Below are 144,179 nucleotides of genomic sequence, written 5' to 3'. Positions count from 1 at the left end.
CACTTATGGGCTATACAGACACGCTGTTCATCAAGTAATACGGAATATCAAGTCACTGTTTCTTTACCTGTTTCGAAGTGATTGCTGCAGACGCGGGAGCTCGATGTCGGTTCCCACGGCGATCCGTCGGCGTTGACGCGATGTATTGCTTGCACCCATTTCTTTTGTCTCGTTGCCTGAAGCGTCGCGGCAGGAAATCTAAGAAATCGCACATTTGGACGCTTTCCGCTGGCATTACTGCAGCCTACGGCAGCACATCGCTGTGGCATCGCAAAAAAAAAAAAATATATGATCCCGCCTGCTAAGGAGGAGCGCGGCCAACACGGAGAGCCCGTACGTACGTTCTTTGGCGGATGTCACCAAAAATGTTTTGGGCGCTCGCCGCTAGTGTCGCTGTCAGAGTGCTTCCGCTGCGCATGCGCACAAGGCACCCATAAAAAAGGCCCATTCTGATGTTTTTTTTTTTTTTTTTTGTGAAGACATCCTGATTGCCGAATCGGCTCATTTAGAAGTGGAATATTGACTTTCTTGAACACATCAGCTTTGCCTTTTCTCTACACGTTGGTCGCTTCCTGGTCTGTTTATTTAGCTTTTACTTTTTCAGACGAGCCTGTTTTTGGAGCACGTACACAGTTTCATGAAAAATAAAACGGTTACTTTAATTTGGCTTTGGTCCAAAGAAAGTTTCTGGCACAAAATACGGCTTCGCGCGCACTCCTTCGATGCGGTGCGAGCAAAGCCGGCGTTTCGAAAGATTCTATGGCTATTAGATTGCTTTTCGCATTTCGTGCGTGGGCAGAGCGGTCCTTTGGCAACGTGATCAAGGGGCTTTTGTTATCAATGTGGTGTAGGCCTTGAGAGGCGGATAATAAGTGTGACGTAGTAATGAGAGGAAGCAATAGCTGCAAAGCCGTGAAGCTTGCTGTTGGTGCTCCATCCGTACCATTATCAAGTTGATGCGCTGTATCTTCCGGTTCGCGACAGGCAATACAGTTGCTTTCAATCAGATTATTTGAGGGCGCTGCTTTATGATGTGTATCGGAGCACACTTACGTCTAATTTTTCGTACTTCATGAGGTTTTCGTGCCAGTCGGAAAAAATTGTACGCAGTTAGTTCGTCGCTGAAAGCACCGCAGTTAGATGTCATTTTGGGGTGCCTACAAATGCCTTACGGACACTTTGAAAATTAGGAAAGTGCTTCTCGAGTTAGATAATTAATTGCAATTGCCGAATTAAATCTGAGTAACTAAAGAATTACTGGCGGCTACTCCACTTTAATGGAAACAATATGTACTAGGTTTCTTCGAGTAATGCAAGTGCTTTTTTAAGTCTTGGAGCATGAGAGTTGAGCAGCACTGTATAATTCACTCAGTAACCGAAATGAATCAACAGCAGAATCATCAGAATCTAATCGTCGAATCATCGTAACCAGAATCAACAGCAGTCATGCGCAGCAGCACTTATACTAGGACTCAGAGAAAAAATAGAGAGACAGAGAAGCTGAAATTTCGCCGGAAAGGTGAAACAGGATTAGTGATAGCCAAGTATGCGACAATTACACGAAGGCGACATTGCGCCACCGAGAGGACTCAGGCTGTGTAATTGAACTGTCTATGATGTCTTGTATATAGTCATATAACGCCGTCAATTCAGCGCTCCATTCTTCGAGGTCACACGAAATTTCTACAAGTGCAATATATATATATATATATATATATATATATATATATATATATAGGATTCGGAATGGTGGTCCCGCCCCAGCGCCCCCGCCTCCCGGAAATATGAAAACCGTCCGACTATGAGTAAGAAAATAATTAGATAATTTCATCAGTCAAAGACGCATCTTATCGCTCACAAACGTAATGTCCGCGTCATCGAGTAATTTAGTGAAAGATTTAGAATTGTGGTATAAGCCATAGGTGATTTTCAAAATTTTGGTGCAGCAAAAAGAAAAAGAATATATTTTGGAGATGATTCCCTTTTGTGTGTGCGCACTGAATTAAGATTCGAAACGAATCAACCTTAACTTAAGGAAAGCAAGTCTATGCGATACGAATTGGATTAACAGTCGCAGAGCGATTCGTCAGAAGTGCAAGCTTTTTTGTTTCAGCAATGAAGACATCGTTTCTAACGTTTTGACGGTTTTCCTAATGTATAATTTATAGTATTTAAAAAAGAAGTCGCAGTTTCGCCCGAAACATGAAGCATCGATTGCGATAGCAAATTAGTTATAAATTTTAGCTTTACGAAGTAAGGATTGTAGTTTGATTGGCCGTATAAACTTGGAAACATCCCCTTGCTAACTTAAATTAACAAGCATGGTATCTGCTCGCAGAAGCAAACATGAACACACACGATGAGCGCGGACACTCGCTGTCAAAACGCTGGTGTGAGGAAGTGCGGCAGCAGCAGCGAGTGATATGACCTTCGGGCGACCAACCAGTTGCACGCGAGCGGCGAGAACGCAGCGCGCGACACAGCTGTGAGCCGTCTGCAGATCCCCTTCCAAGATGCGGCGCGGCGACCGCGCGCGGCCATGCAAGATGCGCGCTTGTTGGCGAAGTCGACGCCTCCCCCGACGCCCCTGCCTCCCGCGCTGCCTCCCCGCTTACCTCCATATATGGCGCGCGAAAGGGCGCGTTCATGAGTTCCACTTGCGCACGGTGGCGAAATGCGCAGTTGCTGCCGGAGCGCAACGCACTGTCAGCAACTGAGCAACTAGAGACTCGGAGGCTATTTTGTGAACACACACTAAAGCGATGTCGTGTTGACAAGTACCTACTGAAATATATTTGTACAAAGTTCAGCAAGAAGCTTTATTTTGCTTTCTACAACGGTATCTGAAGAGTGATGCTGTTTCCAGAAAGTATAACGGCATATGTACTTAATAGAACACGCCGAATTCCCCACTCTTTTATTCAGAAAAGCTCCCACAGTATATGAAGATTGTCGTCCTCGACGTACCCTTCACATTCAAGGTCATTTAGGCTAAATAAACCGTATGCGCTATAAACGCTTTCGTTGCTTGAATCTTCGGGTCTTCGAAAGAACTCAAGTTCACTGGCATTATGCCACACCATCTGGCACTGTTTGCTTTGGGATGGATGTGTGACGGTCATCCTAATGCTGCTACTGAAAGGCCACTGAAGAAATTCGTCGATCACACCCTTGTGCAGCTGAATACTAGCGTGCAGTGACACATCATCTCCATCTTTTGTAAAGCGCACTCCTGGTGATAAGTGATAGCCTGAGATGTAGATTTTTTCACTGAAGTAAATATGAAACCCTTCTAAATGGGCACTGTCTTTCATTGCTTTGAATCCCTTAGCAAGAAACGCATACCGCTTAATGCTGATTGTGGTAAAGGCCAGTTCTTTTTCTTTATTCATTTCCATCGGCCCTACTTTCTCAGTAACTGCAGATTGGGAAGCACGGTGATTCAATGTACTACTTCCGTTTGACTGTTGTAGCAGTATTTCTTTGACGTTGTTTATGCAATGTGAAATTTCATTTAGGCGGTCATTCTGGGCAATATCACTAATAATATGGTCTAGCTTGTCTTTTATTTCGACCACTCGCTTGTCTAAGCTTGCATTCAGAACCGTGAAGACTGATTTTTCGTCACTGCCGGACTTTTCTAGAGCCTCGGAAGCCAGACACACCGCATAGTCTCGACATTTGCTTTGTAAATGCACTGACACATTACTACGGAGCACTAGCTTTGAACATTTAGGGCACGGCATAACGTGGTAGTCACAGTCATTGCAGAAATGCTTATTCAGCTCAGACGCAGCGAAAACCATGTCGCAGCCATGTTCCTCATTCCAGCATTTCACCTGAAATAGAAAAAAAAAGTTTTTGAGCAATTTGCCATCTTCATAGTACCTTCCATATTAGCATCTGCTATGTTATTTGTTGCCTTGGACCTTCGAATACTTCTAGGCTCGGCTAAGGTGACAACGTCATGAGATGTCAAGATATGTCTCATCGTACTGTTGCTGCGAAGGGAAGCGAACGAATTGTTCCGTGAAGTAATGCTGCACGCCCGTGTGACAGCAAAGCATCACTTTTCGAAACAATTCGTTCGCTTCCCTTCACAGCAGTTATGGTGAATGTCTCTTCAAATATTCACCATAATGCAAACAGAAACGGTTAGCAACAAAGGAAAGCAACCGGCAGCCAACTCCATTCGAACGCGAGATTACGCGAGGCATTGCGGCTTTGCTAGAAGGATTCTCCTAAATCGTTAATTTTCTAGAGCGATACGGTGGCAGAAGTTGTACCCTGTGTGCAAGCCGATGGCATGTGCATCGGGAATGAGAGCGGTTGTCGCAGGTGAAATGCCTTGATATGTTGAGGTAACTTCATCTGCTGCGTTTAAGTGGGATACTTTTACGTTCTGAAAACAGTTTTTCTCCCAGTAGGGTTGCGCTGTCCTCAGGCGTCTGAGCCACATAACGATGAGGAGCCCCTCGGTGCGTTTACTTACGCGTGCCTCGAATTCCGCTAGGGCCAGAAGCTGTTTGAGGCTACGTATTTTCGCGGCAAACATTCCTGTAGAGCGATGGCGAGATTACGAAGCTTCCAGGGTACACAGAATAAGTTTATTTCTGAGAATCATGCGCAAATAAGGCGACTGATACAGGGAGACACAGAGACATACTTACCACAGAACAAGTGCTCACTGCCAACTGAAGTTTTATTTGAAGAACGACAGCCTTTTTATATATACATCCCATAATAGGCATGCGAATACAGACATCAACATGACACAATGAGTGTACATCGTGTAAAAAGGTTATTTCTTTTTTTGAAAACGTCAGAGAAGGCACGATTACACCGCTATGTCCAAGCATTTTAATACAAATGCCTGTATCATTTATCTCTACTTCTTACTTTTTCCTTTTCCAAGAGACTTCGTCATCTAAATCACAGGCGCGCATATTGACTTATTCCAATGGTCCGCTAAATGCCTTCCATGCCTATTCTTCACCTTACTGCCGTACTGACGCGCTGGATCATTAAATCACTGTCCGGTTTGTACTATATATACTTCACCACACCTTGGGAAGACAATGGGAAGGCTGGAGATGGAAATCCAAGACGATTACCAAAACGAGAACAAGGTAAAAGAGGAAGCCAACGTATCGGCAAGTGGACTCATCTTTTCCAAGGCAGCTTAGTGGTATTAGCTTAGCGGTATTTGGCAAGCCACGTTGCGCTTGCCGTCCGTAAACCTAGTTTTACGAGTAGTGGTGGACTGAGGCCTGCTATGCTCTCATTCGAGGACACTCAGTACATCGCTTGCAAGGGGCACTGAAAAGTAAGTTCACACTAATGTCGGTTGGATGCTTTCTTGAAGTTGTGCGATAACATATGCACATAGGGCAGCACGTGCACTGGTCTCCTGTGTTTTTTCGTTGCCTGATGGTTTGAAACTGCCCTGTTTCTTACTTTACAAGTTGGTCTCAGATATTCAAGTGATAAGACAACTGGGAAAACCCGGTTTCTCTAATCGTGCTGCCAGATTTGAAAACGTTTGCTGCATCTCGTGTTCGCAAGGGTCCTTCAGTGCTGGCTCAATACAAGTCGCCTCTATAACCCCCTTAATCAATTTAGAATGTGCGCTCTGAAAAAAAAAAAAAAAAAAAAAAAAAAAAACAGATGACGATAGGCTATCGACGCGGACAAGCGCAAACTTTCGATTGGCTTTTATATCGGTCATAAGGGTAAGCATAAGTAGTTTACAACACATGCGCAAAGAAACAACGAAGAAATTATGGGTTCACATGGTTTCAACGGGTTTAATTTTTCAAATTTAGGGTAAATTATGTGGTTATCCCTGCCACAACCGCGATCCGATCTTAAGGCATGACGTCGTAGGGGCCTCCAGAAATTTTGACCACCTGGGCTTTTTAACGGGCACCTAAATCTGAATACACGGGTGTTATCGCATTTCGCCCCGATGGAAATGCGGCCGCCGTGGCCGTGATTCGATTCCGCGACCTCGTGCTTAGCAGCCCAACACCATAGCCACTAAGCTACCACAGCGGGTATATTTGCTTGTTGATTCATTGCGTATGCATGGTAAACTCGGTATACTTACGCCTCAGATTGAAATAAAATTTACTTTATAGTCTGCACTCTTCCGTGACAACATCCTGTCGCCGTTGTCTTTCCTTGGCACAGCGTCTTTTCTTAGATATTATGAACGAACTTGCTAAAGAAGTTTTATTGACGCATGATCTGATTGTGAGCCACGCTCTAGTGCGTGGATGTGGATTGATTTCCGATACCGGGACTTCTTTAACGTGCACCCAATTCGCGGTAGACGAGCTAGTCTGCAGTTCGCCCAAATCGAACGCGGCCGTCGCTGCTGCCCTTTGACCCCACGACCTCGTGTTTAGCAGCGCCATGCCAAAGCCACTGAGAAACCACGACGGGCGATCCCTGGAGGTGCGGCTGCCGGCGACGCGAGAGCGTAGCCATTGTGACGGCGCCTCCGCCGCTGATTGGCTTCGTCGCTGTGTGGCTACTGCAAGCCAGAAAAATGGGTCCGGCACCCAAGCTGGGTCTACCACGGACAATTCCTCGCTCGCGAGTCAGGTCCACCACCGGCCCGCACACATAGTGCGGTGAGTTGCCATGCCGCTAATGGACACGCGCGGTAAAAACATGCCTGCTCAGAATGCAACTTGTAGACCCACATGCATGTAATAGCTGACTGCGTAATCACATCATCTGTTCACGATGAACTACAGATGGGAGCCTAAGTCTGCACGGCACTTATTTGGAAAGCATTGCGAGTCGAGCGCAGAGCGAGATGGGCCTGCCGCCACGTGCTTGAATTGCAGAATACTACTCGTATACGGTAAGTGATAGAATATGAGTAAATATAGCTGGTAAATTTAGTGTTTCAGTTGGTCTTTTCATGATAAAGGAATGCAAGCTAGCATGCGACGCTGCGAGAAACCAGTTGCAGAATAAAGGTCGGAGAACGAGACAGACGAGAAAAGAACACAAGAAAAACGCATCATGCCTGCGGTAAAGTACACGAAGAAAACGCAAATACACCACCCTGTAACTCATTAACGAATGCGAGTAAGCACACCCGCATAGAAGGATAATTTATAAATGAATAGCGTTGCTCTATACTCGCTGCTTTTAAGGTTAACATTTCTCATTATGCAAATTCTGAAGTAGCTTTCAGTCAGTAGTAAGTGAAAATTAGATTTATGGCGAGTTCACGGTAACGTCCAATACGTACTCAATATAGCGTTGAGCTACTTTCTTTTAACTCCTATTTAATATTTGCATATTGCTTATTATCTAGGAACACTTTAACTGCAAATCACGCGTATTTCTAAAAGAAGCAGCTCCATTTTCCTTTATGAATCTATTCAAAGAACTTTGCGAAATTGACCTGCTAGCAACAACAGACGCATTCTTTCCTTTGCGTTCACTTACCTTCCGCCGGAGCAGGTTCTGCAAAGGAAATTCTCTCCAGTCAGCGTCGTCTTCGAGAAACTGGTCACCGTCGAGCGGACAGGCGTGTCCGTCGTCGAGTGCGCACTGCTCGTAGCAGCTTTTGCACAGCGCGTGTCGACAGGGCAGAAAAACGGTCACTCTGGGCAGCACACCACACGCGTTGCATATTCTGTGCGAAGGAATAAGGTCGACGAAGTGCAGCGGTCTCCAGTCCAGTCCCTCGGTAAAACCACACAGCGTGTGCCTCTTGCCTTGAGAAGCCATGGGGAACGGCGAGTACGTCAACTACGAAACACCGTGCCAGCAGTTCTGCGGAACCCATAGAGAAACGGAAACGTCGAACGCTGCCAGAGCTCTGTCGTCTCAGCCGTTGCCGAGGCTACTATCACTCTGATAAACGTACGCCCTTTTCCTGACTGTTAACGGCATCGCTCACAGGTCGGCATGGAGCGGTCTGAAAATTATCTAGTCGCCTTGCTCAGTGAATATTGTTACCGCCCATTTTATCACCTGTTTCGGATGGCTGACGTACAAAGGTCGCGATTGTTGAAACGAAACCCCGTGCAAAAACAATTCCCTGAGGCGTGAATAAGAAGCCTACGATGGAAGAGCGACTAACTGCAAAGCGCAGAACCCATTGACGAGAAGAAAAAAGATTCTAAAGACCGCCTGAATATTTTACAGGGAAGCTGTATATGGCTAAGATCTGGGCGGAACGCGTCGACGCGTAGATCAATATTTTATACATCGGCCAAAACCGAAGATAGTGCAATACCGAAACCGACGCGCAGCGGAGGAGCAGTTTGCCATTAAGGGGCCCGCATACGCAGCTTCGCCGAAAGCTTCTATGAAAACGGGGAATCGGCGATCGGTGAAGTTGAAACAAAATACAATATACTGATGGGCGACTTCAATGCCAGGGTAGGTAAGAAGAAGGCTGGAGACAAGTCGGGGGGGGGGGATATGGCATAGGTTCTAAGATTAGCAGAGAAGAGTTATAGTAGAGTTTGCAGAATGGAATAATTTGCGGACAATAAATAACTTCTTCCGCAAGCGGGATAACCGAAAGTGGAAGTGGAGGAGCCCGAATGGCGAGACTAGAAATGAAATAGACTTCATACTCTGCGCTAATCCTGGCATCATACAAGATGTGGACGTGCTCAGCAAGATGCGCTGCAGTGACCATAGGATGGTAAGAACTCGAATTAGCCTAGAGTTGAGGAGGGAACGGAAGAAACTGGTACATAAGAAGCCGATCAATGAGTTAGTCGTAAGAGGGAAACTAGAGGAATTCCGGATTAAGCTACAGAACAGGTATTCGGCTTTAAATCAGGAACAGGACCTTAGTGTTAAAGCAATGAACTACAATCTTATGGGCATCATTAAGGAGTGTGCAATAGAAGTCGTTGGTAACTCCGTTAGACAGGATACCAGTAAACTATCGCAGGAGACGAAAGATCTCATCAAGAAATGCCAATGTATGAAAGCCTCTGACCCTACAGCTAGAACAGAACTGGCAGAACTTTCTAAGTTCTGACATAGGGAACTATAATATGGATAGAATTGAACATGCTCTCAGGAACGGAGGAAGCCTAAAAGCAGTGAAGAAGAAACTAGGAATAGGCAAGAATCAGATGTATGCGTTAAGAGACAAAGCCGGCAATATCATTACTAATATGGATGAGATAGTTCAAGTGGCTGTGGAGTTCTATAGAGATTTATACAAGACCAGTAGCACCCATGACGATAATGTGAGATAGAATAGTCTAGCGGAATTTGAAATCCCACAAGTAACGCCGGTAGAAGTAAAGAAAGCCTTGGAAGCTATGCAAAGGGCGAAGGCAGCTGGTGAGGATCAAGTAACAGCAGATTTGTTGAAGCATGGTGGGCATATTGTTCTAGAAAGACTGGCCATCCTATATACACAATGCCTCATGACCTCGAGCGTACCGGAATCTTGGAAGAACGCTAACATAATCCTAATAAATGAGAAAGGGGACGCCAAAGACTTGAAAATTATAGACCGACCAGCTTACTGTCCATTCCCTACAAAGTATTTACTAAGGTAATGGCAAATAGAATCAGGAACAGCTTAGACTTCTGCCAAGCAAAGGACCAGGCAGGATTCCGTAAAGGCTACTCAACAATAGACCATATTCACACTATAAATCAGGTGATAGAAAAATCTACGGAATATAGCCAACTCTTACATATAGCTTTCATTGATTACGAAAACGCGTTTGATTCAGTCGAAACCTCAGCAGTTCATGGAGGCATTGCGGAATGAGGGCGTAGACAAGCCATATGTAAAAATACTGAAAGATATCTATAGCGGCTCCACAGCCACCGTAGTCCTCCACAAAGAAAGCAACAAAATCCCAATAAAGAAAGGCGTCAGGCAGGCAGATACGATCTCTCCAATGCTGTTCACAGCGTGTTTACAGGAGGTATTTACAGATCTGGAGTGGTAAGAATTGGGGTTAAAAGTTAATGGAGAATACCTTAGTAACTTGCGATTCGCTGATGATATTGCCTTGCTTAGTAACTCAGGAGACCAATTGCAATACATGCTGACTGACCTGGAGAGGCAAAGCAGAAGGGTGGGTCTAAACATTAATCTGCGCAAAACTAAAGTAATGTTTAACAGTCTCGGAAGAGAGCAGCAGTTTACGATGGGTAGCGAGGCACTGCAAGTGGTAAGGGAATACATCTACTTAGGGCAAGTAGTGACCACGGTTCCGGATCATGAGACTGAAATAATCAGAAGAATAAGTAAGGCCTGGGGTGCGTTTGGCAGGTACTCTCAGATCATGGACAGCAGGTTGCCACTATCCCTCAAGAGAAAAGTATATAACAGATGTGTCCTACCAGTACTCACGTATGGGGCAGAAACCTGGAGGCTTACGAAAAGGGTTCTGCTTAAATTGAGGACAACGCAACGAGCTGTGGAAAGATGAATGATGGGTGATGATGAAGGGATAAGAAAAGAGCAGATTGGGTGAGGGAACAAACGCGTGTGAATGACATCTTAGTTGAAATCAAGAAAAAGAAAAGGGCATATGGGCCGGACATGTAATGAGGAGGGAAGATAACCGATGGTCGTTAAGGGTTACGGACTTGATTCCAAGGGAAGGGAAGCGTAGCAGGGGGCGGCAGAAACTTAGGTGGGCGGAAGACATTAAGAAGTTTGCAGGGACAACACGGCCACAATTAGTACATGACCGGGGTAGTTGGAGAAGTATGGGAGAGGCCTTTACCCTGCAGTGGGCGTAACCAAGCTGATGATGATTATATATATATATATATATATATATATATATATATATATATATATATATATATATATTATAGGGTGTGTTCCATTCGCCTGTACCACTGTGAACCAGTTCACAACGGTTCACGAGAAGTTCAGAAACTGTGCAGCTCGATTCTGGAGGTGCAGGCCCAGCGAAACACACGGAACGAATGCAAACCTGCAGACGCGGTGTAGGCCCTATGCTATGTCTGACGCATGTGCTCGGAGTGCGTAAGTTTGAGAGGTCCTTAAATACAGGTATGATCGCTTTCTGGGGCGTAAATGCACACCACAGTTGTCTACACACATCAGACATGCGTAAGCAGGGTTTTAACGGTGCTAGCGCCCGTCTGCTGCGCCACTGCTTCGCACCTGTATGCCTGTTCAAATCGGCACCGACAGTGGAGCGGGTGCAGAAAAATCATGAACCAGCCCTGCACCTTTCCTCCACCTTTTGAAACGAACGTCGGGGTTCTGCGGGCGTCATTGCTGCGCCGCTGAAACGAAAGGCCGGAAAGAATGGCAGGGTGCCGCACCTTGCGAACTGGCTGAAGTGGTGCAGGCGAATCGAACGTACCAATTATGTGCGACGATGTTCTCGGGGCCACGCGACTACATTGCGAACAGTGAATCCATGCGGTGAGTGCGCGCGTATCTTGTTGTTTAGTTCTGCAGTTTTCTGCGCTTTCATTTGCATAGCTTTTCTACTCCGTACCGTGGTCTTTTCGTGCGTATCAATGGAGTGTCCTACTCGGAAGAGGAAATTGTACCTCCACGATGGCCAACCCTTTCACGTTGCCTCATCGACACGCCACTATAGGTTGCGTCACATGTCACAGCCGGTTGTGCCAGGGCATGCTTTGAAAATTGCCAAGCCTGATCTGTCGTGCTCGTTTGACGACTGTCGGCTACTCTCAGACGATGAAATCGGCGCCTCGTCAGCTGGCCGTCAGACTCACAATGCATGCCCAGCCTCAGACGAAGTCCACAAAAGTGTGCTATCCGACCCAGTACCGCCGATAAACGTTGCCCAAGCGCTCGCAACGGCTCTGCGCGAGTATGGCACGGGCACCCTTCCTGGATCGACAACAACAAAAGCTGCTGCAGTCATAATGATTCTAGATTTTGTTGTTGCCCATGGGCTGCCTTGGGACACCGTGGATGGGTAGTTGCGTCTCATCGAAGCATTGTTTCGATTTCTAATTGACATGCTGCCTCTAAGCATGTATCTACTCAAGAAATGGTGGAATCCAACGATGCACACGGCCGCGAATCGCCATTACTTTTGCAACATTTGCGGAAGTCAACTAGAGGAGCTAAGTTCAGAGATAATATGCTGTCTAGCACGCGGATCAGATATGAAATTCTCGCTATTGAATAACGCAGGTTGCTTTTTCAGCATCTTGAACATCAAGCGGCAAATTGCTCAGACGATTGCAAAGTTTAAGGACGTTCTGTTCGCCGAAATGGAAAAGAATAGAGCAAGGATTGCAATGCGAATCCGTGAGTTACATCACCAGTGGTGCCTTTTACAAAAGTCTTAGGCAGAGTGGCAACATATCCCACAAGGGCTTGACGCTCGCGTTCAACACTGACGGAAGCCCTGTTTATAAATCGTCGAAAGCGTCCCTGTGGCCCATCCAGTTCACTATAAATGAACTTCCGCCAGGTGTGCGCCGCCAAAGCCCTGTTCTGGCTGGGTTGTGGTTCGGCCACAAACATCCAGACATGATGTTGTTTATGAAAAAATTTGTCGAGGCATTGCAGGCTGTTGGAACTGTTGTGTAGCAGTATGGAACAGATACGGTTAGATCAAAAGTTCATTCCATCTGCTGTTCAGTTGATGCACCAGCCCGTGCAGCAGCGACAAAGCAGACACAGTTCAAGGGAAGGTTCGGCTGCTGCTGGTGTCTGACCTGTGCACAACACATTGAAGGTATGACGTTTTTCACCTTGCTCATCAATTAATAGCTCTCTCTGATTCAGGTGTGCCCGCTAGTTGAGTGACCATATGCCATTTTGTCATAAGGATGTGTTGGAAAATTTCTTGCCACGATAACTAGTCTTAGACTCCAACATTGCAGATCAAAGTTGTTTTCACGTTGGCTTCTATAATGTTTTACTTTGTGTGATGATACCTTCTAAGCGTACTTGCGACTTCCTTGTATTGGGTTCTCCTCTTAAACGAGTTGAGGGAATGCGTAAGTTCTGTCCATGTTTTACAGTGCGGTGCATGCTCTGCATTATGTTGTGTTTTACAGCATCCATAGAGCAGATGTGTGTAAGTTCTCTCTAGTAGCTGCTATGCAACTACTTTATAGTGGGGGGACGCAGTGCTGCATTGTAGATTTACACTGTGGGCAATAGCTTGCAACAGAAGGTAGCACAGTGCAGAGGCAGTAGCATTTAGTGTATTGATTAAACCGATCTATTGGGCTTACTTTATAGGTACTGATAGGCTAATTGGATACCCATGATTTTGGTGAAGCAGTGCACTTGGAAAAGAAAGACTGCTCCTGGAGACTTGGACATACATCAGTTTATGTGTATGTCTTCATAATTCATGTTTATGTGAACTTGTGTTTTTGCCAAGTGCGCTGATTCACCAAAGTAATGTAAAGTGGACTGTATATAGGTCACTGGCATGTTTGCACTCAGGCCTCTTTCTGGCGACTTAGAGCATGCTAAAATCTTTTTGTTCAGGCTGTTCTTGGTGCAGTGCAACATGATGAACAAGAAATCTATTGAAGGAAGGTGTGAGACGGGGCTAGTTGTTAATCCATGATGTGCCCGGCGCGACAGCATACAAAGGACGGAAAGACATGGAGACAAGTGCACGATGAACAAATTGGCTGGCACTTTTCTGCAAGCATTTTACATTGATGCAGATTCTTGCTAGAATAAAAAGAACATATGCTTCACATTTCTGTGCACATATTTGTTGAAAGTACTGAATTGCTCGCAGTTGACAACATAGCTTTCATGTCACTGCCTGTTACTGTTTAACTAGTGAAGTGCCTTGAGATGCATAAGGTGCCGCATTGCATTAATTTAAACGTCAGGCAACCTACTGCTTTGTACCCTACAAAGCACCAATATGTCACTGTGAGCACACTTGTAAAAAACACTTTATGGGATTTCCTATAAATGTTTGTATCTTTGGGCGCATGTAAAAAAATTTATGGGCCTTTCCTTCATTTTTTTGAGGTGTTATTATTAATAGACAGAATATAGTACAAGGCAATAATATACAAGAGGAGATCCCGAGCTCAAAGACTGTAATGGGACCTCCTGTACAGTGTATAAGTAAAAATTCAAATAACGGTTGTAAGAAATAGTGTAAAATATTCAAAAGATAACAAATTTAGTATTGTTTTAGGTTTGGCAGTACTAAACATATCAGCTGCAGACATGCTAGTAAAAAAGTATAATAATTATTATTACATTCGACTAACCACAGAACTATAACACCAGTATGAAAGTAAATGGATAATGAGACCTAACCAAATTAACTTTAATTTGTGTTGCGTAACCAAACGTACATTTGGAGGGGAAAAATACTTATCTAAGTGGTTGCAGATGACAAAATGTGGTCTTTTAGTTGTCGTTTAAATTGAAATGATTTACATGACTTGATAGTAGGAGATAGTAAACGGACGAAAAGTGGACACTGCTTACGATAATTTGTGCGAACCATGGGAAGAATAAAGTTATTGTTTAGTGCAAATCGCGTGGGATTAGTATTCATTAGACAAGACTGAGGCATCAGACTGTTGCGGTGAGCATTATCTAGTTGTCGATATAAAACGTACCAAAACTAATGTTAATAAGCTCGTCTACAGTAAGAATATTATAGTTATGTAATATGTATGTGGAATTGAAATGGTTAGGACTTAATGTAGTTATTCTAACAGCCTGGTTTTGTAGTACTTGTAATGATTTTAAGTGTGTACGGTACGTATTGCCCCAGCATGCAATGGAATATTTTATATGTGAAGTGATAAATGAGTGGTATAAAGAGAGTATTGTATCCTGGTTAAACACATACAGAGCTTTTAAAAGTGTCCTTATTCCATATGTTGCCCTCCGCCTAACGTTGGCTATGTGTTGATGATATTTAAGGATAGAATCAAGTTTTACACCGAAGTAGTTACAGGACGTACTACGCGGAATAAAATGGTTACCAAGGTAGAGCGAATGAATGAATGCGGATGAGCGTTGATGGGACGTGAATAAAACAAATTGAGTTTTAGACGAGTTTATATTGAGCTGGTTAATATTGCACCAATTTAACACGTTGTTTAAGACGGTATTAAGTTTAGAAACTAGGTTGCCTACACAAATGTCAGAGTTAGAGGTAGTTGTGTCGTCTGTATAAAGAATGCAGTTAGAAGAAAGCAGGCAATCAGGCAGGTCGTTAACATATATGAAAAACAAGAGTGGGCCAAGTATGGATCCCTGAGGTACACCCATGTTTGTTGTCATTAATTTAGAAAGAAGACCATTAATTCTAACTCTTTGTGTTCTATCTTTTAAGTAATTTTGTATCAAAGTTAATGCAGGGCCTGTTATTGTGATAGATTCAAGTTTAAAGGGTAAAATGTTGTGGTTAATTTTATCAAAGGCTTTAGTTAGTCTTATCGATTGCCATCTTTAATTGTTCAGTTAGAGCGATAACAGCAAGTTCGGTTGAATAGCCCTTGCGGAATCCGAGTTGAACTGGTGAAAGAATACTAAATTTTGACATGTAATTAGTTAGGCGCTTTTCTACCAGCCGTTCAATAACTTTGTTAAAGAAGGGTAGAATGCAAATGGGCCTATAATTAGCAATCAAGGCATGGTCACAATTTTTAAATACAGCAGTAATTCTACCTTGTTTTAGTTCTTGTGGGAAGCTTCCAGTCTTAAATAATAGGCTAATAATACTTGCGAGAGCATCTGAGATTAGGTGGGCAATTAGCTTGATGTGATTTGAATGCATATTATCAAGACTTGCGCTTGTTGTTTTTACATTTCTTACAGTGTTTTCTATTTCCTGTGGTGTGGTTGAAAAAAGAAAGAATGAGTGAGGTAGGGGTCGCAATAAATTGTTATATTGCGTTGGTGTATGCGAATCGCTGCTAAAGAAAAATTCTGCAAAAGCATCAGCGATGTCTTGTGAGGAGGTGTAAGCGCTGTCGTTATGAATTTCTTTGAAATTATCGCGATTGTTTCACCTATTTAAAAAATAATTTACTATCTTCTATTTCTTACTACTGTCTCTTCCGCATTGTAATAATTTTTTCTCCTAATAAAGTTTTTTAGATTTTTTTAGTTCGATAGCAAGAAAGTTGGAAAATTTTTTGTACCTCTTTGTCAAATTGCTGTTAAATGGCCGTAATTTTGTTTTCTTGGACAGATTGCCTTTTTTTCGCATCAAGGCTAGAAGCTTATCTGACAGGCAAGGATTATGTAAGGACGCAAACATCTTTTTGCATTTCACTTTGCGGGTGTGGCAGTCAAAATAAGATTTTAGTACCGATATAAAGAACGAGAAGGCCGTTTGTGGATCTTTCATGTCTGCTATAGAAGACCAATGAGCTTGGCTTAGTGAATAAGTGAAATCGTCTTTGTTAAGAGTCAGCTTTGTGTAAGTGGCTTTGACAGAGCCTTCATCATTCTGAAAGCGTAAAATATCGGGTAGTGATCAGTAAGATTTTGTAACAGGACGCATGCGTCTGGTGGAGACAGCAAATTGGAAAGCGCATGATCGATTTTTGTACCATCTGTATAGTTAGTGCACCGCGTAGGCACCTTTATTAAGCATTCGAAACCGAAGCAATTGAAACAATTTGAATAATGTAATATTGTAATAATAATTGCAGGTACTCCTCGTTACATCCAAACGGACTTTGTACTGAGAACAGAAGAAGGGGTCCTGAGAGACATGAAGCTTGCCCTTGAGCTGAATATACCAGTGAAGGGCATCAAGGGTTCATCGCCACTGATAAACCTCAAGTTGTTTTATCCAGTGTTGAGCCAGGCAGTTAACTGCATGCACTATGTGCGGCTTCGAGTGACAAGGCAGCTTACCGAGTTTGGGCTAGACAGTGCAAACTCCCAAGAGCCGTTCTACATCGGTATGTGCTTGTGGTCACTTGTTAAACTGGAGTAACTGAATTGTATATTTTGTTCAGAAAAGTCAATTTTGAATGGATATAACAATTTGCTCTTGCAGTGCATGTGACAAGATTATGCCTGATAACATTCATGATTTAGCTGGTACTGATGTTACATATATGCAGAATGTTTTTTACATATGTCACTCACTACATATCATGCGCACAAGTCAAAATAATTATGTAAAGTAATGCGCTTGCCATGTTCTAAATTGCAGGAAATAAAAGAAGCAGCAATTAACCACGCCTGTATACCGGGGAGTGCCGGGCATTGTCAAAAATATCCCACTAAAACTTGCAATTGGGTCAGTGTGGATACCTGCCTGGAAACAGAACTGAAAAGGAAATATTTCCAGACTACAGTAGGAATGTCTTTATGAAAAAAGTACACCTAACCGAAATTGGCAGATTTGGCCGAGCTGGGTTGAACAAGTCTATAAAACAGCTGATTGCTGAGTTATCGGCTAGTTATTACAAGTAAAAAGACACGATCCAAAATTTTTGTTATTGCTTTTTTAATTTCACGTGATATTCTGTGACAACTTGTATGTTCTAAGACCTATGGTGAGCATGTGGCTTAAAGAAACTTGAACACGTCATTACAGTATTACCAGTGTCTGCTTGTTCATCATCATTAACTTCTCCCTTTTTTGTGGATTAGCATAATGCTTGCATTCTTCCAGTTTTCTGGGACCTTTGCAGTCAATAGTTACCTCGTATAAAGAGCTGCCAGTTATCCAAGCATTGTTTCCTCCATCTATGATTAAATCGACTGTTATTACATCTTCTGCCGGGGTCTCTTCCTTGTTTCATATCTTTTAAGGCCCTTCTCACCTCATCGCGACTTATAGGAATTCCTGTATTCTGTTCTTTACGGTTTTGAATGGACTTCTCCCGAGTCCTCTGGGTACTGTACAAGTCAATATAGAACTCTTCCGCTGCCTTTACTATACCATCGAGATTGCTCATGGTATTACCCAACTAATCTTTTCGTGCCTACATTTTGGTTTGTCCTATGCCAAATTTCCTTCTCACTGATTTCAGGCCGTGTCCGTTTTTTACGGCTTCCTGTCTTCCTCACGTTACATTTACCAAATTTCACTTATTTTCGTCTTGTTGTTCAGTTTTTACAGTTCCGCGAATTCTATCCTATCTCTTGAGTTGGACACTTTCATGTTTTGTCGTCTCTTTATTAGGTCCTTTGTTATTTGGGAGAGCTTGCTTACTGGTTGCCTTGGTGCTTTGCCTGCCACTTCAATTGCGGTCTCTGATGGCAGCGTAGTTACTGTTTCACTCTTTACCTCTATGTCAGCATCTCTCGGTTCTAAGGCTGCATACTTGTTTTCAAGTACCAACCTGAATTTGTCTGCGTTTATCCTTACTGCCTCTAGGTTGACCTGTTTCTTCTTGACCAATTTTGCTCTTTCTCTCTTCAAACTGAGGTGAATCCTAGCCCTATCAAACCTATGGCCACTGCATTTCATTCTACCTATCACTTCTACATCCTGCACTATGCTGGGATCGGCAGAAAGTATGAAATATATTTCATTTCTTGTTTAACTGTTGGGCTTTTCCAGGTCTACTTTCTATTGCTACCCTTCTTGAAAAAGCTGTTCATTATTCGAAGCTTATTCCTTTCTGTGAATTCTACCAGCATCTCTCCTCTAGCGTTCCTAGAACCGACGCCATAGTTTCCAATTGCCTGTTCCCCAGCCTGCGTTTCCCCCATTTTTGCATTGAAGTCGTCCATTACTGCAGTATACCGAGTTTGCTACTTTTCTCATCGCTAATTCATCTTCATAAAACGGATCTACTTCATCATCATCGTGACTAGATGTTGGAGTATAGGCTTCTACTGCTACCCTCTCATTAATGCTGTAGAATTCATCAATGTTGCCCGCTATGTCCTTATGAATTAGGCATCCTACCCCGTATGCTTGTTATCTGGGAGACCTCTATAGCAGAGGACATGGCCGTTATTCAGCAATGTATAAGCGTCACCAGTTCTTCTAATCTCACTAAGGCCGATGATATCCCAAACAATGTCTGATAGTTCCTGAGAGAGTCCTGATAAGCTAGCCTCACTAGACAGAGTCCGGCTGTAAAAGGTTAACAGGCTCAGTTTCCATTGGCGGCCTGTCCAGACCCAGAGATTCTTAGCAGTCTCTGCTGCGTTGCAGGTCTGACCGCCGCCTTGGTCAGGTGCTCCGTAGCTGCTGGGCACTGAGGACCATGGGTTAATTGTAGGAATCATAAGGGAGGGGGTGGCCGAATACTGTACCAGGGAGGCCAATTCCTGTTCTTAGTATTCCATTCTTAGTTCTTAGTAAGCTTAGTATGCCTTCCTAATTTGGTTGTCCCTGGCCGAAGCCATTTTCACTCTGCTCAAGTGTGAAATTTCACCAACTGATCTTCAGTGTGCAGGTAAATTGTTTATTTGGATTTACAGTATCTTACCTCTACTTTTAAGAGTATATACACACTCAACCTGTTATTACCATTCACCTTCTGCCAGTGTGTCCTTGTCATGGTCGTTAGCTGGTTCTTCATCAAACCTGCAGCCCCCAGCGACAGCTATTAAGTGCACTTGTTCTAAACGTGTGTGCTAGAGTTAGTCCCGCTAAAAAAATACTGCATGGCCATTTGGTCACAAGTCCCACTCGCTCTCTGCATCTTTTGCCGGTGTCAGGCATCACTGCAAGGCTCTGGAGGTCATATAACCAATGTGCTTCTCTGTGCATTAAGAAAATTGATGATAGTATGCGTTTCATATCACAGCAGCCAACATTCGCTATAATGCACCAAGCACTAATAAACGTTGCTTTAGTAATGCCTACTGCTTGGATTGCTATAAATAATTGTGGCCTTAACAAAGCTACCATACTATGCGAAGTCTGTAGTTTTTTATGGGTTTATGTCCACATGCCCCCTCCCCCCCCCCCCCCCCCCCCCCCCAATGCGTGAAAACTAGGCTATTACTAAGACATGATTAACATCTAGTCTTGGTACTTGAGAAACTAGGCATATGATTACACTATTCCCAACCTTTGCAAGTATTGTAATCGGGAAGGCAAACATCCTCTGCATGGCATAGATGAAATTTGTGGTAGTATACTACGGCTTATTCTTGTGGAGGCGCTCCTTCAACTATAGCCAAGCTGGATAAACGTCGCCTGAGTATTTGCCCACCCCACTGCTTCACACGGCTGCCATGGTCCTCGGCAGACAGGTGCTTCTGGAAGGCGAGCGAGTGGAAGATCTGGCTGCTGTACTACTCTCTGCCAACAGTACTCGGAGTGCTGCTACCGCGGTTCTGGAGGCACATGGCAATGCTGGCAGAAGCCATTTTCACTCTGCTCAAGAGCGAAATTTCACCAACTGATCTTCAGTGTGAATGTAAATTGTTTATTTGCACTTACAGTATCTTGCTTCTATGTTTAGGAGTGTATAAACACACAGCCAGTTATAACCATTCGCCTGCTGCCAGTGTTCCCTTGTCATGGTCGTTAGCTGGTCCTTCATCAAACCTGCAGCCCCCAGCGACAGCTATTAAGGGCACTTGCTCTAAATGTGTGTGCAAGCGTTAGTCTCGCCAAAAAATATTGTATGGCCATTTGGCCACAAGTCTGCTTCAGACCATAGTTTACGGTGTCATTATTAGAAATGGGAAAACAAAAGTCGTAAGTTTCTAGAACATTGTTTAGGGTAAATTTATGATGTGAATGTGTTTATTATGTTAGTATACACATTACATACTTACTGTACACAAACTGAACAGCCGAAAAGCATGAATGTGCATGACTTTTGTTAGAGCAGAGGCGCAGAGACTACTCTGTTCCCTACAAAACCTTTTGCGGATCATCAAAGCATCACATATTACGTGCCTTAGCCAATCAGTTCTGTGGAAGCTCGCTAGGTGGTCATTTTCCATCTTGGCTTACCACAATACTTGCAGGCTGAAGTAATCAGCAAGCCCAAAGCGACACTGATTATGGCAAAGGCTTGGATTTGTCAATGAATTCGACCTTGTTCTGCAATATAGCCTTCTGATTCGCTCAGATAGTAGTGTGAAAGGCCCTAAAAGTGCCTGTCCCTGGATCGAGTCTTGTAAAACAAATGCATCCTCTAGTGCACAGCTTTTCTCCTGACACAATTTTTCTTTCATGACTTATACAGCACGCTACCACTGTGGCAGGTGAATGTTTTTTTCTGGTCGTCCATTCACTCTGCATATTCTCCTCGATTCCCCTGTACCAGCAGTGCACCCAGTTAAAAAGTGCTCCGCAGCCTCGTGTGCATGATTTTCTGGCAGCTATGACTTGTCTGGTATTTGGGGTGGCAGAGATGTGGGAGCACTGTGCACACACTCTAACTTCTATGGGAGGGTAAACAAGAGTCAGAAATGACTTATACCTGGTTCTGCACTACAATAGGTTGCATTTTATGTTCTCTGAACTGCGGTTGTTTTGTTCCATTGCTGCACTTCTGAAGCTGTGCAACACCAACTTTCCTAATTTTGTGCATTGCTGGTTTCTTCTGGTAGCCATAGCTTCTGAAATTTATGAAGCCTTCAATTAGACTGTCTGAGTCATTACAATTTCACTTTCATTGACAACCATGGCAAGATTGTTTTCTTTTCTGTGTTTTCCTTTTGCTGTGTATGCTAAAACAAAATGCGATGCAGGAAGATAAAACACTAATCTGTGCACCTTTCATAGGTATGCTTGAGTGTGGCGCGAAATACATTTCATGAAAAGGGACAGAGAAAGGGAGATAGTGGAACGCCAACATGGGCGGATGTTTTCTGAAGTTGAGTATTGGACTGCAGCTTTCATGTGACTATTGTAGATGCACCCGCCAACACCATAATAGATGCTCATGCTATGTTGGAGTGTATTTGTTCTGTGCCCCCCATTACATAAAGTTTTACTGTTGATACATGGGGATGCTCTAATTTAAACCTTGCTTGAGACACACGTCAAGCGGATGAAAGTATTGGAGATGTGGTAATTTACACGTGCATTGACAAGCTTACTCAAAGCTTTCTTTCAACAATACTATTGTATGAAACAATTATTTTTTCTAGGTCACCTGCTTGAATCATTTGTGTGCAGAGCTGCAAGGCTCTATGGTACGCGCTTCATGACTTTTAATGTCCGCCAGCTTCGCCATCTGACGCCAAGCGTGGAGCATCTGGGTCCCCTTTGGGCAAACTCAGCGTTTCCCTTCGAAACAGGGAACGTGAAGCTGAAAAAGATGGTAAAGGCAGCGAAAGGAGCTCCGACACAAATACTGGAGAGAGTCACTCTGGAAAGAGAGCTGGAGCTGGCCTTGCATTTGCTTTCTCTTCCGCACGATGTGGTGAGGCTTTGCGAAAGACTGCTAGGCAAAGTTCCTATTAAGAAAGCGACTCGAGTTGATAATATATGCTTATTTGGAGCACCGGTTACTGCTATGTAGTCCGAGCGGGAATTGCAATCTGTGCAAAATTTCTTCGACGCAAAATGTGCTGTAATTGAGGAGTATTAAAGAACGAGCTTTGAAGGCGCAATTATACGCAGCCAGCAATATAGAAAGGCAAAGAAAAGTGGCTGTTCTGGGGTTGCAAGCCGTGATGGCAAATTTGTTATGTTTTCCAATATATTGCATGTAATTGACGGCATTTCTGGCGTGTCTGGCTGGTCTTGGTTGGTTAATTTCATCTTTTTTTCTACATTCCATGGGTGTACCACTAAGTTGCCTGTCAATACGGTGATCTACTGTGGTAGCTGAGATGGTGACACGCATTTCTCACTGCTTTCCAGGTCCACTTGCATAAACAGTAGGATATTCTTGAGTTCGGTGTCTGACGAAGTTGCAGGTGAAAGTGACTCGCAGGCTTGTGCAGAAAAACTAATACGCAAGTGTACACTCAGAGTGTGATTTGTCTTCTCTTGTGTGAAGCTGATAACTTTGTCATAAGTAGAGCGTGCTGGACGATATCAATGAGCATAGCTGGATAAGTTAGAGTTGGTACACATAGAGTGCCAAGGCAGTGGATGTGTAGACGCGGCGTCATACAATCCTTGCAGACGTCTGTCATTGCATGACTTCACATTCTACCGATGTCAAAGTGCCGTCAGTGGTCCTGAATAATCTTTGCTCAATCTCCAAATCTTTGCTTCAACAGTGAGGTGGCATGCACATAGCATGATTCAAGTGCGTGCAAACAAGAGACTGCTGGTGCTACATCACCAGCCAGAAAACACTTTAGGTAGTCAAATTTGGTGGAACGTGTCAAATCAGTTGAGGTGAATAGTTTGGTCAAATTGTTCTCAGAAGCCTCTCCACTCATTGATGTCCCCTTGAATGTTGACATATGTAGAGGTAGTAATCGAGGTCCTACGAATGTGGCTGTTGTCTCGTTTCTAGGCAATATGATTGCCTTCTGCGCTTGAAGTTTGTGATTGTATGCTTTGTGCTCTTTTTATATAGGAGATTTGGCAATGAAGCTCGGCAAGCACGCTAGTTCCTTCATTGCTGTGTTCTGCTGTGGCTGTATATTGCTCTTTGACCTGTTTGGTCGGAGTAAATTCCTCAAACTCGGTCTTACTCTGCGAAAGCAGAGACGAGTTTGCATTGCTGAAAGCTTGGCAATGTCGATGTAAGGAGAATGAAGCTAGGATTGGGCTTCCAGAATTATCCTACTAGTCTGCGCTCGTAATGCAGATTACTTGCCCTTAAATCGATATATCTGGATAGTGTCGAAGCTAGCTGATGTCCTCGCACCTGTGCTGATCTTCACATCCATGATCATTTCATTCCTGATTTCCCTCAACGTGAAGCCAGAATAGAGTTGTAACCTCGCAGATATTGAAGAATTGACTGTGGCAGTCTATGCTTACCGTATTTACTCACATCTAAGCCACCCTTTATTGTAAAAAAAAGAAATAGTACTTACCGCAAATACAAGCCGAATTAAAAAAAGCTCTTTTTATTCACAGAAAAGCATGAATTTTATTATACAAGTGTGCATACCACAGGCACGTCGTAAGTTCACTTGTCATCCACGACATCGCTGTCCTCTCTTTTGCTCACTTCTTCCCAAAGGGCATCGTCCTCACTTCAGTCCAGCGCGTTTGAAGTGCGGCATTTTCGGAATGCTCTGATGGTCATTTCAGTTGGAATTTCATCCCATGCCACTGCAAACCAGGCCATCTATTCTGAAACGATCACTTCGGCGATACCATTGTCTTCGTGTGACGTAGTGCTCAAACAGTCAATCAGCTCATCCGATTTTTCTCAACCAGCCAATCAGCGTGCGATTGAGTTCAACCACTTATAACGATATCGGTTATTACAATGAAAGGTGCTACACTGTCGACTTTTGTATGTTTTCTATGGGGAAACAACCTGCTTAATATAATGGGCCCATGCCGCATTATCGGTTATAACGATGAATTCTGGCTGCTGGATGTCCGTGCTGAAAGGTAATGGAATGTGAAATCATCGAAAAGAAGAAGTGAAATGCTAGCCGCTGCATGCTTGCCCGCCACTGCAACTGCCGCCCCCCGCTTCTCTCCATGAGAGATTCACACCAGCCTCGCCTATCTCTCCCGTCGCCCTTCCACCCCTCCGAACAAGAATGGGCTGCGGCCATAGCTCAGTGCCTCGCCACTGGACCACGCCACGCAAATGGACCACGCCAACTGCACTGCCGGCGCTGCTCCCAGATTGCTCGCTGGGCAATCTCTATGGCTGGGTCCTCACTGTTGGTTCCTTATTTTATGGTCCTCATTCTGCGCAGTTTTGCTAATGGATTAAGTCACTCGTGCTTGTCTCTGTTCGTTGCATCGAAGCCATTCCTGGCCACGTTGTTTCTCAGCCTTGTATGAGTTGCCGCCGAAATGTAAGATGGCTGATCCGCCCGCTGATCATCAGCAATGCACTACGTTGCTGGTGAAAAGAAGGCACACCGCTATAGATTTGGAAACGAAGTGCTCCTAACTGATGAGGCGATCGTCACGAACGTCCATCGGATAGCGACAGTGACGGCCACGACAGCAGCGCTGACGCTGTAGGGTAGGCTGCTTCAAATCGTCTTCACCCAGTCCGTCATCGTGGCGCTGTTCATCGAACTTTTCTCGTGAACGTCCACAACAACATTCCTGGGGAACCTTTACTTGGCCAGTAGTGTGTTGTGTCCGTCCATCAGCAAAACAGCACAACATTGGTCTTTTTCGCTGCTTCCCATAACCTGCCGTCCTAAGCTTGGTCTCTTTCACCCTTTCGTTTACTGTGCATGCCATGGGCATGTCAAAGACCACCGGTGTCTGGTCAGTGTTTGCAATCTGCTCCAGTTGATAGCTGTTTTGCCGCCATTTTTTCATGACGTAGTGCTGAAATGCGATGAGCTTTTCCTCAGAATTCGCTGGCTAGTTTCTGGCACATTAAAGTCAGTCGTCTGAGGCTGAAACCGAAACATTTCATGAAAGGCGTTACCCAGCCTTTTCTGCGCTTGAAATTGGTTTGTGCGATACCCCTAGCATTGGTGACCTCCCTTGTCATTTCCTGCATAATGCCCGTCGTTGTTTCCGTTCCTGCTTCTCTCTGTTCCCTAATGAATTCGCCGTATCTTCTACCTCATGATGTTGACTCCTCTGTGGTCCGGTGAAGTCCATGCGAGCTGCGGTGCAGTTGGAAAGCTTGTTCCATTTCCGCCACCGTAGCACCTTCTTTTCGTCCATGCCGAACTCGTGCTGGGTTTGAAGGTTGGATGTTTTCTCCATGTGTAAAACGACCTTTTGCCATTAGCCTGCAGTGTAGTGGCACCGCTTGGTCAGTGCCACCGCAGTGGCTGGCACGAGGCTATGGCGCTACACTTGAAAAAAATTCAGACAACTGCTCTAAACGATCGATTTCAGAAAACAAAATGGCGCACGCGTATGTTGCTACAAGTCTGTGACTGTGAGGTGGCGATAGGAATGTGGCAGTGGCGGTTGCGGCCAAACCACCGACTCAAATCTAAACCGACCCCTTGCTTCCGTACTTGATTTTCTTTTTAGAAGTATCGACCAGTAATTACGGTATTACAAACACTGCACTCATGTTAGTACACTTGTTTTTCCTGTCCCATATTTGTAGCACAGTCTATGGGAAACCTGAACCAACTAGGCAATCTAAATATTTATCTTTTATGCTACCTGCACTTGTAGGCCTCAGTATCTGCACATGAGAATGTTGAATTTACATGTACGGTGAAACCTTGTTAAACCGATGTTGGCCAAAGCTTGGAAAAAGTACGTATTAAATGGTAGTACTGCTAAACTGCTAAACTTCGCGAAATGCGAAGGTTGTGGGTTCGGTTCCCACCTGCGGCAAGTTGTTTTTTCATCCACTTTAATTCTCATTAATCTGTCGTTTCTTTATTTCATTTATTAAGCACAAGTAATTTCCCCTATGTTGTCCTTGGTGTCAGTGTTTGTTGGCTTCTTATGATATAAACTGAAATAGTGTGAGATCGCCCACTTACCTGTCAAAAACGGACCACATAGAGAGTGAATTAAACGGCAAAAAACATGCAGTACCATCCATTTCGCGCGACAAAAGTTCGTTAGCTTCGTTTCATGCCGCGGCAGCCTATCAGCAATTACAGCGGCATCAGCTCCTTTAAGCTCGGCAAACACTCACATGAGGCTGACGTAATGCGCATCTCCTGGCACTGTCGGGCCTGAATCGCCCGTGCTGTCGTTTTTCTGTGTCGTCCTCATCACTGTCGTTAGGCGGCACTTCAGAAACGACAAACCTGAAAAAGTTTAACCTCGTAGCCAACATCTTTTTGCAGTCCCAGCAGCACTGCCGAGCATCTTCTCCTTCGCATTCCAAATGGCACATGCCTTATTGAACGGTAGATCCCTCTCGCGTGCCAGGGCCAACGTTGTGCTACGTTCGGTAGCACAAACTATTTCCAATTTTTTCTTTTATGCTGAGCACCTGGTTTTTGTTCAATCTATGGCATGATGCATTTCCTAGCTTGCACGACGCCACAACACTCTCTGGCTCGGCACCAAAATGATGTTGATGTTAGCGTGGCTTCGCCCTTCCAAGCGGCTTCTGCGTTCGTGCTTAGAGGCCGTTCTGATCTCTGAGGCTCATTCTGCTTGGCCGACCTACCGCCGTGATTGTGCTAGGAAAAGTACAAACACTATGTGTTAAACAATACAGACGCAACAAACTGGTATGGTTTATGCGAATACAAAACACATTATGTTGAATGGCCGCTGACTTGGGGACTTCACTTTAGTACGTTTAAAATGAAACTGCTGTTTAAGTGGGTACAGTTTAACCATGTTTTACTGTATTCTCATACAGTAAGTCAATACCACATAATGTTTGTAGTATCAATTAATTCATCAATAGTTAGCCTTTTCGTATCTTGTTTCGTAATTCACATGTGAAAACTTAGTGCTGTTTCTGACGATGAGCCGTCACACTTATAAGCCATTATATTTGGAGAAATACTTTAATGGCCTATAAATAAATCCTCTTGCCTGGAAGAGGTGCACCAGTATAGTTCTGTTGCATATGGAAATCTGAAATCACCGCTACTGCCTGCACTACAGTTTGAAGGAATTCAGACTATAAGGTACATGTTGTCCACTGATAAGCATGTAGTACTGTAAATTCTTAACACTGAGTTTATGTATGTAAGCTATGCATTAGGAGACATATAATGTGTTTTAGTTGAACTAGTGCAGGTGTGTTTTTGCTGTAGAATATGTCAGCCGGATCGGTAGTTAATTTTCTACACATTGGAACCCAGATCATGGCAGTAAATGACAATTTCTCAGGTATTACGACAATAACAAGATTGAGCATGCGCTGTTGAAGCAAAATTTAAGGGACCATGGGAATGGTTACCAAACTGCATGGCTGAGCTCTCCAGTGGTGGCGTACCTTTGTCTGAAACTTCTGTACTGTCCAAGTGCATCACTTGGACAGTACGTGCGCTCGTGTTTTGCATGCGTGCGCGCGTGCGCGGAATCAATCTATAAGCACACGCGAACGCATCCATTGTGTTCTTTGCATCGTTCCAGCAACAACAAACGAGCATAAATTCACCCGTACAAGTTTAACATTTCATGCAAGAATTGCAAAAGTATCATTGCCGCCAATGCTTGGGATTAAACTGCGCAGTAAAGCGAGTTCAGTTTCCCCTTGGTGGGTATCGACAAGACCTTTAGAAAGAACAATCGTGTGCTTTGTTCAAATTTGCTCAAAGCACGAGAGCGGATTCTGCAAGGCCTCTAATGAAACTGAACAAGAAGTCTCAGATCTGGCACGCCGTCGGTGTATATTTTAACACGAAACAGTAGAACTGCACTGATATTAGGGACGGTACGCTTAGGTATAGGATGCCAGAGCATGTTTGGTTTGGCTCCAAGCCGCCACAGCTACCACAGAGCTATATTTGGATTGACCCTTGGTAATGAATGCTGCAAGGCTTGTGAAATGAGAAATTTGTCAGTAAACGCGCTCAAAATCTTTTTTTTTTTTTTGCCAAGTATTGATGAAGCGATAGTTCTAAGCGTAATACGTGGCTTTCTAAATATTCGCTCAACAATTTCAGCATGCAGAAAGGAAGGTGTAGAAGGTGTTACTTTCTATGAAAATTACGAAAATGGTTACAGTCGTTAGCAGAGCACCCTCAGTGCCTCGTTTTAGTATGTCAGTGTTCCTACAGGGTGCTTTGTGCGAAACGTGCACGAGACACAATTGAAGGGTGTGACGCTACTACAAGATTTCAAGCACGCTAAAAGTCATACATGCCTATTTCCCAGCTGCTTGCGCTAAGTCATTCTTCGATCGCGTCAGATGGTCGCAAAAAGCAAATGAATGCCAACCTTCCACGTAATGTACGTGGCGTCATCGGTGGTGAAGTGGAAACACAGCATATATCTTCTATTGCCCTCCATGACTTCCGAGTTAATTTGCCACTGGCTTCATTTAAGTTGTTTCAGCTAAGTGTTGTTTTATAGATCAGCTGCCAATCCTCAACGAATCATAGTGCTTGAGTCAATCACAGTTCTCCAGGCACATCTTCATCATGTGTGGCATCGTGTTCGGTCGAATACTGCGCACAGTAAGCCTTGCGCTCTTTCATCCAGTATACTTTTGAATAACCATAGGCTGGTGCAGGCGCAGCAACCTGCCAACGATGAAAACACAAATTTTTGTGTAAGTGGCGCGCCCTGGACAAAAAGCTAAAAGAGTCAACTGCTTTGTCCATTTCTCCCATTCCTACTTTGTAAAGTACCTTGCTTCTAGAGGCGAGTAAGTTGTTGAACCCTGGTGCGGATTTAGAGATAAACTGAAGCGCTGAAGAGCGTGACCTCAGTTTGTGAAAGCAGTCAGGGGCGCTACTGCAATCACAAGGTGCCGTGTTACTGTTGGCTGTTTAACCGTCTGCATGTCGGGTGAAAGAATGTGCGATATTTAACACAATTAGCTTTCCAGAGACATATTCGGCCATCTTGCAGGAAATTTTATTAACACACCCTGCATTTTTACACGCCGAGTGAGAGTAGGGATTTAAGTTCTATGATGGAATCCACATCTAAGTGTATTGTGAAGTTAAATGTAAAGGCGAAATTGCCAGTTTTATCTGAACGAATAACTGATTAGTGAATGAATTTAAAAAAACAACAGAAACGCGCGCACGGCACACGATGCCACCGTCGACGTTAGAATCTGCCCGCTAGGGGAGAAATTGGCGCTGGAGTCGAAGGCGGGAACTTGAAAACTTGAATGTCTTGTCATTGCCTGCTTGCGCGTGTGTGCGTGCGTGCGTTCATGCACACTAGGTCGTGCACGCGCGCGCACTCACTTTCTCCTTTGCGCTATTGCAGCAAGAAGGAACTACATGCATGAGGAACTTTGATCTATATTACGCAAGATTTTCATGTGTTTTCGTCATCGTGTCATACAAAAGTAAATTTAACTTTCTTATGTAGCGTGTCGACAAGAGCGCTTAGCAACAGCACTCATGTGCTTTTCTCAAATGTCGGCGAAACACGGGAGCCGATTCTGCGAGGCGCTGGGGGAAAAATTATATATATATATCAGTGATAATACACCGCCGATGTATCGTTTGGCAGGATAAAGCCACTAATTTACTTATGTTAGACCAGGAACGATGACGTATAAGTGGACGGAGTGAGGTTGGTTTCACTGCAAGCCGTAATCGCTGCAGTGCGCTGTATACGAATTGAAGAAATGTTAATAAAGCATAGAAAAGCTTGGTAACGGATTGACGTGTTGGTAAAACGCTTTGAAAATATTCTGTTATAAGGATGGACAAATCGGTAATATGATCTTCCGCATAGTGTACACCTCTTTTAAAAAAGTCACTTCACAACCTCTTCCAACATGTGGAAGGAAAATGGAGGACACTCTACTGCCTTATAATTGAAATTCCTTTAACATGACGGTTATTCCTTCATTAAAACCGGCAATATCACCAATAATGCAGCCTTACAATATAATAATGAATGTCATCATACATATGAACTCCTTTCCTGCATGAAAAAGAACTTACAATATCGGACTATAACTGAAATGAAACAAATACATAGAATAAATTATTGAGTTTTACGTGCCAAAACAACGATATCATTGTTAGGCGCGCTGTAGCAGACTCCCGATTAATTTGGATCTCCAGGAGTTCTTTGATGGGCATCCAACGAACGGTGCGCATGCGTTTTTGTATTTCGCCCCCATTGAAAGGCGGCCACCACGACGGCATGCGATCCTGCGACCTGGGTCCCACCGTAGTCACTGTGCCACCATGGGGAACAAATTGAAATAATGGTATGTGTGGAGAACACATTGTCTTAAAAACCACGTAAAATCTTTCACCCAAGTGCAGCGGTTCTGCAACAACAAAAGCCAATTCTTCAATGTTACGGTGATTTCGCTAATGTATAAGTAACAAGTATTAATTCATGGCCGTAGTGAAGTAATATGGGAAATTTATTCATCTACACCGGACTTTCATTGACAGAAACATGGGCGTTTTGTGGTTACTTCTTGTAGACGTCGTGTTTTCAAGACGCACCCACTTGAAATGAATTCCCAGCATGACATCAGTTTCGTGTTATTTCCCAAAATTATGTGACTAAATACATGGGCGTTCAAGTTACCTTTCCTTTTTCATGCATTAAAAAGCTTATTGCTAAAACAATTAAGTGCAACAACGGTATATTTTTACGGCAAGTCGGATGGCGCACATGACCAAGCTGTTGATATTCTGAAAATTAATTAGGAGTAGATAGGCCTCACAATCTCACCGGCTACAATTCGTAAATAACAATAGGTGCCATAATTATTAGAAGAAGCTTATTAATCAATTTCTGAATAATTCAGCTTTTATCTCGGAATATTCCACCTTAATAAATAAAATTCAACAGAAAGATCCTATAAAATCCATAAAACCTAAAATTATTTACCCCACATAATAGCAAAGCCCCCAGATACATTTCAGTAGCATGCTTTATTTTTCTTTCCACAAAGGTACGCCGAAGAGCGACGTATATCCGAAAGAGTTTTAAAAGACTAAGTATTTTAATATATACGGAGAGCTCTCCTCAGTATTATTTGGGTATGTCTTTCGGAACCAGTTCCCAGACTATCTGAAGCTTGTCGTCCGTGACATATCCTTCGCGTTCAAGATCATCCAAGCGAAATGAACTACCTGGAAAGTACGAGCCTCTGCTACCTGATTCTTCGGGCCTCGCATTGCACAAAAGATTGTCTCCAGTTTCAACAAGAAACTGGCAGTGCTTGTCTCTTGATGGATGTTTGATGGTCAACTGAATTTTCTGATTGAAAGGCCACTGAAGGAATTCATCGAGCACTCCCTTGTGTAGCTGCAATCTAGCGTGCAGTAACACATGCTCTCCCTCTTTTCTTAGGTGGACTCCTGGGGACAAGTGATAGCCACAAATGTAAACCTTTTCATTCTGGTGTAGATGAGAGCCCTTTGAATACGCGCTGTCTTTCGTGGCTTTGAATTTGTTTACAGAAAACTTGTATCGCCTAACACTGATTGTATTTAGGGCCAGTTCTTGTTGTTTATTTATTGCACTAGACACGCTTCGCTCCACGCAATTTGTCGGATCAGCAATTCGAGCGGCACTTTCGGCCAAATTTCGACAGATTTCCCTGGTGGCAGCCTGCAACTCCTTTCCAAAGATCTCCTTTAGCGTATTCTCAACTTCACAAACTTTTTTGAGCATGTCGGTGTGAAAAATCGAACTTTGCCTTAATTGCACTACCAAATTGCTTGCTGTATTTTCTTTGAGCTGTTCGACAGTTCGCTTCGTGTCCTCCAAAGCTTCCTTCAGTGTTACATTTGAAAAGCTTATCGATCCTTGAAGCTCCTGCAGCATTTCTCTGTGACCAACCAAAGTTTCCTGGATTGCTCCAGAGCAGCAATGGGTAGATGCTGTTTGTGAAGCTACGTTCTCAAACGTTCTACTTCCATTTGCTATCTGTAGCAGTGTTTCTTTCATAGAGTTCATGCAATGTGAAATCTCACTTAGGCGGTCACTGTGGCCATTACTATCTGTAATAACTTGGTCTAGCCTGTTGTTCATTCCACCTACTCGTACGTCCATGCTTGCATTCAGAGCTGTCATCACTGATATGTTGTCACTGTCGGGCGTTTGTTGAGGTCTGGACGTTGCTGATACCACGTGGTCGCTGCATTTGCTCTGAAGATGCGCGCGCACATCTCTACGGAGCACGACGTTCGAACATCTAGGACACGAAGTAGAGTGGTGGTCACAGTCATTGCAAAAATGGTTGTTTTGCTCCGATGCAGCCAAAACCATGTCGCAGCCATGCTTTTCGTTCCAGCATTTTACCTGAAAATAAAAAACCATGACTTTTGAGCAAGCTGTCATATTGGACTAAAGTTCATAAATAGGGCCTTATGCATTATGTAATACATTACGTTATGCCTAAAAACATTGTCCAATATTTAAAATTTTTTATGTGCCAGAACCAAGATTTCATTATGAGGCACGCCGTATCGGGGGAGTCCGAAAAATGTTGGCCGCCTGGGGATCTTTAACGTGCCCACAATGCACGGTACACGGGCGTTTTTGCATTTCGCCCCATCAAAACGCGGCTGCCGCGGCCGGAATTCGACCCCGCGACCTCGTGCTTAGCCGCGCAATGCCATAGCCGCTAAGCCACCATGGCGGATGTCAATCAGCATTGCAAGATAATTGCTGTATGGCGAACTGAAAATAGTTTGAAGCCAAAAAAGATGTTAAAAAAGATGATTATGAGAATGTGGACGAAAATTCCAGAAGCGAGCGTGCACAGCCCGTTTGGTTTCTACTTGAAGTCTATAAAATAATTTTGTTCGTGTTAGCAGAATCATTCCGACTTCGAGGGCACATCTAAGCAATCATTAAAAAAAAAATATATTTGCGCTCACGCATTTAAGGTGACATGTGCTTTAAAATGATCATTCTGTCGAGTTGTTGCCTTGCCCTTTAACTCAGATCCACGTTTCTGTGACAGCTACTCGCGCCGGCCATGCTGGTTCAGTCACCGCGGCAATCTGCGTTTCAGAAATGATGAAGGGTTCAAATTTTGGCAGCAGCAGTGACATTCCAATGATGCAGGAATTCAAAAGAAAACGCGGGTGCACTTTATCTATAATTTAGATATTCCATGCACTCCAAATAATTCCGCAGTGTGCCGCCTTCCCCTCAACCCCCCCCCCCCCCCCCCAACCCAACCCAACACCGGGCAAACTTCTAGCCCGCTATGAATTACGGGGCCGCAAAAGTAAGTTAGGCACTGTGGTTCAACAAGTAACCTCGTTGAAGCTACCATTTTGACAAGCGGCTTTGTCTTCGTGGGCGAATCAACTGCTCTCCTTAATTTCATTTGTGTACGCGTTGCTCACTCTCACCCGTAATCAGTCAGGGATGAGGTGAGCACAGTAAAGTAAGGGAATTAAAATTATTGAAGATGGAACAAAAGGTAAACAGCGCGAGAAAAACACAAAAAAAAGTCAGTTTCGCCTGAACGAGAAGCATTGCAGTGATAGCAAGATTTAGCTTTGTGCTGTAGGAGTTGATATACAGAGGAAACAGGCAGCGCTACTGCTGTTCATCTTCGAGAAAAAAAAAAACCAGGGTGACAAAAATTTTGTGTCAGTACCCATCTCAGGATGAATGTTCAGGTAAATGCGATTACCATTCAAGAAATGTAGCGACACGCCAATAACATATTAAATCAGACAAAGAGAAGGTGTTAGGATCTTTGGGCGAGCAATCAATGTTCATTTGCGTCACTGTAAAATATGCAGTGCAGTGATTCAAAGAATTTCTAGAGGACGACTCATCGCTCTCTTTACGCACGGCTTTGGAAACACATTCCCATATGTCACATTTTACACTTATGCCTCCCGAACATTGTTTTAGCGCCGTATTTTATAGACAAATATTTGGCAGAGAATACGCGCTTTAGTTTCAGTGGTCTGTGCCGGCATTGCGCTGGAAGCATTGGAAACTTAAGTTTAGGCTCCATACAGAACGGCTCCAATTCATTCTCTGCGATTCACTGGCAAGACGTGGCTCCTTTCCTGGATCGCCCGAGTTCCGGTGTGCCCGGCATTCCTTTCACAATGGAAAGGGAAAACGATGAACATACTGCCTTCGTGACAGTATGTTTACCAAACGCACTCACAAGGGGACTTCAAACCAGTATAGGCAGGAGACAAAGCCACACCGTTAAATACTTCAGCTTAGACTCTGCGCACTCGCTTGGACACGAGTGCGTCGTGGCGGCTGCACCTGTGGCCCGTCCGTTATGCATTTCCTCTAATCCTGCACGGCGGAAGGAAGAGACGTCGAGAATATGGAAAGAATTATATAGCGACCGCTACCCTTTTCACCGAAACTGCAGGAATTCTACTTTTCTGTCGGCAGCAGAAAAATGGCCCCGGAAGGAAAAGGAAAAGAAATGGGTACACGAAGAGGAAGTGAAACACTAGAAACAATTTTTAGCAGCTACGGAGTAAAGATTGCCCACGTGCCGGCAAAGAAGCTAAAACAGTAGCTTGTGCGCGTGAAAGACCGCCTTGAGGGCTCAAGATGTCCATATGTTGTCTACAAAATTTTGTTTAAGAATAGCGATGCGTCATCCATTAATAGGTGTGGAAATCTTAAAATAAGGATGCAGCAGCATCAAAACGACACCAGCAAAAAAAAAAAAACGCCATCTCAAACTCCTTGGCCGAAAACTATCAGAAATCTAATCACAGGACTGAAATCTAATCACTCGGCCCGTATTATCGCTACGTCGAAGGGTCCTTCTTCCTGCTGCTTTTAGAATCTTTATTGATTCAAACAACTAACGATACGATTAACTAGACTCGAGGCAATTTCCCAGAGATGTACAATCGTATGCTGCGCCACCAATTTCATGCACAAAGGAACCCAGCGCCCCACTCTTCACTCTGAACAAAGGGCCCCTAGCGGCCCCCAAGCGTTAGAAAGTTTTCCTGTTGGTGTTCTTGTATTCAGACGAGTACCCTTTTTTTCATTCTTACAATGGTCTGCCCACGCCTGACGCGCTTTTGTCCAATATTGAAATATGGGCCTGATAGTAAAGTATCCGGCGGAATTTTCATGTTTCTAGACAACTTAGAGGCTTTGGAAGTATTTACTTATCTTTTGTACTAGCATACACACAGGAGGTTTGCGATCAGTTTCCCCGATTTCCTCGGCGAACCAAGCAAACGAGTTCGGTTATATTTAAAATTAAAAACATGTTATGGGTGATGTGTAAACTTCTATAGCTGATGATAGCAATAGCAATTCGGCTGTCTCGGTAAATAGCTCTAGCGCAGCCTGGACAACTGTATCGACGCTTTTAACGTGACGACGGGCGTTCACTATACCGCACTCCTTGCCAGCGGCCCTAAGCTACGATCAATCCGTGGCGTAGAGAGATGTGTTCGCCGCTGGTCAATTAAATAATAACAGGTAATAGTACAATTTAGTAACAAGGTTGGTCATTTGTCAGTCAATACATACTACCAAATGTCCGTTGCCACAAAAAATAAAAGCTCACGAAAAAAGCAAGGAAAAGAAATCTCATACCTGCTTGCAAATTACATCACGAAAACGAAATGAGAGCCCATAAATAGTTCGATACAGTGCAGCGTAATGAGGACAGATAGGAATGCGACAGAAGGAGCGCCGTGTAACAGCCGGAACTCAGTGATGGATGCGAGCAATGATATGGGAACAGGAAGTTGACAATGGATGAATTGTGCCAGATTTCGCATAACCTTCCGCCACGCATATACCGTAATGCAAAATTATGCTAAATTCTAGCGTACACCCGTGAGCAAAATTATACGGACCACGGGAGCGCGTGCCAAGCTGCATCGACGCGCCGTCTACCGACGCGGTGCCTGCTGTCGAGAGGGCCGCTAGAGCAGCGGTGCCCATGCGCGTCCCATCATATCTGCTGGCCTTACATGTAGCTTTGCCTGACGTGGTTATGGTGCTCGTATACTGAACGTCCACTGGGCGTCGTTTTCTCTGCTCCGTCGCTTGTGGACGATTGTTTTACGCAGCGGCTGCGGCTGGGATGGCACGCGCGTCCGCCACGCTTCGCTTTCATGCTTTCCCAGGGGGGGGGGGGGGGGGGGGGGGGTCGCACGCCGCACTGCGTTCTCTGACGCCTTTAGATGACTCGCGCAATATGGCTTTCTGCGGCGTTGTATTATCTCGATCAGTTCCAATGTTTGCTGCCGCAGGTAGAAGCAGGGCTTTGCAATCGTTGTCCGCCGTCGCATTAGGAATTGGAACTGAGTTGCAGTCGCCACTATGCTCCGCCAGCAGCAGGATGCTAAAAGGAGGAATTAGCGGCACCGCACTGCCTTCATTTCTTCAAACCCTTCAACAAGGCTCGAAGAAGAAATGCACTCGAGGGTGTCACTACACACAGCTGCGGCAACGCTAACACATGCGCGTGAATATAAAATCAGGTGCAGCTGTGCGGTGCACGCTGCCGTTAAATTCTAATTACGGTTGCCACCTTGCGAATCTGGTCGGGTTGACCTACCTGAAACACTGGTCGGGGTGACCACCGACAAACTCCAGTCTTGAGGGCACTTAGGACTAGCCAACGTGCTGCTGTGATTTTCAGAGGTTATAATTTTCCCAACTGTATGCATGATTTCACTACGCTGTCAATTTTTGATAGGCAGCGATGACGCCTCGGAGGTGTCGTGGTATCCACTCGTAACGCGATGCCATGAGGAGACCCCGACCAGTGATTCAAGTCGGTCATCCCGACCCGATTCGCAAGGGGGCAGCTGTAATTGGAACTTCATGGCAGCGTGCACCCTGAACCTGATTTTATATTCTCGCGCATGTGTCAGCGTTGGCGCAGCTGTCTGTAGTGACACGCTCGCGTGTATTTCTTGTGCAAGCCTTGTTGAAGCGTTTGAAGAAATGAAGGCAGTGCGGTGCCGCTAATTCCTCCTTTTAAGCATCCTGCTGCTGGCGGAGCATAGTAGCGCCTGCAACTCAGTTCTACTTCTTAACGCGACGGCGGACACCGATTGCAAAACCTTGCTTCTACCTGCGGCAGCACACATTGGAACAGTTCGAGATAATGCAACGCCGCAGAAAGTCATTTTGCGCGAGTCATCTAAAGGCATCAGAGAAGGCAGTGCGGCGCGCGATACCCCCCTCCCCCCTGAGAAAGAATGAAAGCGAAGCGCGGCGGACGCGCGTGCCATCTTAGCCGCAGCCGCTGCGTACAACAATGGCCCAGATGCGACGGAGCAGAGAAAACGACGCCCAGTGGACGATTAGTCTACGAGTACCATAACCACGTCAGGCAAATCCACATGTCAGGCCAGCAGATATGATGGGACGCGCATGCGCACCGCTGCTCTAGCGGCCCTCTCGACAGCAAGCACCGCGTCGGTAGACGGCGCGTCGATGCAGTTTGGCACGCGCTCCCGTGGTCCGTATACTTTTGCTCACGGGTGTACTACATCAGCCACATACAGAACGCAGCGCCAAACCATTTGCCTCTCTTGAAGCTTTCGCCCAAGAAATATCTGTCAAGTACCAGGAAATATACTATTTTGTGTTCAACCAAGCTCACACACGATTCCACGGTTCCACTCGGACATAATCGCTATTGCTCACAGCACACGCCCATGCCGCTTTATGCATCCCTAAATTTAATTAACTTCGTCGAAGTTTTTTGGGTAATATAAAGGTGGGAGTTCTTATCCTCGCATTTTCTTACCTTGCGCCTGAGTAGGTTTTCCAAAGGAAAGTGCATCCACTGAGCGTCTTCTTCATGAAACTGGTCACCGTCGAGTGGGCAGGTGTGTCCGTCATCGAGTAGGCACTGCTCGTAGCAGCTTTTGCAGAGCACGTGTCGACACGGCAGAAAGACGGTCACTCGAGGCAGCACACCGCACGCGTCGCATAGTTTGTTCGTCGCAATAGGCTCGACAAAGCACAGAGGTCTCCAGTCTAGTTCCTGGGTAAAACCACACAGCGTGTACCGCTGGCCTTCGGACGCCATGACGAACAGCGCATACGTTGGGTGCCAAACGTCGGGCCGACGGTTCTGCGCAAACTTCGAAACGCCGTCAGCGCTCCGCCCTCGCAGCTGTTACCAAAGCCACTATCACTCCGATAATTCTGCGCCGATTTCCTTATAGTTGAAGGCGCCGCCCGGGCTTTGGCATGGAACAGCCTGTAAGTTATCTACTGGCCGGCTGCATCGAAGATTGTACACACAGCTTTATCGCCTTTTCGGATGGTCGATTTTTAAATGTCACGAACGTTTGGACAAAACGCACTCCTAAAACAATTTTTCGAGACGTCAAGGGTCAACTTAAAATAAAAAGCGCGACTACATTCCACACTCTTAGAAAAATTTACTCCCTTTGGGGCGCATCTTGTCCCGCAACAATAACAGTCATCCGTGTTGCCCGCGTTTCCTTTCTTTAACGCTGCGAGTGCGGTATTTCCCAGTCACGAACGGCATGCGCGTTATCAGTGTGACGCAGCATTCTCGACAGGAAAGTAGCGAGCGCCGAGTTTTCAGGAAAGGAAAAGCAAGCAAGGCAGATGACGATTATCGTTGTGGGAGAAATATACATCCCAAAAGGTGCAACCGTTTTAAGAGTGTAAGAAAAGTGTACACTCTGAGTCGTATCTTGCCACAGAACAATAAACGTCATATGTCTTGTCCACATTTCCTTTCTTTAACGATGCGAGCCCAGTACCTCCCAGTAACGAACGGGATGCGCGTTATCAGCATGACGTAGGATTGCCGACAGGAAAGTAGCGGGCGCGGCGTTTTCTAGAAAGGAAACGAAAGCAAGGCAGATGACGATTATTGCTGTGTGGCAGATATACACCCGAAAGGGTGTAGACTTCATTTAGAGTGTAGCTGAGACAAGGAACAGCAACTGAATGAAAACGTAAATATCATTCTAATATTTGCATATACTTATCTGAATATGGTGAGTTAATTCATTCTTTTGAAGCTGCATCAACGATTAGAAAGGAAACCGAGAAATCCGAATTTCGTTAGTAAATTCATAAGAAGCCAACACTCTAAAAACTGTTTGCACCCTTTAGGTTGTATATTTGTCCCACAACAATAATCGCCATCTGCCTTGCTTGCGTTTCCTTTCTTGAAAACTCGGCGCTCGCTACTTTCCTGTCGAGAATGCTGCGTCACACTGATAACGCGCATGCCGTTCGTGACTGGGACGTACCGGGCTCGCAGCGTTAAAGAAAGGAAACGCAGGCAAGACAGATGACGATTATCGTTGTGGGACAAAAATACACCCCAAAGGGTGCAACTGTTTTTAGAGTGAATAAACAATGGCACTCAGAACAGGGGAAATTCTTTGTAGTTGTTAATTGAAACCAATAAACAATAACTAAATGAAAGTGGATAAAACAATAACTGGCCACAGGTGGGATGCGAACCCACGTCATCGCATTGCACGTGCGATGCTCCTACCTAGTGTGCTACCCCACCGCACTCTTACCACCCACTTTCTGGGAGTTTGTTTCCCTACTGCTAGTAAACCTGGCAGTGTTAGCCAGTGGCACCATATACCTACATGGCAGGGAGTGCTATGGACGCGTGAGTCCGTTTGTTGGCTTCCTATGACCTGACTGTATATATATATATATATATATATATATATATATATATATATATATATATATATATATATATATATATATATATATATATATATATATATATATATATATATATATATATATATATATATATATATATATATATATATATATATATATATATATATATATATATATATATATATATGTTACAAGACCGAGACCGACTAAGCTGTATATACAGGGTGGCCCAGTTAATTTGGACCAAGATATTTAAAAAACCCATGAGCTCAAAAGCAATCGTACCGACTGCATAGAAGCGGCAGTCGTATGCACTTAGACTCAGTATTTTTTTCCTCGCGAAGTATCAATTAGTTAATTTCTTTTAATTGGAGAATTTCTTAATTATTGTTTGGATCAGAAACGTATTAATCATGATGTTGTATGGCACCTTAAATAACTTCCGAATCAAGCATTTATTTCATTTCGTGCTGAAGTGATCCTGGTTGTATTTTCCAAGAAAAAAAAAGCCCGCGAAATACCAAATAGATGCGCATTCACGCGCCGCTACTAAAGCGCCTATAAGCAACCATTGAAAGATATACATCTGCATTCTCTTATCGCCGCATCGTACAAGGCTCCGCTACGCTTATCAATACGTCAGCGGCGTGTTCTGTTGATGCCGCGACCATCACATGGCGTGAAGTCCTGCATCGAGCTGCCGCCGCTAGTAAAGCCGTGGCTATTCGCTTACGAGCGCTTGAGTAGCGGCGCGTGAGCGCGTATCTATTTCGTATTTTGGATGTTCTTTCTCGGAAAAAGCAATGAGACAAAGCTGAGCACTAAACAAATGCTTGATTAGTAGGTTATTTGAGGTGCCCTACAACACTGTATTTGATATGTTTCCGATTCATGCAATAATTAAAAAGTTCGCTAATTAATAGTAATTAGTTATGTAATGCTTAGGGAGGAAAAACACACTGGCCGTAAGTACATACGACTACGGCTGTCCCGTACGTTGGGGGCACATTATAGATCCCCTGGTTGTCAAATTAATACGGAGTCCCCCAGTACAGTGTTCCTTATAATCAAATCGCGGTTTTGACACGTAATGCCCAACACTGCGGCTCAATATATATAATCACGTTTTATTTTCTCTCTACAAATGAAAAAGCTCACTTTCGATGCCTCCTTACCCGCCGCCGTATGCCAGTTGTGGCATTGCAATGCATGCCTCGAGGTTACGAGTACGACCCCTGCCATCGGTGCCGCATTTTGATGTAGGCGAAATGCAGAAAAAAAGATAGTTACACCGCGTTGCATGCACGTTAAAGAACGCCAGGTGGCGAAAATTCCTTCGGACCCCCACTGCAACATATGTCTTATCTATATCATGTCGTTAGCACGTAAAAACACAAACAATGATTTTTATAGAGGGCAGCGCATCTGCCACTAGAAGCATTGGGCCTGTGAAGAGATACGTAAAGCTTCTGCGTCCCACCAAGATGGCATTGCTTACGTTAGCGCAAAACTTTGCGTCGGTAGCTTCATTACTTCGTTGTGGATTCGTTCTACTTCCTTCTTGCACGTACATTTTCATACTAGCTAGCGCACATTTATTTTATTTTTTTTGTCAATGAAATGTAAAACTGAAAACTGTGCCTTACGCACAGCTTCCAATTTTTAGCTTGTTTCACAAAGCCCACATCCATCCATCCCATCACCACCATGGCACCGGTTTCTGTTAGTACAGAGCACCTTGTCCTCGAAAACAACCCGCCAGGGACCGTGGACAATTTTGCCGACGCTACCCCTGGGAAGAAACAAAGAAAACTTCGTTTTAAAATAAGTTGACACGCTTGGGCGATGCAAAATGATCAGTTTCCTTCGTGCAGGTTGATGCTTCCGAGGTGAACACGCAAAGATTGTAAGGAAGTTTTGTACAAGACGAAACGCAGGCTGTTCAGCTGAATTCCATATTGCTGCCTCAAGTGAATCGACATTCAGCTCCAAGTCAAGAACGCCGGCGTTCTTCCTTCGGTCTCAGCTCGAGTGTTATAGTAGTGTGACACCTGCAACACTGCTTCGAGGCGCTCCTCATCAGGCCAGCGGGGCGAGACACCTTGCAGAACACTGTTTCTGTGGTTCTGGGGCAGTGGCCTTGGGTGTTGCATCGTGCAAGCATTGCTACCCCGTGCTTTGTTGAACGCCGCACGCCGAGCTTAAGGGTGACGCCAAACATTTATGTCACCTTTAAAGATTCGGCCCTGAAGCAAAACTGTCATTTGAAGGTGTTTGTATCTCGGTCGCCATCAAGTGTGTAGTTCAGATTCTCGCCCCAGAAGACGCCACTCAAATCATGTTTGGAAGAGGGAAAAAATCTGCTCTTCGCCGTAATAGCTTGCTCAGGCCTGTCCCTGTTGCGACAGGTGATCTGCTGAAGTTCAGAAAAATGCCCCTTCCATGCCTCTTTCATGGGCAAGTTGTGCCTGTTAACATGGAGTAATAATAACTAATTAAATAATCATCAGCAAGAAAATCCACTTCACATACATGATAAGTGCACTGTAGCATGGAATACCACTAAAAGTGTTGTTCTGCTCTGAAAAAAAAAAGTAATTCATTGAAAAACAATTCGTGTTTTGCCTATTCTGTTGAAGCTGATATAAGCTCCTAATTGCCTTACACGCAATATCTCCTCATGGAAACGTTGTGTGACATTTCACCTAAAGGAGCCGGACTGCATTTCTTTTATGTTGAACAATTTTGCCGTAAACGCATGAGAACGGAGGCTAGTAAAACAAGAACGAAGCTCTTTGCTCCTACTGTTTTGATTGCCGTCAGGTAAGGCTTTATGCTAGGCGATACTACTAGATGTGACTGGCAAGCGCAGAAAGTAAGCTTTGTTATGATACACGGTTCACATCTGTCTATGGAGCGCAGAAAGCAGAGTGCGTCCGCGAGCAATGTCCAAAACGCGGAGCGCGTGCCACCGGAGTGGGTCCACCATCTTAAAGGTGAAACCAGGACAAGGAAGCTGACCCGCGATGGAAACAGGCGTAGTGAAAGGGTGGATGTAAGGGCTTTGCGAATCAGCCTAAACACCCCGCTGATACCGCACTGCAGGCTGGAGGACCGGTACTTTCATCTCCTTTACTATATCGCAGTATCGCGCAAGACTGTCTTGCCTGATAACTGCCTAAATGAATCCTAAAGCAAGTCTTGCTGCCTAGTCATACATCGTTTTAATGTGTTTGGGTATCGGCATCACTACTATGAAGCGAATAGTTTTCTTCGACTCTTTCACACATTTTCGTAGTTCGACGGTTGGTGGTCGGACTTTGACCGCAGATGCAGAGGATGCTTGCTCTAGATGAGTCGCGTGGCAGGGCGTGTTCGTCGCGGAACCCCGACTAGGTCGTCCGAAAGGTTTGACCAGTGTGCAGGTATGGATGGTGTCGCGGAGTGCTATGGAAGCACAGTCCACCTCTTTCCAGCCGGATGTGACTGCGAGAAAGCACTCCGGCGAGAAAAATAAGATGGCAGTCGCCTTCCAGGCTGGCGTTCATGCCGCTTTAGACAACACACACATGACGAATCGGGTGATATGTATAGCGGCCTATACAACCGCCGAGGATGTTATAACGGTTCTGTCCTCTACAGGATTGCGCCACGAAACAACCAGCGCTAATAAATGCCTTCAGAGCAACAAGCATGCTCCTTTACTTCACGCATCAATCATTGAACTTTCCGGAGCCAAGGATTACTCCCTTACATTGAAGCTTTTGTCCTCCGCCAGATATGTTGATCCCGTCATCCACATTGCATGTATCGTATCGGGCGAATAAAGTTAAAATCTAGTTATTGTTTTTTGTTGTTGTTTACTTATGACCTTTCGAGAAAGCTTCTCTCTCTCTCAATCCTCCCTCTTCTCACACTAACATGTAAGGCAATACTGCCACGCCATCGAGCCTCTTCATTTTTAATGAAATACTTGTCTGCCTCTCTTGCTTTTGAATATTCTCGTATCGCCATTCAAGCTAGTATTGTTCCCCTACATAACCGAGGAAGTTGAAGAAGCAGTCGTGAGTACACCGTCTTGCGTGATCTGGAGCGATCTCGAACCACCAGCATGCCTGGCATGCCTTGCACTACATGGCATAAAATGACATGTCGACTTTAGACATGATACAAACATTTTTATACATGTTTCAATGGAAAGAGCAGGAACCCGCCTCTGCACTATAGGGCGCGGGACTGCAAAAGCACGTCCGGATTCTTCTGCAGTGCTTTTACGCGCAGGTCACACGCGCAGTTAGCACAGCTCAGTGAGGATTATGGCGACGCCTAGGGCCATCTCGCTAAAAAGGTCTGTACGCGACATTGTCTTAACATTTCTGTCCTATGGCGGCAAAGCAGGAAATATATGCATATCCCACGCACTGTGAGAATCGATGTAAACGTAGCATTCTATGCTGTTTACTTCGAGTGACGATAATGAGTGGCGATTTTGACGTCGAATATGTCATTTGTTCAGCGTTTAGTCCAATAGTAAAGGGGTGAGTTGATATTATACGTTACCTTGTGTGCACCCCTGCTGTTTGTCTGCGTAGTACACAAACCACATAGGCAAACGTGTTTGCTTCAGACGTGGTTATGCGCCATCGTTCGTAATTTCTGAGAGGGTTGAGCATTATCAGTGCCTCACACGGCACATCGCATCGTGGTCGAATTATGGAGCTGTACGTGCCAAAACCACGATCGGATTATCAGGTCTGCGATAGTGGCGGACATGGGGTTAATTTCGATCCCCTGCCGTTCTTAACGTACACCCAAATCTGAGTGCACTAACATTTTTTGTATTTCTCTCCCGTCGAAATAAGGCTGCCAAGGTAGGAATTGAACCCGCGACCTCGATCAATGCCATAGCCGTCAGGTTACCGCGGCGGGCCAAGACGTGTTCATTTGACGTGCGACCGATTCCGTAGTGTCGCCTAGACTGTAAGGTGTTTTAATGCGACTTCACATCTGCACGCGCTGCGTCAGTTGTCCGCTTGACAAATTTGCCTGGTGTTCATTTTTTTGAAATAGCAGAAGCGTACCATATGCCTGCAACCGCTTTTCCTTCCTTTCTCGCGTCATCTTTTCCCTCTCACGCCCTCTTGCTTTGTACGGGAACTGCGAGAGTGCCAACGCTATAATTCACTTGTTTCGTGACGGAGTCGGTTCTACTTAGCCCCCTCCCCCCCCTACCTCCCCCCCCCCCCCTATCTCTATATTTCTATACACGTGCCCTCGGGACTCGCACCTTGATTGAAAGGTAAGCGCAGCAGTTTATGCAGTGCTTTTGATGGGGGTGATGGAAAATTACAGCTTTCAAGAGGCTATTGTGGCGACACCCAGGAATCTCCAGAGGGCATTGTGGACTTGCACACGATGGAAAGGCCGTTTCTTGCGTCGACGTTCCTGTCTTCCATGCTCCTGCGATGTGTATCTACACTCTGAACCACCTGCCCCCCCCCCCCCCCCCCCCCCGCCCCTCCCCAACCCGACCCGGCGGGCAAAACAGCCGCAGCCGCAGAAAATTCGAAGGCACAGGCAAAGAAAGCTTACCTTTAAGCAAGTGCCTGAAATTGCGCTGCAGGTAAATAGAGCTCTCCCCGTCTACGTCACGACAAGATGGTCACGCGATATTCGCGTGTATGTGAGAGTGTTTGGTGGGGAAAATGCGCGGCGCACGCGCGGTCAGGCGCGCTGACAGCTTCGTGCATTGCGCGTGTTGGTTCTTTTCTTTTGTGCAGTTTGTGCGGGTCCGTGGAGCCGGTTTGTATGGTGGCAAGTTGTTGGGCAGTGGAAGCGTAAACCGTACGGTAAAAGGCAGTGGGATCGACCTATTCCGTTTCCAAGTGACGAGAAGCGGCGGTAAACGTGGATGTCGACAATGTGTTCCGACAAATGCCAGCCGTCACATGCTGACCTAATCTGCTTAGATCACATCATTACTGGTATGTGTGGTTCTCTTGTGGCTATCATTGCACGTATCCCAGCTGACAGCAAAAAAAAAAAAAAAAGCGACAGTTAACATCGCAGTTTCACATGAAAGCGCTATCCTGGTATGCAGCTTAAGCTCACTGCAATTGCATTTGAACCGTGGTTGCCCAGCTTTTGGAGACAAATTCTTTCTTAGAGAGTTACTACCGCTTTTCCATATCAGGTGTGTAAAAGCCTTTGTACTTGACTGATTCCGGAGATGTTGCAGCTTAAAATAAAGTCGCAGTTTCACCCGTAAGGTGGAGCATCGATTGCGATAGCAAATTAATGCACAATTATACGAAGTAAAGATTGTACTTCTTCAGCCGTATGAACTTCAAAAAAATACCTTATTAACTGAATTAACAAGCATGGTGCCAGCGCGCACAGGCATACATGATCACATCACACTCGACGACCGCGGACGCTCTCTGTCGAAACGTTGGCGAGCTCAAGAGCAGCAGCGAGCGAAGTGACCTCCGTGCTCTCTATTGCTTTAACGCAAACTGAGCGGCGAGATCAAAGCACGAACAAAGGTATGAGCCATCTGCAGGTCGCATTCTGGATACGGCGCGCGTGGCTTCGCACGGCCGCCCAAAGTACGCCGTTGCTGGCAGAGCAGAAGCGGCTCTTCCTCCATCCCGCGCTGCCATCACGCTTTCCTCCCTTTCGCGCGCGAGATTGAGGCGCGATCGTCAGTTATCTAGAGCCGTCTGCAGGTCGCTTTCAGGATACCGCGCGCGTAGCTTCGCACGGCCGCCCAAAGTACGCCGTTGCTGGCAGAGCAGAAGCGGCCCTGCCTCCATCCAGCGCTACCACCCCGCTTTCCTCCCTTTCGCGCGCGAGATTCAGCAGCGATCGTCAGTTGCCTGGAGATTGGCAAAGCGGCTCACTTCAGTGAGCGGTTCGCAACGGCTCAGCTCACTGAAATCAACCGGTTCATTTTAACGTCTCACCGGCTTACTTAAATGTGTAACTTGCTTTACCCATTGTCTAGTTATTTGGCGTTGAAAAAGTGATATATGAGTTGTACAATGTGCGTGTTGTGAGCACTTTGGCTAGGTCTTGTGACTATTTATTAATTTATTATTTTAGAAGCGTGAAATATCACATATTGTAAACGTCGATGACGCGCAAGCGTATGGGTTCTATAGCCTACGCAAAAGTATAGGCTCTCGGTGCCCTTATAGATGCCAAGACTGTCCACATCACAGATCGCTTTCAATATAGGGCTCACACGGCCGTGGCATCCGCAACAGCCGCTGGTGTTGAACACCATCGCCTCCCGCCCCACTTGAACACACCACACTGAATGGCCGCGGACACTCGCTGTCCGAACGCTGGCCTGGGAAGCGCGGCCGCACCATCAAGAGAAGTGACATTGGTGGTGTCTATCGCTTCAACGCAAGCTGAGCGGTGAAAACTCAAAGGTATGAGCCGTCGGTTCACCTAGACTCTGCTTCCAACGCAGATCACTTTAAAGGTAGGCTTCGCGCGACCACCCAGTACGCAGTTGCTGCGGAGTACAACTCCCCCCTACGCCCACGGCCTCACTGTGGGAAGACGGCGTGCTTCCTACTGGCGTTACTCTTTTGCGTGCGAGATACTGATCCGCCATGGTCGGCGCAACGTCGCACAGTTTAACTCCTACATACAGAATATGGGGCGTGCTGACGATGTTATCAGGAGACGAACTCAGTACGTTTTTCCGCATACAGCAGCCGCAGCAACTGCCAGAGGCGGTCAACCCAGCGCGCTCGCGCCCTTAGCGACGTTTCGCCTCTTGCTCTTTCCCCGCTTTGCTCCAAGCCACCTATTTTCTCTAGGTGGCGTTGCTTTGCCACGCGCTTGGAGATTGTTCATTTATTTGTATCGGTAACAACATTGATTCACAGTAGAGAAAAAGAACTAGGAAGCTTACCAGCAAGTATGCGACCTAAATGGTTAGCAACATGGCAACAAGGAACATCAAGCGGACGGTCAAAGGGGGTGATATTATCTCATGGGTGGCGGCAATGGAAAAGAAATCGGCTATGAGTAACGACATAATCGGAAAAACATGAAAGCAGGAAAGAAACAATTTATGATTACTCAGTTGAAAGCTCATTACTTTTCGAAGCAAGATCAGGATGCCTTACAACACGCACTTACAAAGTTAAATATAAGAAGGAATAAGAAGCACGTGCTTTCTGCGGTAAAGCTAGGGAAACAAAGGAGCATGTTTTATTAGAATATGAAGATATCTGCACAGTGGCCAATATAAGGATAAAAATAGTAAATATGGGCTTTTACGTGGCAAAACCACTTTATGATTACGAGGCACGCCGTAGTGGAGGACTCCGTAAATTTTGACCACCTGGGGTTTTTTAAGGCGCACCTAAATCTAAGTGCATGGGTGTTCTCACATTTCGCCCCCATCGAAATGCGGCCGCCATGGCCGGGATTCAATCCCGCGACCTCATGCTGAGCAGTCCAACACCATAGCCACTGAGCAGCCACGGCGGGTCAATTTTGGTATATCTGGCCTGCTTGAAGTCCTTGGGTTCGACGAGAGCAGGAGGAAAGTAAGCATGCTTGCAGTAGCGATTAGTAAGTGGTGATTGTAAGATTCATTGAAGAAACGTAGGAAAACGACAAAGAACGGGGGCGTGGAAATACAATGTTCACAATAGGGGCTCAGATTGTTTGGTTATGGAAGTTCTTCGTGGTTTTTTTTTCTTTTTTTCAGGATAAGTAGGACATTAAGTTATATAACAACAAGAGCTTGGTGGCACATCCGACAAAGTTCCAAAGGGAGCGCTCATAGCATCCATCCATCCTCAGCGCGCTGGTTCGTACTTTACCGGGCGCGCGGTTATCTTCTGCACCTCCAGGCGCTTTCCTCCTCTGGCACTCTCTTCTTTCGTGGTTTCAAACCTGTCCGCATTACAATCGAGAATTGCTTGCGAAGCTATTATGATTTGATTAACGCTCTCACGCGTTGAGAATTAAGGAAAGGTCGGTATCTCGAATTTTCTCGGATACGTGTCTCGCGTTGTACGGAAACCTTTTTAATTTCTTGCGTTTAGCGTAGCCTGATTTCAGAGAACGCTTTGTACGGTGACTTTGGTCTGGCGCTTTGAAGCGCATTCGGAGGGTTGTTGCTTTGGCGAGATTGGTCTGGCGTAGATTTTCTGTTGTTCTAGTGAACCTTCTCAGGGCCGAGCAGAGGGAAGACCACCTGCGGTGTGAAGCGGGAAAGCCTCTCCATCCTATCAACCAACGGCGTCGGTCAACTGACGCATCCAATCGTTCGAGTGGCGTCGGACAACTCAACTTCTTGTTGCATTGTGTGGTGGGCGGGGGGGGGGGGGGGGAGGGGGTGTTGTTGAGCCACATTGCGTGCCTTTCATCGCGGCAACGGGCGCTCCCCCCTCTTTGTGCAGAAGAGGTGGCCCTTGTGCTGACCTTCAAACGCCAAATGCGGAACCCTTTCCGTGGGTCCAACTGAGGAGTCCCGGAGCACAAAGCAGCACGAGGAATCCACTGACAGCCTTCAAAATTCCACAGAACTGCTGGCTCCTTGCGGTTACTCCAGGCGGTACACAGCTTCGACTTTTTCCGCGATGAAAGGGGAAGGTGACGCGGTTGACGTCAGGACAGGCCCCGCGTTGTTCCTGCAGACGAGGGGTCGCCAAAGAGATCTAAAAGGCCTCTCACATAGGAGATTTCATATATGGCCTCTCACATAGGAGATTTCATATATACAATTGAAGTTTTTACATTGTCGCTAGGGAGCGTTCTTCCGCAACGATAAAGAGCAGCGGTAGTGCAAGTTGTAGCTGTTGTTGCCTCAAGTACCAGTGAGTGTTCTTGGCTTCGTCGTCTTCCCTTGCTGAGCCTTCCTCTTCGTTCTCATCGTCGTCGTTGGTTGATTTCCCCCTATATCACCTCGTGAGGCGAGAAGATGTCCGCTTCAGCGTCCGCCGCAGATCCCGCTTAGGTTTAGATGGCTTGGGCATCCGCGTCCATGGTGTGCTGGGTGCTGGGTGCTGGTGTGCTATCTCGGCTATTAAGCCGAGATAGAAATATTTCAGTGCCTCGAACTCTTGGTTTCAGGAGGCGATGGCTACTGCCAAGAGAGACGCTCTCCCCACTTGGTCCGTCTAGCCTCCGCAAGGGAAATTTCTTCCCTGCGTTCTCCGATACCGCAGCTCGAGGATGGTATAACGCATTTTCTTCCCTCGCTTTTTTTTTTTTTTTGCTTTGCAGCGCACTTTTACTGACGACGTCAAGCGCGAGCTGTTGCGTTTTTCTCGTTTCGGGCACCACACGATGAAGACGGTATGAGGACTATACCTGACAGTTTATTACTTTGAATCAAGAGAAGCTGACGCGCATTTGAGATATTCTTGGCGACGTTAAGACGACGCAAATTAGGCTTGGGCCGTTTGAGTTCTCAAATGGCCCTAACGCTAAATTTAAAAAAAATAGCGTGGGTGCCCCAATGATACCATTTAGGTTTGGCGCATGCGCTACTGCGAGATGCTAATCCTAAGGCGGAGGATTAGCATATATTACTACTAGGACTATTATTGGGGGGCTCCAATTCTAAATAGAAAAAGAAAGTCTAATAAGACAACCTGGTGAAAGTGGCCGTGAATACGCCGAAATCAACTACACGCACACGACGTGTTCAAAGAATGTGCACAGTCTGAGGTCTGGAGTGGTGCCTCTGCAATATCACCTCGCCTACACGAGGGAACAGAAAAACGAGCAAGTACGCCGTGCAACAGCATCTTCATTTTCTGAAGTAATACAGCGCGATACATGGTGTTGGCCAGAAAGCATGTCGGCGAGATTCAGGCACGAGAAAGTCAATCTCAAGTAGGCGTGGCCGGCTCACAGCAAGCATGACTATTTAAAGAATGAAAAACCAAAACGTTTTTTTTTTGCATCGGCACGCACTGTTTTCATAATATGTCCCCGGTCTATTTCCACCGAAACGTTGGTTGCCAAGCAAGAAAATATGAGAAGACATTTGAAGAGAATAACTTTCATTCATATCCTAGTTTCATCATGGATGCCGAATTCGTCTCCATGTACCCACTGGAAACAAAGTCTTACAATACAGGCGACGAGACAGAGCGGGGGGAACGCCAGGTGTTGCCAAGTGTCGACGTGTTCGCATTGGCTCCGTCAATTATCGGGCATAGCAGCGGTGAAAACTTGTGTGACCAGATCAAACTTGCAAGATTTGTGTTGGAAGACACCAGAAACAGGCTGATGCCACATTTTTGTGGTGAAGTGGACCACGTTTCCGCTAAAAATATAAGACCACCGTCTGAGCACGCCAGCCCACCACACTAAGCCTAACAGCGTAGCGGAGCACGGAATCCCGGCAGCCATCTCCCGGCCCAAGGGTAGCGCCGCGACGGCCCAACTTCCAACGACCCAGAACTAACCCAGCACACCATGGACGCGGATGCCCAAGCCATCTAAACCTAAGCGGGATCTGCGGCGGACGCTGAAGCGGACATCTTCTCGCCTCACGAGGTGATATAGGGGGAAATCAACCAACGACGACGATGAGAACGAAGAGGAAGGCTCAGCAAGGGAAGACGACGAAGCCAAGAACACTCACTGGTACTTGAGGCAACAACAGCTACAACTTGCACTACCGCTGCTCTTTATCGTTGCAATCGGCTGGTAAATAATGAGGGCATTCCGAAGGAATCGGTAATTGCAACGTTTGTTTACACATCATGTCGGTCAGAAATAAAGGTGTGGCCTCTTGTGTTCCGTGTAGAACCACTCGCGCCACGTCAATGTCAGGATCCCTAGAGATTCGGGCACAGCGCAGGAGGATGTAAGTCGAGCTCGCGTTGCCGCACCTGTGGAGATGGTCTTCCTTCAACGAATGCTCTGCCCAATCTCAAAAGTGCTGCCTCTGTGGGGGAACACACCCAGTAGGCTATTGGAACTGCTCAGCTCGCGCTCAAAAAATACAAATTCTTAAAATAACCAACCGCTGTTGCTTCTCCCTAAACTATCTAATTGCAGTTAATAAAGACAGAACCTTCGGATACTCTGGTGTTACAGCGCGCAACACTCTAAGCATGGATCTTGATCTCTCGATAGCAAGTCACTCTGCTGTCAAAAAGGAAATGGCTAAAGTTGTGGATAAATTGATATACAGACTAATCAGGTTGCTTAGCGCAAATAATTTCCAGTCAGATGATGCAAAAAATTCAAGCCACTGAGACACCGCTGCAGTCCTGAGTATCTAATGCCACGCTTCCAATGCCTAGCATCGAGGTAGGGACGCCTGCTACATTTGTAGATCTGTCGACAAACGCTACTCCACTAGTCCAACCAGGCGATGGTCAGCCCTCTTATTCAGACGCCGTTAGTGTCACAGATATGGAACTTGACACTTGAGCTCCCAAACGCGTGGGATCCCCAATCTCGACGACAAAGAAACTAAAATGAAAAAAGATTCAACCATCTCCTGCGATTGAAGAAAGTGTTCTAAAGGCGGCAGTTGCCGCTGCTGTGCGATCAACACCAACACCACCGATCAACACCAGTTGAAAGTACTGCACTGGAACTTTCCCTTTGTATTCTCTGCTTGAACAGATTTATCTTGACTATCTAATCAAGTTAACTTGATGTCGCACTTCCTCACGAAACATGGCTTTAACCAGAGATAAATTTTCGTTTGAAAGGTTTTCAATCTTTCCAATTAATACGACACTTCCGAGGTGGAGGATTACTGATACTTGTTTCCAGTAAAATGTGTCACAAGGGAAAACTTATTTTAATATCATGGATTCCGACTACAATAGTTTGGAAATATATTTATGTCTCTCACGGTATCACCCATCTTCAATTATAAATGTTGATTTCCCGCAGGTATGCCTTGGTAGGGCTGTAGGGAAAATTGGTAGGGCTGTGACTGCCTGTAGGAAAGAAATTTTGTCTGCAGGGGATTTTATTTAGCATCACGTGTCGTATGGGGTAAAAATAAATTCGTGCTGTAAGTGACTGTGGGAGGATACTATTGGTAGTCACCTTTTATGTCAGACACAGGACAAGTAATATTTGCTGGAGGTCACTTTCATTCTTTCTCAGATTTAACATGTCGTACCGCTGGAATCAATGTTTCGTCGCCCATAGCGGTTGACTTAGCAACCAACAGTGATCATCTTCCTGTGTCATTCGAAATCATTTGTCCAATAACAACTTTAGAATACCAGGCATGCACATTTGTGAACCACAATAAATTGAAGACTTCCTTGCGTTCAACCGTTTTGAAACTTGCCAATGCCAACGATAATGAAATCGCTTCATCCATTTGCTCAACTCTAGAGGGTTCCCGTAAGCAAGCTGAATTCGTCATCACTTCGGTTAAAGGCACCGCTTGTCGCCGGTGGAATGATGGGTGTACGTGAGATGCAAGATGACAAATTCTACAATGATGTACCTTGCAAAGCTCTCATCGAAGGATGGCTGGTAGCTTCTATCGATCTTAGCAACAGAAGTTGCAAGTGCCATAGTGGTCATCTCTTCTACTGCACCTGGCACTGGCGTTGGACCTCGTGGTGGTTCAAACCTCCATGATGGTGATGGAATGCATGCTAGATTACTGGGACCTGATTTAGCTAGATCCGCGAGTTCGTCACAAGTTTCAGTCTGCGTGCTTACATTTCCACAAGGAAATATGTTGAGATTCACGTGCGTGGCTGCGAAATTTTCCACATTACTGTGCTGAGAAACTGCACAACATGTATCTAATTCCACAGCATTGCCACGTTGAATAGTATATTGAGCAGCGCATTTAATTACAATCAATTTATCAGCTAGTAGCTGTGTTCTGCGAGTTACATGACTACCCGCATAAGTTTTTAAGCAACTTGTTTGATGACTGAGGAGATATATAGACCCTGTGGTAAAAGTACATCAGTCTCATTGTACTTGCGTCACTAAAACGGATGCAAGCTTATACCTGCACAATTTCAAGCACTACCAATTTCATCTTTACTTTCATATAACGTCTCGGGCGAGAGTTGCAGCTTGCTCGGGAGATGTTAAAGAGTTATAACTACTGCTTGTCTTTTAATTATGCATAGCATGTTTACTGCGTGACAGTCACATTCACTGAGAGTGGTGATGACCTGCATCAGAAGTGTCCATGTATAGCAAGTGGTGTAAGCTCACCAGCATATTTTTTAACACCCCCTTGTGTAACGTCTCGGTAGCAACAGTCCAGGCAGCAACAGCACACTGAGTTGCTACAGTGCGTAGCACAGGTGGGGAGCTGCATCTGCCAATGTGAACCCATAAAACGGTATTTGCTTCAAGCACAACAGAGAACGATTTAGTATAGAACATCATTAAAGTGAGGGCAATAATCTTACCTGACAGGACACTTGCAGACTAACTCCGGTTGGATGCAATTCACTGGCCCCAATGCCCTGCTGAGCCTGTGGATCAAGTGTTCAGTTATACTTGTTCTGAAGTTATTTCGCACCTCCAACTCACTTCCTGTGAATTCTCTGCTTGTGGATCGCGAGATGCAGCTGCACTGCGGACCTCTCGATGAGGTTCTCCGTGCAGCGGATCGTTGCGCTGTGAAAATGCGTCACTGTAACATGGAAGACCACCGTTAGTACTAATCAATAATGACTTTATGTAGCCATAAATTAAATTAGGAATACTAAACACCCTTTATGCAAATAGGCTACAACAATCAGCTGTAGTCCCCTCGCTACTACTGAGTGTTTATTAATGGCACCAGACTTTTAAAATCACCTGTGACAAATAGAAGAGGAATATAGCTGTGTTACATCTTAGAGACTACTATTGCAATATGACACATTACATTTGAATTGGCAGGTTAGTGCAATGATACAATTTTCTAATTAGCATATAATTTATTGCATTATGCCACATGTCGAAACAGTACAGAAGCACAGGTACCAGGCACGTACCGAAGGGGGGGCCCGGGGGGGCCCGGGCCCCCCCCGAAATTAGCTGACATACCCCCTCCCCCCCCTATCCGCCCACGCCACCACTCCTCACACACATTCATAAAGCGCCGACAAATCAATCTACTTGGCGGTCAACATTCCGCTGCCTTTTAAAGCGAAAGCAGTGTATGACTAACTTCCATAGTTTTTTTCGGTGTCCGTTAACAGAAAAAATCATAATGTGGGCCGATCCTGGTGATCGTCTGCTTCTCCTCCGCCCAGAGTCGGCCCGATGTTGCACCATCTTCGGGAGCGGCCCAGGTATGGGGCGGGGGGGGGGGGGGGGGGTGCTTAACGCCTGCTTCACTTCCGCCGCGGGTTGCCCCGAAATAACACTATCTTCAGGCCGACCCGCAACGGAGGTGAAACACTGCTTTTCGTTTGAGAGCTTTGACTGTCGTCAGCTTTCGATGCCATTCCGTCTTCACAGAGTTGAACAGTTGTCAAGTTTTTCACTCCTTTTGGATGGCGGTAGTTATCGGCATCCCCTGGGGTGTGGGGGCCAGTTTTCTCATGGATTCGGTGCCCGCGCGATTAACTCAAGATGAATTCAGATGTCCACATCTATTTGCAGCAGGCAGGGCGTAGTTTATTGTTTTATTTGTAATATTTTATTTTATTTATAATGCCCAACACAATTTTATGTCACCATCTATTCAACGATCACGCGCATCGCCGCTGTGCTGTTGCTTCGTTAGTCCAACCTTCTTTGTTGAGACTGATCCAGGGACCAAGAAAGAAACTCGGTTTATAGTGAGCTGGTGTGTATGTTCATGGAACGAGTTGCGTCTGGAGAAAACGCCAATGGCGTTTAACTTTTCGTTTTGCTTCATTATTTCCTCTAGTAATGGCTCTCCGCTACGCTGGCAGATCCACGGAACCATATATCCGCGATATGGATTAGATAAGGTGGAAAATGGTATATTGCGAAACAGCGTCCATCATCAGACCCTGGAATAACCGTTCAACCCAAAAGCAATATGACTGTCACTCCTTACCTCGTCTTGTTTTCCCTAATTGTACAGCACTTTTCGTGCAAAATTGGCAACAAGAAACAAGAGTCGCAAGGAGATGAGAAATTAAGCGATCTACTAAGGGAGAAAGCCAACGCAGCAGCCAAACAGGGACAAAAAGCGAAAATTGTTTGTGAAATATTTGTGGATCAACATCTTTTTATTTAGAAAGGAAGTAGAGAAAGCGCTGCCGGAAGTGGAGAATAATTCCGTGTGTTTTGAAAGACTCTTCTACAGTTATCATTCGAGCCGCTGACGTAGCCATTTCCCTGCTGTGATAATGGGGGTGTTTTTCTAACCTTCCGTGGTGGGCGCAGTACGTCTAGAACAGGAACGTCCGGTGCTTTACGCGGTTGTACGGGACTGGTGACCAGGCATCGTTACTCAACTTCCCAAATAACAACACGAGTCGGTTTTCGCATTTGGTAGGGCAGTAAAGGAGGGATCCAAAAAAACTGTGGTTGTTCCGCAAAAATACATTTCGCTATAATTCTTCCAGAGATCATTCACAGAACGCTGCTAGAAATCTTTATTTTGCACTTTTTCTGGTTAACTTGTTCTTGGCAAGGTTCTTCCTGCGCATCTTTCATGCACGAGCCGATTTGATGTGGTTCTTTGTTTGCCAAGTAAAGAAGAGGTGTATCTCACAGGCGTACCTGTGAGATACATGTTATTTCTATTCTCTTTTGCGGGTTTACGCGTCTTTATGGCGAGTTGTGGGCATCATTCACATTTGTACTAGTAAAAGTACCCTCTCCCTCATTTGCATAGAAAAGTTACCTTGGGTTGGGCCCCCCCCCCGAAAAAAAATCCTGCGTACGTGCCTGACAGGTACGTTGTATAAGAACCAACACTATCCTGTTTTCATAGCCAATTCTATCCAAACTCTCTCATGACATAAAGTAATATTGTATAGTCTTGCTTCCCATAGCATAAAGAATGCGTTTCAGAAGAATACAACCTGGAATGCCAACTTAACTTGGGGGGTGGGCGAGGTGCTACTATGCTAGATTGCATGAAGCACCAACCTGTGTCACTTTGTTGCAACATTTACCACAACTTAATTCGTTTAATATTATGTTTTAGCACATTGAAGAATGCAACTGTCATGAAAGTAGTGCTGCATCCCGGAATGCTTCAACTGAGGCACAGTTTTGATGTCTGACTCATTAAAGCTTTGTGAAGCTAAAGAAATACTCAGAATGGTCATAATTGAAGTGGATTGAAATTGATTTTATTGGGAAAACGGATACGTTACACAGCATCTCTGAAATACCCGAATGTCAGCTGCAGTGTGCATACATCAATGCTTGTGACCGAGTAATTAGATCTGGCAAACTATAGCATATTTTCCACAGCGGCTTATTGACAAGTGCACCATCGTATTGCTACATTTTTGCAGTTGTAGGGAATCAGAAATATTAATTTCCCACTTACCTGTCTGTCGGGAAGGAACAACGTCGACAGTGCATTGGCCTTCAAACGCAAACGTGTCTAAGTGGCTTTCGTGCTCTGTAGAGGTTCTCGATCGTAATGGAAGGCATCACGAGTGAAGTGCCTAACGCAAACGGGTACCCTTTCCACGTCTCCGTGGCAGGAAGACCGATGCGCTCTAGCCAAGCAGACCGCAAGGAGTTATCTTGAGGCAGCAAATATCGCGACTTCAAGGATTTTCTGTCACTGGCCTTGCACCCAATGACATGGTAGGGCGCATCTCGCTTACTAATTGCTCCCAGAAAAAGCTTGGCGCTTAGCGTGCTCGGTCGGTGACGCAATCTCGGGGATAAAATTCACCTCTGTCGAATTGAGCCGAGCGGAAGAAATCGAATATAAAACCAGCTCCGAGGCAACTGCACGAGCATCGAAACAGTCTAGTAGGTCGCACAAAACTAATCGGAGGACCTGCAGTTACTGTGCTGCAACGTGTGGAGGTACGTATCGCATTGCGGAGCCTCGCCAGGCTGTGCATTTAGTACTGTATGTCTGCTGGAGATCCCAATGGCAACCCCACCTGAACGTTAATTAGGGAGAGAAGATCACTCCCCTTAACCTTGCCAGGTCCCTGCAGCTAGCCTTGGGAGGTCGCGTTTCGCACTTTTGCCGCTGCGTGAAAACGACAGCGATCGAAGCGGCGACAGGAGAGCCTTTGTGCCAACAACCTTAACTCTGTTGACATGAAAGGTCGCGCGCGTCTGCGTGTGCTCGTAATTTATATACGTTTTCATGTATTAGAACACTACTGGAAACAAAAGTGCGCCTTACGAGTCGACAGTCGACTTCGGTTTGCAGTTCCAACCTTACCATTGGATCCGCAAATTCACAAGCGCGACGCTGCGCTCCGTTGAAGTGTGTTATTCAAGCATTATAATTTTGCCAAAAAAAAGTATTTTGTTCTAATCCCCACGTTTCACTAGGCGCCGTTCTCCGGCCTTAGTCACCAAAGGACTTGCTTGCCCATGTATATTATATTCATGCGCACTGACCAGCACGGGATCCGCGGCGTAGGAACTAAGCGGCAGTGCCGCATCATAAGCTTTGTAAGGTTTGAGACCACATCTAGCGTTCAAAACCACTCGAAAGAAACGAAGTGGGAAGGCGGCGATCCCGAAAAGGCCGTGCGGTAACAAACAGTTCGAACGCGCACGGGCGCGCTGGCTGTGGGCGCCGCTGAGCCATGGCTCAGCGTCAGCAGACGACAGCTGGTTTTGCCCGGAAGTGCGACATCCATATTGTCACGTAGTAGCGATGGTGAAGATGGCACCGAAACTGTGATTGCCGAAACTAGCGTTTTATTCGGCGAACTCGTGCCCTCAAAACCAGGCTACACTTAAAGAGCAACGATAGCCGCGAACAAAGTCGGCGATCGTCGAAAATTTGATCAGCGGGTCAAGCGCGTCGGCTTTTATACATCAGTCGTCGAATGTTCAAGAATAATCGCTGGGGCCCGCCGTGCCTTCCGCAAAGTTCTACATTATTCGCGTCGCGCACACATTCAATCAGATTACGCAACGTTCGGTCACAGACAGCGGATGGAACCACCGATAACATTCCAGCAGCTTCCGATACATGCAGGCGCGTCCTGCGCTGTGCGATAACATTTGTTAGGCGGTGAAACGTGGTCGCCTGATAAAGATAGGCAGTACGTGTGTAAATACCCCCCTCTTAAAAAGCATCGACCCGATGCTGCAAATAAACGAAATAAAGAAAAACACCCGCAGCAAAGAAATAACAAAATAAGGAAGTTCGTCAGCGTGCGTAAAAGTGTTAAAGACGCACCACGTGGACCACTTCACAACGTGCGCGGCGGCGCTGTTAATGCGAAATGCCGTCTGGCACGACCTCATAGTCCAGAGCGCCAATACGTCGGATGACCTTGTTGGGTGTGAAATAGCGTCGCAATCGTTTCTAACTGAGTCCTCGTAAGCGTTTCGGGGTCCAAACGCAAACTACTAGGCACAGGCACATGCAGAGCAAGCTTTGTGCCTAGTAAACAATTGTAATTGTAGTGCCGCCTTTCTTTCCCTTCTATCCGCCCATTAGAATATGTCTTTCTCTAGTTTTTTTGCGCAACACCATGTCGTACAAGTTATACCACTTACTGCATTTCACAAAACGGAAAGTGTCGACTTGGCCTCACTTATGCTTATGCATTATTTTCAAACAGAGGTAAGCCATATATTTTGTGAACAGCCTCTGCACTAATGCCACCGGACGTACCTCCTCTTTCGGGTTACATTTATCGCACAGTTAGACATAGTTCTTTTTGCATCCAGCAATTAGCGATATAAAACCAATGGCGGATTGTACAAACAATAAAAATGCGTCAAAAGCGCTTGATGTCAGATTTCTCAGGTAGGTTCATGTAACAAAGCAAATTAACTGCTTTAATAAGAATGTTTGCCGGACTGGGTGGCAATAGAGCCTGGGGTGTGAAACAAGCACACTTCCGTGAAGCCACTGCTGCTCTTTGGTTCTAATTGTCTTCTGGACAATTAGAACCAGAACTAGAAGTTCTCGACTCAGGAACTGAATTCAGATAACCCCGCTGGCCGAACGATTTCTTATCATAGCAGCTAAGACGAACCATGTTTTTTCCTTGAAATGCTGATTTATATATTTAATTCGTCACTAAATGTCGCGAAAAATGACCTTTGGCTCCTCACGCGGCAAAAACATGCTGCGTAGGAGGTCTACCACGTAACCTACTATTGAACTGGTCTTAACATTAGTATTGAAGTGCAGTATACTTTTATTATAAGTATTTCCTGACTTACAATGCGCAGGTAAGCGTTCGTTCGTAGACAGCAGAAAAGTGATGCTGCCTTTGCTTTCATTTTCAATGAGTTGGCTTGTCTGTGGACAGAACAATGACAGGGACTAGCCAGCCATGACGTAGGCGAATACTTGGAGTGAGTGAGTGAGTGAGTGAGTGAGTGAGTGAGTGAGTGAGTGAGTGAGTGAGTGAGTGAGTGAGTGAGTGAGTAAAGACTATTTGAAAACAAAGTATTGACGGATGACCTTGTTGTTAGGCAGCCTCGAGCCCCAGGGCCCGGGCGGCTTCTTCCGCTCTTTTGATGACCTTCGCCTGCAGGTCAGGGTCGGAGCTGAGCAACACGGCCTCTCACTTCTCAGTATTACTTATTTCGTGATTTGTGTGATTTTTCGCTGGGCACGACCACATAATATGGAACAGATCCACTTTTTTTCTTGCCATGGTTACATGTATAATGGTATTTGTCCGGGTAGTAGTAGTGATAGGCTACGGGGTTGGGGTAGGTGTTCGTCTGACTGTTGTCCACTTCTCTACTCTTGTGTTCTGTCTGCACGCCTCACCTCTTTTTGCATAAGGAATCCTTACCCACTAGCTCAGCTTTCTGTTGTTCTAAACGTTCGGCTGAAGTCGTCTCCAAGCTACTGCTTGTTGCTTGTTAAGCGATTTGTGTGCTGGCGGGCACACTGCCCTGACTAACCTGTAGTGCTGAGTTATTTCCTGGTAACTGACCATGCGATCCCTCTCTGATCCTAATGTGAGCCATCCGGGTGCTCGGTTGGCGAGTCCTCGAGTGTCGGTGTGGGGGGCATCGTTACCGGGTAGGGAGGAGTGTGCTGGGGCCCAAATAATCTAGACTGGTCGTGCGTGTTGCTCGGTGTCTAGTATGTGTTTTCCGGGAGCTGAGACTCGACCTTCCGCAAAATTTAGTACTGCTGCTCTGGAATCGCTAATAATGTAATGACAATGTGTGGAGGCAATTGTCAGAACGATAGCCGCCTCTTCCGCTGTTTTAGAGCTTCTGGTGCGAATTGAACCACCAGCGCGTATTTGACCTGAGGAGTCCACCTCTGCAAGGGACATACAGTTGCGTTCTATGTATCGTGCTGCGTCGACATAGACTCGGGGTGCAATTCGGGGTGCATGTTTTAAGGAGTGGATTAATTTTGAGATGGCACCTCTGATCGTGAGAAATGTCTACTTTACTGCTTTGCATCGACTCGTAGTTGATGCCCAGATTCTGGAAGATGTTTCGCCCGGCGGCACTCTGAGCTAGCCTTTCGTATTGATATATAAGGTGTGCTTCCACAAGTTCGTCGACAGTATTGTGCACACCTTGGGCTAGCAAGTTAGCGTTGGACGTTCTTATAGGTAGCCCAAAAGCCTGTTTACCGGCTCTCCGGATAATTCCCTCTATTTTCTCTCTCTCAGCCTCTTTGAGGCAGAGGTGGGGGCTGATGTAGATGATGTGTCTGAGCATGAAGGCTTGTATCAACCTTATGAGGTTGGCTTCTTTCATGCCAGTGTGTCGGTTGGCAATTCTTCAGATGAGTCGCATCGTCTGTTGAACGCATGCTTCCAGTTTATGAATTGTGCTGCCGTTGCGCCCGTGAGCTTGCATGAAGAGGCCGAGCACACGGATGATGGTCACCACCGGGATCACGCCTCCTCCGGCTCGCACAGTGATTTGTGGGGGTGGCGCTGCGTAGGTATTGCGGTTTGTAGGGGCGCTGAGTAGGAAGAGTTCCGATTTTTTTGCGGGGAGCAGGCGAGACCTTTGTCGGTCACGTACATTTCAACCGTGTCTACAGCTTGTTGTAGTGTAGTTTCTACATCTCCATCGCTACCTTTAACCACCCACAGGGTGATGTCGTCGCCATGCAGACTGTGATGTAGATCTTGAATCTGATTAAGCTGTTCCGGTAAGCGGATCACTGCTAAATTAAAGAGGAAGGGTGACAAGACTAATCCCCGCGGTGTGCCTAGACTTCCAAGAGGGATTTTGTCCGATTGTAGTTCTCCTAATCGTAGTTCCGCTCTGCGGTGGTTGAGGAAATCTTTGATGTAGTTGTAGGTCTTCGGGCCTACACCTAGGTACTGCAGATCCTCCAGTATAGCATGATGCGCTACGTTGTCAAAGGCCTTTGTAAGATCAAGGCCCAGGACAGCCCGGGCACTATTTTCGGATATGTGGTCCAGAAATTGATGTTTAAGATGAAGCATGACGTCTTGCGTGGAAACTTTTGGACGAAAGCTAATTATGGAGTTCGGGAATAGGTTGTTGTCCTCCGCAAAATTGGGGAAGGTGGTTAAGTTTGACGTGCTCCACGAGTTTTCCTACGCACGAGGTCAGAGAAATTGGGCGTAAGTTCTCGAGATGTCGTCGCTTACCATGTTTAGGTACAAATGTAAGAAATGTCTGTGCAACAACGTAAACTTACTCTACCAGCTTTTTATTTTTAAAAGTGGCAGAAAAGGTAGAAATGCAGGTGGTTAGCCACAGTTGCAGTGACTCCTCTGAAAGCAGCACAATGGGTGGCTTTAACAATTAGCGAGGCGAGCTACCTACATGGCTCTCACTCCTCAGCTTGAGAAGGGTCTCTTACGTTTTAGAGGCTGCTCAGATCGAAGAATTCTGTTTTCTATATATCCATGTGCTTTTAGAAGTAACCGCTGCAGATGTAAACACTAGCGAGGGTAAGGTTTACATTACGCCATCAAGAACTAGGTGCTTAAAAATCGGTTGTCATTTTCTTTAGGGTGTGTCTGGTGCATGTGCCATATTGCGCAAGTCGCATTTTGGCCATATGTATCACTAAAGGTGCTTTAACAATACCGCAGGTAAGCAGTCTTAATGTGTTTCTGCCCTCTTTCCGTGCAGGCACACCTAGGAAATGTATACATTGACAGGAGGAGTGGCACCTGCTCCAGTGCCATGGCCGGGACTCCCTGTTCTGCAAAGAACTGGCAAAACTGGTGTGGGGAGTCCCGGCACTCAGGAGAGGAGCATCACAGGGGCTCCTTGTTGGCGCTTCCTTAAAGACGGCAATGCCGTCGAGAAGCCGGCATTGAGCCACTCTAAATTTGAAGCTGTGGGCAATGTCACTGACATTGTTTCAAGTTTGCTTATGTGGTGTCTGCAACCTGTATAACATCGAAAAGATTAATTGCTCAATATAAACTGTACTCTAGCAGACATGCGAGAGACATTAAGTGAGCGTGTAACTGTAAACATGTGTACATGCGGTATGAAGTCAATTTGAAGTCGTAGGGGCCATGGAAAATCTCAGGACTAACAAAACACAACCAAAATGGCTTAAAATATATAGTTACGTTTTGGCTCCCCCATGGCAGCCTTGTTCACGATGAAACATGCAGCAGAACTGGCAGCTTTTTATGTGCGGCTAAAAACATATTTAAGGCACTTGGCATACATAGGCGGTATATGAAGGAACGGCCGGTGGGGCAGAGACGGTGGCACCGGGGGCTCCTGGTGGATCTTCGTGGGGCATGGTGGCCGAACGCCACAGCAAGCGGCGACCTGAACAAAGCTCCAGGGAAACTCAAAGTCGTAGAGGACCGAGGGATCGAGAACAGCCTCCACCATTTGGGAGAGAGCTGTTAAACATCCATGGTTTATTTTGCAGGTCGAGCGCTGAAGACGATGACGTTGGCTATGAAGATGAATATATACTGGGTAAGAACATGAAAGAGTAATACAATGCTCACACTATATTTACATTCTGGCTCCTCCAGGGTAGCCTTGTTCACAATGAAAAAAGCGGCAGAGCTGGCGGCCTTTTTATGTGCGGCTCAAAACATGATTAAGGCACTGGGCATATATATACCGTAGACCACCTTTGTAGCGATTAAGAGTGTGCGTCGTGGTTTGGATGATTAGGGGCTCAAGATAAAGGCACGTAGAATGATTTAGTTCCTTGGCAAACAGGCGCGATTTTTCCCGGTATGTGACGTAGTTGTGCTGTGTTCGAGGAGGGCATTCAATGCAATGTTTCGTTTCTGGACGCCATTCCTGCGCAGTTTAAATCTTGCTTTAAGTTGCCGGTTTCTCCGACGCAGACATCCCCAAAGTCCGCACACGGAACGAAGTACACCACGCCTGGGAACTTGCCCTTTTCCAAAGGGTCCTTCACATGCACGAGTTCGTGTCCAAGTTTCCGGGAGGGAACGTGAGCAGCCTCCATGTCACATGACCACAGTATGCGTCCAAGGGTCTCGCTTATGCCGGGGACGTATAGCATAAAGCCCGTTTTTTTCGGAGACCAGGGTGGGTGGACACTGCGCAAGCCAGCTGGCGCCTTACTGAATCAATGAAGTACTCAGGGTATCCACTAGTCCTTAATTCCTGCTGCACAAGTGCATTTTCCGCCATGCGGCCTTCCGCTGTTGTGCGTTCATTTTCGCCCGATTGCAAAGCAGGGTGCACCGACGGGTATTTGAGGTAGCGCGCAGTGTGAGCTTCCTGAACACATCGAATAACAGGTTTGGTCCTTCGCATTGCACAAGGGTGTCCAAGCACGGCAGTTGGCCTTCAGATTCCACTGCTACGGCGAACTTAATTGCTGCTTGCATACTGTTTAGGTGAGCTGTGAAGAAGTCAAGGTTCTCTCGTTGAAGAACACTGAAACACTCATTGACATGCCTGAAGAAGACCTTAGGTGTCGGGGTGAATGAGTTAACATTGAGATAATGCTTGACCTCTACCGCTCGCCTAAAGAATATGCAAGCAGCAATTAAGTTGTAAGTTCACCGTAAAGGAGGAATCTGAAGGCCAACGCCATTCTTGGACACCCTTGTGCATTGCGAAGAGCGAAACTTGTTATGCAAGATGTTTAGGAAGCAAACGCACACTGATCGCTACCTCAACTACACATCGGTGCACCCTGCTTCGCAAAAGAGGTCTGTTGTTGGCTCTCTACCCCATGCGTTGAAAACGTGGGCACGGAAGCCGACGACCGCACTGCAACCATGTGCGGCGTGAATGGACGGCTTGTAGATACTTCTTTGACTCAGTAGGCCGCCAGCTGGCTCACGCAGTACTCACCCACCCAACCCCCTCCCCCTACCCCCCAAAAAAAAGAACGGGCTTCTATACCGTACAGCCCCGGCATAAGCGAGACCCTTGCACGCGTTCTGCAGGGATATGACGTGCTGGCTGCGCACGTTCTCTCCCGGATACTTGGACACGATCTCGTGCGTGTGAAAGACCAGGCCAGGAAGAAAAAATCCTGACAGGCTCGCCCATTGCCATGAATTTGAGCGCTTCAGAAATGGACAGCAACACAATGCGAGAACGATAAACATTTATCCCAAGACACAATTATAACCCAAAATAAATGACGAGCAAAGTAAACTCACACAGAATAAATCCTACACACACAAAAGATATTCGCAAAACCAGGTATATACATAAGGAAAACAAACTAGATATTAGCTGTATAATGTTCCTAGTTGGACTAGCCAAGTGAGACATAGTGCCTAAGAATTGAATGTTCTGGCCGTGAAAGTAGTGAACGTCGGCACGGCGGGGCAGCAAGATGGCAGCCTGCGTAGTTCCAACGCGGTTAAGGCATCGACCTCCGTTGCGAGCGACGAGGTTGTAGTCATCTTAGGAGACTTGCGTGGCACAGGACACGGTTTGGACTAGTCGGGCGTTGTGTTGCTGATGTGGTCAGGTGATTGCCTCCGTGGCGCTGGACAGCGGCCGGTTACGGCAGCGTGGGCTTGGATTGGGGTCGCGGAGCACAGCCACAGCGACGTAGTCGGGACTCGGAAGCTGGAGCTGTTGCCGGCCAACTTTTGAATGTCCCCTCGTCGGTACGTGGCCTCTAAATTTGCTGCTTGTCATCTCCACAGCACATCTCGAGATGCGACTGCCTTGCTTCTCGTCCATGTCAGCAATGCCCGTGCCTCTGCCTTCCTCCTCTTTTACTTCATTTTTTCTCTCACACTTCACGTTCTTCTCACCCCACGTATGCATTCTCCCTTTCACTGACCGGCGTCTTCGTCTTCTCCACATTATTGCACGTGCTCCGCCAGTGACTCATGACAGTGTGTAAAAGGGAAAGCTTGGCAGCGAATGCACGCAGTTGTCAGTCAGCACTGTGTTTGTGTTTTTTGTTTTATCTCATCAGTTGCGGCTGCTCCTTGCCAAGGTATTTTGTATTCAGTACTTGAAAAGAGTGCCGTCAAAATCGGAAAACAGATAGATACATTGGCTTGAATAGAGGCATACTCTGTTAACTTCAATTACAGTAACGGCCAGCATTGTATGCCTTGAGGTGCCCTAGTTTATGGAATTGTAGTATTTGGAGGCCGTTGAATGGGCTAATACTTTTCGGCATGCTTCACTTGATGATTCTCGTAAACCGCAAGTGTAGCAAAGTTCTCAGTATTAGGTTCACATCAATGTCTGATGCCTTTTTGATGTGATGTTTAACATGCTATCTTCCTCTGCTACAAGTCAACATTTTATTTCATTGCTTATATGTACTATGGCAAAGAAGTCCGACACGTATGTGGACGACACGAAGGACGCCGACAGGAAGACGCAACAGCATAGGCTTAGCCAGTCCCACCAGGAACAGCGCCTAGCCCGAGCTCCACTTAAGTAGCGCTGGCAATCCGGCTGCGGAGCTCTGCACGGCGCACTTCTTCCTTCCAACTTCCCCCCTCACTGAAGACGGAGCCGCACGGCGTCCTGAGGACGAAGGGCTCGTGATACGGCTTGAGCCGATCGCCGTGCACAGTTTCGCGGCCTCGGCGACGAGGTCCATCAGAGTTGAGAGGTTCGATGCCATAATTCACCAGAGAAGTTTCCTGTATAACCTGGAAGGGTCATAGTATCGGGATACAAACTTGGAGGATACACCGATGCCGATGCTCTTTCGCGCTCGCCTGTCCACGGCGATATTGCCAGTGTCTCCGTCCTAGAGGACTCACTTCTCCCATTCGCTTCTGCCGACATGGCTTTGGAGCAGCGCAAGGACTCCTGGATTTTATCTTTGATAGATTACATCTCTGAGTCACATGCACGCCCACGATCCCGAGCGTTACGCCGACATGCTTCGCCCTTCTCCATCCGCGACGGAATCGTGTATCGCCGTAACTACAGTTCCGACGGCAGCAAATGGCTGCTTGTTTCACCCCGCCAGCTCCGCACTGATGTATGCGCCGCTTTCCACGCCGACCCTCAGTGCGCAAACGCTGGTCTCTGCAAGACCTACACCAGACTACGTCATAGGTTTTATTGGAGCGGTATCTACACATTTGTGCAAAAGTATGTCGGAAACTAGCTCGCTCCCTTACAACGCAAGAACAAGCGCTACAGAAATTTCTTCATGACGATGGGCGCCCCTACCACCAATTTTCACGTGAAGCTCTCGTGAGGTTGTGGGTGCCTCCTACTTCGACACTAGGGGTGCGATCGGAGATGGTTGTTCGGCGCGTTCGTTCTGTTACCGCCGCGCGCGATTGGCCTACACCGCGCCGACGTCGCCAGCCGCGTGGCGCGGCCACGTTTTTGATGACGTCAAAATGACTACACGCTCCTGTAAATCATCCTCCCACCGAGCACTTCGTCTGCTAGGCGCCGAACCCGGCGGGAGTTGGGAATTTTGGAGCGATCATCGCTCGTTACGAGAACAGCTTCGCATGGCCGGCATCGGCATCGGCATCGGCGCGTAGGAGGCACCCACAACCGAACGAGAGCTTCAAGTGAAAATTGGTGGTAGGGGCGCCCATCGTCATGACGAAATTTCTGTAGCGCTTGTTCTTGCGTTGTAAGGGAGCGAGCTAGTTTCCGACATTCTTCTGCATACCGGGCGGCTTTGGAAACCAGTGTACCGTCTGACAAGTCAGGACGGTAAGGAAGAAGAGTGCCAATGGAAAATGATGGTTGGCGGCAATACAGAAGCAAGAAAGGAGAAAAGCCCGTCGTTGATTGGGGTGCCGTATTGTAGGCGTACGTGACATAGGAAAGGATGAGGTCCCAGTTGGTGTGGCTGGAGGCGACATACACCGAAAGCATGTCGCCAAGAGTTCGGTTAAAGCGCTCTGTCAGTCCGTTTGTTTGCGGGTGATATGCAGATGAATAACGTGCCATTTAGCGAGAAGTTCTTGAATGACATCGGCGAGAAAGACGCGGCCTCGGTCGCTCAGGAGTTCGCGGGGAGCGCCATGACGTAGAACGAAGCGTTGAAGCAGGAAGGAGGCAACGTCACGAGCCGTCGCGGCTGGTAGAGCGGCCGTTTCTGAATACCTCGTGAGGTGGTCTATAGCTACAATGACCCAGCGATTGCCAGTAGCTGCGTATGGCAGAGGTCCGTATAGATCTATCCCAACCCGGTGAAAGGGTCGCGAAAGGCACGGCAAAGGTTGCATTGGTCCAGAAGGGCGGCAAGGATCAGGCTTGCGGCGTTGACATTGTGTGCAAGAGCGAATGTACTTTTGCACAAATGTGTAGATACCGCTCCAATGAAGCCTATGACGTAGTCTGGTGTAGGCCTTGCAGAGACCAGCGTTTGCGCACTGAGGGTCGGCGTGGAAAGCGGCGCATACATCAGTGCGGAGCTGGCGGGGTAAAACAAGCAGCCATTTGCTGCCGTCGGAACTGTAGTTACGGCGATACACGATTCCGTCGCGGATGGAGAAGGGCGAAGCTTGTCGGCGTAACGCTCGGGATGGTGGGCGTGCATGTGACTCAGAGATGTAATCTATCAAAGATAAAATCCAGGAGTCCTTGCGCTGCTCCAAAGCCATGTCGGCAGAAGCGAATGGGAGAAGTGAGTCCTCTAGGACGGAGACACTGACAATATCGCCGTGGACAGGCGAGCGCGAAAGAGCATCGGCATCGGCGTGCTTCTTGCTTGAGCGTAGACAAACGGGATATCGCACTCTTGGAGCCTCAGTGGCCACCGGGCAAGGCGGCCGCAGGGATCCTTGAAAGACGACAACCATCAAAGTGCGTGGTGATCGGTAACGACATCGAAGGACCGGCCGTACAGGTATGGACGAAATTATGTGATGGCCCAGATGATCGCTAGATATTCTTTTTCCGTGACTGAATAGTTCGTTTCAGCTTTCGTGAGAGTGCGGCTCACGTAAGCAACAACACATTCTTCGCAGCCGGGCTTTTGCTGGGCGAGCACAGCGCCAAGACCAACACCGCTAGCATCCTTATGGATTTCCCTGGGAGCAGTTGGATCGAAATGGCGCAGTATCGGTGGTGTGGTGAGCAGGTGACGTAGCGTCGCGAAGGCATCATCGCAAGCCGGGGATCACGCGGAAAGATTGGGGTCTCCCCGAAGAAGCTCTCTCAGAAGTGCCATAATCGAAGCGAAATTTCGAATAAAGCGGTGGAAGTACAAGCAGAGGCCAATGAAACTGCTCAAGTCTTTGAGAGACGTTGGCCTCGGGAATTCTTTAACAGCACGGAGCTTAGCGGCATTAGGGAGGACGCCGTCCTTCGACAGGACATGTCCGAGAATTGTCAGGTTGCGTGCCCCAAAGTGACATTTTTTCAGGTTTGGTTGGAGGCCAGCGTCACTGAGACAACGTAAAACCTACTGCAAGCGATGAAGGTGAGTAGGAAAATCTGGTGCAAACACTACTACATCATCCAAATAACAGAAGCACGTGTTCCATCTGAGGCCTCGAAGAATAGTGTCCATCATCCGCTCAAAAGTCGCGGGTGCATTGCACATTCCGAATGGCATCACACGAAATTCGTAAAAGCCACCTGGTGTGATGAAAGCAGTTTTAGGCATATCGTCTGCAGCCATACGCACCTGCCAATAACCACAGCGTAGATCGAGGGAGTAAAAGAACTCTGCACCTTGTAAGCAGTCCAGGGCGTCGTCGATCGGCGGCAATAAACATCCTTTCGGGTTATTTTGTATAGGTGACGGTAATGCGCACAAAAGCGGATCGAGCCATCCTTCTTTTCAACTAAAAATTAGAGGACGCTTAAGCTTCGCCTTCTAGAGTGTAACGCGATAGCGTTATCGCATCCCGTTCGCACCGCCTACTCAAACGCGCTACGCCAGCCAAACGTCGCGATCGGCAGAGATAGCCGGGCCCCGACGCGCCATGAAGGCGGACGCGGTCATGGGGTGAGTGGCGCGCCACGTGTCGGGGCAGCGCCGTACATTGCGAGGAGGGGGTCTTCTGTGTTTGCCGCAAGATGGCTCTGCGTGTGCGCACAGCGCAGAAGAAATTTAGCGGAAACATACTTCGCTACTCGTGAAACTGCGACTTCTGTAAGTTACATGGTCATAATTACCGATATACACCGCAGTATAACTTTCTACGGCACGTTTTTAAGGCAACACCACATTCACTAGAAGAGATCTTGTCCCGTTTTGAAGGAACGAACTCGTGGCTGAGTGGTAGCGTCTCCGTCTCACACTCCGGAGACCCTGGTTCGATTCCCACCAGCCCATCTTGCAAGATGTCTTTTATTTATGAAGTGCCTTCTGGGGTTTATCGCTCATGGCCAATGCCGCCGACACCGACGCCGACGACACCGGATTTTCTGCGACACGAGCTCCTTAACACTGTCGCGTTAAGAGAGAGAGAGAGAGCAAATGGTAAAGGAAAGGTAGGGAGGTTAACCAGGACTGAGCCCGGCTGGCTACCCTACACTGGGGAAAGAGAAAAGGGGACGGAAAGATTAAAAGAAACAACTGGTTACGCCTATGGGCTTGTAGGAGTGTTCAATGACACCGCATGTCACCTACTTGCTCATCAATGACGCGTCGTTCTGTCGACGATACGCGGTATGGTCGCTGCCGTAGCGATGAGTGAGAACTGCTGTCAGTCTGGTGACATACAGTCGTCGTTCGCTCAGAGAAGTGTTATGGCTATCAAAAGCAGGGCTAAATTTCTCGAGGAGACGGAGAAGGTAGTGACGTTGCTTGGGGTTTAAGGCGTTGTCGATGACGTGGCTGGAAACGTCTTCAGGCGATGTGGCAGTTACGGGACTACAGTAGAGGGTGTTGACCTGTGACGATCCAATAGGAAGTTCCAACGTGGTAACGGTGTCGTAAGGCTTCACCGTGCTGAGAGATTCACCGCGAAGCAACATAATCGTAATTGGGAAGTGGTTGTATACAGGAAGGTGAGTCGCACCAGCTTGAAGGTCAATCAGCGCAGTTGGGAGCGGTGAGAAGTGGCGATGAACGAAAGCAGTCAAAGGTGTGAAGAGAACGGTAGAGTCGGAGGCAACGGAACAGGATACAGGTGCCAGAACAGATGTGTGCAGAGGTACTTGGATGTCATCAGTGAAGGACAACTTAGTGGAGCCGTAGAGGGACGTCGACGCATCGGGGAGAGCGACCGACGACGAGGAGAACAAGAACGGCGTCAGAAACTGGGCGACGGCTTGGCAGTGAAGGGGTGAATCGTGGTATGGAGCGTAAGACAACGATTTGGCCGTACGCGGCTGTGCGCGGGTCGTCACGTGGATTAAGTGGGCGGCGGCGATACAGGCGTGCAACGTGTCCGGGAATGCCGCACCAGTAGCAGATTGGCCGGTGTGCGCCAAGGATTAGTTACTCGATGAACTGGAGGTCGTGGCGGCGTCGAGGTAAAAACAGGGCTAGGCATCGGAGGCGGAGCCCAGAAGGTCGGCGGCAGTGGTCGCGCGATGGCGTCGGCGTAAGCGGCGTAAGTCAATGGGGTGGTGATTTGAGACGCCCGTCCCAGAGGAAGGACCTCGGACACTTTTTCTTCTATAACGTGGCGTACGGTCGGACTAAGGGGAGAACTTGACTCCGGCGGGTTGGAGATGAGGGAGAGCTGGCCAGCAACTTCTTCCCGGACGAAAGCCTTGATCTGCGAGAGGAGGGTGGAATCTTGAAAAGGAGAGGTCAAGCCGGACACCGATTCCTGATGGGGAACAGGAAGGCGGGCAAAGAGGCGTTGACGGCGGAGCTCGTCATAGCTTTGGCACAGCTCAATAATTTGGGCAACAGTAGAGGGGCTCTTTGAAATTAGCATCTGAAATGCGTCCTCGTCGATACCCTTCATTATCTAATTGATTTAATTGCCCTCAGTCGTAGATGCATCGACGCGTTTACAGAGATCGATGACATCTTCGATGTAGCTTGTAAAGGTCTCACCAGGCTGCTGAGAGCGCGACTGCAGACGCTGTTCGGCACGAAGCTTTTGAACAGCAGGGCGGCCGAAGACCTCGCTGAACTTCGTCTTGAACACCGTCCAGCTTGGGACTTTGCTTTCGTGGTTCCGTAACCACAAGTGGGCGATTCCGGTGAGGTAAAAAGGGACGGTAGTCAGTTTCGTGATGCCATCCCACTGGTTGCTCAGACTGACGCGTTCGTATGATGAGAGCTAGTCATCAGCATCGTGGTCGTCAGTGCCGCTGAAGATAAGAGGGTCCCGCTGACGGAGTGTGCCGGGGTATACGGAGGACTGGGGAGCAGGTGGTGGTAAGCCCGTGGCGCTTGCGGTGGTCATGATGGCAGGGAGAGTCCGGCTGCCCAATTCCAGGATTACAGGAGACCCAGCAAACCTTCACCAAATATGGCAAAGAAGTCCGACACCGCTGTGGACGACACGAAGGACGCCGACAGGAAGACGCAACAGCATAGGCGTAGCTAGTCCCGCCAGGAACAGCGTCTAGCCCGAACCCCATTTCAGTAGCGCTGGCGATCCGGCTGCGGAGCTCTGCACGTCGCACTTCTTCCTTACAGTACCTTTTATTTATTTAGTGAGTTATTAATGTGCAATATATTCAGGGCCATGAAGCTTCATTATCTCAGCTCCCCTTAACAGCGACACTGTTATGGGGAGTTTGACAACCACTGCAGTCTAAATTAAATCTTACTTTTATTTATTTATTTTCAACACATGCAACTTTTATTTATTTATTTACTTTTTTTTATTCATACTGCAGGCCTACATACTCGCCCATGCAGGAGAGGTTATACAGTTGACAAGGTAATAACAATGCAACAAAGATAAAAATTGTATATATAAACAGTGCATGAAAATGATGCAGCCCATAGCCACGTTATAGAAATCACTATGCTTGCCTTAGCACAGTAACTACAACAAAAAGAAGCACACATTTGCATTTATATGCGGATAAAAGCGCTGTGCCAAACAACCAACTAGCACTAAACATAACTAAATACAGGACATTTCACATAGGAAAACGAGAAAAATAATGAAAATTTCTGTGTATGGTTGTGTTACGTTATGTGAAAAATAGTTTTCCAACGTATTTGTGAAGTTCCCCGATTGAAGTACATCAACAGGGAGAGAACCCATTCGTTTATAGTACGCGGATAAAAACTATCCATGTGAGATTTTGTTTTAGCAAATAATGGCGTAAGGGAAAACTTGTGTCTACGTCTTGTTTTTCCTTAATTAAGAGGCGTTACATAATGAGGCATTTGAAGCCCGATTTTTCCATTTATGATGTTAAGTAAAAACTGGAGACGACTAACTTTACGCCTGTGTTCTACTGAAGTGATTTTATCCCGAATCATTAGTAACGACGAGGAATCCTCTCTTTTATATTTTCCAAAGACAAATCTAACGGCCTTCTTTGTACACGATCCAAATTCATGATGTCCTTTTTGGTATGAGGATCCCAAACAACCGCAGCCTATTCAAGTTTCGATCGCACGAATGTGTTATATGCTAAAATTCTTGTGTGAACCGGTGCCTTTTTAAGTTTTCTTTTCAAGAACCATAATTTGCGCAAAGCTGCTGAACATGTAAGGCAAATATGGTCTGACCAGGTGAATTTGTTAGTGAATGTGACGCCTAAGCATTTGTATTGTTCAACATCAGTTATTTTTGTGTCGTTTAGAACCTGAGAAAATATTCTAGGTTCCTTTTCATGTTACTGGCAGCAAGACTCTTTTATGTACATTTCATTCCATGCCCCAACGTTTACACCAATTGGAATTTGCAATAACGTTATTCAGCAAGCATGCGGGATCGTTTCGTGAAGCTATTTTTTAAATATGACACAGTCATCCGGAAATAACATATTATGCACATCATCGAGGATTTCGCCTATTGTATCATTAATATAGATCAAAGATAAAAGCGGTCCTAATATGTTGCCTTGCGGTACGCCCGAAGTTACCTGACGGACACTTGAGAAACATTTATTAATTTCTACGAACTGCTGCTGCCTGTGTCGGTGATAGGCTTGGATCCATGATATAATATTGAATGAAAGACCAATGCACTCGAGCTTGTAGAGTAATTTTCCGTAGGGTACCTTATCGAACGCTTTGCTGAAATCTAAAAAGAGCATGTCAACTTGTCCGGACCAGTCAAGTACTTCAGAGGTTTCATGAACGACTGACACAGGCTGAGTTGAAGTCGATAATCCCTATCTGAACTCATGCTGTAGTGGGGATAGGACATTGGGATCTGTCAAATACTGACGAATAAAGCCTGCAACAATGTGCTCTAATAATCTGCTGCATGTGCTTGTAATAGAAACAGGACGATAATTTGGCAATGGGAGGTGATCGCCCTTTTTATGAATTGGGACAACTCTTGCCTTACGCCAGCCTGATGGTGCCTCTGCTAAATGTAAGGATAATTTGAAAAAAAGTCTGTTAAGAATACACATATCTGTTCCGCATACCTTCGTAAAAACGCATTCGGAAGCTTGTCAGGGCCTGATTTCCTAACGTTGATATTAAGGAGCATTTACAAAACACCTTCTCGGAAAATTATTATATCACGTAAGACTGACCTATTTGTATTCGACCGTTCGAAATCATCCAGGTCAGAGAATACACTACCGAAGTAATCATTAAAATGCTCAGCAATTATGTGGGCATCTTCAATAATTTTACCATAATTGTTTATATTATGTTCTGCCTCTTTTGATTGGCTTAAATAGCGGCAAAGCTTCTGTGGAGCATTTGAAATGAAATCAGCAAGACTATGGCTGAAGATTCTTTCTCGTGCAGCTTTAACTTTTCCCTGTAATTCATTTTTAATTGTGTGACGTGCGAACTCCTTGTTTTTTTTTATGTTTTCGTTTCATTCTTTTCAGCTTCCGCCTAGTTTGGATGATATCTCTGTTGATCCAAGGCTTTGATAGAGGTTTCTAGACCTCCTTCAATGGAATAAATCTTTCAATACAATAAGTAACAGTCTCCCTGAATCTTTGCCATGAAAGTTCGACATTATCCTGCACAATGTTAAGGTGCAGGTTTTCACCGACCTACAGCGATGCTATGAAAGGGAGTTACACCGTGTAGCGGCTACACTAAATGTAAGTGCAACACAGGTTGGAAGCCCCGAATTGGTATTGGAACTTAATTATCAACAATTACAAAATAAATGTTACCTGCACATACCTTGTTTGGATAGATAACTCATTTGTACAGTTTTTAAAAAGTAATTCATACTTTTTGTTACTCGCATTTCATTATACTGACTATCTGTTAAAATTCAGCAAGGACCTTGTATGGCTGCTGCGGTAAAAGCAGATGCCAAGATGCTACTAGTTTGCGTGGGGGCTACCACTAAAACAAGCCTTGACCATGCTCAAGGGCTGCAGCAGTTGCTGTGTGCAAGCAAGGCTGTGAGCCAGCAAATAGATCCGTTGTTCTTCCAAATGTGTGAGAAATCCCTTATAACAGCGTCGCTGTCAGATGTGCACACTTCTCTGAAAGATTTGTTTACTTTTATCCTTCCCGAAAAGTTATGGAACGAAGCTTCCAAAAGGTGTCGTCTCAACGAGTCCACATGGTCTTTTATAATCCAGTCCAGCACTGTCTGTTCTTCGCCTTTAATTTTCAAAGTGGGTCCACAGGGCAGTTCTAAGGCTCTGTAAGCCTTTTTGCACCAGCAGCATTGTCCAGGTGGAATATCAGCAAGGAAGATTTGATGATGGCTGTCAGAAGCTTGCTTGTCATTATTCTGGCACTTTTGTTTCTTTTCTAATGACTTTGCTTTTTCTTTCAGTGGTATTGCGTTAGGAAAATTAAGCAAGATGTATGCTTGGAGGTAAGTGCTTGATGCGTAGCTTGCAAAGTGCACACTACAGCCTAAAGTCAATCGGTGCAAGGAATTGTGATGGGGTGCTGCTATTAAAGGGGCACGCACTTTCACCCACTCTTATAACCCGGGTACAATTCAATAGCACTTTACTATCCATGATGACTCCACCATGTTTGCCTTTCGGTGTGCACCTTGTTTAGGCACTTGTGGCAGGTTTCCATGTATTTTTGCTGTATTGCATAAAGTCTTGGCTGAAACCTGCAGCTGGTAACTTGTTTTCTATTCGTGCTGTTCGGTTTGTGCAAGTAACACATGGACAAGAAAGACTAAAAAATCAGCGCTTGTGTCGTCCATTTCTTCTTTGCATATGTGCTTATGCAATGAGGTTATTTTCCACAAAGCACTAGTTCGCTTATATTGTTTCCATCTTTCAGCTTCGAAACCAATATAATGTGTATTTCCCAGCGCGGAGCATCAATATTCAAAATTCTGAAATCGGCATACAAGCTGAGTCACGTGAACAGATTCTCCCATATCTTCCTGTAAAAGCGCGATCAATGTATAAAGAAATACTCCTATGATACCTGCGAAAGCTCCCTCAAAGTAAAAAGAAAAAAGTATTCCAATAATTCCTTGCGAAAGCTGATCGATGGATGTAAACATATACTCCCATATTTCCCCGCAAAAGCTCTTCTTTGGGTGCTAACATATTGACATGTGTACTTGTTTATCTTTTCCAGGTGACCGCTTGTCACCACATAGGAAGTGTTATCGGACCGCGCAGGACGCGCCTGCATGTGTCGGAAGTTTCTGGAAAGCTTTCGATGGTTCCAACCGCTGTCTGCCACTGAACCTTGTGTAATCTGATTGCATGTATGCGCGTCGCGAATAGTGTAGAACTTTGTGGAAGAGACACGAGTCCCAGCGATTACTGTGAAACATCCAACCACTGATGTATAAAAGCCAATGCGCCTGACCCGCTGATCAGATTTTCGACAATCGCTGAGTTTCTTCGCTGCTATCGTTGTTCTTTGAGTGTAGTCTGCTTTTGAGGGCACAAGGTAGCTTAATAAAACGCTAGTTTTGTGAATCACAGTTTTTCTGCCTTGTTCATCGTCACTACTACGTGACAATATACTTCAATAGTTCTCTGCAAAAGCTTCTCGATGGATGTGAATATATACTCCTATAGATCCTACCAAAAGCTCTTCGGTTGATGTAAACATATGATCCCATAATTCCCTGCACAAGTTCCTTGATGGAGGTAAACATATATTTCCATAATTGAATGCAAAAGCTCCTCGATAGATGTAAGCATATACTCCCAAGGTTACCTGCAAAAACTCCCCGATGGATGTAACCATATGCTCCCATAAGTCCATCGGAAACCTCCTATCAGCAGGGGAGTAAAGTTTTTGCCCTTCCTAACCGGAGTATATTAACCTTCCATCGGGGAATGCGCTACAGGAGAAGTCATTTACTCCCATCTAGGATCATTCTTCTGTAAAGTCGCGCGGCGCGTTCCTACCCTCTCAGAGCGCATGTGCGAGTGTCGCCCTCTCGCCGCGCGTGGGGCACGCGTCGTCGGCGTAGACGTCCGGGTCGATGATGTGTAACGTGGTGGTGTTGGGATAGCTATGTGTCTGTAGCAAGCGTAGCGTTAGCGCTTGCGTCCTGTTTAGTTTGTGGTATTGTCCCGTCAAGGCACTGGTCTGTCAACTCGGGAAAGCTCTGCCGATGCTCTTTCGTTTTTGATAGTGTATTAATTGATACATTGCGTTGCAGACAAAGCCGCTGTTGATTTTTTTAAATCTAAGTTGACTTCAAATACTTCACCTCGTATGTCCCTGCAGTTAGCTAGTGGTAGCTACTCCTTCCTCCGTGAATAACAATGCGAAAACACTATACGCCCAATGAGCATCGAAACCTGGGTCACTTTACGCTTTCTTGTTGAACCGAAACAGTGGTTACGAAAATTCACTGATAGATCGACAGGGTGAGGACGTCATCACAGTCACGTGTTCCCCGAAGAACTAATGAGAGGAGGGCTGAATTTCAAATCTCCATTTGTTGAGAGGGTCATGACGCCATATAGTCACGTGATATCCGATGCATTCAACAAGTATTTCCAATCCGTGTTTGTTTCCGATAACAACTTTATCCCGACACTTACCAATATAGTTTCTTCTGAAGGAATCAGTGACGTTGAGATAAACTGCGAAGGCATCCTCAACCTTATATTAAACCTGGATGTTAAGAAATGCACCGGTCCGGACGGGATACACAACGCGTTCCTTGTTCGTTATTCATTGTGGTCATCAAAATATCTCTCAGTCATATTCAGAAAGTCCTTATCATGGACCTTTTTCATGGAAGTTAGCCATAGTGCTCCCTCTTTATAAATCTGGAGATAAGCAGTGTTTGTCGAACTACAGACCAATTTCACTGACGTCACAGTCATGCAAAATGTTGGAACACATCATTCATAAGCACACCACGCTCTTTCTGGAATCAATTAATATACTGTCTAGCATGCAACATGGGTTTAGGCGCGGTTTTAGCACGTTGACGCAGCTAGTTGAGTTCATGCATGACATTTCATTTAAACGTGACGTAGGCAACCAGGTTGATGCCATTTTTATAGATTTCTCGAAGGCATTTGACACCGTTTCACATTCTAAACTTATTGCTGAACTTAATGCTGTACTGAATAATCCTCATTTGGTTAAGTGTATTTTAAGCTTTCTCTCATTTCGCTCTCAGTTCGTCTCTTACAGTTCGACTGACTCCGCTACTGTTGATGTGACATCAGGTGTGCCCCAAGGCTCCGTCCTTGGGCCGCTTCTTCTTTTATTATACATAAACGATTTGCCACTTCACTACTCTTCTAACACCCGTCTCTATGCTGATGACTGCGTTCTATATGAAGTGATTAAATCTTCTAATGATCATTATCACCTTCAACAGTCGTTTTCTAGGTTTTGCGATTGGTGTAACACTTGGCAAGTGATCATTAATTTCAATAAAACCGTTCTGATGTCTTTCTGCAGCAAATCTTCCCCCTCCCTTTTCAGTTACTCGTTCAATGGCCGTACAGTTGATAAGGTTTCTGATTATAAGTATCTTGGTGTCATGTTTACGCACAACATGTCATGGTCCAATCACATTGATTACATATGCAGTAAAGCACTAAAAAAATTAGGTTACTTGAGGCGAACGCTAACCCGATCTCCTAAAGACACAAAGTTACTAATGTATAAATCTCTAATCCGCCCTGTTCTTGATTATGCATGTGTAGTTTGGAGCCCGCATAAGCAGTTGGAGATTAATAAACTAGAGGCTATACAGAAAAAAAGCTGTGCGATTTATATGTCATCGTTACGATCGCGACTTTTCGCCCTCTTCAACACTTTCTTCCTTGAACCTAAACACGCTCTCTTCTCGTCGCCGTGTCGAATCATTAAAGTTCTTGCATTGCATTGTCAATTCTTTAGTTAGGCTCTTCGCGCCGGAATCATCAACGAGAAGACATCATGAACTAATCTTGACACCCTAATACGCACGTACTAACATCTTCAAATTCAGGTTTTTTCCCCGCTCAATCGAAGACTGGAATTCATTACCTGGGTCCATTCGCTCACGCTCATCCCAAATTTTTGCAACCGCCATCCCAGATGCATAATCGTGCTCACCCATGCCTGGCAGCATTTGTATAACTTCTTGTGTATTTTTCTTTCATCAGTGCTCTTTTGTAAAAGTGTTCACTTGTGTTTACCGCTTTATACTCCAATTCATTTTCTGTACCTTTTCTTAACCCACTCCTGCTATAGCGCAAATTGCGCTGCAGTATATATAAATGAAATAAAATAAGTAAAAATAAAATAAAATCCCAATTGCCAATCACAGGATGGCGCCAAATTTGAAATCACACTAGGTCAGGACTGATGACGTCATTACGGTAACGCGATCCCCAACGGACCAATCAGAGAACAGAGCCGAATTTGAAATTACGATTGGTCGATGACTTCAATCACGTGACCCCCAATGGACCAATCAGACGATGGCGCCATATTTCAATTTTAGCATTGTATGAGTGGTGCCGTCATGAAGGTCACGTGACATTCAACAGACCATTCAGCAGGCAGCGTCAACTTTTAAAATGCCATTGGTCGAAGCTGATGATGTCATCAAGGTCACGTGACCTGACCGACCAATCAGAGGAAGGCGCCGAATTTGAAATTACTATTTGTTGTGAAGGTGATGTAATTAACGTGACGTGACCTTCAGCGGACTGCAGCAATCAGAGGATAGTGCCATATTTTAGATGGAAAAATACCCCGAAAATCTGGCAGGGGGCCCGTCTCAACGGTTACCCTTGGCGGTACCAAATACAACGGTGAACGGGCGGGTTGCCTGCTAGCCAGAGATACTGCCAGAGCTGTAACGTTAGGCTGAATCACTCACTGCACTAGAGCTCTCGTAGTGATTTGAGCACAATGCATGAATTATCATTGTTACACAATTTGCATAGTTACCACACCAGGGGTTAACAAGCAACCGAAGAGCTCGAAATTGATAGCGTCCAAATAACAACCTCTAGAGGAAACGGCGAATTTCTCAAACAACAGACCCATGTGCGACATAGCCTCCCAACGAATTATCTGCGCGACAATGAGGCTTGTTGTAAGTAATGAGGAATCAGAATATAATTAAATATGTATGTTGAAGATTATTAAATGAAAATCCGTATACGTGAACGAGTGAAGGAAGACAGCATGTTATCGCATCTTCTCCGCCTCGATGTAATTGATCGTCCCTACATATTTTTTAAGACTAGAAAATGCGCCGAGCTAGTTGGTAGTGCAGCTTGTTTCAGGAAATTCATGATCTAAGTTTTGCACAAGAGGACACCTACGCGTCTGTGGCTCGATATGTGGTGACAGTGAAATACAGCGTATTCAAGTCTCGTATACCTCAATGCGCCCTACTACAACCTAATTCACTCTTAATCCACCGCTATCTACCAGAATCCACCCTATTGCAATAGAATTCGCCCTCAATTCAATGCAATCTACTCTTAATCCAACGTAATCTACCATGGTCCGCCCTTGATCTAATGTTATGCAACCTTAATCCAACGTCATCCACCTTAATTCGCCCCAATCCAACCTAATTCTCTCTTAATACACTGCAATCTATCAAATGTACCATTAGTGCAAGACAATCCACCGTAATTAGGCGTAATCCACTTCAATCCAACAAAATGCATCCTCAATCCAACGAAATCCACCTTTGACCATACACACTCCACCCTTAATCCAATGTCTTTGGAGGCATGGATGTTTGCGGCATGTCAAAGAAGCGCTTGTTCCTATTATAGGCATTCCGGTATGCCGTGCTGCCGTAGTTCTTGGCACGGCGCCGGCGGAATGCTTTCGGGAACGGCTGGCAGGTTCGGACAGTGTCTGCAATGTGAGCCTAGAAACGAGGCTGACATCGCATTTCGTTTCGCCTAAACGAAAATGACAGGACGGGCGTTGACACCAACAAAGTGGTGGCTCTTTGCTTGCTACTCCTATGCGCCAGTGCAGGGGGGAAGGCAAGGCCGCACTGAAGAGCCCTGTTTCCAACTGACCGTCAGCTGGATAACAGGTGAACGCCGCACTTGAAATTTATCAAGCGAGTGAAGCGGCGGTGAGGGCGAAGTTTCTCGTTAGTCGATGTACTCCCACCGCGGGCGCCCGATGGGGGAGCAGCGCCGTCGTGTGACCCTGTAGCCCCTCCTGCGCCCGGAGGCGTGGGCCACGTATTTTTGATCGCCATTGCACATTTCATGACGACGCTTTGGAATAAAAAAAGTTAACAGTAGCACTTGTCGGCTGCCGACGCTTTTTTTCGTGCCGAGTCTTTTTTCCGCAATCCTAAATCATGTGATATACGCACCAACTATGCCTTCTAAACGCCCTTTTAAAAGCCAAATTTTATCCCATAGTTGATGCCACATATGTCAAAACCGGTGCCATTAACAGAATTCGTGGATGGGACCACTATAATGGCTGTAATTATAAATAGCTATAATTCGCAAATTGTAAGCTGTGATCTAAATAAGCTAGCGAGACACGTAATTAGTGAAACGCTTTATCAAATAGGCATCTGATTGCCCGTAGACGTCATGTCCGCCTCGTCGAGTACTTTAGTTCAAGGGTAGAATTCTACTATCAGCCAAAATTAATTTTTCAAAATAGTGGCGCAGCTAACACAATGACTATACTTTCAAGATGATTCCCCTTTGTATGTGTGCCGTAAATTAAGATTAGAAAATAAAACGAAGTACCTGTAAGTAAAACAAGTCCATGCGATAGGAATTGCGTTAATATGCACGGATTGTTTCGTCGGAAATGCAAGCTTTTTGTTTCATCACAGAAGGCATGGTCTCTAAGGTTTCGCGGTTTGGCTAATATGTAAAAAAAAACGGCCGTGGCTTAGCTTGGTTAAGCCTGGTGATTGCGAAGCAATAGTGTGTTATTCTCGGATCAGCTGGTAGTATGGCTGGTGGTAGTCTTGGGTTATGCTAGTGTTACGGCTTACAGTGAATCATCTAAGCACCAGCACGTCCAGGTGCATCTCGGACTTGAGCACGCCGTTGGCGAACGCCCGTATCGAGCTGAAGGACGAGAGGTCCAAGCAGCGCATGACGACGTTCTCGATGCTCGACACGCACCGAACGTCCGCGGCTGCGAGGAGGCCGCTGCTGATGTCGCGACACGCCAGGATGACTCGGGCGCCGCGCCGCGCCCCTGGTGAGAGGAGCGGGAGTCAGGCCACCGTTAGTGGCTACCGCCTCGCCTCGCCTCGCGACGGAGTGAGATGGGGCCCCGTTTTTACACAGCTGGTGTGACGTCACTCTAGGTCACGTGGTGTGACGTCACGCAGCGAGGTCACGCTAAAGGTGAATGGTGCCTACCACCGCCTCGCCACGGAACGGGCTGAAGTGCGACTTAACGTAGTATTGCTTCGCAATAAAAGAACTGTAAATATCAACCATGACAAATTTTTTTAATTATCTCCGACTGCGAATCACCCACACAGAAACAGTTCCGAATGAAACAATACACAGATGAAAGGCAATTTTATAAACTCACACTAAAGCGATGTCGGGTAGATAAGTACACATTGAAAAATTATTGAAAAAAACGAAGCTTTACTTTCTTTTCAACGAAGGCATTTGGAAGAGCGAAATTTGTTTCCAGAAAATAAAACGACATGTGTATTTAATGAAATACGCAAAATTCTCCTCATTTATTCTGCTACGGGCTTCGGAAGAAGCTCCCACACTACGTGAAGCTTGTCCTCCGTGACGTACCCTTCACGTTCCAGATCATTTAGGCTAAATGAAGTGGATGTGGCGTAACCGCCATCGTTGGCTGTATCTTCGGGTCTTCCAAAGTACTGAAGGTCACCGTTAGTGTTCCACACCTTCTGGCACAGTTTGCTTTGGGATGGATGCTTGACGGTCACCCGAATGTTCTGACTGAAAGGCCACTGAAGAAATTCATCGATCACTCCCTTGTGCAGCTGAAAACGAGGATGCAGAAACAGATGATCTCCCTCTTTTCTGAAGTACACTCCTGGCAACACGTGATAACCAGATAGGTATATTTTTTCTTCCGTGCAACGATGAAAGCCTTGAGCATTTGCGCTGTTTTTCATTGCTTCGTATCCCTTAGCCATGAACTCATATCGATTAATGTTTATTGTGTGTAAGGCCAGTTCTTTATTCAATGTGCCCTGTGCTTTCTTCTCAGGGTCCTTCGCTCCACCAATACCAGCAACACTTCCTACGCAATTTATGGAGACTGTCCTTGCGGTGTCCTGCAACACTTCCTTCAGCTCTTTTATTGAATCCGTTAAGGTTCCTGCAAGCACACGTGTCTCTTCGCTGTGGTCAATCAATCTTTTCTCGACTGAAGATAACGTAACTGTAGATTGTGAAGTAAGGTGATCCAAGGTACTATTTCCGCTTGGCCTTTGTAGCAGTGCTTCTTTGACCGTGTTCATGCAATGTGAAATCTCATTTAGCCGGTCATTTTGGACAATATGATCACTAATTACTTCGTCTAGCCTGTCTTTAATTTCAACTCCTCGCACGTCTAAGCTTGCATTCAGAGCCATCATCACTGCTTTTTCGTCAATGTGTGACTTTTCTACAGCACCGGACGTCAGAGACCCCGCATAGTCTCGGCATTTGCTCTGTAAATGCGCGGACACATTACTACGCAGCACCAGCTTTGAACATTTAGGGCACGACGTAGCGTGGTGCTCACAGTCATTGCAAAAATGCTTGTTCAACTCTGATGCAGGCAAAACAACGTCGCAGCCGCGTTCTTCATTCCAACATTTGATCTGAAATGAAAGAAAAAAGAGCGTTTAAGCAATTTTCCATCGGATCTTCATATTATTTTCCATTTTAACATATTCTATGTTATTTGATGCATTCGAACTTGCTGTCACACGGGCACTAAATAATATTCTTTTAAGATGTTGACCATACTGCAGACAGAAATGGTTCGGAAGAAAGAAGAAATGCGGCAGCGACAACCTCATTTGAGTGCGACATTACACGAACTATTGCTATTTGGCTTAAAGAAGGATTTTCACTAATCGTGTTAATTTTCAGGAGCGAAACGGCGACGCCACTTGTATCGTGTGTGCAAAGTGGTGGTATTTACATTGCGAAAGAGAGTGGTTCTTGAAGGTGAAATATATTAGTACGTCGAGGTAACTTCGTTTGCTCCGATTGGGTGGCGTTGCGTTCACGTTCAGCAATCCGTTTTCGTTCCGGTAGGCCGCTGAAATCCTCAGGTGTCTCAGCCGCTTAACGACAAGGAGCGGTTTGGTATAGTTACGTATGCGTTTATCGAACTCGGCTGGGGTGAGAAGCTGCGTGAGAAGAAAAAAGAATTGCGGAAAACGCGTATGTAAAGCGATGTGTAGACTACGAAGGTAACAGGGTGCACGGAATAAATATTTTAATTCAGAGAATTATACTCCTACGGCGCTACTGCCACAAGGACGCAAATATGGACAGATACCCCAGAACAGAAGCGGGCTACGACTCGAATTGTTACTTGAAGAACTCTAGCCTTTATATATCCATCCCTGTAGTGACCTGCGTACACAAATCCATCTACATGACAGTCATTCTCCATCATGCAAGAAAGTATATTTCTTATTCTGATTCCGCCAAAGACATCATACTTACGCAGCTACATTCAACGTTTCTATTATAAATAATGCCTGTATTATTTCTCTTTTAGTTTTGAGTTTTCCTAAAAACGTAGTCTTCTAAAACATAGGAGTGCATGGGCACCTATTCTAATGGGCTCGCTAAATGCCTTTCATGCCCATTCTTCACAGTATAGCAGTACTGACATGCTCGACCATTGAAACACTGTTCCGCTTGTGCTATAGATACCTATCCACAGCTATGTGGTATCTGGGAAATGACGTTGCGCTTACGGTCTGTAAACCTTGTTTTACAATTGGTGGTGCACTAGGGCTGATCGTATTCGTCCAGTCGATTGCACACACTACACCGCTTGCAAGGGGCACTGGAAAGTAAATTCTCAATATGACGGTTGGATACTTTCCTCAAGTTGTGCGATAACATCACTGCACTGGTCTCTTGTGTTTTTATTCGCGCGCTGGTTCACAACTTCTGCCTTTTTCTTTTTGCTAGATGGTTTCAAATACTGAAGTGATGAGGCAACGAGGAAAAGCTGCTTCCTGTAACCATGATGTCAATATTGGGAAAAAGAAAAACACTGCTCGATCTCGTGATCGCATGCGTGCGTCAGTGCTGCCCTAACAAACATAGCCGACAGGATACTGACGCGGACAAGCCCAAACGTTCAACAGAATTTTATTTCGGTCAGAGGCGTAAATACAAGGAGTCTACTAGAAATTCGAAATCAAGCAAGAAAGATATGGGTTCATCTGGTTTCAATGGCTTTATTTATGGTTGTTACTTCATTGTACATGAGCGGTGAACTCCTTATAATAATGTCTCTGACACAAGAAACAATTTAGTTGAAAGACTGCTTGTCCGTGTCGATATCCTCTGGTGATACAGCTCCGCACGCACTGCATCGAGGAGCTTCCAAGTGCGGTGTTTCAAATCTGGTGTTATCTAATGTCTCTCTAACTGGACTGGAGAAGTACATTCTCACGGCGGCTGAAATCTCTTTATATGCAGATGACATCTGGATATGGTGCTGTGGTCCTAACAGATGCGCCCTACTGACAAGTTTCCAGAAAGCTATCAATTACATTAAAACATTTCTATTTGCGCAACGTCTAACGATGTCACCAGAAACGCGTGCCGCCGTTCCTTTCACTAGGCGTGATGTCTCGTGCTGTCCGATGCGGTACGTGTCAAGTTTCTGGGGGTGACAATCGACAGACTAATGACATGCACACCGCATATTCGAATTCTGAGAGCAAGAATTGTGTGACACGCGAGCACATTCAGTATCCAATCACGCAACGCTGGGGGCAGCTCTGTAAATTCTCTGTCACGCATGGGAAGGCTCTCTGGGAAGGTTTCCTACGATGCAGCCTACCTGTGCTAAAGGGGATTTCCTAAATCGACACAAAGGCGCTCACTGGTGTGCAAGCAAAAGTCCGGACAGTGTGCCTTGGCCTGCCGAAAAAGACATCAACTGTAAGAACCCTTGTAAAAAGGAGACGCCTATCGGTTCCGGTGCTTCTGCAGCAGGAGTTTCTTAGAGTACACATGCACTTTGCTTCCACAGTACCCGGTTATCCGCTTGTTAAAGACAGCGGTACTGTGGTGCGGAGCTTGCTCCCGCTCTTGCGGCCTACGTGCTTTAACAAAACATTGTATATATATATATATATATATATATGTGAATGTATATATGTATGTATGAATGTGTGAATGTATGAATGTATGTGTGAATGTATGAATGTATGTGTGAATGTATGAATGTATGAATGTATGTATGAATGTATGAATGTATGTATGAATGTATGAATGTATGTATGAATGTATGAATGTATGAATGTATGTATGAATGTATGAATGTATGTATGAATGTATGTATGAATGAATGTATGAATGAATGTATGAATGTATGAATGTATGTATGAATGTATGTATGAATGTATGTATGAATGTATGAATGTATGTATGAATGTATGTATGAATGTATGAATGTATGTATGAATGTATGTATGAATGTATGTATGAATGTATGTATGAATGTATGAATGTATGTATGAATGTATGAATGTATGTATGAATGTATGTATGAATGTATGTATGAATGTATGTATGAATGTATGTATGAATGTATGTATATATGTGTGTATGAGTGTGTGTGTGTATGAGTGTGTGTGTGTGTGTGTGTATGAGTGTGTGTGTGTGTGTGTGTGTGTGTGTGTGTGTGTGTATGCGCGCGCGTGTGTGTGTGTGTGTATGCGCGCGCGTGTGTGTGTGTGTATGCGCGTGTGTGTGTGTGTATGCGCGTGTGTGTGTGTGTGTGTATGCGCGTGTGTGTGTGTGTGTGTATGCGCGTGTGTGTGTGTGTGTATGCGCGTGTGTGTGTGTGTGTGTATGCGCGTGTGTGTGTGTGTGTGTATGCGCGTGTGTGTGTGTGTGTGTATGCGCGTGTGTGTGTGTGTGTGTATGCGCGTGTGTGTGTGTGTGTGTATGCGCGTGTGTGTGTGTGTGTGTATGCGCGTGTGTGTGTGTGTGTGTATGCGCGTGTGTGTGTGTGTGTGTATGCGCGTGTGTGTGTGTGTGTGTATGCGCGTGTGTGTGTGTGTGTGTATGCGCGTGTGTGTGTGTGTGTATGCGCGTGTGTGTGTGTGTGTGTGTATGCGCGTGTGTGTGTGTGTATGCGCGTGTGTGTGTGTGTGTGTATGCGTGTGTGTGTGTGTGTGTGTATGCGCGTGTGTGTGTGTGTGTGTGTATGCGCGTGTGTGTGTGTGTGTGTATGCGCGTGTGTGTGTGTGTGTATGCGCGTGTGTGTGTGTGTGTATGCGCGTGTGTGTGTGTGTGTATGCGCGTGTGTGTGTGTGTGTATGCGCGTGTGTGTGTGTGTGTATGCGCGTGTGTGTGTATGCGCGTGTGTGTGTATGCGCGTGTGTGTGTGTGTGTATGCGCGTGTGTGTGTGTGTGTATGCGCGTGTGTGTGTATGCGCGTGTGTGTGTGTGTGTATGCGCGTGTGTGTGTATGCGCGCGCGTGTGTGTGTATGCGCGTGTGTGTGTGCATGCGCGTGTGTGTGTGCATGCGCGTGTGTGTGTGCATGCGCGTGTGTGTGTGTATGCGCGTGTGTGTGTGTGTGTGCGTGTGTGTGTGTGTGTGCGTGTGTGTGTGTGTGTGTGACTGTTGCGCTGTTAAGTTTGTATTACTGTACATATGATGATCGTCACCCAGTACCTAAGCATGTCGGGCGAACAGTCAGGTTAACATCAAAATATCGTTAAAACATAAAAATTAAAATTAAATTATGGATTTTTACGGGACAGAACTACGAGGCAATTATGAGCCAATTAGAAGACCTTGGGGTTTTTTCACGTGCATTCGTTCCCCTTGAAAGGCAGCTGCCACTGCAGCGAAGCCACTAAGCAACCACGGCGGGTGATCAGCGGTGGTGCGGCTGCCGGCAACGCCAGAGCGTAGCCACTGCGACCACACCTCTGCTACGAATTGGCCACATCACTGTGTGACTGCTGCAAATCACAGAAGTGGGTCGCGGACCCATCCTTTGTGTGGCACGGAGATTTTCCGATTGGCGAGCGTAGCCGGCCGATTCTCCGCAAACAGGTTCCGGTGAGCTGCCGTGCCGCTAACGTGGACGAACATTAAAAACGCTCCCATTCCACGGTAAACTTGTAGACGCACACCCATGCCATTGAGGGCTTCGTTATCACAGCTTCGGCTGACGATTAAATATACGATGGAAGAGTTATTCTCCGCGATACTCATTTGCAAAGCGTTGCGAGTCCAACGCAGATGGAGCAATCCCAGACAAGCCGACAGCCACACAATCCTGGCATCACACTTGAAATGTTAAACACTGTAGTTGTATGTGGTTTCTTAGAGAAGAACAGCAAATATTACAGTGCACTTTCGCAAATCAGTATGTCTATTTATGATTAAGGCACGCAACCTAGCGTCCTTCGCGGTGTAAGAACAGTTGTAGAAAAAAGGTCGGAGAACAAAACACGGGAAATACAAGAAAACTTCGACACGCCTGCGTTAAAATGCGCGATGAAAACGAAAGTAATTCACCCTATGCCGCACTAACGGATGCGAGTAAGCATACCCGAATAGAAGGGCAGTTCATGAATCAATAGCGCTGCCGCATACTCGCTGCTTGCTACGCGGAACGTACCCGATTGGCACGAGTTCCCACAGCTTTAAGTCAGTAGCAAGCGAGACGTACTTTCAAAAATTATAGCGATTTAAAAGTAGCATAAGATACATACAAACAACAGCGTCAAAATATTTTGCTTCTCTTCACGGTTTCCCCGCCTATGTAATATTTCCATATTTCCTTTCATCTAGCTTACACGTGATTCCTCCGCTCTAACAGCAAATGACCATAATTTCTAAAAAAGCATGACCACTTTACTTTCCAAATGTATTCGATTAACTTTGCTAAAATAATCTGGATAACACTGACACACGAATACGTTTGCTCGTCCTCTCTTACCTTGCGCCTCAGCAGGTATTCCAAAGGAAATTCTCTCGACTCAGCGTCCTCTGGAAGAAATTGGTCACCGTCGAGTAGACAGGCGTGTCCGTCGTCGAGTAAGCACTGTTCGTAGCAGCTTATGCAGAGCACGTCTCGACAGGGCAGAAAAACGGTCTTTCTGGGCAGCACGCCACACGCGTCACATATTCTGTGAGCAGGAACAGGCTCGAGGAAATGCAAAGGTCTCCAGTCCAGTTCCTCGGTAAAACCGCACAGCGTGTACACCTTGCCTTGAGAAGCCATGAGGAACGGCGCATACGTCGACTGCGAAACGCCGTGCCAACAATTCTGCGGAAACATGGAAGCCTTGCCAGTGCGCTATATAATCTCAGCTGTTGCCAAGACTACTATCACACTGATAATGGTACGGCCAGTTCCTGACTGTTCACGGTGCCGCTCGCGAACTAGAGATGTAACGGCGTGGAAATTATCTACCCGCCTAGCTGCGTAAATGTTGCTACCGACAATTTTATCGCCTTTTTCGTATTGGCGATATTTAGTAAAGGTCGCGAACCGTTAAAGGCCGTGGAAAAATAATTTACTGACGCGTCAAGGGGCAGGCTACGATGGAAGCGCGACTAACTGCGAAATGAAGAAACAATTGGACGAAGAGAATAATATCTTGCAGAGACCGTCCGGATATTTTTAAACAGAAGCTTTCTTTCCAAACCACCTCTGTGATTCCTCACTGTGGCTGCTGGATGTTCCAGCTGACTTGCGAATAGGGCAATCCTTAAAATAATATTTAAACTATTTGCCCATTGTGGGATCGAACCACTGTCCCCCAACTAAAGCAGCCTAATGTTCTATTCATTAGGCTACAAGATTTCCTTCGAAACCACAACCTGGCACTACCATTACGCCCAATCGCACGTACACATCGATGTCAGGAAGGCCAATTGAGCTTGATCACCGTGTGTGTCCAATTGCGCAGGACGGCTGCGTGAGGAAACATTCCCGCTCGCCTGTTTCCTTGGCGCCAGACACGTAGGAATAAACTGGGCAAATCTATGTAATTTAAACAACAGCTTCAAGCACGCCTCCAATCACTCATGCCCCTGCCACACGGGTCATACGGGCAAGCTTGAGTGCACTTTGATCGAGTGCATTTAGCCGCTAGTGTCATTCGCAGGCTTCTGCACGGGAACGCTTAGGGACAATTACAGCATAGTGCACTCGTCCTCGAGTGTGCTTGGCGAACACACTGCGCGGTGCCGAAGTGTGTAGCATCGTTATTCGTGTAGCCTCGCTCTATTCGAATGCAAAAGCCGATTTCCAATGCCTCTTGCCCCCGCGTTAGTCCAGTGGCTGCGGCATTGGGCTGCTGAGCCCGCGGTAGCGGGTTCAATCTGGGCTACGGCTGCCGAATTTTAATGGGGGTGAAATGCGACGCGTCCGTGTACCCTGCATTGTTTGTACGTTAATGTGACCCCACTGGTCCAAATTCTTCCGCATTCCGCCTCCACTAAGTGCCTCATAAGGCGATCACGATTATCGCACTTTACACCCCGCAATGTTTGTTCATAGAGATTGGAGTAATTCTAGGTTAAGTGTCCCAGACATGTCTTTAGACCATCTCAGATATTGCTCGGAAAATTCGGCCAACTCCACTAGTCCTAAAACTGCTTTCACCAATTTTATCACACGGAAAAAAAAGCTCCGCCAATCCACTCCTATGAGGGTGGCTGTACAGCGAATCTGTAGATATGTTACGCCTAATATAGGGCAACGTGAAAAAAAAAAAAAACAATCCTCCCATGATCTTCGGCCATTACGCAAATTGCTCTTCATAGTGACATATGACACAAACACACGTTTCCATGCAGTTTACAAGATCTCTACTTTATTTATTAGTTTAAAATTACTGCAAAAACCACTTTGTGGTCCTTATGATACACAAATATGATTTCCGTTCTTATGCGAGAAATGTCTTTGTCCAGAGGTAAATGGATCCATGACGCGTGTACGACAGTGAGTAGAATGGGATCGTTGAAGTGTCTGAGGCCAAGGTCTTCCAGCAAGCGGCTGAACCACTGCGTTGTTTCCCGTTTCCGGTTTACATTAAAGTATCCGACAACGATCACCGGCGAGGGTTTGGCGGCAGCGCACGTTGCTCAACGCGGAAGGACGCACGCCTCTGAACAAATCATGCGGTTTGACGACTGTTTTCACTTGGGCGTTTCGTACTGAAACGAAAGCTTTGCTGCATGTTCGCTTTACGCATCTGCCTTACAGGTTCATTACCCATTCCTCCTCGCCCTGTACAGCAGCTGGCATCGGCGCACTGGACTTTCTGTCGACGTGACGGACACAGAAAAGTCCCGGGATCCTAGGTAGAGAGACCTTGGCTGTAAATGAATTCACCGGCGATCGCGATACCCCGTAATGCGAGATCTGAGCCCAGCTCTATACACGTTCTTATTTCACGTTATATTGGCTTTCGCGGTCAATCCGTGTCGTGCGGCATGTTGCAAACGGAGTGTAGTGTGGCGTGACTGCCTCGCTGATCACCCAAGCAGCGCTTGAGTGACCGGTGGGCGGGATTTGCAGCAGCCTTCGCCGACAGACGTCGAAGACGCGCACTACTCTGGCGCCAGCTCGTAGCCGTCGTCACCGCTGTGCACCTCTTTTACGACAATACGCTTTTCTTCTCTCGCTGTCGCCGTACTCTCACCCGCTTTCCTCCTCATGCTTCCGCTGTGCCCTCCTCCGCTTTCAACTTCGCACTCTCGTCCCTCTCACAACATTTTTCGCCCCGCGCTGCGCTCTACGGTCGCTCTTTCCTCTGCTGCGATGGTTCGCTCGGTTATGCTGACACCTCGCTCGCCGCAGAAACGGGTGCCTAAAAGCTGCGCTCTAAAATTTTCTTCCATCGTGACGTGCTTTGATATTTTTCTGCAACACGCAAAGCATGGTGGCGAAAAAAAATTGGAGGACGCTTAAGCTTCGCCTTCAAGAGTGGAACGCGATAGCGTTATCGCATCCCGTCGCGATCGGCAGAGATAGCCGGGCCCCCACGCGCCATTAAGGCGGACGCGGTCATGGGGCGAGTGGCGCGCGACGTGTCGGGGCAGCGCCGTATATTGCGAGCAGGGGGTCTTCTGTGTTTGCCGCAAGATGGCCCTGCGTGGCGCAGAGCGTAGAAGAAATTTAGCGGATACGTACTTCGCTACTCGTGAAACTGCGACTTCTGTAAGTTACATAGTTATGATTACCGGTATACACCGCTGTATAACTTTCTACGGCACGTTTCTAAGACAACACCGCATTCACTAGATGTGATTTTGTCCTGTTTTGAAGGAACGAACTCGTGGATGGATGGAGACGCTGAGTGGTAGCGTCTCCGTCTCACACTCCGGAGACCCTGGTTCGATTCCCACCAGCCCATCTTGTAAAATGTTTTTTTATTTATGAAGTGCCTTCTGGGATTTATCGCTCGCGGCCTACGCCGCAGACGCCGACGACACCGGCTTTTCTGCCCCACGAGCTCCTTAACGCTGTCGCGTTAAAACAGTATCGAAATATTTTCAGCTCGTAGCCATCCTCAAGTTCGTCTACACAACATAAAGGTATTCGCCTTATATTCGTTAAGGTACTAATTGGCCACTTAGGGAAAAAAATAGCCTTAAAAGTGTCGAATCTTCACAAACATCCACCAAATCGACAAGTTTTCCTTGCAAAACTACTATTTATTTGTTTGCTGTGATCTTTTTTCGAATTGTCCACAACTCTACCTTACATTAAAATATTTAGGCGTGAATTTTCGACATACGAAGCATACAAAAATTTTAGTTTGGCCCACTGTTGTCCAATATTTTGTACGGTGGTACCCGTCGTAGTTATAAAACAAAAAGCGCATTAGAAAGGCCTGCTTTCTGTGGTTAGATTTCCGTCAATATCTCATTCTGAATATAGTTTTTGTTTATGGAAGATATTGATTCGCGAATTTACCTCTGCTGTATGCTCCGAATAGTTTTGTCTTAACACTTCATCGCAGAGCGCAATACCTGTCTGTCTCGCGTCAGACTGCCGACGCGCGTATCTATCTATCTATCTATCTATCTATCTATCTATCTATCTATCTATCTATCTATCTATCTATCTATCTATCTATCTATCTATCTATCTATCTATCTATCTATCTATCTATCTATCTATCTATCTATCTATCTATCTATCTATCTATCTATCTATCTATCTATCTATCTATCTATCTATCTATCTATCTATCTATCTATCTATCTATCTATCTATCTATCTATCTATCTATCTATCTATCTATCTATCTATCTATCTATCTATCTATCTATCTATCTATCTATCTATCTATCTATCTATCTATCTATCTATCTATCTATCTATCTATCTATCTATCTATCTATCTATCTATCTATCTATCTATCTATCTATCTATCTATCCATCCATCCATCCATCCATCCATCCATCCATCCATCCATCTATCTATCTATCTATCTATCTATCTATCTATCTATCTATCTATCTATCTATCTATCTATCTATCTATCTATCTATCTATCTATCTATCTATCTATCTATCTACTTACGCCGACCCAGTGACACAAGTTGTCTACCACTAGGTACGTGCTCATGGTCGTCATGCCTTCTTGATCCTTCAATCGTCCTCGTTCCAGCTTCATCTGACTGTCGTCATACCCTCGGGGTCACATTTTCTACGCCAACCCAATAGTCTACGTTGTCTTATAGCTTGGCCCACTAGATAAGTGGTCATGATGCCTTGGCGGTCGTTGCATCGTCTTGCCTGATATGTCATCCGATTTTTTTATTTCGTCGTGGTCACGAAGTCACCGTCATACAACATCATACAACATCGTCATCGGCATCCTACATTCATATTCATCTCATTGTCCTGATACCCTCGTTATGCCACCGTCGTCATAGAGCGCTCGACATATCGTCATTGCGTCGTTGTCGTGCCTCCATTGCCGTACCTTCTTAGTGAAGCCATCATGGTCCCTCTAACACCTTCACCCCGACTTCGGCATCCAACTCTCGTCATGCCGTGGTCCATCCGTTCCTTGGTCGTTATGCATTCGTCATCACATTGTCCTCATACCATCCCCATGACATCGTTGTCATCGGGTCGTCGTGATACTTTCGCAGTCATACGCTCCCGTATTGCATCCGTTGCCCTACCGTCATCGCAATGCCATCGTGGTCCTTCTGACGCCGTAACTCCAGCTTCGACGCCCAACTGTCGTCGTGCCTTTGTCGTGCCATCGTCTTCATGCACTCGTCATCGCATTGTCCTCACACCCTTGTCATAGCGTTGTCATGATGCTGTCGTCGTTTTTGTATCGTCGCCATTCCAATGCGTCCATCCAACTCTCGTCATACCGTCATTTATATAAGTATTTATATAATGTCATACGGAAACTCACTGCGAAGCGGACGGCGAAAATTCACACGAAGCGCCCATTTATTCGTCAAATTAATAAAAGACAAACAATTATTTTAGTAGACACTATATTTTACACTTAACGCACATTGGCAATTTTGTTCTACCTAAACCGTACAATCGAAATGATTTACTCAATAATGTGTTAAAACTATTGAAAATGACGCGAAGTGGAAATCGAACATACTGGCACATTGCAGACCTTTAAGTCACGAAAAATAGTACTTGATAGTACCCAGAACGGCAACTAAGACTGGAGCACAGGCAATGCGGCGATCTCGGTAGTCGATCGCCCAAAATGTGATCTACGGGTCAAACGCATCTCATAATAGTGCGAATCAGTGTTTGGGTCATTGTCGGCACTTTGCGATGGGTATGCACTTTCCTGTCGCGCCTGGCTTCAAGTAAAATAAAATTATGTGTGACCGATGTGGGAATCCAACCTCTGATGTCGAGCACGGCAGCCAGGTGCTCTGGTAAGTTGGCCACGATCATTCTTTGAGGCTGTTCTTGTTTTATTTTTCGTTTTGCTGTTGCCGGTGACAGTGAAACACTTAGGAGCCAAAAACAAAACGTATTATTTACAACAAAAAAATCAAATCTGTTGAAAGCTTCAACTCTCAGCAACGCTGATTCGAAGTGCTCGCGAAACGTTCGGCGAAAAACGGCCCAGAAACAATTGTCACTGACACCAGCAAGGGTTTATATGGGAACAGCGATTGAAGCGTGAGTAGGCGATTAGGGAAAAATATCGATAAGGGAAGACTGCCTTTAAATAGAAAACAAGACCCAGCTTGAGATTATTGAGCGAAGGTCAAGTTTTCAATGAATTTTATATGATGCCACGAAGAAAAAAAGTTACCTTATAATTAAGAGGGGAGGCGCTGCGATCGCCGTGGTGTAAGGACGTGCTCACATCAGATCTGTCTTCTTGAAATGTTTTCGCCGCGATTTTCTTTGAACACCAGCCCGAATTTTCTACCATTCGAACCGTGAGACCACCAGGACTGTTAGCGACCACGTTATCAGGTGGGGCATTTATTTTTCTGGGACTGCGACCACTTTTGCATTACGACAACGCTGTCGCCAGGTGCTCGGGCTCCCAGGTGCTCGGCCTACTAGTCTGCCTGGCCCATTCCCGCCCGTGCCCGTGCCAGCTCTGCTACGACGCACAAGCCTCTGGCCGAATCCGCGAAGCATGGATGTCCACGTATGTGGCAAAGATATTTCCTCAGAAAAGTTCACCGCCGAGATGGGCTTGTGTACCGCCCATTCCTGTCGGTGTACCGCCCATCGCCCCGACGAGAAATGTGGCGAGAATTATCCCAAGAAAAAGAACCAAGACGCAAGACTTTCGTTCTCGCTGTAGTTCGGAATGTAGTTAGGCAGCCAGTTCGGACTCAGGTTCTCACGGCCGGGCGCATGCTCCCACTACCAGCAAATGAAATCAAGATCATCATCAGACCCAAAGAAGCACTCAATATTTCCAAGGTCGGCAGCCCTACCGTGAGTGCAACTATTCTTTAAGCAACGCAACTTAGCTCAGAAGACAGTCAAAACGACACAATCTGCTCGAACAACCAGCAAAACATCATGGTGACCAGCACGCCCAGCCCGAAAAATACCGACCAGTATGTAAGAATTAAGTCCATCCGATCGAAAGGGGTGACGCACGAGGTCAGCGCGTATGAAGCCGCGCGAGATAATATTACCAAAGGAGTCATTAGAGCCATCCCTCTCACCGATAGCGCTAGACAAGTGGACGCTAACAGCATTATAAATGATTGTAATCCTCTAGCCCCAGGCGCCAAGCAAATCGGTTCGACCACGACCATTGTCATTGCCTTCGACGAACCTGACGTACCATACATGGTTCGGTATGGCGCAACACTAATCCCATGCTCGCTGTACCGCAAGCAGATCGATATCTCTTACCACTGCGGCCGGCTCGGGCACCGCATGAACGTTTGCCCATTCCCTAATAACAAGACCTGCCGGGGCTGCGGAGCTCGCAACCCAGATCAAGATCATCACTGTACACCCAAGTGCACGTTGTGTGGTGGATCCCAACCCACAGCGGACAAAGCTTGTACGGCCAGATACAAAACGCCGTACCTTATACGAAGACGCCTTGGAGAACGCCCAGCAGCACAACAATCAGCCCATCTATCAAATGATTTCCCGTCAATGGAGAACAAGCACCGGTCCCGGTCCCGCTCCCTCTCTAGACCGAGGACGGGCCGTTCCAGCTCAAGATCCACGTCGGAGCCAGATATACCTCAGATCCTGGAGCCAGATATACCTCAGAAAAGGTCAGCTTCGCAAAGGCCCTGACGAAGGTCTTGCGAGAGGGTCACGTAAAATCCCCTCCCCCCTACTGCCTAAAGATATCGAACATCTGAAGAAAATGCAATTATGCGTGACTTAATCCAAAAGACTACGCAGGAGGTCCACAGCCTCAAACAACCCAAAACTCAACCCACACCCAACATCCCAGAACCCGCTAGCAACAGCCAACCCGAATAACTCGCAAGACCAGCCCTAAAAAAGCGAGCCCTCCAAGAAGGAGCTCAGGGCCAAGTACGCTCTCAAGTCAAGGACATGCTCGTAACTATCCAAAGCATAATAGAAACTTTACACAATTCTCAAATCGCTCTTACGCGCAGAGTCACTGCCCTGGTAGCTAATATTCAAACCCTTTTCACACAAACCGCTTCCACCTCTCAAGCCGTAGCCATGGGCACAACAGGAATCGTCACCGCGACCCTGCCACCTGTGGCATCCCCTATCCTTCATCATGGCCGACACTAACACTGACACAACGTTCTGGCGGTGGAACTGCCGAGGCTACCTCCACGAACAAACCGTTCTCCGTCAACACCTCCGTACTACTTCATGTAAACCCGACGTAATCTTACTCCATGAAACGTATCACACTCTGGCCAACCTTCCCGGATATCAACTTTCACCCCGAACAACGCTCCACACGGAGTTTTCGCACTCGTTCGAAAAAGAATTACCGCAATCGAACACGATCGGCGCATTGAACACCTCTTTATTGAGCTTATCCCGCAAAGAAAACGAAAGGAAGGAATCTTTATCCTGCATATCTACAATACTCCATTTCAACGCAATACCCATTTCTAACCCTCTTCAAAAACGCCCTGAACATCGCAGTCAGGAGCCCCCTTATTATCGGAGGCGGCTTCAATCTCCTGCACCCAGGATGGGGTTACAGACACAGCTCTCCAGCAGGTCGTAACTTATGGCAAGAATTCCATTATCTCCGGCTTACACTCATTACTGGGCTATAGCCTCGGCACTTCCACTGAACGAGACGCGACACCAGACCTCACTTTCACCAAAAACGCAGACAACGCTCATTGGCGCAACACCCAACACGACCTCGGGAGTGATCAGTCTATCATCGAAATTACTCTCCCACACCTAACAGCCGTTACGAGAACAAGGGAGTTCGACGGACTCGAATGCGTTCCGTAAACGCCGTGTAAAAGCAACAACGGACACTCCAATTACCGACATAGAATCACGGTCATGCGGTCAGCAAATATAATAATACAGTTTGATAAAAAACTAGATGACCACTCGGTGCAACAACTAACTGAATACATCAATAACTTCTGGCGCCCAGGATCCATTCCTCCGACATGGAAAACGGCCAAAGTAATTCTCATCCCCAATCCCGATAAGCCTTCCTAGCCTCGCCAATACGCGGCCCATCTCGCTCACTTCATGTGTAGGCAAGGTCATGGAGCACGCACTCCTAACCCGTGTAAACACTCGTCTCGAAGACACATCTCTTTACCCCTCCTCGATTATTGGCTTGAGACAGCATCTTTGTACCCAAGACACTATGCTGCAACTTCAGCATCAAATCCTAGACCGCAAATCCCGTCACACGAAGGCGATCTTGGCCCTCGACCTCGAGCTCGCCTTCAATAACATCAGGCACTCCACCATCCTGTAACGTATCTCCTTGCTCAACCGGGGAGAACACACAACTACGTAAGATAGTGTCTACCCAATCGGAAGTCCTTCCTGTCGGTTGGAGACGTTCGATCGGAGGAACTCTCTCTCGGCAGCACGGGCACACCGCAAGGCTCTGTCATTTCCCCAATACTGTTTAATCTGGTTATGCTCAGATTAGCACAAGATCTACCAAAGCTCGACGGCATTAAACACACCACATACGCCGACGACATTACAATTTGGGCTGCAAAGGGCAGTGAGGGCCAAATCGAAGTTGCCCTACAAGACGCCATTGACGTCGTAGGAAGTTATCTTCAAGGCATGGGGCTCCGCTGTTCACCTAAAAAGTCAGAGCTTCTCCTATACCGCCCAACCCTCCGTGGACGCCCTCCACGGGGCTCCACGCATAAACGCCAATACAAGGAAATCGAACTCCACTTGAAGGATGGCAGACTCATACCCATGGTCCCTAGCATCCGCGTTCTGGCTATGACCATAAAAGCCAACGGAGCTAACTATACGGCTATCTCCAAGATCCTTCGACAGACCGTTAATACATCCAGACTGCTGAAACGAGTGACGAAACGACGAAGGGTTATGAAGGAAGAAAGCCTCATCTGCCTTGTCCAATCTTTTATCATCTGTCACATTACTTACATTGCTCCCTTTCTCAACTGGTACAAAACTGAAAGGACTAAAGTGGACATCATCATCAGAGTAGCCCATAAGCAGGCCTTAGGACTACACACCCACGCCAGCACGGAACTTCTACTACAATTAGGTATCCACAGCACGCTAGACGAGTTAATCGAAGCGCAATGTCGATTCGAACTGCAGCGGCTTACCCTAAAGGAAACGTGCCGCAGCATTCTAACCAAGCTTGATTTCACCTCCCACCGCCAACATGCAAACATACAATACCACGCGATATTCAGCAATGAATACACGCCAAACCTATTCCCAGAAACCTGCGCTCAGACCGCAACAAAGAACGCAGGAAGACACGAGCTACCTCCCTCATCAAAGTTTATGCCAAAACCGCGGGCGTCATCTTCGTCGACGCAGCTGAGTACCAAAATGAGCGGCGCTTTGCGGCGGTTACCACAGCAGGTGGCCTGCTCCCACATGCTTCTAGCATAATTATCCAAAATGCCGAGACGGCGGAGGAAGTGGCCATCGCCCTGGCCACTCTTGACCCAGCCTGTCACACCAAACTGAGCGATTCTCCCGCAGCAATGAACTACATCAAGGGTCGTATTTTTCAACAATCACTCTGTATCGTACAACAAGCTACGCATTCGTCTGGCGATCACCTTCATACGAGAATGAAGAGCTTACCTTCCCCTTGCAACGATCCTTTGAAATGGAAGCTATTGGTATGGTGGATACGCCATACCGAAACAAGAAGATAGACGCGAGAACTCACCTGAGGTGTTACTCGATGAATGAAAGCCACCAGAAGAAGTGTTTCTCATGGCCCAGAGTAGGACTCCTGAGCCTATATTAGATGTTACCGAATATAGTCGCTGGTAGACGGTCCTTGGAATCACTACTTGCGTGAGGAGGTTCATTCACAATTTCTAAGCACCTTCTAATACTAGAAGAGAAGGTCCACTTTCCGCTCAGGAGATAGTGAAGATACGTGGCTCAGGTATTTATTTTACAAGTGCAAATCTTTGGAAATGAGATTGCTGCACTAACAACGGACAAAGCTCTCGACAAGACGTCGACCATACGAGACCTTCAGCCGTTCACCCGTTCATGGATGCCAAGGGCATTATCAGGATCAAGACTCGCCTTCCCAACGTAGCTGCTTCGGACAACATAAAATGTCCTGTACTCCTACCCGCAGATCATCGCTGTACGAACCTCATCGTCGACAGCGAACATAAACGCCTTCTTGACAGTGGTGTCGGTGTAACAGTCGCCGAGTTGTGTGAGAAGTTTTGGATAGTGCGCGCTCACCAGTGCGTTGACAAGGTGCTTGCCCAGTGCGTGGTTTGGGCGAGGTTTCGTCTTAAGGCGGCTTTAGCTCCTAAAGCCCCGCTTCCAATCGACCGAGTACCGAGATCTCATTCATTTGAAGTGCTTGGCGTCGACTTCGCTGGTCTATTGTTCGTGAAGGAAAACGGCTCAGTGAAAGCATTCATTGTAGTATTTTCCTGTGCTGTAGTGCGAGCTGCTCACTTGGAAATTTCCAGGGACATCACTGTGAATTTCTTTTTATTGGCTTTCCATCAATTTTTTTCGTGCCGTGGTCTGCCATGTGTAATTTATTGGGACAGTGCTTTAACGTTTAAGGCAGCCAGTCGCGGACTTAGGCTGACAAATGGACTTGTACGTGACCTCCAGGTAAAGAACATTTGTGCATCTAGTAACATCATAATTCAATACTGAGTGCGCTTCATTGTGGGGAGCCATTTGCGAAAGAATGATTCGAACAGGAGGTACCTAAATTGATGACGACGCAACGAGCTATGGAAAGAAGAGCGATGGGTGTAACCTTAAAGGATAAGAAAAGAGCAGATTGGGTGAGGGAACAAACGCGAGTTAATGACGTCTTAGTTGAAATCAAGAAAAAGAAATGGGCATAGGCAGGACATGTAATGAGGAATGAAGATAACCGATGGTCATTAAGGGTTACGGACGGGATTCCAAGGGTAGGGAAGCGTAGCAGGGGGCGGTCGAAAGCTGTGTGGGCGGATGTGATTAAGAAGTTTGCAGGGACAACATGGGCAGAATTAATACATAACCGGTGTAGTTGGAGAAGTATGGGAGAAGCCTTTGCCCTGCAGTGGGCGTAACCTGGCTGATGATGACAATGATGATGATGATGATTCGAACAGTTAAGAACTGTCTCATGAAAACACTAGGAAAAGGATGCTTCAGCTTGGAACAGCTCCACACTTTACTAACAGAGATCAAGGCGGTGATAAATTCGAGACCACTCACATACATTTCTGATGATTCTACCGAAGCGGAAGTACTAGCTACTTCACAGTTTTTGTCAGGTAGACGTCTCACGGCCTTTCCACAAGCGCAAGTTAACCAGAACTCGGGAGGTCGCACAGATATACCGAGCACCTTGAGAGTTAGACAACAAAAACAAAACGACTTTTGGTAGCGCCGCTATAAAGAATAAATCTTGACGCTCAGAAGCGCGCAAAGCAGGTCACACAAGCTCGACAACTGTTTAAAGAATGATAACCTTGTCGTTATTATTGATAACAAAGTACTCATTACGTTTTGGAAATTAGGTAAAGTAGTTATAATCTTTAAGGGGAGCGATAGGTACGTCAGAGCATGCAAAGTCCGACTACGAGACAACACAGAGCTCACGAGACCTGTTCAACTTCTTTGTCCTCCGGAACTGTGCAAGTGACATTCTTAGCCGCGGAGGATATTGGAAATCGTGCTCGAGCGGCACATCGTAGAAGAGGAAGAGAGAGATGGGATCCCGACCGGGAGAATGCGGATGTTAGGCTTGTCACCTTGAGTACGCTATGTTAGGACGGCTGAACGTTCTGCGACAATAAACCTGGCAGAAGTTACTTTTCCCACATTCACTTAGAGTGGGGATGCCCTGCATCAGAAGTGTCCATGTATAGCAACTGGTGTAAGCTTACCAACATCATTTTTAACACCCCCTTGTTTAAGGTCTCAGTAGCAACACTCCTAGAATCAAGACCACACTGAGTTGCTACAGTGCATACTAAAGGAGGGGAGCAGCACCTGCAAATCTGAACCCATAAAACGGTATTTGCTTCAAGCACAGCACATAACGATTTACATTGGAGCTTAGTAAAGTGAGGGCAATAATCTTACTTCACAGGAAACTTGCAGACCAGCTCCTGTTGGACGCAATTCGCTGGATCCAATGGCCTGCTAAGCCTGTGGATCAAGTGATCAGTTGTACTTGTCCTAAAGTTAATTCGCGCCTCTAACTCACTTCCTGTGAGCTTTCCTCCTGTGGATCGAAGATGCAGCTGCACTGGGGATCTGGCGATAGGTTCTCCGTGCAGCGGATCGTTGCGCTGTGAAAATGTGTCCTTGTAACATGGAAGACCACTGCTAGTACTAATCAATATACCTTTAAGTAACCATAGATTAATTTATGAATACTGAATACCTTTTATGCAAATAGGCTAGAACTCTCAGGTGTAGTCCCCTCGCAACTACCCAGTGTTTTTTAATCGCACCATACGCTTCAAATCACCTGGCTGTGATAAATGGAATTCCACCTCTATAGTTGTGTTACCTTTTAGAGACTACTTTTACGATATGACACATGACAGTTGTACTGGTAGATTGGTGCATTAATACAATTTTGTAATAACCATATAATTCATTGCATTATGCCACATATCGAAACAGTTCAAAAGCACATGTACTTTATGGAAAAACCAACAGTAACCTGTTTTCATAGCCAATTGTATTCAAACTATCTCACGAGATAAAGTACTGTTGTACAATCTTGCTTCACAAAGCGTAAAGAATGTGTTTCAGAAAAATCCAACCTGGAAGGCCAATTTAACTTTGGGGGGAAGGGCGAGGTGCTACTATGCTGGTTTGCATAAAGCACCAACCTGTGTCACTTTGTTGTAACATCTGCCGCAACTTAACTAGCTTATTATAATTTATTAGCACATCGAACAATGCAACTATCATTCAAGTAGTGCTGCATCTCGGAATGTCTGAACTGAGGCACAATTTCGACGTCTGACTCATCAAAGCTTTATGATGCTAAAAAATACTCAGAATGGTCATAACTGAAGTGGGCTTAATTTAATTCATTTTATTGGGATCACGGATACGTTACACAACATCTCTGAAGTACCCGAATGTCTGTTGCAGTGTCCATATATCAATTGTTGTGACCGACTAGTGAGATCTGAAAAATTATTGCGTATTTTCCCGTGCGGCTGATTGACGTGTACAATCATATTGCTACAAGTTTGTGGGCGTAAGGCATGAGAAATATGAATTTTCCACTGACCTGTCAGTCAAGCATAAACTACGTCGGCAGTGCATTTGCCTTCAAATGCGAACGTGTCGAATCCGCGTCCGTGCTTTGTAGAAGTTCCGGATCGTAACGGAAGGCATCACGTGTGAAGTGCCTAACGCAAACGTGTACGTTTTTCCGCGTCTCCGTGGCAGGAAGACTAATGGGCTGTAGCCAAGCAGACCAGAGTGAATCAACTTGAGACAGCAAGTATCCAGACTTCAAGGATTTTCTGTCACTGGCATTGCACCCGATGAGATGGCAGGCCGCATCTCGCTTACTCATTCCTCCCAGAAATAGGTGGGCGCTTAGCGTGCTCGGTCGGTGATGCAATCTCAGGGGTAAAAATCGCCTCTGTCAAATTTAGCCGAGCGGAAGAAACCGAAGATACAGTCGGCTCCGAGGCACCCGCACGAGCATCGAAACAGTCTAGTAAGTCGCACAAGACTAATCGGAGAACCTGCAGTTACTGTGCTGCGACGTTCGGAGGTAGGCATCGCATAGCGGAGCCTCGCCAGCTGTGCATTTAGTACTGTATGTCTACTGGAGATCACAATGGCAACCCCACCTTCAGGTTAATTTAGGAGGGCAGATCACTCCTCTTACCCTTGGAAGGTCCCTGCTACTGCCCTTGGGAGGTCGCGTTTGGCACTTTTGCCGCTGCGTGAAAATGACAGCGATCGGAGCGGCGACAGGAGAGGCGTATTGTCAACAACCTTAACTCTGTCGACATTTAAGGTCGTGCGCCTCTGCATGTGCACGTAATATACAGACGTTTTCATGTACTTAGAACACTACTGGAAACAAAAGTGCGCCTAAGGAGTTGACAGTCGACTTCGGGTTGCAGTTCCGACCTTACCGTTGGATCTGCAAATTCACAAGCGCGTCGCTGCGCTCCGTTAAAGTGTGTTATTAAAGCATTATAGAATTTGCTAAAAAAAAGTATTTTGCCCTAATCCCAGGGTTTCACGAGGCGCCGTTCACCGGCCTTTGTCCCCAAATGAGTCACTTGCATATATATATATTTATATATATATATATATATATATATATATATATATATATATATATATATATATATATATATATATATATATATATGAAGGCTGACGCACACCTGTCTTGTGTGGTATGCCTCACTGATTGCTCTCGTCAATTTTTCACCGTGGGTGCTAACAAATGCACGATCTTAATCTAGCCTGAAGCCCTATCGCGGCAATGCACGGCCAAGTTGGACGAGCGTACTGGTCTTTTGAGTGAAACATGGTGATTTCTTTGGCACATATTTGGCACATTTAGTTATGGCCAGTCTGCGCTGTGTAGATTGACATGTGAAAGGAACACAGTACGCTGCCTCTCACATACACCAGACAAAGTTGGTGGTGTCTTTAACCAAACAAACCTCGCTTGGCTGCTCGCATTTTTCAATTGCTTGCTTAGTTAAAGATGGCACCATATTTGTCGTATGTCCGTCAGGAGTAGTGCATTATAATCTTTTCATCATCTGTATATTTGGTCAGATGTACATGGCACAGACTGGCTGGTGCCTCAACATGCACCAAGGAGAACACCGTAATTCACTCAAGGGACAGGTATGCTTGTCCCACTCGACAATTCATTGACATTACTGGTGCTGCGCATCAGATTTAGATTGTTCTTCTGTTTTGTTCACCTACAGCAACCAATTGACCAACAAAAACAGCGAGGAATACCACATAAAGAATAGGACGTGTCAGTCTGCGCTCATTATGATTGCATGACAAATAGCAATACGCTCTAAATGACATGGAATAGCAGTCACTCTGTGGTTTATTATATTTGTTGTGCAAGTACTCTTATGATTTCGTACATTTGCATTGCAGCTTGTGCTTTCTTTCTGAAAGAACTGTGCAGTACAAGCGCACATGCAGTGTATATATTTTCTTTAACCCTTCCAGCAAAATAAATGTGGAATCGACAGATTTTGTGCCCTGTGGCCTTTCTTCTGTCCCGTGTTGTGTCGCACTCAAAAGTTAAACATGAATATGCACGAACTTTCTCAGTTACTCGTTAGTCAGTGTGCATAAACTTGAAATGTTTTGAGATAGAACATTCTTACCATTTATGTCACTTCCAGTCAGCATAGTACTACTGCGGCTTTTCATAAAGCATGCTAATATGTACGGCCTTTATGGTTTATGTAATGACAGCCTCATCGCACAAGCCAAGAGTTGCATAGATACAACCTGTATTTTGGCTATCACTAAGTGCTCGGAGGGTGATCGGAGGCGGATACTAGAAGCACTCTCATTCTGCTTGGCTAGCTCTATCTGTACCGCACAATAACTTTCTCTTGGGCGAGTTGGTGTTTGCCGAATGACATGGTGTTGTCGCGCAACAAACTGGAAAAAGAATCATTCTAAAGCACAGAAAGAAGGGAAAGAAAGACGGTGGTACACTCAAAACGGTTTATTAGGCACAACCCTTGCTGCATATATACCGCGCATGCTCTCGACATCAGGGGCAGCAAACAGCGAGGGACAGGTCATCTTGTTTGCGTAAAACCCAAAAATTTCATTTCCGCATCTTATAATGAAACAGATGTATGACTAACACATGCTTGACTGCTGATATGAATGTGATATGCCTCTAGCAGTTACCGCGCGTTTTTATTCCTACTCCTGCCTAGTACGCCACATTTCCTCGTTCAGTTATTACCTAGGTGGTAGAAACCTTGCTACTCAAAGGTAGCAATTATCCCTAGGGGAGTGAGGTAGGTGAGCAGGATTCCTGAAGAAAGGCTCAGGTGGTACCTTATTACCAGAGGGTGAGCCACAACCTCAAGAAGCTGGTGAACAGGTATGGGGTACCCGTTGTGTTTTCCGCCCCGAACAAACTATGTCGCCTGTGCCCACGAATCATGGGATGTGCAGTGCAAACGTACGAATTAAAACACGCAAGGCGCTACGTGGAAAAATGTTCCACTGCTGTGGTTAGCCCCAGACAGCTAAGTTAGGGGAAAACCTACATCGGACAAAGTGGTCGTTGTGTGAACGAACGAATGAGGGAACACGCAAACGCTTCAAAAATAGATATGAACACCCATCTCTCTGCGGAGTGCAGATCGTGCTGGTGTAAGCCATGTTTGTCTGAGGTGAGAATCCTAAGGAGGAGTAGAGATAAAACTGCTTGGGAAATGCTAGAGGCATGCCATGTATTTATCAGTGGTGAAGCATGTGTTAGTCAAACACCTGTTTTGTTATAAGATGCGACAAGAAATTGTTGGGTTGGACGCGAGCAAGATGACCTGTCACTTGCTCATTGCTGCCCCTGATGTCGAGAGTGTGCACGGTATATATTTAGCAATCTTTGTGTCTAATATACTGTTGGGATTGTAGTGCTGTCTTTCTTTCCCTTCTATCCGTCCTTTAGAATCTTGCTTTTTCCAGTTTTTGCGCTACAACACCATGTCGTACAAGCTGTACCACTTCCTGCACTTCACAAAACTAAAAGTGTCGACTTGGCCTCACTGAACCTGCTTATGTATTGCTTCTACAGTGTCTTTAAAGAATATTTTCAAATAGAGGGCAGCCATATATTTTGTGTACAGGCTCTACACTAATGCCACCGTACGTACCTGCTCTTTCTGGTTACATTTATCGCACAGTTAGACATACTTCTTTTTGCTGCCAGCACTTAGAGACATAAAACCAATGGTCCATTGCACAAACAATAAAAAGCGTCAGAAATGCTTGATATCAGTTTTATCAGGTAGGTTCCGGTAACAAAGCAAATTACCTTCTTTACTAAGAATGTTTGGCGGACTGGGTGGGAATACAACCTGGGGTGTAAAACAAGGACACTTCCGTGATGCCACAGCTGCTATTTGGTTCTAACTGTCTTAAATGGACAGAGAACCGCTGAGAACATAAGATAACCCCGCTGGTGGAACTATTTCGTGTCATAGCAGCTAAAACGAACCATGCTTTTCCCATTAAACATGGATTTATATTTTACTTCATCACCAAATGTCACGAAAAAATGAAATTTGGCGCTTCACGCGGCAAGAACCTGCTGCATAGGAGTCTACCATGTGACCTACTAGTGCACTGGTCTTAATAGAAGTATTAAAGTGCCGTTTACTTTTTATTTTTATAAGAATTTACTGACTTACAATGCGCAGGTAAGCCTTCGTTCGCAGTGAGCAGAGAAAGGGTGCTGCTTTCGCTTTCGTTTTCAATGAGTTGGCTTATCTGTCGACAGAACGACGACAGGGGTAGCCAGCCATGACGTGAGCGCATACTTGGATAAAGATGCGCTACAAATATAAGAAATGCCTGTGCAACAACGTGAGCTTATTGTATCAGCTTTTTATATTTAAACGTGGCAGAAAAGGTCAAAATGTAGGTGGTTAATCACAGTTACACTAACTCCTGTGAAAGAAGCACGATGGGTGGCTTTAACAGTTTACGAGGCGGGCTGTATACATCGCTCTCACTTCACAGCGTTGCTGGAGGAGGGTCTCATTTTTTAGAGGCTGCTCAGATCTAAACATTCTGCTTGCTAAATATACATGTGCTTTTGGAAGTAACTGCTGCAGATGTAAACACTACCGAGGGTGAGCTTTGCGTTACGCCATAAAGAACTAGGTGCGTAAAAATCGGTTGTCATTCTTTTTAAGGTGTGTCTAGTACATGTGCCATTTTGCGCAGGTCGCATTGTAGCGATCTAGGTCACTAAAGGGTTTCACGATCCCGCTTGTAAGCAGTCTTAATATGTCTCTGCCCTCTTTTACTGGAGGTAAACCTAGGAAATGTATACATTAACAAGGAGGAATTGGACCTGCTCCAGTGCTATGGCCGGGACTCCCTGTTCTGCAAGGAACTGGCGAAACTGGTGTGGGGAGTCCAGGCATTCAAGATAGGAGTGTCACATATAAGAGGGAAGATAAAATAAAATGGTAGACGAAGAAAGGTTTCAAGAAGACGACGAGGAGGGCGTTAGGAATGACGTGGATTAACCGAAGACGAAAGAAGATGAAGAAGAACTTCTCAGTGATGTGACAAGAGATGATTGGTTGAGAAGTATCCGGTGAGATGGAAAGCGATGACTGGTGGAGAAGAGAAGAAGACGAAGAGAAGGATTAGCTGGTTTCACAAGAAGGCTATAAAAGGGCGAGGAAGGGCGAGACACGAGGGGAAGAAGAAAGCAGAGGAGACTCGGCGGGTCAGGGACGGTTCGACCGGAAGAGAGCGACGCCGGCTACTGCTCCGGCGTGCTCGTGTTCTACGGCTTTGCACCGGAGACATCCTGCCGTTCCTGAGCCCGTTCCGGGGAATCCACGGAGGACGCCACCACCTGCTACGGCCAGGGGTGTCTCTACCGCTGTTGCCACTCTTCCGGGTGGTGCCCCAGCGCCAACATCATCGGCCACACCTCCACGGGTGCTTGGACCGGGAGCGTGTACGACGCAGCCGACAAGGCTGCCAGCATCGCCAGCCCTAGAACGTCGAACGCCACTCCGACGTCGGCTACGGGACCCACACCACACCTCATCCGCGTCGAACCAGACGTGAGCACGAACGCCAACTACTATCAGTAGAACGCTAGTGTAGTGTTACTGGGTCGTGTGTACTGATAGTCTTTGTATGTTGTGTGTTAGTTTTGTTAGGTTTGTGTGCTGCTGTTCGTGTCGCGTGGGTTGTATTAAATGTGAATCTGTGTGGGCACACCTGTCGCCCCGTCCATTCTTTCGGCCATAGTGTTCTCCGGAGGAGATCCGTGACAAAGACAAGTGGCGAGCCTGCCAGGATTCATTTCCGTGTTTCTTTTTGCTTTTTCCCGGACCTTTCCGATCTGTCGACGGCAGAAAGTATGGATTTGGCAAAAACGCTAGAACTTGCGCTCAAGCTAGGGCTAAGCAAGGAAGAGGCGATGCGTCTCTGGGACGAGAAGAAAGAAGAAGCAAAAAGGCAGAGAGAGGAAAGCGCGCAAGCACGCGCAGACGCTCGCCAGGCAGAAGAGCGAAAGGCTAGAAGAGCTCGCGAGGCAGAAGAGCAGGAGAAAAGAAGGATAGAACGTGAGAAGCAGTTCCTTTTGTGGAAACAGGCGCATATCGCAGGAGGCTATGAGGGGATCACGGGCGATGATCAGCGTTTCTTAGCGGGTACCGAATCTCCTAAACCGGCCAGGGTTTGTCCAAGAAAGTCAATGGCTGCTTTTGATGACAAAAGAGATGATGTGGACGCGTATCTGCAACGATTCGAGCGGATAGCTCTGGGGCATGACCAATCTGCATTCGTTTTCGACTCTCGGGCAGAGCTTGTCACACCACCTGAAGTTCCACATCTGAAAGGAGAGCAAACGCCGCTGGGAAATGAGGTGGTGAATGGAGCACCCAAGACAAAATAGCACTGCCGGTGGTGGTTCGGCAAATAGGGGACCGTCCTGTATTGGTGCTTAGAGACAGCAGAGCCAACACAGCTTCTCCTAACAGCTTTGGATAGGAGAAGCCTGGTGAAGGACGAGGAGCTTACAGGGGTAACGTCGGCCCTCACTCTCGCAGATAGCAGAGTAGGGTACCTTCCTGAAGCCAGGATTCTAGTGTCCACACGATATTATACTGGACAGGTAGTGGCAAAATGCGTAGAGCAACCCATCTACGATCTCAACGTGGGAAACATTACGGGTGCAAGAAGTGTTGAGGACCTCGATCCTGAGTGGAGGATGCTCGACGTTGAAGAAAACCCAAAAAAGGAAAGGCCCACAACAGCTAAGGTGTGTGGTGGGGCAGTCAGTTTCTCATCGGCAGTGGAGACAAGAGCTCAAGCGACAGGCAGAGCAACACAGCGTTTGGAAAGAAAGAAAGTGGGTAAGGAGAAGAAGTCCAAAGACAAGAAGAGCAAGAGCAAAGACAAGTCCAAAGAGAAGAAGAGCAAGAGCAAAGACAAGTCCAAAGACAAGAAGAGTAAGAGCAAAGACAAGAAAAGCAAAGGCAAGGATAGTAAAGAGAAGAAGAAAAAGAAGGGTTTCTGTCCCTTGCTAAGCAGCAAAAGCAGCAAGAGCAGCAAGAGCACCAAAGAGAAAGGGGGAGGCAAGTGCAAGTCGAAGAAGGCCAAGAAAGGCTCCTCTAAGGAAGGCAGATCGAGATCCAGAAGCAAGGAGAAGCCTGGCAAGGCAAAGTCCAGCATGGAGAAGGTGGGCAAAGGAAGGAAGAAGGCGGACAAAGGCAGTAAGGAGAAGGCGAGCAAGAAGCGGGGCTCCAAGAGGCACAGCAACGAAAAGAGCAGCAAGGAGAAAGACAACAAGGATAAGCAAAGTAATGAAAAGGAACAAAGCAAGGAGAAAAACAAGGATAAGCACGGAAGCAAAGAAAAGCATAGCAAAGAGAAGCGGAGTAAGGAGTGCAGTAAATCCAGTTTGGCCTTGCAAGAATAATCAATTCAGGTGGAATATGTTCAAGGCAGGGATAACGTTGGAGCGGACTTCATGAGTAGAGCCACCTGAACAGCTCTAGGTATCTCTGGGATGTATCTTGTTGTTGCTGCTGTGCTTTGTATCTCGGGGATGTATCGTGTTGTTGGTGGTGTTGTGGTTGTTACGTGATTATACAAAGGAGTGTGTTGTGCACATTAACATGTTTATTAAGGACACCGTGTGGACAATTGCATTGTTCTGAAAACGCAGTTTGGTTGTGGACATTAACATGTTTAGGACACCGTATGGACAATGGCAGGGATGTGTTAGTGGTGTGCTTTTGGTGTGTGCTGGTCATCTGCGTTGTGTTGTGTGGTGTTCTGGGGCCAGAATTGCCACAGAATATAGTCGGCTGGCTGGATGGCTTGAAGAGGACGACGACGTGAGCAGTTTTTCAGGGAAAGACTCTTCAGAGAGGGGGCCCTTGTCACATATAAGAGGGAAGATAAAATAAAATGGTAGACGAAGAAAGGTTTCAAGAAGACGACGAGGAGGGCGTTAAGAATGACGTGGATTAATCGAAGACGAAAGAAGGTGAAGAAGAAGTTCTCAGTGATGTGACAAGAGATGATTGGTTGAGAAGTATCCGGTGAGAGAGGAGATTCTAGATGATGGGGAGGAAAGGTTGGGGTAAAGTGCAGCGCAGTAACTGTCTCTCAGCAGAGGACACCTCAACCGCGCTGCACAGGGGGTAGGGAATGAAAGTAGTGTGAGATGGAAAGCGATGATTGGTGGAGAAGAGAAGAAGACGAAGAGAAGGATTACGTGGACTAACAAGAAAGCTATAAAAGAGCGAGGAAGGGCGAGACGCGAGGGGGAAGAAGAAAGCAGCGGAGACTCGGCGGGTCAGGGACGGTTCGACCGGAAGAGAGCGACGCCGGCTACTGCTCCGGCGTGCTTGTGTTCTACGGCTTTGCACCGCAGACATCCTGCCGTTCCTGAGCCCGTTTCGGGGAGTCCACGGAGGACGCCACCATCTGCCACGGCCAGGGGTGTCTCTACCGCTGTTGCCACTCTTCCGGGTGGTGCCCCAGCGCCAACATCATCGGCCACACCTCCACGGGCGCTTGGACCGGGAGCGTGTACGACGCAGCCGACGACGCTGCCAGCGACGCCAGCCCTAGAACGTCGAACGCCACTCCGACGTCGGCTACGAGACCCACACCACACCTCATCCGCGTCGAACCAGACGTGAGCACGAACGCTAACCACTATCAGTAGAACGCTAGTGTAGTGTTACTGGGTCGTGTGTACTGATAGTCTTTGTATCTTGTGTGTTAGTTTTGTTAGGTTTGTGTGCTGCTGTTCGTGTCGCGTGGGTTGTATTAAATGTGCATCTGTATGGGCACACCTGTCGCCCCGTCCTTTCTTTCGGCCAGAGTGTTCTCCAGAAGAGTTCCGTGACAAGGAGCATCACAGAGGGTCCTTGTCGGCGGTTCCTGAAAGACGGCAATGCCCTCGAGAAGCCGGCATTGAGCCTCCGTAAATTGGAAGCTGTGGGTAGTATCACTTACATTGTTTCAAGTTTATTTGTGTAATGTATGTAACATGTATTACATCGAAATGATTAATTTTCCAGCTGCAACCTCGTCAAGTTGAAGTTGCAGGGTCCATTTTTTTTATTGAAATGAATATTAGGAGAGGTTCGAGCCATTATGGTGGCACCGGCTACTCCTTGTCACTTTGCAAAGGAAACAAATTTGCGTAAAAAGGGAGAATAGCGACACAAAATATGGCACTCAGTAGAACACTGGATGAATAAAAAATGTACAGACGAACAGTAGATGAGCCGCAATGTTCTGTGCAATAGTTCAGTCCGCGTACGCATATATAAAGTAAGATATCTTGAACAGCCAAAACACACAACACATGCAATACACTGCAAGTACAGAACAGAATTATACATATTTGCGTAAAAGTTGCGATCACCACATGAACCAATTACGAACCCCGAAGAACGTTTATGTTACTCATTTCGCGTATTCGGATCATCTGACACTTAATATTTTCCCGAAATGTTGGTGTCCTCTAAATATTTTCCACACCGAGAAGTGCTCTTTTTTAAAGGCCCGCAGTTGGCCACGGGCCAAGTATCTTTATTAGAGTTTATTATCAAATTGTTGAATATCAACAATTTGCACGCAGTACTCTTCGTTGTGGATCGTATTTCGTGCACTCGAGGAGAAGATGATGCACATCTTCGTCTGGATGGCCACAAGAACACTGCGAACTAGAGACACGTTTCATCCTGTACAAGAAGTATTTAGAAAATGCACTACCAAGACGCAGGCGATGTGCCAATGTTTCAAATTTTCTGTTGTCTCTTAGATTATCCGGCATTGACACCAAAATGGTTTAAAATGTATAGTTACGTTTTGGCTCCCCCACAACAGCCTTGTTGGCAATGAAAATAGCGGCAGAGCTGGTGGCCTTTTTATGTGCGGTTCAAAACATGATTAAGGCACATGGCATACATAGACGGTAGATTGCCTTTGTTGCGATTAAGAGTGTGTGCCGTGGTTTGGATGATTAGGGACTCAAGGGCATGTAGAATGATTTCGTTGCTTGCAATGACGCGCGACTTTTCCCAGTACGTGACGTAGTTGTGCAGTGTTCGGGGAGGGCATTTAATGCAACGTTTCGTTTCTGGAAGTCATTCCTGTGCTGTTTAAGGCTTGTTCTGAAATTGCCGGTTTCTCCGACGTAGACATACCAAAAGTTCGCACATGAAATGGTGTACACTACGCCTGTGAACTTGTCGTTTTCGAAAGGGTCTTTCGCATGCGCGAGCTCGTCTCTAAGTTTCCGGTAGGAAAGGTGCGCAGCCTGCACGTCATATGACCGGAGAACGCGTCCAGGGGTCTCACTTACGCCAGGGACATATAGTATCAAGCCCGTTTTTTGGGAGTCCAGGGTGGGTGGGTACTGCGCAAGTAAGCTGGCACCCTGCTGAGTCAATGAAGTACACAGGGAATCCACAGGCTGTCAATAACTGACGCACAAGGGCATTGTCTACAATGCGGTGTTCCCCTGTTGTCCGCACTTCTTTCGCGCGACGAAGAAGAGAACCGGCAACAGACCCGGTTTGCGAAGCAGGGTGCACGGCTGGGTCGTTGAGGTAACGCCCAGTGTGAGCTTCCTTAACACCTTGTATAACAAGTTTGGCCCTTCGCATTGCACAACGCTGTCCAAGAACGGCAGTTGGCTGTCGGGTTCCACTGCTAGGGTAAACATATTTGCTGCTTGCAAATAAGCGTTGTCTACAATGCGGTGTTCCACTGTTGTGCGAACATTTTTCGCCCGACGAAGAAGAGAACCGGCCACAGACCCGGTTTGCGAAGAAAGGGTGCACGGCTGAGTCGTTGAGGTAACGCCCAGTGTGAGGTTCCTTAACACCTTGTATAACAAGTTTGGTCCTTCGCATTGCACAAGGCTGTCCAAGAACGGCAGTTGGCCGTCAGGTTCCACTGGTACAGTGAACTTAATTGCTGCTTGCCTACTGTTTCTGTGAGCTGTGAAGTCAAGGCTCTCTCGTTGCACCTGAAGATGACCTACGGTGTCGGTGTAAATGACTTAATCTTCAGTTAAACCTTGACATCTACGGCTCACCTAAGCAATTTGCAAGCAGCAATTAAGCTTTAAGTTCACCGTAAAGGTGGAATCTGAAGGCCAACGCCTTTCTTGGACACCTTTGTGCAATGCGAAGAGCGAAATATGTTATTCAAGATGTTTAGAAAGCAAGCGTGCACTGCTACACTGCTAAGTACCTCAACTACACACCGGTGCACCCTGCTTCGCAAAAGATGTCTGTTGTCGGCTGTCTTCTTCATCGGTTGAAGACGTGGGCACAAGAACGGACGACCGCACCGCAAACAATCCACTTGTGCGGCTATGCACAATGCACTTGTGCGGTTATTGACGGCTTGTGGATACCCTTAGTACTTCATTGACTCAGTAGGTCGCCAGCTGGCTCACGCAGCACCCACCAACCCTGCCCCCCCCCCCCCCCCAAAAAAAAAAACGGGCTTCGATACCGTACGTCCTCGGCATAAGCGAGACCCTTGCACGCGCTCATCAGTGATATGAGGTGCTGGCTGCGCACGTTCCCTGCCGTAAACTTGAACGCGAGCTCGTGCACGTGAAATACCAGGGCAGCAAGAACAAATCCTGACAGGCTCGCCAATTGTAACGAATTTTAGCGCCTCAGGAATGGACAGCAACACAATTCGAAAACGATAAGCATTTATCCCATGACACGATTACAACCCAGAACAAATGAAGAGCGAAATAAACTCACACAGCATAAATCCTACACACAAAGAAGATTCGCAAAACTAGGTATATACATAAGGAAAATAAACAAGATATTAGCTGTATAATGTTCCTAGTCGGACTAGCCAAGTGACATAGTGCCTAAGAATTGAATGTTCTTGGCGTTAAAGTAGCGAAGTCGGCACGGCTTGGCGAAAGATGGCAGCCTGCGTAGTTCCAACGCGGAGAAAGTGTAGACCTCCGTTGCGAGCGACGAGGTTGTAGCTCTCTTACGAGACTTGCGTGACACCGGACACGGTTAGGACTAGTCGGGCGTTGTGTTGCTGATGTGGTCAGGTGATTGCCTCCGTGGCGCTGGACAGCGGCCGGTTATGGCAGCGTGAGGTTGGATTGGGGTCGCGGAGCACAGCCACGGCGACGTAGTCGGGACTCGGAAACTGGAGCTGTTGGCGGCCAACTTTCGAATGTCCCCTCGTCGGTACGTAGTCGCTAAATATGCTGCTTGTCATCTCCACAGCACAGCTCGAGATGCTACTGCCTTGCTTCTCCTCCATGTCAGCAATGCCCGCGCCTCTGCCTTCCTCCCCTTTTCCTTCATTTTTTTCTCTCTCACACTTCAAGTGCTTCGCACCTCACGTATGCGTTCTCCGTTTCACTGACCGGCGTCGTCGTCTTCTTCACATTATCGCACATGCTCTGGCAGTGACTCATGACAGTATGTAAAAGCGAAAGCATGGTAGTGAATGCACACAGATGTCAGTCAGCACTGTGTTCGTGTTTTTTGTTTTATCTCATCTGTTGGTACTGCTCCTTGCTAAGGTAGTTTGTTAGAATTATTTGAAAACTGTGCGTACAAATCGGAAAAGTGATAGATACATTGGCTTGAATAGAATCAGACTCTGTTGACTTCAATTACACAAACGGCCAGGAGTGTAAGGCTTGAGGTATCCTAGTTTATGGCACTGTAGATATTGGAGGCCGTGGAAGTGGCTAATACTTCTCTGCATCCTTCATTTGATGATTCTCGCAAACAACAATTGTAGCAATGTTCTCAGTATATTGTTCACAGCAATGCCTAATGCCGTTTTAATGTAATGTTTAACATGCTTCCTTTTTCTGCTACTAGTCAACATGTTGTTTCATTGCTTATATTTACGTTTTATTTAGTACTTATTTATCTTTTATCTGCAATATCTGTAGTGACATGAGGATTCATTGTCTTACAGCGACACTGTTAAGGGGAGTTTGACCACCGTTGTAGTCTATATTAAATCTAACTTTTATTTATGTCTTTGCAATAAATGCAATGCGATTTAGGCTTTCACCGTCTTACAGCGACTGTTAAAGGGAGTTACACTGTGCGGTGGCTACAGTAAATTTAAGTGGAGCAGAGATTCAAAACCTCGAGTTTGTCTTGAAACATAATTATCAACAATTACAAAATAAATGTTACCTGCATAAACCTTGTTGAATCGATAACTTGTTTGTACAGTTCTTTAATAAGTAATCCATAACATGCTTCCTTTTTCTGCTACTAGTCAACATGTTGTTTCATTGCTTATATTTACGTTTTATTTAGTACTTATTTATCTTTTATCTGCAATATCTGTAGTGACATGAGGATTCATTGTCTTACAGCGACACTGTTAAGGGGAGTTTGACCACCGTTGTAGTCTATATTAAATCTAACTTTTATTTATGTCTTTGCAATAAATGCAATGCGATTTAGGCTTTCACCGTCTTACAGCGACTGTTAAAGGGAGCTACACTGTGCGGTGGCTACAGTAAATTTAAGTGGAGCAGAGATTCAAAACCTCGAATTTGTCTTGAAACATAATTATCAACAATTACAAAATAAATGTTACCTGCATAAACCTTCTTGGATCGATAACTTGTTTGTACAGTTCTTTAATAAGTAATCCATAATTTTTGTTACTCGCATTTCATTATACTGGCTTCGCGTTAAAAGTCAGCATGGACATTTTATGGATACTGCCGCAAAAGCAGATGCCAAGACCCTACTAGCTTGCGTGGGGGCTGCCACTAAAACAAGCCTTGACGACGCTCAAGACAGCAGCAGTTGCTGTGTGCAAGCAAGGCAGTGAGCCAGCAAATAGATCCATTGTTCTTCTAAAGGGCGTGAGCAATCCCTTATAACAGCGTTGCTGTCAGATTGGCATACTTCTGTGAGAGATATTTTTTTACTTTTCATTCTTCCCGAGATGTTATGGAACGAAGCTTCAAAAAGTTGTCGTTTCAACAAGTCCACATGGTGCTTCACAATCCAGTCCAGCACTGCCCGTTTTTTGCCTTAATTAATCTTCAAAGTGGGCTCAGACGGCGGTTCTAAGGATATGTAAGCCTTTTTGCACCAGGAGCATTGTCCAGGTGGAATATGCGTTGCTTTGCTGCCTACATTGCTTTTTCTTTCGGTGCTATTGCGTTAGGAAATTTAAGCAAGATGTATGCTCGGAGCTAAGGGCTTGATCCGTAGGTTGCGAAGTGTACACTACTGCCTCGAGTCAGTCGCTGCAAGGAATTGTCATGGGGTGCTACTAATAAAGGGCCACGCACTTTCACGCACTCTTAAACACGGGGTGCAATTCAAAACCACTTTACTGTCCCTCATGACTCTACCATGTTTGCCTTTCATTGGTACGGGGAAAAAAGCAAAGGTCAATATTGCTATAGTTAGTCCACTCTGCCAGCTTTTTACTGTAAAAATGACCCGGTTATTGCCTACCAGAACTGCCGTTTTCCTAATCGCTTAGTTTTGAAGTGCAATAAGTGTTTTGGCGTCTTCCCCGTTCTTGCAGCTTGAACACTTGCCCATGTCAATATAAATCAGTAATGATGTCCTCTTTACTCTTTACCTTTCGTAGTACCAGAAAGTCCAGGTTTATCACAGAATGGTCTGTCATTACTGTTATTTCCACAATGACTGTACTGCACCTTGTTTAGGCGCTAGTGGCAGGTTTCCATGTATTATTGTTGTATTTGATAAGGTCTTAGCTGAAACCTGCAGGTGGATAAGTTGCTTTCGATTCGTACTTTGTGGTTTATGCAAATAACACATGGACAAGAAAGGCTAAAAAACCAGTGCTTGGGTCGTGCATTTCTTCTTTGCCTATGTGCTTATGCAATAATTTATTTTCCGCAAAGCACTACTTCGCTTATTTTGTTTGCATGTTCCAGCTTGGAAACCAATATATTGTGTATTTCGTAGTGCGCAAATCAATATTGAGAATTCTGAAATCGGCATACAAGCTGAGTGACGTGAACACATTCTCCCATATCTTCCTGCAATACCGCGATCAATGTATGAAGGAATACTCCTATAATACCCTGCGAAACGTCCCTCAAGGTAAAAGATGTTTTGCCGTAATTCCCTGCGAAAGCTGCGCGATGGATGTAAACATATAGTCACATAGTTCCCTGCAAAAGCTCGTCATAGGATGCCAACATATTGACATGTGTACTTGTTTATCTTTTCCGAGGGACCGCTTGTCACGGCCTAACAAATGTTATCGCACAGAGGAGGACGCGCCTGCATATGTTGGAAGTTCCGGAATGTTTTCGATGGTTCCACCCGCTGTCTGCCACCGAACCTTCTGTAATCTGTTTGCATGTATGCGTGAGGCCATTAGTGTAGAACTTTGTGGAAGACTCGCGGGTCCCAGTTTTACTCTTGATCATTCGACAATTGACGTATCAAAGGCGACGCGCTTGACCAGCTGATCACTTTTTTGACGATCGCCGAGTGGGTTCACCGCTATCGTTATTATTTGAGTGTAGCCTGCTTTTGATGGCACAAGTTTGCCCAATAAAACGCTAGTTTCGTTAATCACAGTTTTGCTGCCTTTTTCACCGTCAATACTACGTGACATTTGGTGTAGGTGCTTTAGGTTCATTTACCGGGTGCGCCCGACAAGCCGTAATCAAAGCCCGGACCGCAAAGACAATACTAACGTCGTACTGCCCCATCGAGCAAGCAGCCGGCTACAGCAGCTACCCGCGGAACATGGACGTCTACCAGAGACGACGAACAAGGTCGTCCAAGAAGATCATCCAGAGACGATCAAAAAGACTGCCCCAATAATTCTGCAGCAGCCCAGGGAGCCACCGGCGTTCCGCGGTTCCACTTTCGAGGACCCGGAAACCTGGCTGGAGAGGGTCACTACGGTTAACAGCTGGAACAGCGACAACAAGCTGCGGTATGTCTATTTCGCAATGGAAGACGCGGCCAGGACGTGGTTAGAGAATCGAAAAGCCATCTTATCGACGCTGTGCCTGTTCCGAACCGCCTTCCTGCAAATATTCACAAGCGTTGGGCGTAAAGAGCGCGCCCAAGCGCTACTAGAAACCAGAGTACAGCTTCCCAATGAGACCATAGAGACCTTCACGAAGTAGATGGGCCGTCTTTTCCGGCACGCCAACCGGGAATTGTCGGAGGAAAAAAAAGACCGCCTCCTGATGCGGGGCGACAAGTAAGAACTTTTCAGTGGACTAATTCGCAACCCACCGAAGACCGTAGCTGAATTTTCTAAAGAGGCATCGAGGATCGTGAAAACTCTGGAAATTCGCACTCGGTAATATTACCGCCAGGTGCTCACGCCGCAGTGCGCAATCCAAGGACGGGGTTCCGACGAGCTTCGAGAGACCATCAGGGCCATTGGGTGCCAAGAACTGCGCAAGGTCCTGCCTTCGTCACATCCTGAAGTGGCCTCGGTTCGCGGACATCGTCAAAGAATAGGTTCAGCGATCACTTGGGGTTACTGAAGTGAAACCACCATCGCCCAAGCTGGAAGCGATAAAGGTCACAAAGGACTCCCTAAAATTTTTTTCCAGCTATTTATCCTCACGGAAACAAATGGTAGTAATGGGTGATTATTATTCTACATACAGCACAGTCACCAGCGGAGTCCCACAAGGTTCAGTGCTCGGGCCTGTGTTATTCTCATTGTACATTAATGACCTCCCTAATGCTCTTCAGAACTCAAACGTTCTAATGTACGCAGATGACACAGCTTTATTATTCACAGGAGACACACTTTCTGCACTGCAAACGCATGTCACGTCCGAGTTATCAAACATTTCTTCATGGTTCTTAGAAAACAAATTGACTTTAAATAGCAATAAGACAAAATATGTAGTTTTTCGATCAAGGAGAACCAATGTTGACACCAGTCAAATAATTATCACGTTAAATAAAAGCCCCATCCAAGAAGTTGATTCGTTTAAATATCTGGGCGTCATATTTGATCAGCATATGCATTGGGAAGCACATATTCATAGTGTATGCAAGAAGGTCGCATATGGTTGTTACTCCCTAATTAAAGCGAAGCAATACTTCCCCCACGATGTACTCAAATCCCTTTACTATGCGTTTTGCCATAGCCATATTAGTTATTGTTTAGAATCATGGGGCGTGACTTACATGACATACTTACAACCTTTACAAAAAAATTACCGACGATTACGTTGCTTCCTAATGCGAAATTTGAGCGCAGCAAATAAGCTGTTTCACCTTTTCGATAGATTGAGGCAAAGAAATCGAGCAACACATGTATGCGCTATCACAGAATTTTTTTGTTTATTTTTCACACGTATTCCTTTAACAAAGACTCCACTAACAGTTCTTGACAGTCATGAAGGAAGCTTTGTGGTCGGAGAAATAGACTGATATACGTTCGACTTGGTACACCAATGCTTGATTCTCAAAGACGAGATCTATAAAAGCGCCTCGCGAGGTTGTCACAGCCGTGGGACGCGTTACGAGCGAGAGGAACGGGATGTTCTCCCGCATAAGTGTTAGGAAATTGCTGTTTGTCTTTATGTCAACATTAAAGTCCCCCACTACTAACATCGGTGTGGATCGATGGACGGTTAATGCGAGTTGCAGGAAGTGCACGACGTCCCACCGATCTGGCTCTCTGATTGCCACCGCACAGGGGTTGCATTGGAGGAGGAGCGAAGAAAGGAATTAAGTTCGAGCCGGCGCTTTGACAACCGGAGACTCGCAGGAAGAGGGGGGGAGGGGGGCGGCGTGTACACCCAGCGGCAAACGATGGGGGCAGAAGCGCGCGCAGCAAGCGGACAACACGATAAAGGGAGGAGGGAAGAGATAGCAGCGACTGACTGATGCCGCTGACGCCGATAGTGAGTCAACCCCAGCTGCGGAGTTGGTTTCAGGGACAACGCCGCCGATGCCGACACAAACAATAGGATACCCTCGCTTCCGCAGCGCTAAGAACCAGGTCTAGCCGTGGGAAGGTGGTCACGTATTCGTCGACGTGCCGGGGCCTACGTGAAATAACCGGCGCGTCGGCAACTGAAGAGCACCCTATCCGCCACACAAGAACAGGGGGGGGGGGACCCTTTCCTCCTCTTTCTGCATGGCGGCGACGGTGTTCTATGCAGTCACGTTATCTTGACTCTCTAGCGGCGTCATGGGCATCCAGCGGTATCAGTCGGTCGCTGCTAGCGCTGGGGGGATGAAAGGGGGGCGGAGCTGGTTACGAGGCCGACGACAACGCCGACGATGACGCGAAACCCAGGAAAGGACGCCAAAGAGCTGCGCTCTAAAACTACAGAAAAGGGCCCTGAAAATAATTTGCCCTTCAAATTATGCCAGTGATACATGTAATGATGTTTTCCAAACACAACATGTGTTATCCGTTAATGCACTATGTAATCAAAAGATCTCAATTTCAGTTAATAATATTTTATGCACTAACTTTCCTATTCCTCGAAACGTCTTTTCATTTCCAGCTCGCAGTACAACACATGCTTTAAAAGGTAACCTCAACTTACCAAAGTGTTACAATGTATACGGTGAAAGGTTAATTGAATTCATTGGCGCAAAAATCTGGAATATTTTACCCCTAGAAGTTAAAACCGCACGCAATTTCAAGCAATGTAGCAAATTCTTTTTTCTTGATATCCAGAATCTCTAACTTACATTAATTATGTACAACTATTTTCAAAATGTTTCTTGTCTGTATAACTCATGACATGTTCCGGAATACTGTGCTGTTCAAAACTGCGCCTGACCTGTCTTTTGTAAATTGTCACTGGACCGGAAACTAGCCTTCCCTGGCTATCGGTCCAGATATCTGTATAACCATGATTATGTAAAGACAAATAAAGCACTTGCACTTGTAAAAAAAAAAAAAAAAAACATACGCCGCCGTCGCCCACCCACATCCCGCGCCAGGGCCCTGTAGCGCCGCAATTCCGTCGTCCACCGCCGCCGCCGCCAGCACGCCCACCTGTCGCCAAGCTCAGCTACTCGAGGAAGACATATTTGGCGGGCTCTGGACCAGCGCCCGCACTGCTACCACTGCGGGGAAGCCGGGCGTGTCTACCGCCGATGCCCATACCGCAAAATGGGACTACGAGGGTTCGCAGTCAATGCTCCGCGGCCGCAGCACGGTGAACGCCCTCGAGATATGGCCGACTACCTCAGCACCACTTAGTGGAGCCCACGACGACCGTCCCGTTTGCCGTCACCCGTCCGCTACTTGACCCCGCAACACCGACCATACACTGGCCCCGGGCCGGTCTGCAATCCCACATCAGGAAAACTAAAAGCAGCAACCTATGGAGGTGCGGTTGCCGTTCGTCGAACTGACGAAGGTTCTCCGCCGCCGATGAAGACGCCGAAGAGACTATCTCGACGACATAACAACGACACGCGGCCATACCGACGAAGTCTGGAAGCGAAGAATACGCCGACTAAAGACGACCTGACGACGCCACGTACCAGCCACAGGTCAACGCGACGCTGCCGTGATCCAGCGCCAAGGCCTAACCTTAACGCAAGACAAAGAGCCACCGACGTCGAGTATGGGCGACGCGAATAGTGTAGAGCTTTGTGGAAGACACGTGGGTGCCAGCAATTACCCTGGAACATCCGATTACTGATGTATAAAAGCCGACTCGCTTGACCCGCTCATCAGATTTTCGACGATCGCCGAGTGTGTTTGCCGCTATCGTTGTTCTTTGAGTGTAGCCTGCTTTTGAGGGCACAGGTTCTCCCAATAAAATGCTAGTTTGGTTAATCACAGTTTTGCTGTCTTCTTCATCGTCACTACTACGTCACAATACACCCCCATAGTTCTCTGCAAAAGCTCCTCGATTCATGTACGCATATGCTCCCATAATTCCCTGCACAAGCTCTTTGATGGAGGTATACATATACTCCCATAGTTCCCTGCAAAAGCTCATCGATGGATGTAAACATATAATCCCATCGTTCCCTGCAAACGTTCACCGATGCATGCAATCGTATACTACCATAAGTCCATCCGAACCCTACGTTCAGTAGGGGAGTAAAATTTTTGCTCCTTCTAACCGGTGTATATTAACCTCCCATCGGGTTATGCGCTAGAGGAGAAGTCATTTACTCCCCTCTAGGATCATTTTTGCTCACAGTGTAGAGTCGCGTGAAGCGTTTCTACACTCACAGCGCACATGTGCGAGTATCGCCAAGCGAGGGGCACGCGTCGTCGGTGTAGGCGTCCGGGTAGTTATGTGCAACATGCTGGTGTGGAGATAGCTATGCGTCTGTAACAAGGCTAGCGTTAGCGCCTGTTCCTGTTTAGTTTGTGGTATTGTCCCGTGAAGGCATTGGTCTGTCGGTTCGGGAAAGCCCTGCCGGTGCTCTTTCCTTTCTTATAGTGTATTAATTGATACATTGTGTTACAGACAAAGCCCTTGTTGCTTTTTTTATTCAAGTTGACTTCAAATACTTCACGTTCCTACAGTTACTCATTCCTAAATGAATAATAATGCGAAAACATTATACGCCCAATTAGCATCGAAACCCGGCGTCAGCTTAGGCCTTTCTGTTGAACCGAAACAGTGGTCACGAAAATTTACAGATTGGTTGAGAGGGTGATGACGTCATCAAGGTCACGCGTCCCATGATCTACTAATCAGAGGAGGGCTGAATTTTAAATCGCTATTTGTCGAGCGGGTGATGACGTCATGTTAGTCACATGATCCCAATGGCCAGTCTTAGGATGGCGTCAAATATTGAGTTGCAATTTTCAAAAGGGTGATCATGCCATTTTATTCATGCGATCCAGAATGGGCCAATCACGGGACGGCACGAAATTTGAAATTGCCATTTATCGAGAGGGCAGAGATTTATTCATAGTCACATTACCCCTACTTGGTCAATCACAAGATGGCGCCGCATTTGAAATCACAATTGGTCGAGACCGTGATGACGTCATTACGGTAACGTGATCCCCAACGGACCAATGAGAAGACAGCGCCAAATTTGGAATTATGATTGGTCGATAGGGCGATGACTTCTTCAATCACTTGACCCACAATTGACCAATCAGACGATGGTGGCATATTTCAATTTTGGCATTGTATGACAGTGGTGACGTAATTAAGGTCACGTGACCCTCAACAGACCACTCAGAAGGTAGCGCAATATTCTCAATTGCCATTGGTCGAGGGTGATGTCATCAAGGTCACGTGACCTGAAGGATATATCAGGGGGCGGCAACGAAATCGAAATTACTATTACTAAGTTACTAGATGATATCATTAACGTGACGTGATCTCAGCGGACCGGACCAATCAGAGGACAGTGCCATACTTGAAATGGCAAAATACCCCGAAAATCTGGCAGGAGGCCCACCTCTACGGTTCACTTGATGGTACCAAATACAGCGGTGGACGGGCGGGTTGCGTGTTCGCCAGATAAGCTGCCAGAGCTGTGACGTGAGGCTCAATGATTGCTCTAGAGCTCCCGTAATAATGTGAGGACTCTGCACAAGTTATCACTCTTCCACGATCTGCATAGTTACCAAACCATGAGCTAAACAGCAATCAAAGAGGGCGAAATTGGGAGCGCCCCAAAAGGAACCGCTAGAGGAAACGACGAATGTTTCAAACAGCAGGTCTATGTGCGACATAGCCTCCCGACGAATTATATGCGTGGCATTGAGGATTGATGCAAGTAATGAGGAATCAGAATTTAGTGAGGCATGTGTGTGGAAGATTATCAAATGAAAATTTGTATACGAGAACGAGTGAAGGAAGACAGTATGTTATCGCATCTTCTCCGCATCGATCTGATTGATCGCCCTTACATTTTTTTTTCACACTAGAAACAGTGCCGCGCTGGTTCGTCATCATCATCATCAGCCTGGTTACACCCACTGCAGGCCAAAGGCCTCTACCATACTTCTCCAACAACCCCGGCCATGTACTAATTGTGGCCATGTCGTCCCTGCAAACTTCCTAATCTCATCCGCCCACCTAACTTTCTGCCGCCCCCTGCCATGCTTCCCTTCCCTTGAAACTCGTTGCGTCGTCCTCATTTTAGTAGAACCCTTTACGTAAGCCTCCAGGTTTCTGCCCCGTAGGTGAGTACTGGTAAGACACAGCTATTATACACTTTTTTCTCGAGGAATAATGGCAACCTGCTGTTCATGATCTGAGAATGCATGCCAAACGCACCCCAGCCCATTCTTGTTCTTCTGATTACTTCCGTCTCATGATCCGGATCCACCGTCACTACCTGCCATAAGTAGATGTATTCCCTTACAACTTCCAGTGCCTGGCTACCTATTGTAAATTGCTGTTCTCTTCCGAGCCTACAATGATAGAAATTATTCCTAACAGAACGCAAAACAATAGCATCTTTATACTGAACATATACAGTAACCCATCCAAAAGACGGCAGCGTTTTCTTTCCCTGCTCAAAAAGGCACTCGAGCTCGCCGGCCTGAACCCGCTAATAGTGGGTGGGGACTTCAACGCGCCGTGCCATGCCTGGGGATACGGCCACACTACAACCAAGGGCAAACAGTTATGGCAGGACTCGCAAGACTCGGGATACACGCTCATCCCAGATTCGAGCGCCCCAACGCGTATGGGCAATTCGATTGCAAGAGATACCACACCGGACTTAACAATGATCAAAAACAACGAGATGGCTACCTGGAGAAACACCCTAGAAGACCTAGGTAGCGAGTAGATGATCATCGAGATCACGATCCCCCGAGCGGGAACCACCCTCCCAGTCAAAAGCTTCAAATGGACAGACTGGGACAAGTTCCGCAAGCACCGGGATATCAGGCAAGACGACGAGCCAATCGGCGATATTGACAGATGGATCGCGGACCTGACCAAGGATGTCGGGGAGCCCACGCAAACCGTCACTTCCGATTTCCTGACGGAGAAGATGGACAGTCGCCTCGCCCACCTCTGGGAAGCCAGGAAATCCATACAAACCCGATGGCAAGGCCAGCGGCTCAATTGAAAGCTGAGAAAAGAAGATAGCCGACTTAAGCAAACAAATCGACGAGCACTGCAAAGCCTTGAGCAAGCAATAGTAGGACGAAGTCTGCAACGCCGCGGATGGCGAACTCCACAACGGAAGTACGTGGCGACTGTTGAGGCACCTGCTGGGCGAACCCTAATGCAAATCCAAGCAAAGAGCCGACATGCAGAGTCTTCTGCACAAAGAAAAAGGGGCGGCGAGCGAGAAGCAAATCGTCATGAAACTCTGCGACAAGTACCTCCCGCAACGACAGACGGTCGAGCACGGCCGGTACACTGGCAGTCCTAGTCCCAAGTTAGATGAAGACTTCAGTGAGGCGGACATCAGAACGGCACTTCAAGGACTCAACGGCAAGTCAGCCCCATGACCGGACAGGGTTAACAAAAAAAAAAACGCTCAAAAACCTGGACGACAAATCTGTCACCAAACTCACGGGCTATATGAACAAGTGCTGGAGAGAAGGCCGCATCCCGGAGCAGTGGAAGAGGTCCAAGGTTATCCTCTTACCCAAGCACGGAAAACCGTTGAGTTAGGAGCCCCTACGCCCAATCTCTCTCACGTCGTGCGTGGTGAAGGTCTTGGAACACGCCTTACTGAACCGTATCAACAGCTATCTAGAAGAGACGGAAGCCTACCCCCACACCATGATAGGCTTCCGATCCCGCCTGTCCACGCAGGACGTCATGTTACAACTAAAGAACCAGATCCTTGACGACAAGACAAGAAACACCAGAGCCATCCTAGGACTAGACCTGGAGAAAGCACTCGACAGCGTCGCTCACGAGTCGATCCTTAAACATGTGTCTAATCTGAACCTGGGGGAAAGGGCCTACAGCTACGTGAGGGACTTTGTGAACGATCGCAAAGCCAGCCTGACGGTTGGCGACCTCGAGTCCGGAGAACGAACACAGGAAAGTGCAGGCACCCCCCAGGGCTCAGTTATATATCCGCTCCTCTTCAACTTAGGCGTGCTGGGTCTCCCCAGCAAACTACGGGAAATCGAAGGAATCCACCACGCTATATACGCAGACGATATAACGATTTGGGCGGACCGTGGCAGTGACGGGCAAATTGAACACGCACTACAAATTGCCATTCACAAAGTCGAAGAGTACCTCCAAGGAACGGGCCGCAAATGCTCCCCGAGCAAGTCCGAACTACACGTTTACCGGCCCACGCGCAGAGGCATGTCACCAAAGAGCTATACAGGACCCCGCGAGTATGAGGAAATCGGCCTGTACACGCAAGACGGAAACGCAATCCCCAAAGTAAACAAGATCAAAATCCTCGGAATGATCACTGAGCCCAACGGAACAAACGGCGAAACCGTGAGGAAGTAAAGTAAAGTAAGTAAATTTATTTTCCAGGTTCAACTGGAGGGTTTTCTGGCAAAAAGCTGCATGAGCAGCTTGACTATGTCCAGAAAACCCCTACAAGCAGTAGCACACGAGTGGTACAGAAATCTGACACACATACAATAGTTACAGTCAATAAAGAGAAAGCATTCACCAGTTATACATACAGAGTGTAACAATCCATTGCAAGAAAAATAAAATTAAACAATAAAATCGAAAATAGAGACGCTCAAATGGTCATACAAATGTTCAGAGTAAAACAGGAATAATCAAGCAAAACATAAATGACATAAAATCACATTTCAACAAAATATTTCCGTAGTTCAGCTTTAGTATATCCTATTGTGTGTTTATATGTGTTTAGAACATGGGACAAGTTGTAAGACAACATTTGTAATTTATAGTTAGTACGAAAACGTGGTATATTCCAAGTATTAATAGTTCTTGTGTGTATGTTAGCATGACGCATGTACAAAGATGCCAGAGTCGAATAAAAATCGGCAATGGATGCCGTCGAAAAATAAATTTTTTGTAACAACTTAAAATGATACAAATGGTTGACCCGGACAATGTTATGTGTTTCAAAAGCATACTTAGAGGTAGTTGTATTATCAATATTGGCGATTATTCGAACAATTTTCTTCTGCAGTACGAGAATCTTATTTATGTTAGTTTTGGTCATTGTGGCCCATACTAAATTGCAGTAGTTAAGGTGAGAAAAGAAAAGTGCGTAGTAAACTTGTAATTTACATGTTAAAGGTAAAGTTTCACGACATCGCGATAGAACCCCGCAGACGGAAGAGAGTTTCTTGCAGACAAAATCAGTGTGGGCATCCCAGTTTAAATAGCAGGAAAAATGTACTCCAAGTATTTTGTGCACTTCAACTATTTCTATCTGGTGATCTGCTAAGTGAAGCGTGCAATGCGGTACTATCGGTTTGTTTCTTGCGCGAAATATTATAGCCTTGGATTTTGTAGGATTAATTCTTAATTTATTCATCCTTGACCACTTAGACAATTTCATCAGTAGGTCATTACATTTCACCATTAAATCATTAAGGTTAGGGCCTGAAAGAAGCAGTGTGCTATCATCCGCGTATATTACAAAATCAATGGAAGGATCTATGCTTACAATATCATTTATGTACGTATTGAACAAAAGGGGTCCCAATATGCTCCCTTGTGGGACACCACAATTGATAGGCAAAAGAGATGAAAGTTCGTTATCTAAAGACACCGACTGGCTTCTGTTTTGGAGATATCCTTCAAGCAATGTGAGTGGTCTACCACGGATTCCGTACATTTTAAGTTTGTTAACAAGAATCGTGTGATTTAAGCAGCCAAAAGCTTTACTAAAATCAAGGAAAAGGCCCACCGTATACAAGTTCTTATTAATATTGTTCAAAATTATTTCATTCATTGTTAATAACGCTGTTTCTGTAGATTTACCAGTTCTGAAACCAAATTGTGACTCAGATATTACTTTATGTTTGTCAAAAAACTTAGTTATTCTTGAAGAAATGACTTTTTCCAGACCTTTGGAAAACACAGGGAGTACTGAAATCGGTCTATAATTTGTTGGTACGTTTTGGTCGCCCCCTTTAAAAATGACTGATACTTTTGCAGTTTTCATTGCGTTAGGAAAAACCCCGCACTCAAATGCAAGATTGTAGATGTGTGAAATCAAGGGACAAATTATGGGTAGCACATATTTCAATGGTTTCATCTGCATATTGTTGATATCTAAGGCTTTACTGTTACTAATTCCCATGTACACGTTATAAACTTCATTTGCATCAGTAGGCTCGAAAAATATAGTGTCACTAAGCTGACTAGGATAAGTGGTAATTGTAATGTCGCTAAGGTCTTGAGATGAAACGTTATTAAGAAAATGCTTGTTAAAGTATTCTGCAAGTGCCCTCCCTTTTATTTTGTTGCCATTTACTAGCATAGATTTTGTGACAGAGTTATTCGCACGGCGACCTAGGACATCGTTTAAAACTTTCCAGGCAATATCTGGTCTCCTTGAACTGACCTTACAAAAGAGCTCCTGATAATATGATGTCTTCGCTTTCCGTAGCTCACAGTTTAATCGGTTTCTGAATTTTTTAAAGTGAAGGAGTGTATCCCCTGCACGTGTTCGAAGGAACGTTTGATAGAGACGATTTTTGTCCTTTATCATTTTGAAAAGTTCTCTTGTTACCCATGGTTTTCTTATCTTTTTTGTATTTTTCTTGTACGTTTCGAGTGGAAAGTGCTTGGAATAGAAACGAAGGAAATGGTGAAAAAAAAGGTCGTACGCGTCATTGACATCACTTTTCTGCAGCACACAGGACCAGTCGAAGTTCATAATGTCGTGCTTAAAGGCTTCCAAAGAGGCATCAGTTATGCGCTGCACAGTAACAGATTCTTTAACAGTATTTCGCTTAGCATGCTCATGCCGAAAAACGACGAATACCGGACAGTGATCGCTCACATCAGAAGCGATTGTACCAGCAGAGAGCACACTCGTTTCAATGTTCGTGATTATTAGATCTAGTGCCGACGCAGTAGCGCATGTGACACGTGTTGCTGTTTCTATTAAGTTGACAAAACCACAGGAGAGAATCTTCGTGTTGAAATCGTGTACAGTAGCATTATGGTCTAGAATATTAATATTAAAATCACCGCTGCACAAAAACGAACATTTGTTTAGTGACGCATATTCTAGAATTTGGTCAAAATAATCCGTAAAATGTTTCATGTTACCATTTGGGGGGCGGTATACCACTGAAATGATTTGATTTCGATTTTGTATTGTTAGAACTTCATAATCATCGGTAACGTCACTAAGGTTAGGCAGAATGTGGCACGGTTTGCACGCGAGAGTATAGATAGCAACACCGCCACCGCGTTTGTTAGATCTGTTAAGGAAAAACATTTCGTAACCAGGCAGCTGTAGCATCTTGCTATCAGATTGATACCACGTTTCGGTGATCATAAAAACCGTGAATTCGAAAGAGAATTGTTTTAGAAGTAGAACGATTTCTTCTTGCTTGTTGCCTACCGAGCGGGCGTTAATGTGCAAAGCGGTTTCACACTTTGGGTCTATTAGCTTCACTTGTTGTGGTAGGGCTAATTCGTGATAAGTCATTTTTGTTTGTTTTGTGATCAAAGAGCAGAACGACGACAGATTTCAATTGCCAGGTGAGCTATGATCATCACCTATTACTGGCTCTGCACGACTGCTTTCCAGCGAGAAGAGCTTGACAAGGTCTCTCTCGCTGGCTATCGGCACAACCGCTGAGCCATCGGATTGTCTCATGAAAATCTTTCCATTCTGTGACCACACAGACTTCCAGTGATGCTCATACTTTTTTTTAACAGCGAAAGCAAGCAGTTTCTTTTGTGCCGGGCAGAGGTACTCATTGACGTATACAGGTTCAGAATTTTCCAGTCCAATGTCAGCGTTTTTCAGTCTCATCTTCTTGGCTTTCTGCAGGACAGTATCACGTTTGGCTCGAGACCGGAACTGAACTATAATATTTGACTTATCTGCTTTTCGTGTTGGTACCCGATGACAGGATTCAATGTCACATTCTTGAATTGACTCACTGATTGCATTTCCTATCTTTGAGACTATGTCAACCATAGATTCGCTGTCACTTTTGACGACTCCTTGTATTTCAAGGTTCGCCCTTCTTGAATATTGCTCGGACAGAACAAGTCGCTTGTCCAAATCGAGCACCTTTCTTTCCAGACTGGTATGTATTGATTGAAGCGTCTCATTTTCAGCAGCAAGGTTGTTACTCTTAGCGATTTCAACGTTTAGTTTTCCCTCAAGCTCTTTAATTGAGTCATGTGCAAACTCGAGGCTTTTAACTAAGCCTTGCTTTTCACTCTTTAGTTCTCGAATTTCATTTCGCATTTCCCGCTCTATCCTTTCATGAAATAGCTTGATTTCAGCTTTGGTTTCTTCTTTGAACTTTGCGAAATCAGCTTTGAAATCCTCTTTCATTTTTGCCACTTCCTTGCCAGTCATTTTAGAACTTGTGTCCCCTCCCCCTACAGCCAAAGAAAACACAATCAATAAGTTGGCGAACAAAATAACAAAAGTTGGCGAAACACTTGGCAGCAGCGACAAGCGACTAATAGCAATGCGAATAATGAAATGGGTTCTTTGCACTAACCTGCGATGAAGGCAAGACGAGATTAGGGTGCTTCCGACGCGCTCGTCGCTACTGCCAAATGCCGCAAAAGTCGACGAAGGTGCCTCTTTTGTAAGTGTGAAGGTCACGTGGGAGCGAAAGTAGCAGGTCACTGCGCAGCCGACGGTGGCGCCTTCCCGAACCAGGTGGGTCCAGCGTAGTCCGTGTTTTCACAGCGGCAGGCTACAGATGAATCAAGGCTGGCGCCCAGTGCGGCTGCGTGGGTGTTCCCTGCGATGAAGGCAAGACGAGATTAGGGTGCTTCCGACGCGCTCGTCGCTACTGCCAAATCTCATAGCGCCACGAGACTCATAAAAAGAATAACCAATAGACACGCGGGCATGAAGGAAGAAAACGTCATTCGACTGATCCACCGATTCGTTGTCAGCAACATCGCCTACGTAGCCGCCTACCACAACTGGTACGTCGCGGAAAAGAACAAGATCAACACGCTCATAAGGAAAACGTACAAGGCAGCCCTGGGCCTCCCGGAATCGACGAGAAACGAGCTGCTGGCTCAGCTGGGCATATACAACACCCTAGAAGAAATAGCCGAAGCACAACGCATCTCGCAGCTCGCGCGCCTGTCGACCACCACGACGGGAAGGTGCATTATGAACACGCTCGGCATAACTTAACACAACCAGCACGGCCAGCAAATGCAAATCCCCTACAAAATCAGAGAGAACATTAGAGTGGCAACCATCCCAAGAAACGTGCACCCCGATTACAACCGAGGTAGAAGAAAGGCAAGAGCCGAGGCTCTGCTCCGTTCATTCGGCAGGGAGAGAAACGCGCGCTTTGTCGACGCAGCCGAATATGTGAACGGCCAAAAATACACCGCCGTAGTCACAGACACAGAATCAAAAATCAGAACCACATGCAGTGTGTACATCAAACACTCGGAAATAGCGGAGGAAGTAGGGATGGCGCTGGCCCTCACAGAACAGGAATGCGAAGTCGGACTAAGTGACTCGCAAGCGGCAGTAAAGAATTATGCCAAAGGTGGAATTTCCAAAGAAGCCCTGTCCATTCTGGCCAGAGCGGGCAGATCCAAAACCGCGAGCTCGAGGATCATATGGTTCCTCGCGCACGTCACCACGGAAGGCGACGCGCTCCCGAACCTAAACGAGACAGCGCACCGGACGGCGCGAGACATGACCCGCCGCGCCGAACAGGGCAACGCCTCTCGTACGAAAGCGAACGCATCTCAAGCAGAACGGGACAGGCTCACCAGATACAACGACATAACCAGTGCATATTTGAACGCCAGAAGGATATACCCACCGCCGAGTCCCAAAGTGAACAGAGGGCAGGCCGTCGCCTGGCGACAACTCCAGATGAACACCTTCCCTAATCCATTCCGTCTGAAACTTATCTTCACAGATAAGCATCAGGACGACACGGGCAAATTGTGCCAGGAAGGACCAGCCACACTCAAACACATGCTGTGGGAGTGCAATGTAGTTATAGGAGGGATGGCAGTTACTCCGGAGACCCTGTCGTCGAGGTGGGCCGCCGCCCTGTGCAGCTAAGACCTCGGATTCCAGACGTGGGCAGTCCAGCAAGCCCGTGAGGCGGCGTTGAGGCAGGGCCTTGACGTTCCCCCGTGGGGAGACCTGAGCCCGGGTCGCATTAAACCTTGCCGGACGTACAAGAAAGTTCCGTCCGTCCGTCCGTCCGTCCATCCGTCCATCCATCTATCCATCTATCCATCTATCCATCTATCCATCTATCCATCTATCTATCTATCTATCTATCTATCTATCTATCTATCTATCTATCTATCTATCTATCTTCCGAGACTGTTAAACATTACTTTAGTTTTCAGCAGATTAATTTTAGACCCACTCTTCTGTTTTTCCTCTCCAGGTCAGTGAGCATGGATTGCAATTGGTCCCTTGAGTTACTAAGCAAGGCAATATCATCAGCGAATCGCAAGTTATTAAGATATTCTCCATTAACGTTTATCCCCAATTCTTCCCAATCCAGGTCTCTGAATACCTCCTGTAAACGCGCTGTGAATAGCATTGGAGAGATCGTATCTCCCTGCCTGACGCCTTTCTTTATTGCGATTTTGTTCCTTTCTTTATGGAGGACTACGGTGGCTGTGGAGCCGCTATAGATATGTTTCAGTATTTTTACATACGGCTCGTCTACATCCTGATTCCGTGATGCCTCCATGAATTCTGAGATTTCGACAGAATCAAACGCTTTCTCGTAATCAATGAAAGCTATATATAAGGGTTGGTTACATTCCGCACATTTCTCTATGATCTGTTTGATTCGCTGGTTCGTAGTACAGTCTTTTCTCACAAAAATTCAAGATCTAGCTTTTGGATAAGAGGACATACGCTTCTACGGCTCGATATGTGAAGGCAACAGTGCAATAGAGCGTAATCAAGCCTAATTCACTTCAATCCGCCCTATTACAACCTAATTCACTCTTAATCTACCGCAACTTACCAGAATACACCTTATTGCAGTAAAATTCGCCCTCAATTCAATGCAATCTACTCTTAATCCGACGTATTCCACCATGGTCCGCCCTTGATCTAACGTTATCCAGCCTTAATCCAACGTCAACCACCTTGATTCGCCCGAATCCTACCTAATTCTCTTATTACTCTGCAATCTATGAAATATACCGTTAATGCACGACAATTTACTGTAATCCGACTTAATCCACTTCAATCCAACCAAATACATCCTCCAATCCAACGTAATCCACCTTTAACCGAACACAACCCACCCTCAATCCAACGTCTTGGGAGGCATGCGCGTTTCCGGTATGCCAAAAAGCGCTTGTTTCTATTATAGGCGTTGCGTATGCCGTGCTGCCGAAGTCGTTGGCGCGGCGGCGGCGGAATGCTTTCGGGCACGGCTAGCAGGTTAGGGCGGTTTCTGCAATGTGAACCTAGTAACGAGACTCGCATTGCATTTCATTTCGCGTTAAACGAAAACGTAACATTAGAGAGGACGGGTGTTGACACCCACAAAGTGGTGTCTCTTTGCTTGCTACTCCTGCGCGCCAGTGCAGGGAGGAAGGCAAGCGCGCATTGAGGAGCCCTCTTTCCAATTGACCGTCAGCTGCGTAACAGGTGAATACCGCAATTGAAATTTATCAAGCGGGTGAAGCGGCCGTATGAGAGTGAGGGCGAAGTTTGTCGTTATTCGATGTACTCTAAAAGCAGGCGCCCGATGCGGACAGCAGCTCCCTGGTGTGGCCTTGCAGCCGCTCATCCGACCGGAGGGGTGGGCCGCATATTTTTGATCGCGATTGCACATCACATGACCACGATGTCAAATAAAAAGTTGACAGTAGCCCTTGTCCGCTGCCGACGCTTTCTTTAGTGCCGAGTCTTTCTTTTGCGATCCTAAATCATGTGATATATGCATCAACTATGCCTTCTAAACGTCCTTTTGAAAACCAAATTTTATCGTAAAGTTGATGGCACATATGCTAAAACCGGTGCCGTCCACAGAATTCGTGGATGAGACCGCTATATTAGCTCTAATTATAAATAGCTATAATTCGCAAATTGTAAGATATGCTGTACATAAAATAGCGAGATACGTAATTAGTGATACGGTTAATCAAATGCGCATCTGATCGCTCGTAGACGTCATGTCCGCCTCGGCGAGTAATTTAGTTGAAGGGTAGAATTGTCCTATCAGCCAAAGGTAATTTTTTTCAAATATTGGTACAGCTAAGACAATGACTATGTTGTTAAGATGATTCCCCTTTGTAGGTGTGCCATAAATGAACATTGGAAAATAAAACAACGTACCTGTAAGTTAAACAAGACTATGCGATAGGAATTGAGTTAGCATGCACGGATTGTGTCGTCAGAAATGCGAGCTTTTAGTGTCAGCACTGAAGGCATCGTGTCTAACGTTCTTGCGGTTTGGCTTTTATGTACATAGATTATATATATATATATATATATATATATATATATATATATATATATATATATATATATATATGTGAACAGCAAATATCCACCATGATAGAATATGTGGAATTCTCCGTCTGCGAGTCACCTACACAAACAGTTCTGGATGGAACAATACACAGTTGAACGGCAATTTTATAAACTTACACTAAAGCGATGTCGGGTAGATAAGTACACATTGAGAAATTATTGAAGAAAACCGAAGCTTTACTTTTCTTTCAACGAAGGCATTTGGAAGTGCGAAATTTGTTTCCAGGAAATAAAACAGCGTGTATTTATTGAAATGCGCAAAATTCCCCTCATTTATTCTGCTACGGGCTTCGGAAGAAGCTCCCACACGATATGAAGCTTGTCCTCCGTGACGTACCCTTCATGTTCAAGATCATTTAGGCTAAATGAAATGCCTTCGGGGAAGCAGCCAGCGTTGTCTGTTTCTCCGGGTCTTCCAAACCACCGAAGTTCACCGGTATTCTGCCACACCTTCTGGCACTGTTTGCTTTGGGACGGATGCTTGACGGTCACCAGAATGTCCTGACTGAAAGGCCACTGAAGAAATTCGTCGATCACACCTTTGTGAAGCTGAAAATCAGGATGCAGTAAAACATGGTCTCCCTCTTTTCTGAAGTACACTCCTGGTGACACATGATAGCCAGATATGTATATTTTTTCTTCCGAGCAAAGATGAAAGCCTTCAGCATATGCCCTCTTTTTCATTGCTTCGTATCCCTTAGCAATAAACTCATATCGCTTAATGTTTATTGTGTGTAAGGCCAGCTCTTTATGCAGTGTGCAATGTCCTCCTTTCTTCTCAGTGTGCTTCGCTCCACCAATACCAGCCACACTTCCTACGCAATTTAGGGAGAATGTCCTTGCGGTGTCCTGCAACACTTCCTTCAGCTCTTTTATTGAATCCGTTAAGGTTCCTGCAAGCACACGTGTCTCTTCGCTGTGGTCAATCAATCTTTTCTCGACTGAAGATAACGTAACTGTAGATTGTGAAGTAAGGTGATCCAAGGTACTATTTCCGCTTGGCCTTTGTAGCAGTGCTTCTTTGACCGTGTTCATGCAATGTGAAATCTCATTTAGCCGGTCATTTTGGACAATATGATCACTAATTACTTCGTCTAGCCTGTCTTTAATTTCAACTCCTCGCACGTCTAAGCTTGCATTCAGAGCCATCATCATTGCTTTTTCGTCAATGTGTGACTTTTCTACAGCACCGGACGTCAGAGACCCCGCATAGTCTCGGCATTTGCTCTGTAAATGCGCGGACACATTACTACGCGGCACCAGCTTTGAACATTTAGGGCACGACGTAGCGTGGTGCTCACAGTCATTGCAAAAATGCTTGTTCAACTCTGATGCAGGCAAAACAACGTCGCAGCCGCGTTCTTCATTCCAACATTTGATCTGAAATGAAAGAAAAAAGAGCGTTTAAGCAATTTTCCATAGGATCTTCAGATTATTTTCTATTTTAACATATTCTATGTTATTTGATGTCTTCGATCTTGCTGTCACACGGGCACTAAATAATGTTCTTTTAAGATGTTGACATACTGCAGACAGAAATGGTTCGGAAGAAAGAAGAAATGCGGCAGCGACAACCTCATTTGAGTGCAAAATTACACGAACTATTGCTATTTGGCTTAAAGAAGGATTTTCACTAATCGTGTTAATTTTCAGGAGCGAAACGGCGACGCCACTTGAATCACGTACGCAAACTGGTGGTATTTACATTGCGAAAGAGAGTGGTTCATGAAGGTGAAATATCTTAGTACGTCGAGGTAACTTCGTTTGCTCCGATTGGGTGGCGTTGCGTTCACGTTCAGCAATCCGTTTTCGTTCCGGTAGGCCACTGAAATCCTCAGGCGTCTCAGCCGCTTAACGACAAGGAGCGGTTTGGTATAGTGCTTATAACTTATAACTTATGCCTTTTTCTTTTTGCTAAATGGTTTCACATACTGAAGTGATGAGGCAACGAGGAAAAGCTGCTTCCGGTAACCATGATGTCAATATTTGGAAAAAGACAAACACTGCTCGATCTCGTAATCGCATGCGTGCGTCAGCGCTGCCCTAACACACATAGCCGACAGGATACTGACACGGACAAGCCCAAACGTTCAACAGAATTTTATTTCGGTCAGAGGCGTAAATACAAGGAGTGTGCTAGAAATTCCAAATCAAGCAAGAAAGATATGGGTTCATCTGGTTTCAATGGCTTTATTTAAGGTTGTTACTTCATTGTACATGAGCGGTGAACTGCTTATAATAATGTCACGTGGTCGTGACGTTGAATAACACAGTAGCAGTACTGTGAACGACAAAACTAACTTTTATTGGGCGAACTTGTGCCCACAAAACAGGCTACACTTATAGCACAACGATAGCGGCGAGCACGCTCGGCGATCGTCGAAAATCTGCTCAGCGGGTCAAGCGCGTCGGCTTTTATACAGCAGTCGTCGAATGTTCCAGACTAATCGCTGGGACCCGCGCGTATTCCACAATGTTCTACGCCATTCGCGTCAGGCGATGAAATCAGATAACATAAGGTTCGGCGACAACAGACAGCCGGGTAGAATCATCGATAACTTTCCAGAAACGTCGGATACATGCAGGCGCGTCCGTCGCTGTGCGATTACAGTTGTTAAGCGGCGAAACGTGGTCGCCCGATAAAGATAAGTACACGTGTCATTACCCCCCTCTTAAAGAGCATCGCCCCGATGCTGCTAACAAACGAAAGTAACAAAGAAAAGCACTCGTAGCAAAGAAAACAACTAAGGAAGTTCATCAGCGTCCGTAAAATGGTTTAAGGCGCACCACGTGGACCACTTCAGATCGTGCGCGGCGCCGCTGGGAGTGCGAAATGCCGTCTGGCACGACCTCATAGTCTAGTGCGCCAATACGTCGGATGACCTTGTAGGGTCCGAAATAGCGTCGCAGCAGCTTCTCACTGAGTCCTCGTCGGCGTATCGGGGTCCATACCCAAACACGGTCGCCGGGCTGGTACTCGACGAAGCGTCGTCGGAGGTTGTAGTGTCGGCTGTCGGTACGCTGCTGGGTCTTGATCCGTAGGCGGGCGAGCTGTCGGGCTTCTTCGGCGCGCTGGAGATAGGTAGCGACGTCAAGATTCTCCTCGTCAGTGACGTGCGGCAGCATGGCGTCGAGCGTCGTCGTCGGGTTCCTGCCGTAAACCAACTTGAATGGCGTGATCTGTGTTGTTTCTTGCACCGCCGTGTTGTAGGCGAAGGTGACATACGGCAGGGTCGCGTCCCACGTCTTGTGCTCGACGTCGACGTACATCGCTAGCATGTCGGCGAGGGTCTTATTCGGCGAAGGCCGTTCCTCTGTCGGTGATGAGGACTTCTGGAGCACCATGTCGCAACAGGATGTCCTCGACGAAAAATTTGGCCACTTCGGCTGTGCTGCCTTTCGGTAGAGCTTTAGTTTCAGCGAAGCGGGTGAGATAGTCCGTCGCCACGACAATCCACCTATTTCCGGCAGCTGATGTCGGAAACGGTCCCAACAAGTCCATCCCGATCTGCTGAAAAGGTCGGTAAGGAGGCTGAATCGGCTGTAGTAATCCCACTGGTCTTGTCGGTGGTGTCTTGCGTCGCTGACAGTCGCGGCATGTCTTGACGTAACGGGCGACATCGGTGGTAAGGCGCGGCCAGTAATACCTTTCTTGTATCCTCGATAGCGTCCGGGAGAAACCGAGGTGCCCAGCGGTCGGATCGTCATGTAGGGCGTGCAGTACTTCTGGACGTAGCGCCGACGGAACAACAAGAAGGTAGTTGGCGCGGACTGGTGAGAAGTTCTTCTTCACGAGTAGGTTGTTTTGAAGCGTGAACGAAGATAATCCACGCTTAAATGCCCTTGGGACAACGTCGGTGTGCCCTTCCAAATACTCGATTAGGGCTTTTAGCTCCGAGTCTCCTCGTTGCTGTTCGGCGAAGTCTTCCGCGCTTATTATTCCAAGGAAGGCGGCGTCATCCTCGTCATCTTGCGGCGGCGGGTCAATGGGGGCGCGGGATAGGCAATCGGCATCTGAGTGTTTTCGTCCGGACTTGTAGGTTGCAGTGATGTCGTATTCTTGTAGCCTGAGGCTCCACCGTGCCAGCCGTCCTGAGGGGTCTTTTAGGTTAGCTAGCCAACACAACGCGTGATGATCGCTGACCACCTTGAATGGCCTGCCATATAGGTAAGGGCGAAATTTCGCTGTGGCCCAAACGATGGCGAGGCATTCCTTTTCGGTTGTAGAATAATTGCCTTCTGCTTTTGACAATGATCGGCTAGCGTAAGCTATCACGTGTTCATGTCCATCTTTTCTCTGGACTAGGACGGCACCGAGGCCTAGGCTACCGGCGTCAGTGTGTATTTCGGTATCGGCGTGCTCGTCGAAGTGCGCAAGTACGGGCGGCGACTGCATGCGTCGTTTGAGTTCTTGAAATGCGTCGCCCTGTGGCGTTTCCCACTTGAACTGGACGTCACATTTAGTTAGCTGTGTCAGCGGCTCAGCGATGCGTGAAAAGTTCTTGACAAATCGCCTGTAGTAGGCACACATGCCAAGAAATCTACGCACTGCCTTCTTGTCGATGGGCTGCGGGAACTTTGCAATGGCAGCTGTTTTCTGCGGGTCGGGGCGTACTCCGGATTGGCTGATGACGTGGCCTAGGAATAGAAGCTCATCGTAAGCGAAGCGGCACTTTTCTGGCTTCAGAGTGAGCCCTGATGACTTGATGGCCTCTAGTACTGTGGCAAGCCGCCTAAGGTGATCGTCAAAATTTTCGGCGAATACAACGACGTCATCCAAGTAAACGAGACAGGTCTGCCACTTCAATCCTGCTAAAACCGTGTCCATCACGCGCTGGAACGTTGCAGGCGCCGAGCACAGTCCAAATGGCATAACCTTGAACTCGTAGAGGCCGTCTGGGGTGATGAAGGCGGTCTTTTCACGATCTCTTTCGTCGACTTCTATTTGCCAATAGCCAGACTTGAGGTCCATCGAGGAGAAGTATTTAGCGTTGCAGAGCCGATCCAATGCGTCGTCTATCCGTGGGAGAGGGTATACGTCCTTCTTCGTGATCTTGTTCAGACGACGATAATCGACGCAGAAACGAAGGGTTCCGCCCTTTTTCTTCACCAGCACAACAGGAGATGCCCACGGGCTTTTCGACGGCTGGATGATGTCGTCGCGCAGCATTTCGTCGACTTGTTCTCTTATAGCTTCACGTTCTCGCGGCGAAACTCGGTAAGGGCTCTGGCGAAGTGGTCGAGCGTACTCCTCGGTGATTATGCGATGCTTGGCGACTGGTGTTTGTCGAATCCTCGATGACGTCGAAAAGCAGCCTTTGTATCGCCGGAGCAGACTTCTGAGCTGCTGTTGCTTAATCACGGGGAGACTTGGATTAATGTCGTAGTCTGGTTCGGCAACCATGGTCGTCGGGGTAGATGCGGCGGAATCCGAGAGGACAAACGCATTGCTGTTTTCCAGAATTTCCTCGATGTATGCGATCGTCGTGCCCTTGTTGATGTGCTTGTACTCCTGGCTGAAGTTTGTCAGCAACACTTTCGTGTTTCCTCCGTGCAGTCGAGCGATCCCTCTTGCGACGCAAATTTCACGGTCTAGCAGTAGACGTTGGTCGCCTTCGATGACACCTTCTAAGTCAGCGGGTGTTTCGGTGCCGACCGAAATAACAATGCTGGAGCGAGGCGGGATGCTCACCGGATCTTCGAGCACACTCAAGGCGTGGTGACTACGAGGGTTCTCCGACGGTATCGCATGGTCTTCCGACAGAGTTATTGACTTCGACTTCAGGTCGATGACTGCGCCGTGTTGGTTGAGGAAGTCCATGCCGAGAATGACGTCTCGTGAACACTGTTGGAGGATAACGAAGGTGACAGGGTAAGTCCGGTCGTGAATGGTAATTCTTGCCGTGCACATTCCAGTCGGCGTTATGAGGTGTCCTCCGGCGGTACGAATTTGAGGGCCTTCCCACGTAGTCTTAACTTTCTTCAACTGGGCGGCGATGTGTCCACTCATGACGGAGTAATCAGCCCCTGTGTCGACTAAGGCGGTGACTGCGTGGTCGTCGAGAAGCACGTCGAGGTCGGTGGCTCTTTGTCTTGCATTACAGTTCGGTCTTGGCGTCGGATCACGACTGCGTCGCGTTGACTTGTGGCTGGTATGTGACGTCGTCAGGTCGTCTTTCGTCGTCGGATTCTTTCCTTCCAGACTTCGTCGGGACGGCGGCGTGTCGTTATGTCGTCGAGGTCGTTTCTTCGGCGTCTTCGTCGGCGGCGGAGGATCTTCGACAGTTCGACGGACAGCAACCGCACCTCCATCGGTTGCTGCTTTTAGTTTTCCGGATATGGGCTCGCTGACCGGCCCCGAGCTGGGCCAGTGTATGGTCGGCGCTGCGGCGACAGGTAGCGGCCTGGTGATGGTGAACGCGACGGTCGTCGAGAACTCCACTGAGTAGCCGCGAGGTAGTCAGCGATATCGCGAGGGCGTTCACCTTGCTGCGGGCGCGGAGCGTTGACGGCGAAACCTCGCAGTCCCATTTCCCGGTATGGACATCGTCGGTAGACGTGACCCGCTTCCCCGCAGTGGTAGCAGAGCGGGCGGTGGTCAGGAGCGCGCCAAACGTCGGTCTTCCTCGGGTAGCTCCGCTGGGCGACGGGTGGGCGCGCTGTCGGCGGCGGCGGCGCTGGTCGACGGAATTGCGGCGTAACAGGGCCCTGGCGCGGTCGCTGAGGAGGGCCTTGACGGCGTACGACGGCGGCGTAGGTCATCGCTTCGGGTTGGGGTAATTGAGGTTGCACCTCCGGAACTCCAAGCGACCGTTGAACCTCATCTTTGACGATGTCAGCGATCGAGGCCACTTGAGGCTGCGACGACGGGAAGATCTTCTGAA

General features: G+C 46.4%; 4 protein-coding genes and 1 long non-coding RNA gene across 6 annotated transcripts in view; all 5 read right to left on the bottom strand.

Moving 5' to 3' along the window:
- Positions 1-2,794: 2,794 nt before the first annotated feature.
- On the bottom strand, positions 2,795-7,880 carry LOC129380056 (uncharacterized). Its single transcript, XM_050168589.3, has 2 exons — positions 7,471-7,880; positions 2,795-3,839 (listed from the first exon to the last, which is right to left on the bottom strand). The coding sequence occupies exons 1-2, from the start codon at positions 7,753-7,755 to the stop codon at positions 2,922-2,924; spliced, it is 1,203 nt and encodes a 400-aa protein (XP_050024546.1). The 5' UTR covers positions 7,756-7,880; the 3' UTR covers positions 2,795-2,921.
- A 23,056-nt stretch (positions 7,881-30,936) lies between these two features.
- LOC126518981 (uncharacterized) lies at positions 30,937-38,922 on the bottom strand. Its single transcript, XM_050168592.3, has 2 exons — positions 38,287-38,922; positions 30,937-32,849 (listed from the first exon to the last, which is right to left on the bottom strand). The coding sequence occupies exons 1-2, from the start codon at positions 38,569-38,571 to the stop codon at positions 31,575-31,577; spliced, it is 1,560 nt and encodes a 519-aa protein (XP_050024549.1). The 5' UTR covers positions 38,572-38,922; the 3' UTR covers positions 30,937-31,574.
- Positions 38,923-54,324: 15,402 nt separating this feature from the next.
- LOC129381955 (uncharacterized) lies at positions 54,325-133,589 on the bottom strand. Of its 2 annotated transcripts, XR_011890564.1 has the most exons (4): positions 133,289-133,589; positions 54,711-54,813; positions 54,587-54,652; positions 54,325-54,492 (listed from the first exon to the last, which is right to left on the bottom strand). It is a non-coding gene; the product is annotated as an uncharacterized lncRNA (long non-coding RNA). The 2 variants fall into 2 exon arrangements; XR_008610030.2 differs by lacking the exon at positions 133,289-133,589 and having other exon boundaries at positions 54,711-55,147.
- LOC129381954 (uncharacterized) lies at positions 83,543-90,647 on the bottom strand. Its single transcript, XM_055065257.2, has 2 exons — positions 90,255-90,647; positions 83,543-84,910 (listed from the first exon to the last, which is right to left on the bottom strand). Exons 1-2 carry the CDS (start codon positions 90,594-90,596, stop codon positions 83,807-83,809), a joined length of 1,446 nt encoding a protein of 481 aa, XP_054921232.1. The 5' UTR covers positions 90,597-90,647; the 3' UTR covers positions 83,543-83,806.
- A 3,862-nt stretch (positions 133,590-137,451) lies between the features above and the next one.
- Positions 137,452-144,179, bottom strand: part of LOC126518984 (uncharacterized) — a 12,767-nt gene continuing 6,039 nt past the window's right edge. The window contains exon 2 of the mRNA XM_050168597.3: positions 137,452-138,675. Within this exon, the coding sequence (XP_050024554.1) occupies positions 137,569-138,675 (1,107 nt within the window). The 3' untranslated portion in view covers positions 137,452-137,568. The remainder of the gene's footprint in view (positions 138,676-144,179) is intronic.

Source organism: Dermacentor andersoni, chromosome 10, assembly GCF_023375885.2.
Source record: "Dermacentor andersoni chromosome 10, qqDerAnde1_hic_scaffold, whole genome shotgun sequence".
Taxonomy (NCBI): domain Eukaryota; kingdom Metazoa; phylum Arthropoda; class Arachnida; order Ixodida; family Ixodidae; genus Dermacentor; species Dermacentor andersoni.
This window is presented reverse-complemented; position numbering and strand designations above follow the sequence as displayed.

Bases quoted from the DNA above. Each gene is read 5' to 3' on its own strand.
- LOC126518981 (XM_050168592.3), bottom strand. From the start codon at position 38,571: ATGGCGTCCGAAGGCCAGCGGTACACGCTGTGTGGTTTTACCCAGGAA. The intron at 32,850-38,286 runs GTAAGAAAATGC...TTTTATTTTCAG, and splicing joins AAAACCTACTCAGGCGCAAG to GTAAAATGCTGGAACGAAAA.
- LOC129381954 (XM_055065257.2), bottom strand. From the start codon at position 90,596: ATGTTTCCGCAGAATTGTTGGCACGGCGTTTCGCAGTCGACGTATGCG. The intron at 84,911-90,254 runs GTAAGAGAGGAC...CTTTCATTTCAG, and splicing joins AATACCTGCTGAGGCGCAAG to ATCAAATGTTGGAATGAAGA.
- LOC129380056 (XM_050168589.3), bottom strand. From the start codon at position 7,755: ATGGCTTCTCAAGGCAAGAGGCACACGCTGTGTGGTTTTACCGAGGGA. The intron at 3,840-7,470 runs GTAAGTGAACGC...TTTCTATTTCAG, and splicing joins AGAACCTGCTCCGGCGGAAG to GTGAAATGCTGGAATGAGGA.